This window comes from Homalodisca vitripennis, chromosome 6, assembly GCF_021130785.1.
Source record: "Homalodisca vitripennis isolate AUS2020 chromosome 6, UT_GWSS_2.1, whole genome shotgun sequence".
Classification (NCBI taxonomy): Eukaryota; Metazoa; Arthropoda; class Insecta; order Hemiptera; family Cicadellidae; genus Homalodisca; species Homalodisca vitripennis.
Window position 1 is genome coordinate 92,900,608 of NC_060212.1, and position 144,179 is coordinate 93,044,786.

Here is a 144,179-nt window from a genome sequence, read left to right on the forward strand (position 1 = left end):
CTCTGAAAAATCTCCAGAAAAGTCAGTCCATCCAAGTTAGGAGGTATGTACTCCAGTCAACACAGGTGGAGGGAGGTATGTACTCCAGTCGACACAGGTGGAGGGAAGGTATGTACTCCAGTCCGACACAGGTGGAGGGAAGTATGTACACTCCAGTCAACACAGGTGGAGGGAGGTATGTACTCCAGTCAACACAGGGTGGAAGGGAGGTATGTACTCCATGTCAACACAGTGGAGGGAGGTATGTACTCTCAGTCAACACAGGAGGAGAGAGGAGGCTTATGTGGCTCCAGTCAACACAGGTGGGTGAGAGGAGGTATGTACTCTCAGTCCAGAACACGTTATGAGGTATGTACACCAGACAATACATAAGGAGTTATGTACGCCAGTCTCAATAATACGTTACGAGTTATCTACGCCAGTCAATACGTTAGGAGGTATGTACTTCAGTCAACAACGTTATGAGGTAAGTGTCCACCAGGTCAATACATAAGGAGTTATGTACGCCAGTCAATACGTTAGGAAGTTATGTACGCCAGTCAAATACATTTTTTTTTCTCTCTCAGGAAAAGTAGCTTATAAATATTGCACTAGTCCTATAAGAACCTTAGCGCTGCGTCTGGAGTGGACAGGATATTCAGGAGAGCTAAGGTTTGGGGGTAGGTGCCGCCTCCTATCGAAAATCCGTGAGGTATAGAAATAGGGCAATAATCTCAAAATCCCCTCGGAAGAAGGGGGAGGCCAGCTCTGAAACCAGCCACTCCAGTCAAAGCAGATAGGGTGGCACAACCCTTGTTGAGGCTAGGCTATTAAGAAACTTTGATAGTTAGGAAACGAATCACCAATACTCCAATAGTCATCTCCCACAGTACACAGTAGACTAGACCTATTGAATTACCTTTGCACCCCAGAATCTCGAACATTTGCGGCTTCTCATTTGGACAAGAAGCTTAGAAAATTGAACCTAGTTCTATAAAGACCTTTGCGCTGCTTCCGGAGTGACAGGATATTTTGGATGGGTAAGGTTGGGAGTAAGGGCAGTCTCCTTTCGAGATTCATGAGGAAAAATTTAGGGCGCTAATCTCAAGTTATGTCCCACTTGTAATAGAAGAAGCCAGCTCTGAACCAGACTTCACAGTCAAAGAAAACAGGTGGAGGTGGACACACCTTTATATCTAGGGATATGGCAAACAACCTTTGACTCTTAGTGGAACAAAACCCCCACCAACTTCCAACAGTCTTTTATTGCTGTAGACTAGACCTATCAAATTACCTTTTGGCACACCCCAGAATCTCGACATTTGCGGTTAGTGATGTGCCGCTCCTGGAACATCCTTAAGGTGTACCCAGATTTTAAGTAACACATTGGGTTTTGCTTGCATGTGTCCATTGGTATGTTCAGTTGAAAGGTATAAGCCAGCCAGAAGTGATCCCTACCAGGTTCAGTCAACACGTTTGTATGTACTTTGGTAAACATTTTAGGAGGTATGTACTCCAATTAAGATGTTAATGATTATGGAGCAGAGTTAACAAAATACAGAGTGGAGTTCTATCTGTATCTCCTTTACTGCCTGTGATAGTGTTGCCTGTTATTAGACTAGTTTGACCATGATTTGAACTTTGTTGCAAGGTATAAGGTCTTGTGTAGTGTGCACGGGCTTCATGATTGGTGATTAGAGGGATTAGGTTAAGCTTAATTGAGAATTGAGTTTTTATTTAAATATTATGAATATTTATCATAATATATTTTATATATTATGAGAACTGTTACTTGAGAGTATTATTGGAAACACGAATCTAATTTACAATTTAACCAATTTTTTATTTAACCATTATTTGTCAAACTGGTAACTTGAACATTCAATCTTAAAAGGACCATAATTTCTTAAACAGAAACACTTCCAAAGATATGGGCTGTACAACCAAAAACTTGAAAATGCTATAACAACACATTTGGTTTCAAATGCTGTAAAAATAGTTATCAGAAGCAACTTCTTGACTAACAAAATGATGCCATAGGGGCTTGTTAACAGGTCAACAAAAAACTTGTCAATAAAAAGCTCAAGATTGCAAAATGGCCCCACTTTTTACAGTTGATAAAAATTAATATCTTGACATAGCAAAACTACTACACAGTTCAAATACATAATTAATAAACCCTTCTGCTCTTAGGAAGTGCAAAATAAAAATTTTGAAATCCTACATTATAATTTATTTGTGAGGCCTAATTATGACCAGTTTTATTTTTACTGATTAGCAACATAAAAAGTGCTCTAAACGCAAGCTTTTTACTTATAAAATTCATATATTGGAAAACTTTACATTGTATGTAAAAAAACTCAATTGCCCATTTTGTTCTATAAAGTTAGGTGTTGACAGTGTTGCCAACTACAAGGTTGTAAGGCAATACTTTTTAGCAGTACACTTGTCTTTATATTAGCAGTCGATGAAAGAAACATTAGCTTTATAATGTTTTCCTTTTTTTACAGAATTACTGAATGTAATCACATTGACTGAGCATAAGTTCCTGAAGGATCTTGGGCTACACAAAGATTCTCTAACTCTTTCCACTCGTGTGTCGGACGTTCGTCCGACAATTGCTATTTTACCGTTCCACTCGTATGTCGGACGCCATCCGACATTGCAATGACGTCAGCTTTACTTTATTTTAGGCGGATACGATGTTTCCGATTTGTGCTGCGAATCGCACGGGCATTTCTCAGGGAACTAATAAATGACAGCTGAACTACGAGTTGGTCGGCTGCTGTGATTTTATTTGTAGTCACGTTTCCTAACCAATTTTCAAATCGCGTTCGCATTAGTGACTCGATATGTCGTTAACAAGTACATCTTTTCTTTCTGATTCAGAAGTTATTGCTGAATTAAAATGAAGAGGCAAGGAACATCAAATAAACATACAAAAAGCCAACAGTTATCTGTCAGTAATAAACAAATATATGGGTGGCTTGGACCAAGCAGACCACTATATTGCTTCCTACAAATTTTCCCGTAAATCTCTGAAATGGTGGAGAAAGCTATTTTTCTGGATGTTGGGAAGTGGGAATAGTAAATAGCTTTCTCTTGTTAAACACAAATAAACAAAACCATGGAGAAAAAAAACTATTTCAACACAGGAATTTCAGAGAAATCCTCATCACTGAACTTGTAGGCCATGTCAGTTAACCCTATGAGTTTTTGAAGCGCGGGTCGTCCTTATTCAATATCAGTACAAAAAGAAGAAAAGGCTAAACAAACATCCCGCTCATCCAATAAAAAAAAATCTAAAGACTGTGCTGTTGTGTAGCAATAGAAAGGTGCTAGGGAGGAGAAAGGGAAAACCACTTTACTATTGTAAAACCTGTTCAAAAAATCCTGGTCTTCATCCTGCAGAGTGTTTTGGAACGATACCATACCGTGCTAAAAAATATAAAATTATTAGTGTAAGTATCAAATTTTATATCTCTATCGCTATAAATTACAAATAAAAAAAATATTATTATACCATATTAATAATCTATCATACTTTTATGACTTCCAGTTTGCTAAAAAAATGGGTTTTTACTGAAAATATGCTAAAATAAATACGAGCTGAGGGGGCAGACTGGTGAAAAATAATCCGAGTGGGAAAAGGGTTATTAAAATTTCTTTTCTAGAAATATTCCTTAAAGCTGCACTGGAGAACTATAACAGACTGATGACTATGAGTCACCTGATGGCCCCCAGGGAGGGTTCGCTTCTGGCTGGTTTATACATTCCAGTTGAACCCACACTGGGCTCAACAAAAAACCCGATGTGTTACTTAAATCTGGGTAACCTTATGGATGTCCAGGAGCGGCACATCACTTAACCGCAAATGTCGAGATTCTGGGGTGCAAAGGTAATTTGATATTAGGTCTAGTCTACAGCAATTAAAGGACTGTTGGAGTTGGTGGGGTTTGTTCCCTAAGAGGTTTGTTCAAAGGTTGTTGCCATCCTAGATATAAAGGTGTGTCACCTCCTGTTTTCTTTGACTGTGAAGTCTGGTTCAGAGGGATGGCTTCTTCTTACGATAGGGGACATAACTTGAGGATTAGCGCCCTAAATTTTTCCTCATGAATCTCGAAAGGAGGACTGCCCTTACTTCCCAACCTTTACCCATCCAAAATATCCTGTCTCTCCGGAAGCAGCGCAAAGGTCTTTATAGAACTAGGTTCAATTTTCTAAGCTTCTTGTCCAAAGAGAACAAAAAAAAAAATCACCTGCTGGGGAAGCATTGGTCTCTTAAGCGCTTTAAAACCCCCCTACTTGGTGGCATGTACTGGACCTGGTATAATGGATGGGATGATCCAACTAAACTAGCTGTACACTCCCACCACAATTCTATATCAATTCTTAAAATACTCTATGACCCTCTCTGTCAAAATTGATATCATTCTATGCATGTTTGCATTTTGTGTTGCAATTTGCACAGAGCTACTCTACAGTCAACATGCACGTGTAGCATGTTTCTCGTCCATCATGATAAAACTTCAGCGATTCCTTCATTCACTAAACTGCCATTAGAATTCACCAGATTTGTCACATCTTGGTTGATAAATTAGGTCTGCATTCCGATCACTGCAAACTCAAAACTAAGAAGTCAGAAAAAATCTAAAATTGAAGAAATGTCCTCATTGTTATTACCGACTACTTCATACCGTACTGACTGGAGCACTATCAAAATGTAAACAACTTGAAAACTATAAAAACAATAACATTCTGTTTGAACAACCTGGTACGAGTACAACTTCACCATATTCTCCCGTTACAGTTCCTTACTTGGCCCTTAGCCGTCAAACTGTTTATTACAGTGTTTGCAGTTTGTTAGTGCAATTAAACAGCACTACTGTGGAGTACTGTAGTTCAAGTAATAAACACTACTAGAGGCTAATGTTTTATCACCTCACCATACCAGGAGTTTGGAATCAAGCAACTCTTGGGAACCTGTTACACAAGTATGGTAGTAGTCAAGGAAATTAAACAATAATTTTGTACTCCTGGAATATAAAAAATATATAAAAGATGCTCTTGTAGAGGTTGCTCGATGCTTAAACAAATCCCGAAAGCCTACACACAAACAGCTGTTCTGTAAAAGTACAAGACGGGTGAAGGCATGGTTTAGAACCCAAGTTTCACTATTCATATCAAGTAATTGGTAATATAGCCGTTGTTTGTACATACACATAGTACAAGAGGAAAATCAAACAATGAGAAGTTGTGCATTGCATGTGTGAGGTGTGTTGGTTTGATAGAACATACCTTTGAAATATTTGTTACTTGAGATCATTAGACAACTGAAGACTTGGAAAGAGGTTCTGGGAAGCAGGTATGGAGATATTTGTGAGACCTAAGTCACATAGATTCAAGGTCTCCAGTCTGAAAATCATAAATAAATTTTTAACTTGTCTATTTCAACAACCTCATCTACATTTTTTGGTTATAAAAAGTATATAATGAATTGATTGCAATGTATTTAATTTGTTACGGACATTGCAAAATAAATTGTTACTAAAACTATTCCAAATAATCTAATTCTGAAATCAATAGATACATTTTTCCTAACACAGAAATTAATTCCTCCAGCAAAACTAGTTTTGATAGAGGTCAAAATGGGAGTTAAAAATATGAAACGATAATATTTTATCAAATTATATTTTTTTTTAGCCTCGATTCACTTACTATTATTTATATTACACAATTATGCCATAATAAAAATAAATTGTACATAAAAATAAACCATCAGACAATTACAAAAGGAAACTGAAAAGTTATCACTTTAGGGGGCCTGTATATGGTTATCTGATGCTGATTTAACATGTATTTATGTAAAAATCTAAGAAAAACATATACCTGACACTTTTTATTTCATGTTTTTATTAACCCTTTTGATACTCACCCATTTCGGCCTTCAAGCAAATTAGCACGACTTACCAATATATTTCTTTTCTAGGGAAAAATTTCTGTACCAGTTTCAAGAAAAAACCAGATTGTGTGTTTTTTATACAATGCAAAAATTTATTCTTTAGGCTCCAGGATACATGTCACTAACCTACTGATTCTGTTGACTAGTTGGATCATTGAGAGTATACCCTGGAAAGTTATGATTGAAAGAGTTTAAAATAATTCTGTTATTTGTACACATATTCTTACAGATATATGTCATGTTTAACATTTACAGCAAACCATTACAGTAAGAAAATACTTGTATGTTAGAGTTACAACAAACCCCATCAAGGGGTTTTAAAATATAGAAACAAATCACACTTTAGTAAATTAAATTTGACTCACTTTTTTATAAGCGTACCCAATTTATTTATTTCCTCCCACTGAGCTATTGAGTTTTTCCCTTCCAAATCCAACTCTATCAAGTTTTCTAGTGCATACATTGGCAAGCTGATGTTTGTTATTTTGTTAAATGGCACCTGAAACATTAAAAATGATAAAGTCGTCAGGAAACAGTACATACAGTAGGTGATAGGCTACATCATTTGTCATTTCATTATAACTAGTTTCGTATAACTAGTTTAAAATTCAATATCATTAAAATAATTTAGGTACACCTCTTCAACTGATTAAAAGGCTTTCGTTTTCAGCCACTTAACCAAAAATTTCTTAAAGTTCTTTGTGCACACTGTTTTGACACTATGAGGCAACTTATTGAAAAGATTTGTACCAATGTAGACAAAGTTATGTTGGGACTTGATTAACCTAGTGTGTCTCACTTCGATTAGATTTTGCAGACCTGATATTGTGAAAATGTACAGAATTTCTTAATCTAACCAAGGTCAGATTTTCTTTGTCACACGAGAAGATACGTACGAGAAATCTTTGACAGAAGCACAAGGGGGAGAATCAGGATAGCGAGATCATAAGTGACTTATATTATGTGCATCTAAGACATCAAGACAGGATGGCGGTGTGGTATAAAGGTGCAACTCTAGGATGCGATAAATTGGCCCTTGGTCGTATGTTTGATTCCCCACACCTGACATTAGGGGTTTTTGCGGTCTGGTGTACACTTTACGAGAGTCACAAGTGTATGGTAGAGCAGGCTGGATTGGATGGAATTTGAAAGGATCAGTGTACTCCTGTTTAAATGTACTGGACCCAAAACACCTGTTTTATAATAGCTTTTAAGAGTTAAAAACCATTTCAACTAACACCAAACCAAGAAATCCTGTGCTTAAACTGGTGCATCAAAAGTTGAACATGAATAAGTATTAATCTAGCTTATTGAACATTGGTATTACTGTTTAAACTACAACGGTGAAAAGAAGTAATCAGCTATTTGTAATACTTAGCCTAAACAATTTTATTAGTACCTAGCACACAACTAATATAAAGAATAATCAGAAGGAGCAAATTATACCAACTTGAAGTCTTTCTAGTTGAGGCCACATTTTGGAACATTCGCAGATCTGATCCCAAAGTGTAATTCATGTGCCCGGAGACTAAGTGCGTCATTTGGTTGAAAGCACTCGTCAAGTTCTCTGGGTTGTCTGGGATTTCTAATCTGTTGTCACTGAAAACAGTAAAACAATTACTACATGAGGTATGGGCTTTTACAAGTGACAGCAGTATAACGAGTTTAATTCACAGAGATATGCAATGGGTGCACATTCATTTTTTTGCTTCATTAGTTTTTTAAGCCCCCCTCCCTACAAAAAAACAGTACAACACAGTATATTTTTCTGAAAAACACAGATTTCGTTTAACAATATATAAAACTGTTAACAATTTTAGGAATATACAAAAAAATCAATGTTTTCACTAATACTAATAAATCATCTTAATTTTTAGTATATTTTAGATCAATAGAAGTTTTTTTAAATACTTGATTAGGTTTTTTTATAACTTTGAATCAATATATTAATGAGTAAAGGCTTCATAAAATTTACAGAAGAAAAAACATTTTGTATTTATTTATAAATCTCCATCCCCCAAGGCAAAAATACATTAAGCACAAATTACCACATTGACTGAAGAGTAGAATTATCCCCAGGGATCCAAAGAGGGTTTATAAAAAATTCAATTTATTTTTATCCATATGAACATTGATTTAGAAATGTTAATTTCTATTATCAGTTTTAACTACATTAGATAACATGAATCAATTGTTTAACAAACATTTTCAATCATTCTTTAAAGGGAAAAAATAAATGAAAATAATTGATTAACTTACTTTATTCAAGATTAGCTGTTTTTTTTTTGAACATTCCCATTATTGCAATATATTAGATTATAGTTTTCTGTAAAAGGATTTGCTTGCTTTGTTATACAGCAATAAATTGGATGGTTAACAACAGTTTGCAATAATTCTTCACTAAGTAAAGTAGTTCAAAAATATTGATTAGATTTTGGGCGGCTACCACTTTTATTTTGTTGTCGTCTGAAAAATTCAGAAAGGTTTAGTTACTGTTTTAGTGTTTTTATCTTATCTCAGTTCTGGTTTATTAGAGTCTTCTACATCTGCATGAGGTTGAGCTATCTTTCTTGCCTTCTTCGCCTAGGGCGAACCTGAGCTAAAACAATTATTAGACAGAGTAATATTACCAAAGTGGACTAATCTGCTCCCTCAATGTCCTGGCACGGTGTAACCGTACCTAGCCTCCTTACAAGGTCCACTTAACTCTGAAATTAATGATCAAGCCTTTAGTATACTTCAAATTCAGTAAAATATCAGTAATTGCCGAGATTCAAATTTTTGTAATAGCTAATTATTTACCCCAAAAAAACTTACTTAATGATATCAGCACAAAAGATCATGATTACAATACAAGACAGAGAGACAGACTTACGTATCCAATCCATAGAACTAAATTATTTTATATGGGTTTTAGTTAAGGGACTAAAATTTTACAATAAAATTTCCAATATCGCTATCCTCTTTGCCTCTACAAAGCTTCTCTATAAAATTAAAAAATATCTTAATAGAAAAAGAATATTATTCAAAAATGATTTTCTAATTGATGCAACCTTCATTGAATAAATTACTCTCCAACCATTTCAAAACTGTTTAATGTATGTATATATACATGTACTGTAAACTATATGTTTATAAAGAACATAATGGCTGTAAACTATAACATCATGGCAGATCATAACAAAAAAAACACAATTTTTTAGAGAACAACACACAGGAAAAAAGCAAAACTGAAACATCCCGCAGAACCAAAAACCTTTACAAGAATCTTCATAAACTCCCCAACTGAAACTAAAAGTATAAACCCTCTAAAAAAAGCTAAAAATACTCCACCAAAATATTGGGGACTCATTAATGAAACAAGACAAACCAGCTTGACCACTTACTTCACACCTCACAAAACCTCATATTGTAGTCTGTGACAGGAGCATGAGTCTAAAAGATTACCAACTTCTTACATACCAAACTAAGGAGATTACATATTAAATTGCGGGGGTTTTCCAGAAAGTTTTCGAGAAAAGGAGGAGTGGCCGTATACGCTCATGAATCACATTGGAATGTAGTAGAAAGTAAAGACACAACCTCTGAAGAACTGATTTTGTGAACAATATATGCAGTCAATATTAAGTGAAGCAGAAAAACTGTATAGCTTCTTGGCGTCTACAGACCTCCAAGTTCGAACCTTGAAGATGCCCTGAATATAATTCTACAAGTACCTTAGACAAAAATACCTTACATGGAAATGAGCCCTACCATTCATCATGGGAGACATAAATATAGACATGCTGAACAAAAACCAAAACAGAAAACAAACTAGAAAATCAGTATGTGAGCAGTTCCTTAACATCGAAAGACATAGAGCTACCGCATAACAACTACCGGCCAACTAGAGTCACCTCAACATCAGCCCACATCTATTGACATGGTATGCTCAACTTAAACTCTTAAAGACATCAACGTAGATGTCATCACTACAGGACTGTCGGATCCACAAAGCGCAAAATCAGGCACAATCAACGTCCAACCCCAGAACTTGAGACTCCCATCCTCAACAGAACACGTCGACAGTTATAATCAGGAAAATCTCAATCAACTAAAAATTATACTGTCAAACGTAAACCTGGTGTGACGTTTACAACAAAATAGAAGTTGATCAGGCCTATGACAGCTTTAATAATACTTTGATTTTAGCCTTGAATACAGCATGTCCTACCAAAAAAATTAAGGTTCAAAGAAAAAAAGAAAATTTTGGTGTAGTGGATTGATGAGGATATCACAAACACTAAAAACACAACTACTTACACGCACTGGACAGAATGCTACTCCTCAGAGTTTCAGAAGAAATAAAACAGAAACACAGCTGCTATAGGAAAAAGGGAATATGACTTTAAAACTGAAGGAAAAGCGAAAAGAAATCACATTGAACTACATTCAAAACTGTGAAAACAAACAAAGAGCCCTTTGAGGAGTGATACAACTATACGAAAGGTGTAAAAATACAAAAGATTCCATCAACCATTCAACTACTAGTCAAAAAATGAACTGATTGAGGAGCCGCTTGAAATTGCGCAACACTTCAATCAACATTTTTGGTCTCAGTGGCGGAGGAAACTCATACTGCTGGCTGGCCAGAGTACAACAAAGGCCACAACTAAATGAGCTAGAAACTGACTATATTCCCCGGACTTGACATTTCTACCCTGTATCAGTCATCGAAGTAACAAACACCATATCTATCTTTTAAATCCAAAACCGTTCCTCTGGAATTGAGATGAAGTGTCCTCCATACTACTAAAACACTTGTAACTGGAAGAAATTGCACCTCCACTTACATTCATCATAAACCTATCTTTCACCCAAGGAATTTTTTCCCAAAGCATTAAATCTAGTCAAAAGTCTTTCCTAAACTCAAAAAGAATCCCGAGCACCTCAATCGATAACTAACCCGACCACTACCGCCCCATATCCCTCCTCATCAACAATATCCAAAGTAATGAGAAAATTGTCCTTGTCAGGACTCATGAACCATCTGACAGTAAACAACATCAACTCACAAGCCAGCAACAATGGATTCCTCAAAGGCAGATCAACAACTTCTGCCATAATAAATTTCACTGAGCTTGTGCCTGAATGAAATGCGAGGAAAGGAACTGCCATCAGTGCATTTTTCCTGGATTTCAGTAGCGGCGTTCGATTGCTTGGAGCATGATCTTATATTAGAAAAGATGAAGAACATGGGAGATAAGAGGGATTTCTGGTGAAAGTGGAATGTCAAGTTATCTTAAAAGGCAGATCACAAACAGTAGAGATAGCATATACATTACACAATACAATTTATAAAACTAGAATCACCACCACTTTTAATTTGGTGCGACATGAGAGGTGAATGTTCCCCAAGGCTCAGTTCTTGGACCAATGCGTTTTATTCTGTTAACTAATGACCTTCCCCAAAAAAAAAAAAAAAAAAGAATCTTACCAAGATTTCTGCCAAGTCCATGATGTAGGCTGATGACACAGCCTTTGCTGGTGGGCCCGAGAAACAAATACCAGAACTTGAATATCTTCCTTTGTAGCCCTGGACATGGGGCAAAAGCAATACTGTCACCAAACAACTTCTTATATTAAATGACCGCACAAAAACCCAACAACTGAACTTAGGAAGAGCAAGTGCAGTAATACATGGCTTGCCAGATATATTGAATTGAAAAATGAAAGCTAACTACCTAGAATCATCATTGACAACAATCAAACCAACCTGGACTCCACATGTAGAGACCAACTCTGCAGAAAGCTCAGCAGTAGCCTATATGTATTAAAAAGAATAACAACCAAATGAGCAATCTGGACACCAGCAAAAAACTTGCGTATTTCTCACTTCTTTGGAACGCACATCTAAGATACAAGGATTAGTGGTATGGGGAAACTCTTCCATCAGGAATCTCCAACGGGTAACTCAATACTTCAAAAGAACGCTGTGAGAACAGCATGTGGCAGTGACTAGACCCCAAAGGTACTTGCCGCAAGCTTTTTCAAAATCTTTTAAAATCTTGACTGTGATATCTCTTGTTTGTGACTGAAGTGAGCTGCTATGCTGTCTCACAGTACATTACAAGGCTAGGGAGAAATGCACCATTACAACACCCCGGACGCCATGAAACTATGCTCTGCCAATTCATCGTCTTGCTCTGTTAACGAGAGGAAGCCAAGCTATGCAGGACCTAAACTCTTCAATATTCTTCTTCCAGACCATCTGAAAATAAACAGTGGACAGAAATGCTTCAAGAAGAAACTCCAAAGAATGGTTTTCTATCTAGCAGAGACATTTTACTCCCTTGAAGAATTTATAAACAAAACTGAGGAACCCCATTAATACATAGTGCTTAAAATGGTTTATCCTACTGTTTTCTACATTGCTGACTAATCTATCCTAAATTATTACCTTTTACCTACTTGACGCCAATTCTGTAGACTCTATGTACATGAATAAAGAAAAACTGTTCTATTGTCTATTGTATAGTGGAGTTAAGTATATAAAAAAATATAATAGTAAAAAATTATAGTCCCTGTAACCTGTATGATGTTAAGAATTTAAATGTTTTCATGTGGTGCGTAAATGTGTATACATCCTGAGATCACACTGTTCTTGTGTGTGATTAAATGATGATTATTTATCGATGAATTATTAATTATGTATATACATTTTTTTTAGGATAAGGATATTTTAAATTATATTGACAAGACACCTGTTCATTGCAGATCTTATCTACTACAATTATGTAATGTTACGTGACAATACATTTCCGATTTACTATTTTGTAGAATAATCATCCCCAAAATTAAAATACAAGTAATTATCATATCGAGGGTCATGAATGCTAAGAAATGGTCTCAAGATTGTAGTAAACAGACCTGATATTAAGAAATTGCATGGCCGGAAAATTGACAGTGATCTCAGCCAGCTGGAGCCAAAGAGTTGAGCAGATTCGAGGCAAGGTCTACATGTCTGGCTCTAGGACACATGGATGGCAGTCCTTCTCCAGCACTGCTTACCTGGAGCTTGGACAGGCAGACTATCTCCAGGCTGGAGAAACAGCTGTCAAAAACATTTGTGTTAATTTCTTATCATAACCACATTTCAATTTAACATGAATGTTGATGTCCTTCACCCTAAAATGGTATGATGTTGTGATTTTTATGTTACGAAACACAAATATGATTGTATACAGAACTGGTTGTCTTGTGGATTGTACCAGCTGATTGTTTTCCCTAGGTCAGTGTGCCTGCAACCATCTTGCCGGATGGGTACTGTTGTTGAGCCCTTGACGTCACTTCATGAATATTACGACATCACACCAACAATGTAACTTTTTTCACGTGGTGCTGTGTTTTAGTTGTAATTTGATTTTTCTCAGTTTTCTGTGAGTTTAGAGTGTTAAAACTGTATTTTTATCTATCGAATTAATTACCATCATCCCAGGTTGACAGACTTTTCACATAGTGAATGCTTTGATACAGATGAAGATGAAGGAGATAGTGGAAGTAAATCAGAAGATAACATTTTAGCCTGCTCTGAAAATGATAACTATGTACCTTCCTATATAGAGAATCATCAGATGACAAATCTCATAGACAATTCAAAAGAAAACATCATCATTATGCAGGAAACATATAAGGATTCATCATCAACACTAGGAATTGTTGGCCTGTACTCCTAGATTTCATTTCCAGTTCTAGAAGCAATGGACACACCCCTGAACCACCTAGTTATTGTGAAACAAACTTTGTAACGACTCCATCTGCTGAATCTGGCGGTAATAATACTTGTCATACTCAGTTAAGACTTGACAGCAGTAATACTCAAACTACTCTTAGTGCTAGTCCTAATTTTTCAGGCTCTGCAAGATTGACTGCGCAGTGAACAACAAAAAATAAAGGAAAGCATGGTTATTTTCTGGTCTGAAGAGCCATCAACATGTAGAACAAAAAATTGCCCCTAAATAACCTAAAGGTAAGGGTTAAGATCTTACCTTTGGATGTGTTTCATTTATTTTTTCCTGACACTGTGATATATTTATTTGTAACTCACACAAATGAAAAAAGTAGATAGAAAACAGATTAATTACAAAACTATTCAGTTTTCTAACAGTCAAACCTCTCCTACAGAGATAAAGGCACTTTTGGGTGTTCTGACATTCTCTGCTCTCAACAAAGACAACACCCTAAATACAGCAGTAACATTTGATCCTTCTGTAAGTGGTTATGTTTATAGAGCTTCAGTGAGAAACAATTCCAATTTCGATTGGGCTGTCTAAGATTCAATAGCAAAACTACTCGAGATGAGAAAGAAGCGACAGATTGCTTTGCAACTATAAGGGACCTTTGGGAATCATTTATGAATTGTGCATTGACAACTATGAGGGTGGCATGAACCTTACAACTGATGAGCAAACTGCTCCTCCCCATTTAATGCAACTACTCATTGCTGCAAGTAAGATTAACAAAAAATTTGTAATTTTTAAATTAAATATAGTGTTTTGAATTTTTCTTTCAGACAGACCACACTAAAGATTACGTTAACTTCTAAAAGATTTTTCTTTTTACTTATACACACTTTTTTAAACATATAACATATAACATACAAAAATAAAAAATATAAAAATATATTTAAAAAATCAAAATATATACATATATATATATTGTATATAATTATTTTTATATATTTATTATATATACTATATATATATATATAATATATTGGTGTGTGGTGTTTTTTTATATGTATATTAAATATATTTTTACCTTTTTTACTAAGTTTTGGTTTATCATTTACATCTTACAAAAAAATAACTTTGAAATTATGAAAAATACGACACCATACCAATCAAGTAAATTTGTAATATCATACCATTCCAGAGTTAAGAAAGCAATGTATAAAAAAAATAACTGGTAGATCAATTTAGTACCTAACATACACTGTTTTTAACTTTTGATGATTCTTCGCACTTTTCAAGGTGATGGAGAATTTTCAGTGTAAGCACGAATCAATTGGAGAATCTTGTTAAGGGACTTCAAGGAACAAAAATAATTATATACAAAATTAAATATGGATACATAGTTATGATACTTTTGAAATTGAATTCCCAAAGTGTTCTTTTTTGGAGTTTAGGTCAAACAAAATAGACTATTAAGCTAAAAAATTCAAATGATGCACAAGTGTTCCTGTTTAAAATTGTTATATATTTTAAAAACAAAATTGTCAGTATTTTTAAAACTTGGTTCAATACCATAAAAACATATTTTAAAGGACTCTGAACCTAATATATGTTAAGGCAATAAATAGTAGGGGAATCAGCAAGATTTATCTAAACAGAGCAGTGGAAAAGTTACACACAATGTCACAACACTGATGTGTTACTATTACTAATGGCTTCCTGAGGCAAGATGGTGGAATGGAAAATTCACAACTCAACCTATGGAACATAACCTATATTGACTTGTGAACTTTCTATTTTCTCACCAATATCAATGTTTATTGTTTCATATTATGTGTAACAATTCTGTATTTTCAAACTGTTTCCTTTTTTTATTCCTTTTATTTTTCCTAGTATTTTTCATATACAGTATCTCTCCCTTGTGCATCTAATGTATCAGAATCAGAAGGCTTTGTTCTTGAACATAGAGAACAGAATTGGTGTTGGTAAACATTACAATAATTAATATACAAGAAACATATAATAACTGAACAGGAACAATGAACAATGAATGTTTGATAGTCACTTAAGCTGAGCAGTGAGTCAAGAACGTGTTCATCGTGTAAATTGGTGTTGGTAAACATTACAATAATTAATATACAAGAAACATATAATAACTGAACAGGAACAATGAATGTTTGATAGTCACTTAAGCTGAGCAGTGAGTCAAGAACGTGTTCATCGTGTAAATTGGTGTTGGTAAACATTACAATAATTAATATACAAGAAACATATAATAACTGAACAGGAACAATGAATGTTTGATAGTCACTTAAGCTGAGCAGTGAGTCAAGAACGTGTTCATCGTGTAAATTGGTGTTGGTAAACATTACAATAATTAATATACAAGAAACATATAATAACTGAACAGGAACAATGAATGTTTGATAGTCACTTAAGCTGAGCAGTGAGTCAAGAACGTGTTCATCGTGTAAATTGGTGTTGGTAAACATTACAATAATTAATATACAAGAAACATATAATAACTGAACAGGAACAATGAATGTTTGATAGTCACTTAAGCTGAGCAGTGAGTCAAGAACGTGTTCATCGTGTAAAATTGGTGTTGGTAAACATTACAATAATTAATATACAAGAAACATATAATAACTGAACAGGAACAATGAATGTTTGATAGTCACTTAAGCTGAGCAGTGAGTCAAGAACGTGTTCATCGTGTAAATTGGTGTTGGTAAACATTACAATAATTAATATACAAGAAACATATAATAACTGAACAGGAACAATGAATGTTTGATAGTCACTTAAGCTGAGCAGTGAGTCAAGAACGTGTTCATCGTGTAAATTGGTGTTGGTAAACATTACAATAATTAATATACAAGAAACATATAATAACTGAACAGGAACAATGAATGTTTGATAGTCACTTAAGCTGAGCAGTGAGTCAAGAACGTGTTCATCGTGTAAATTGGTGTTGGTAAACATTACAATAATTAATATACAAGAAACATATAATAACTGAACAGGAACAATGAATGTTTGATAGTCACTTAAGCTGAGCAGTGAGTCAAGAACGTGTTCATCGTGTAAATTGGTGTTGGTAAACATTACAATAATTAATATACAAGAAACATATAATAACTGAACAGGAACAATGAATGTTTGATAGTCACTTAAGCTGAGCAGTGAGTCAAGAACGTGTTCATCGTGTAAATTGGTGTTGGTAAACATTACAATAATTAATATACAAGAAACATATAATAACTGAACAGGAACAATGAATGTTTGATAGTCACTTAAGCTGAGCAGTGAGTCAAGAACGTGTTCATCGTGTAAATTGGTGTTGGTAAACATTACAATAATTAATATACAAGAAACATATAATAACTGAACAGGAACAATGAATGTTTGATAGTCACTTAAGCTGAGCTGAGCAGTGAGTCAAGAAGAACGTGTTCATCGTGTAAATTGGTGTTGGTAAACATTACAATAATTAATATACAAGAAACATATAATAACTGAACAGGAACAATGAATGTTTGATAGTCACTTAAGCTGAGCAGTGAGTCAAGAACGTGTTCATCGTGTAAATTGGTGTTGGTAAACATTACAATAATTAATATACAAGAAACATATAATAACTGAACAGGAACAATGAATGTTTGATAGTCACTTAAGCTGAGCAGTGAGTCAAGAACGTGTTCATCGTGTAAATTGGTGTTGGTAAACATTACAATAATTAATATACAAGAAACATATAATAACTGAACAGGAACAATGAATGTTTGATAGTCACTTAAGCTGAGCAGTGAGTCAAGAACGTGTTCATCGTGTAAATTGATCTTTCCACAAACCATTTTCACAGGATTGTCTTCAGCAGCTTAACACTAATGTGTCCTTCAGCTCTGCAGGAATTAGATTGAAGGGCTTTGCTCTCGCATATGAAGGTTTCTTTCAAATAGGGCAGTTCTGTGGGATGAAATAATGAAGTCTTCTGCATGTCGTGTAGGCCGTTTATGAAAATGTTTGTTTTTTTGGTAATTCAAAATTGCAGGTACGTGAAGAGACTTGTGAATTTTCTATTTTCTCACCAATGTGGATACATAAGTTATTTGAAGGAATCAGGATTTTCCCGGACATTTGCCATCGTTCAGTGAAACAAAATACCAGTAACACTACGTTTTAAGATCTGCAATCTGATCTCTTCTTCAGGTAAATAGCTAACCTAACACATAATTAATTACAAACTAGGTTAAAATAAACAAATCATACCAGAGCGTTGTGACACGCACATGTTGTGTGTCAACTTCACTAACTTTAAAACATGCACTTAATAAAAAAATAAACACAACACTAAATATAAAAACTGAACTACAGAATACAGGTCACAATACATCTGCATTCGTCGACCTACTACCTACAGCTGACCAGAGGCCAATAGTAAATGGTGATTGTCACAGCAGAAAACAAGATGGTGGCAATACAAAGGAAGGGGGACAGGAATGGGCCCTTTTTCATTATTGGTTCATGCTGGATGAACTTCTATAAACCTGGTGGTTTTTCTGTAAAAAGCATTGGTTTATTACAAATATCTAATCTGTGTGATACTTTTGGTTTTCTTTCTAGTTCATCTTTTAGAATTGGTAACCAAAGCAGCCTAATCTCGACTGATGGTTGACTGATTGGTTGATCTGCCAATTTAATGTATGTTGCCTCTATTAATTTCCTTTGAAATCGAACAGTATTTGAACAATCACATATCCTACCTTTGTAATTGTTTCACCTCCTCAAAGCCAACCATTTCCACAAGGGGAGCGTTCATAGCCCTCTGGAGCTCCTGCAGCTCTTCTACAGTCAGCGTCAACTCATTACTGCCATAACGCTCCTGGATAGCGGAGACACACGAGCGACCAAAGTCTGCCTTCTCTATGCGGATGAACGATCCGGAGGTCGGGTGACTTCAAGAAAATGAAAATAAAATTAAAACTTTTATGTATTAACTATTTAAAATTATGCCCTAAATTATATTCTAGTTAAAATTGTCAGAACGTTAATTTACACGACAACCCCTGATCTCTTTGAATACAGGCAAATTCAAGCAGCTAATCACCTATCTTGAGACTATAACTATAATGTTGTAGACGTGATTACTGACTTAAGTGCCTGCAAAATAAGGTGATACCACTACAATACACAGCTGCATACAGGACCAGGGATCATCTCGTGACTCGCCTACAGTATATCCTTGACATGTATGCAAGAGAAATTTTCTCCAATGGACTGGTGTTATTTTGTGTGTCATCCCGATGAGGAATATGCACATAGCAGCTACAAAACAAAATGCTGGTGCTGTTTTAAAATAATGACTGGTTCAAACTCCTGTTAAATGGGTAGTTACAATATAACATACATAAAAAAGGACTTAATTGTAGTAAGCTTTTGTGCCATTTCCTAGAGGCTGTCAAATCAGAAAGGAAAAGTTTCTCAGTATCTGAAAAAACACTGTTTTTGGGCAGTAAAAATTAATCTCAGATATTTACTTTTAACACATTCACTGTGACAGGCTGGATATCCAGCCCCCCACTCCACTCTGACTCATTGCCTCAGTATGAGTCACTTCTGGTTGGTTTATAACTTCCAGTTGAACCTACCACTGGGCACAGCAAAAAACCGATGTGTCATCTAAATCTGCAACCTTACGGATGTCCAGGAGCGGCATATCACTAACCGCAAATGTAAATATTTTGGAGTGCAATGTTAATTCGATAGGTCTAGTCTACTGCTGGAGATGACTGTTGGAGTTTGATGGGATTCGTTTCCCTAACTATCAAAGGTTCTTACTGGCCTCAACAAGGGTGTGCCACCCCCCTGCCTGCTTTGACTGGAGTGGCTGGTTCAGAGCTGGCCTCCCCTTCTTCCAAGGGGACATGACTTTGAGATTATTGCTCTATTTTTTCCTCATGGATCTCGATAGGAGGCGGCCCCTACCCCCTAACCTTACCCATCCTCAATATCCTGTCACTCCGGAAACAGCGCTAAGGTTCTTACAGGACTAAGTGCAATTTATAAGCTTCTTGTCCTAAGAGAACAAGAAAAATGGGGAGGGGGGAAATTTGTGCTTGTTACCGTGTGCCGTTCCATGGTTTCTTTTTGAGGAAACCGTTCTCGGATTGCCATCTTGGTTCATTTTCTCAGTTGTATGTTGCGTTTAGTATGAAGATGATATTTTTGAACATTGTTTCAGAGTGAATATTGTTGGGAATGGAAAAAAGTCAACTTGTTGAATTCCAGCCCCGGGAAATTACATCATCAATTCCAGTCAACAAGGATTCCTGGACACCTTCAGTGAAATTTTTGGATATTCCAACATCATTTTGGGTGGGTAAAACCATTTTTATTTTTCTGCATTATAGGTTCATGCGAATTTCCTACAGCGAATGTGTTAACCCTTTGACTAGCAATCACACAAAAAATTAGAGAGCGCACTACGAGCAACCTGTAGAAACCCTGATAGCCAAGTGGGAAGCGCTAAAACAATTTTCACAATAAAGTTTCGTGATAAATAATCTCTTGCCTGAATATGTACGCAATCTAGCGGAATAGATAAGTAACACTTTCAAGTAGCTTCTGTTGTTCCCACTGGATCGCAATTACTCTTTTGATTATTTCTTTTCAGTTCCAATTTATTGCCGGTGTTCAATCAGTTGTTCCACGTAATCAGCTGATTCTATTTCCGTTTGTATACCATCCTGTTGTTACATCTGATAATATTATGTAACCTCATTTTTATGTTGCCAGTTGATTTTAGTATGTTTGTAATAAAATAGTGACAATATTTTATTTTATATTCATATTTTGTAAATTGAATCATTTTTGTGCAGAATTAGAATATTGTCTGTATAAACACACACAAAAATTCAAAAATGTTAAGTTGGGTATTTTTTATAGTACTCCTACAGTAAACCCAAAACACATGAAAAATCTTTTTAATGAAAAAAACTCACATTTTAGGGCACTCTTATCGAGAAAAAACCTGCTTGTCAAAGGGTTAAATAGTACTCATGAAGAAATTCTCTCCAGGTGTACTATGCAGATAGAGCCCACGATATGGACTTCAGTCCTGGGAAGTAAATAGTACTATGGACATAATTTACAAAATTAACTTAAATTACAGCCTTCTAGGTGTTAAAAGAAAAAGGAATGATTATGGATTTACCATTGTTATATGTTACAACGTAAAAACATGTGTTCGTTATTGTAACAAACGACAAAGTTAAAGTAAACCTATTATCCCACCATCCATCAACTGTCAAAATGGAGTTAAAAAAAACACTGATAGTATTAGTTTGATTAATATGCAAGCTTCATAGTGCTGTGTTATAATTACAATTAATTGGTATAATTACAGTTTAATTAATACTGATGACATGCAAAAAACAAGTATGACAAATTTACAATACATATCAAAGCATTGCTCAGTCAGTATAAAGTTATATTTCTGATGAACAGATTTTTTTCGTGCCAGATTTAATAAAATATTCAAGCATGAAATATTTTCTGATTGTGTCATTGTTATGGGAAAAAGTATTTTGCTGATTCTCCACAAAACCCCTTTAGGACTACTGGTTTTCACTTCATGGAACAATTATTTAAATATAATATTATGGAAGATCCAATTTGGAAATTAAAAAATTTGTTATAAAACTTATTCTTATTTACTTACTTAAGGTGCTCAACTAAATTTTAGTTTTAAAAAACATTAGTTGTAAAATCAACTCATACTATTACAAACCAAATGCTTAATTTATGAACAAACACTCCAATAAATGAGAAATTTTTATTTTTGTGAGGCCTTTCGTGTTCGATGAACACATTGTCAGACCCACATAACTGAAAGGGTCTGGAGATGTGTTCATTGAACACGAAAGGCCTCACAAAAATAAAAATTTCTCATTTATTGGAGTGTTTGTTCATAAATTAAGCATCATACTATTGCTTTAAACAGAATGTTATAATTTCAACGTGTTTTAAAACTATTGTACTCCCTCTCACCCACTGCTTTGTATGTTGATGACAGATAATGAACAAAGTAAATTGATCTTCATCACAGAAAAACCTTAACCATGTAACAAACATGTTAGGAATCTGTGTTGGGTCCCTTCTTGTTCTTGTGCCGTCTGAACAATTACCCCAATTTTCCCTCTGATTTCAACATGAAATATCCCTTCACGATATGAAGAAAGGTAGATTTCATGTGTGGCAGCCATCTTGAAACATGAAACTAAGAATAGAACCTGATGCATTGTAAGTTTTCAAGGGATAATAGTGCAACACTGATGGCAGAAGGACTCTTGTGGTTGGCATGTTAATAATACAGTAATACCACTTTCAAATATTAAGAACAGGGTTCACACAGAAATACTCAGTTTCGCTTATTATAGAATACATATACATAGTGCAATCTAGGTGAGGAGGCATTCTGCATCTGATGAGAATGCCTCCTCATCTAGATTGCACTACTTTTTGTAGTCTAAGTGTCCCTGATGTCGAAACGATGGCAGGGGGTTCTTTTTGAGCTTCTTCGTTCTTTGTCGCTGATTGTTTTTGGGTCGCTTCAGGCGAACATGACTCCAGATTTCAGGAGTCAAATCTGCGAGAGCATCAGATTTAAGATGCTGCACGCAAGAGAAGGGTAACTGGAGCTAAACTCAACATTCGCACTACTTCCTAGTTGTACATATGTGATATCAATAATTTAATCACTTCTTAACATCTTCAAATAATATCACGAATCTACCTTAGACGAAAAAAAGAGATGGAGAAAACAAATTTCCTGGGACTTACTATTGACTAACAAAAATCTAAGCTGGGATGATCATATCATGCACGTTTCAGAAAAATTTCCTCTGGACTATATGCCTTGCAAAGAATATCTTTTAGTTGTAATTTAGAGACACTAACAATAATTTATTTTGCTGTAGTGCACTCCCATATTTCGTATGGAATATCTGTGTATGGGACAACCACCAAGGAAAACATGTTCTCAAATTCCAAAAAAGGAGTATTAGAATAGTGAAAAAATTGAAAACAAATGATAGTGTTAAAGACCTTTTTAAAGAGCTTGGGATTTTTACAGTATATAGATTATACATATATACATATAATTATATAATAATTATATATATAATTTTTTCAATAAACATTGAATCACAAAAAGTACTTGCTCTCTGCCGGGACTTGAATCCGTATCTCTCACTTGGCAGGTGAATGTGCTACCATTACACCACAGAGCCCTTACTTTTTATGATTCAATTATTTTTTATTTGGCCGTATCTGTGACATATGTGTTTAAATAACCAAACTAACATATGATCGGAAGACCAAATACCTGTCAAACGACTTTTATTTACATTAATCAAATTTTTATAAATGGCAATAGCCTAATTTAATTTTTTCAATAAACATTGAATCACACACACACGCACGCACACACACACACACACACACACACACACACGTACATTGTACAAATATGTTTTATATATTTTTATATATAATATGTTTTGTGTGTGTGTGTGTGTGTGTGTGCGCGCGCGCGCGTGTGTGTGCGTGTGCGTGTGTGTGTGTGTGTGTGTGTGTGTGTGTGTGTGAAAGTATAAAATATGTAAAAAATATAACACCCCTTCCATGTTAAGAGTGAGCCACAAGTACAAGATGTGGTATTACACTGGACAAACATAAACTGCAGTTTTATGAGAAAACACTAATTACATGGGAAAAAATGTTTAAATAAAACTCCATTAGCAATAACTGCAGAGAAAAATAACACAATATTTACAAAAAAATTTAAGTCTTACTTAATTTCTTTATCTCTATATTCATTTTGGGAGTTTTATAATTCTGGGTTGAGCTGTTTTTTTATACAACAACAATATATCAATTTGTTTTAATGTATTTGTTTGCATTGTTTTATGTATTTATTTAAATTATGTTTGCTAACTTATTGTTGATTACTGAAATATATTGTTATTGTTATAGTTCCATAGTTAAAAAATGTTTCTTTTTACTTTTAAGTTATAATATTGTTAACTATTTCTGTATTTTTTAATTAATCTGTGTTATGTCTAAAGCTGCAATTATTGGCGCATTTGTAATTAGGTTGACTATTGGATTAGAGTATTTTATCATGTTATAACCTCTTAGTTTATAAGTATATTAGTTAAGTTATTTTTATGACGTCATTCAATGTATACAAAATGTATATTCAATGAGTAAAGAGATTTGAATTCAATACAGCAACACCAACTGAATGCAAAATCAATTTGTACTGGATTTAGAATTCAAACATTCCTTGTTTCCTACACTGTTTTTTGTTTACTTGATAACATGTGACTCTAGTTCACCTGGTGTGGAAGTAGTGTACGCCGTTGTGTGAACCGTTGTGTTTGCCCCGACTCGGGTCGTCCCACTCGACCCCCAGCCACAGCCCTTGAGCTGGTGGTACCGAGCCCACGTACCGCACTGTGCCATGCCATATACCTACCGCCACACGCCGACCCACTCGCTCGTCATGGTTAACCACCATCTCCGTCTGAAACATGAGCACAATCCACATGTAGTATTCAGATAACTTGTGGTTGTATTCACAGTCAACTACTTCAAAAATCAACACTTTTTTAAGAACAATAGAATCTAAATTTAATCTTATCATTTTCAAATTCCAATTTGAAAATCACAATCAAGGTAAACTCGTCACAACTTGAAAATTTTCAAATGAGACTTTGTTTAGAGGATTTGAAAAATTCACAACAAAAACTGATGTAAAAGATTATACAATTTTTTTTAATTGACACTGTTTTAAGACGGCTATATTTTTTGTTTGTTTAAACAGTACAAAAAGATTATAGGAAAAACTTAATGAATAGCTATAGTCTAACAAAAACGTATCAACAATTTATGCAATAAAAATGCTTAAAGTGTGAGTTTAAAAAAATACTAACTAAAATATATAAAAGCAAATAAAAAATAATTACTCTATCAGTGTGTAAATTTGGAACATAGATATAAAGCTCTTTGGTAAATATTGGTGGTAATGACTTTAATATCACAATGAAACTTAATCACCAATTTTTCTACATTAACATTTCAAAATAGACACGATTTAGAGTAAAAAATACAGTACACTTGCAAAATAATAAATCTCAAAAATCAAAGTAATTATCATACTGACTAAATCAGTGCTGAGTAATATTAGTGCAGTCATTGAAGCATTATTGGTCCGAATTTTTTTTACTGTGAACCGAATTGCATACAATTTTGGAATTAGGTCCATCTTACCTTAACTTCAAAAGCGAAAATGATTTGAACTCCGCAACCACCCTGGGGGTGGTTGCCACCCCCTTCTCGGGGGTGAATTGTTTTTTCTTTCTAAATAACCTCGGATATCGATAGAAGGCCTAATTTTAAGCAAAAAATCATCTATACACAGTTTTTCGAAAAATCCAATAATTTTCAAGTTATTGGCAATTTAAAATTCGCATTTTTTTTTTCACGTTTTTCATCGGTTTTTTGCAAATATCTCCAAAAATATACGTTTTTATTGAAAATATTATAAATAACAAAATTATAGCAGGTAAATAAATAAACAATTTGGGGTTTTTATAAAGTATTCTAAGTGCAATATTAAGCTAGATATTAAAGATCAAAGCAGTTTTTTATTGTGTCTGAAATTTAATCGATGTGGTCAATGCCATCTAGCGGCGCGAGAGATGCATTTTAGGCATTCTAATAAAAAAGGGTTTTGTAGTGCTTGAAATAAGCTTTAAAATGAGCACTATTAAAAGTCTTTTTGCACGTAAAAATAAGTGAGCTGTATTGCAAATAAGAGGAGCATCTAATGTTTTTCTTTTAAATCAATGGGTTTCATAAGTGCCATTTCCACCAAAATTAAAACTAGTCGTATTCCGCCTAGAACTAACTTTATTATGAAGAGTTTGATAGATTTTATCAGTTTGGGTGCTTCAGGATACATATTTTTCAAAAAAAAGTCACGATTAAAAAAAATTCAAATTAAAAAGAAAACCATCTTTTTTTTCATAATCTCCAAAATGACGACATATACGTATAAAAGTGTAAGAATGAAAAATTTAGGTAGTTTTCTGACAAACAATTCGGGTTTTTTTGTTTTTTCTGTCAAATAAAAATTGACGGAGATATGATTGTTTAAAGAGCGCGTGGCAGCGCAATCACAGCCTCTCTTAAGCCCTTTAACCCTTCACCGTTTGAGAAAAAGGGTTTTTTACTACATATTGCAATAAAGGATGTTGTAGCTCTCTTAATTACCTTTACAATGGTTTTTTTATAAAATTGTGATAGCATGAAAAATTGAAGGAGTTATGGTCCAAAAACTTATCATGTTTTTTTTTCTACTTAGTAACTGAAAATTTCGGAATGTGAATATCTGGAGCAATGTGAAAGTACGCCAGTATAATAGAGACCCAAAACTATTGTAATGTGTACATATATTACATAATATGGCTCACATATTTTTGAAACGTAGGCATGAATACATACCAACGTTCTTATATGTATATATAACACATTTAAGTGAATTTTATATAATTTGTAAATAATTTATTCAATAAATGGTAATTTTTTACTCTAAATTAAATTATTTTTAAATATATAATCATATATATTTACTGTTTTAATTTAGGGGTAGTTTTAAGGTAGAGAAAAGCTTAAGAATATGATAATCATTTTGAGAGTGTGGAATAATATTTAAATCCTTTTTATTTTACAAAAAATTTTTTTTTAATTTTTTTATCAAGGAGTGGTTTTCAAGGGTTGGAAAGGGGGTTAAAAATTTGATAATTATTATAGAGAATATAAAATATTACTTATTCTATACTTACATCTTTTTATGTCATACCAAAGTATTTTTTTGTGATTTTTTTTCAATTTAGGGGTTGTTTGCAAAGGTTGTAAGATTTTCAAGGGGTTGAAAATGATTTTAATATGTGGTAATTGTGTTAGAAAACACTTTACAATTTCACCACTTTACTATTATACATGTTTTCTAGCGATAAAATGGTCAATTTCAATTTTCCCATTAAAGGGGTTGTTTACACCCCCTTAAAAAATAATAGGCGGAGTTCAGATCATTTTCACTTTTGAAGTTAAGGGTAAGATGAGCCTAATTCCAAAATTTCATGCAAATCGGTTCACAGTAAAAAAAAATTCGGAGGTAAGACCGTTATTTTTTTCGCTTCAATGACTGCACTATATATTTAAATTATGTTCTATACATACGTCACTCACTTATTTGGGAAATCAATTATTAGGTACATATTTCCTTTCAATGGTAAATGGGGAAAAATAAACCAAATCAGCTTTCTTTGGGTCTTCTTTCTGCTGCTGTAAAAATGTTGCTTGCAGAATGATTTGTTGTTTTCAGATCAGTTTGGTCTTAGGATAACTAAAATTAAAATTAGGTTTTATATTGTGGAGTCAATCCAATCCAATCGGATTGACTGCACAATATAAAACCTATTTTTAGTTTTTAGTCAATATAATCAATCCTGACCTATCAACAATAAATAATACTTCGGATAACCTTGAACCAAAATAAAACCCAGCTTTAATGAAGTTTGTAGAGGAATGCATTGACCTTTGTAGACAATAATATGGTGCAGTGGACACACTCATATCTCTTATCAAAAGCACTCTATTGAGACAAGTTTTAATTGAAAATCTTGTATCTTTGTTCCCATGCACATTGACCAAGTTTCTAAAGGAGACTTTCACTGATATTTACAAAGTAGTAGTATTGCTTATGTTGTAAATGTATGATGGAACAAAGACTTTAACTTGGCTGACTCAACACTACAAAATGTAATCATCATACAGGATATACAGCTGTACAAGTGGAATCCTAATATTGGCTAGCCTCATTTTTACTAAATACAATTATTTTTTCAGAATGAAAGCAAGTTTTTAATTGTGAACCATATATATCAATCTTGAAACAAGAATGATCTTATGGTGAATAAATGTAGGCTCTCTCTGTTTAACACACCATACACTATAAAGTACTACCTATAGCGTATTACCCTGTACAGTCAACTAATAATACATATGATTAAAATTTAATTTAATCATAATGATTAAAATTCTATTTGAATAAATTCTATTTTCTAAAAACTAATGATTAAAATTTAATTTTTACTTTGGACTTAACTTGATCAATTCATTTCCTCACCATCAGTGGTGGTATCTAGGGGGGGGGGGAAGGAGAGCAGTTGCCCTCCTCCTCCCAATACTGTAATCTATTCATAATTTATTTTTAGAAACTACTGTTGTTTCTATTGAATTATTTTTTTATTAACACACTAATGAAAATATACAGTCTAGAAGAATAATAATGTGAATTTAAAGGAAACAAATAATTCAGAACACCCTTTGTTTGCTACTGAGTGATGATTGTGAAGAATAATGCTAAACTACACTTCAACCGCTACGAGTTTAGCTCTGGCAGAAATGTCGATCTAGTCTGACTACATAACCTCTTTCTCTACTTGTGCGCCGTTTGGTTAAACCTCTTTGGTTTGTACTAACCTTGGCGAATTCAAAACCCTATTATATAGTGCATTATAAATATTCAGCCTAGAAAAATATTTGCACAAAATGCAGACAAGACGTGCAAGGAAGTTAAGATGCAAGAGACTGAGAGACTGAAATATTTCCCGCAACTTTCTCATTTTGACGCTCAGACTTCGTGAACAAACTCTTGCTACCCAAACTGTACGTAGTCGTCCTCGTCATAGATAGAACGAAGCATTTTCCCGGCGAAGTGTTTCACCCTCAATTAATTGCGAGTTTCAACTTGTTTTGAGGTTAGGATGTTTAAACCACACATCACAACAATAAATAAGGGATATTGCACTCATTACGTTATAAAACGGATCCAATCTACAACATTTTGATATGGTACGTAAGTTGTCAATAATCACTAGTAGTCGAGTAACGATAAATCATTTTGTTACTATAGGACTTAAAAACATATGTAGTCTGTGTTAATTTGATTTGTTGTACTGTAAGTAACTGGACTTACAACTTTGCCGTAACTAAAAAAATATAAGTTACAGTTCCGTTAGCAATCACTTCTGTGTAAAATAATATTTTAAGATGAACATTATTATTATTAACAAATGAACAGTGTTTTTTTTAAGGAGGGTCAAATTATTTTTAATATACAAACATAGGGTTACGTGTTTCAGTAAAACCGTTGACTTTAACACATTGTCAATGGTACAGCACAGAGCAGTAAGGCGTTTAGTTAGTGCGCGTGGCGGCTTAAAACATCGTTAGATACGTAGCCCGGAAAGAGGACTCTTTTCTAAAAACATTTCCTCTTCCGACCAAAGATCACTAGAAGTGTATTAACAAAATGTGTCACCTACAATGAGACTACTCTTAAGATAATGAGATTAATTTATGAGTTTCTACTTAGAACTAAACATGTAAATGTTGGAAAAAATTAATAAAAATAGATCTTACATTAAACATTAATTGGCTTATGCTTTTACCAAGTCCTAAATGTTTTGTCAAAACTATACTGATTTGAAAACTGCAGACTGTAAACAAAAACAAAGGCAAAAAATAAAGTTGCATTGTCGTACTTGAAGAAAAATCGAAAATTAATATGGTTTTGTGTATTGAACCAACAGATAAGGTTTCAAAACGGCTCTTAAAACAAATACAGTTTTAAATGTGCCTCTTTATTTACATCCTGCAAGGTTTCAGCAAGCAATAGTTACTGAAAACAAATTATTGCTATTTATGTTGTATTTTATTTACCATCGCCGTTTCATCAATCAAATCAAATCAAAATTTCTTTATTCATTGGCACAACATTGTACACTGAATGGTGTCATCAATAGCATTGTACATCTAAAGTATTATTATTAACTATATAATTTGACATGTTCTGTATTTAAAATTCGTTAAAAACTATAAAGAGCCTTGTCAATGAGAAAATATTTTAATTTTGATTTGAAAGTTGATAAAAAAACATTTTCTGACTTTAAATATTGAGGTAATTTATTATAAAATATTGTGCCCATATATTGAGGTTTTTTGCGGAAAAATTCTAAATTGATGTGTGGGAATGGCAAGGTCATTTTGATGCCTGGTATTGTATTGGTGAAGTGTACCAAGCCTGTGGCAAATTGGAAAATCTGAGCTTTACCGATAATATTGTTTCATAAATAAACATACCATACACGGTCATTATACCTAATGAAACAAAATGTTCTTTTGACGATGTGCCTGGTTTAAGTTTAAAAATTGATCTTACTGCTCTCTTTTGGATTTTTAAAATTGAGTCTAAATTTCTAACTGTTGTGGCACCATATATTGAAATCCCAAAGGAAATAACGGAATGAATATAAGAAAAATAGACCTGTTCTTAGAGTTTTGACATCACAAAAATTTCTTAATCTATTTAAAGCATAGACGCCTGAAGCTGCCCTTGCAAGAACACTTTCAATGTGAGAGCTCCAGTCCAGGTTCTCGTCAATCGATAATCCTAAAAATTTTGAATTTGCTACTTGGAAAATATGGCTATCTTTATTTATTGTTACTGTTGGCTTGATTATTTTTTTCATTTGTTTGTGGTTAAATACTATAAAGTTTGTCTTATCAACATTCAAAAGTAATTGATTTGCTTCAAAAAATTGAGCCAAAAGTGATAAGTTAGTGCTGGATGACTCCTCCACTCCCTTTATTGAAGGTGCAGAAATTTTTAGGTTTGCGTCGTCGGCATAAAAAACAAAGTTTTCCAGGTTGCCTGATTTTAGGTACATCATTGATATAACAAATGAAAAGTAAAGGTCCCAGTATGGAACCTTGAGGAACCCCATGCTTCACATCTGAAATCGAGGATTTGTAAAGTTGTTTATACATTGTCCCTTTGTTGTGGGGAGAAATATTCCAATTCGACAAATTGTTTTCTATTATTCAGATATGAGTTTAACCATTCAAAAGCTTTACCTTCTACGCCAATTTGTTTTAATTTAGACAACAACAAAACATTGAGAAATTGAATCAAAAGCTTTGCTCAGATCCATGAAAACTCCAATTACCTTTTCATGATTATCTATGGATGGAGTCAATAACTGATTCAAGAAATTCTGTGGCTGCGGTTAAAACAGATTTTCCCTTTTGGAAACCATGTTGATTGCTGTTAATTATATTGTTTTTTTCCAAATAAATTTTAAATTGATTGTAAAAAAGCACGTTCAAAGATTTTGGAGATTGATGGAAGCAAAGCAATGGGACGATAATTTTCTACGTGGGTTCTGTTCCCTTTTTTAAATAGAGGTTTAATCTTTGCAATTTTCAATTTTTCTGGAAATATTCCTGAAATAAAAGAAGAATTTATTAAGTGAGTGATAGGTTTTATTAGCGATTTCCTGGCTTTCTTAATGAGAACACAACAGGAATGTCGTCATATCCAGCACTAAGCTTGTTTTTTAGACTGATCATAATTTTCTCTATATCTTCTTCTGTGACTGGCTCTAGTCTAAATCTAGAAAAATTACAAATAGGAGTTGTTGTTGAACTGAAGGTCCTGTGGAGCTTGACAAATTAGGCCAGTATATAGATTTATCTACTAGATCTGAGAAATATCTGTTTATAAATTCGCTTAAGTTACCAGGGTCTGTACAAAGTTGATTTCTAACCTTAAGCTCTATATTTTTTATTACTATTGTTGTTTACACCAACTTCCCTATTAATCATCCTCCAGACAGTGGCATTAACATTCACAGACTTTTCCAACTGACTATTAAGATATTGTTTCTTTTGATGCAGAATATTTGTCTTAAAATAATTTGTTTCTTGATTTTTACCTCACTATAAACAAGTGGGCTTTGAAGTTCTCTAGCTAGGCTACTTAATTCAATAATTTCTAGCTTTTCTAATCTGAGCTCATCTGTTAACCACATATTTTTATTCAAACTGTTTTCGACTTAAGGTTTTAGGGAAAATGGAGGTTAAAGTAGAACATAAAATACTATGAAAAAACATCATATTTTGAAGTAACAGGAGCTAAATATAAGTCTGTCCATGATTCTTGTTGCAATGAATACAAAAATGAATGTGTGTTCAAATCTGAGAACTTTCTAGTGTACATTTGAATGGATTCATTGGGATGAACAGTAATTTTACTTTTATGTTTAACTAGGGGTATGTAATAATGCTAAGAACTGCCCATCATGGTCTGAGAGTTGAGTATTAATTCCCAATTAGTTTGATAAAATTCATATTAATGTTGGTGAAAATGTTGTCTATAGTTGTGGCTGATGACTCCGTAATTCTAGTTGGAAATTTTACTAAAGAGCACATTCCATTAGAAAAACTAACAAGTTGTTCAGTTTCAATGCACTGTTGGATTGTCCCCATCATATCAATGTTTATATCCCCCGCTATTAAAATGTGCTTATATCTTTTGTCTACATGTTCCAAATAAAACTTCCATACTTTTTAAGAATTCTGGTTCATTTTTTGTTATGGGATTTCTGTACAAGCCACCACCACTAATAATTTAGACTGTTTTTCGAGGAAAAATATTTTTTATTTCAACCATGCAACATTCAAATATTTCATCCTTCAATAAATATCCAATGTCTGGAATTTTAATTTCTTTCCAAATCACACTTGTTTTTGGATAAAATTACTACACCTCCTCCTCTGCAGCTTTCTCTTGCATAGCTAGAGTTTAAGACATAACCATTTAATATTTAACCTTTGAAGCATCATCTTGGTCATTTTATGCTCAGTTAAAATCACTATATTAGGGGTTTATTTTCACTCAACGTAATTTCTAAAGATTCTAAGGATGATTGTAATCCTCTAATATTTTGATGGGAACAACCCAAATGTGCTATTGCTTACAAAGCTTCCAAAGTCACATGGCTTATCTTTAATGACAGTACATGGATTATTGTAAGTACTGTCTGAAACATAATTTAAATTGTAACTACTACCTAGGTGACGCTCCTGTGCACAGGAGGAAGACAGTTTTTTTGAGGTGTAGCATTCAAAGAGCAAAAACTGAGGCAGGTACTGCCTGATTTAATGATTCACCACAAAAACACCATTACTCTGCTTTAGCGCCTCAGAAAATGTGAGGTCGCCCGGTTGCCACAAACACATCACTAGCCCGATCCTGTGATTCTTATCAAGTCGAAAACCTGCGTTGTAGCGTCGAAGACCTGCCGTCATAAAGCGTTGTTTCATGGAAAAGATCAGAAATTCTAATAAACCACAGGAAACTTTCAGAATTAATTGTTATCCATAATAAGAGAAGAAATAAAGAGCCAAATAACCGAAAAATTTTAAAATTAACAAAATCTATTCTCTTATTGTCGGTGACGCGCAAGGTATAGCCAAATACGATCAAGTCGCAATGTTTTTAAAGACATGTAGACGATATCCTCATAGTAAATTAATATTTTCTAGGACGCTACCAAACTGAGAACACTGACGGAGAGTCTTTTGAAACAATTTTAACATCACTGGATTTGGAGATAGAAAATGTACGCGCTCAATGTTATGGTAGACCCAACGACATAAGTGTCCTGTGCCAGCACTGCTCAATAGATGAGGAGACTTTGTCAGCTGAACAAAAATGTTTCTTCCCAATGGTTATTGACAAAGACTTAGAAACAAGATGTGAGATATTAAAGAAAAATAATCTAAAAGATGTATTTCCACATTTGAACTTTTTCGCTTTCACCTTACAATACCAATGAGTTCAACTTCATGCAAACGTTCATTCTCGTGTTTGAGAAGATTAAAAGACATATCTAAAGAACATGACCAGTCAAGAAAAACTATCAACACTTGCTTTCTTGGCTTTCGAAAGAGATGAGTTTGTAGACGTCAACAAAGTGATCAAAATATTCACAGCATTAAAAAGAAAATTTAACTTTATTTAAAATCAACATACAACTGATACCTCTGAACTGGCACACGTTTGGTGCTCCCGGCTTGTGCAAGCGTATCTTTGAAATGGCCGTGCTCGCTTATGCGTTGTCGGATTTCGTTGGAAAAAGTACCGTTGAAATTGTCGAAATAGTTGGTATATTGTAAAATTTGTATAACATATTTAAAACAGCTGATGCCTATCAAAACACAAAATCTTAGTTGCTCTCGGCTTGTGCAAACATACCTATAAATTAATCGTGCTCGCTTATGCGTTGTGGGATTTCTTTGAAAAAGGTACCGTTGGAATTGCTATAAAAATGATTAAATAGTTGGTAAATTATGCATTTTTTTATAACTACACCGATTTTTTTTTGTTATTTGACTTTAAAAATTTAAAACAGACGCCATTTTGAAACGGGTACAAGGATTTTGTTAATATTGTATTTTCAAAAAGGTCTATCAAAGATTAATACAATATTCTAAAGTTTCATAACTTAATCTTAACTGGTTCAAAAGATATAATTTATTTTACATAAAAAACAAATACAAACCGGTAGACGGAAAACTAAAGCTTTTAGGACATACCTTCATAGGAACTTTTTTGTTCATCTTTATGTGTAGAACAAAATCCCAAAGTATTGGAACACTTTTACTGAACACTCTGCATAATTTGTATTCAGTAGTGTGTAATGTTTGTTTAGTAAAATATTATATATGTTTAAAGCCAAAACTTACAGTTACTATTTACTCCAAATTACTCATACAAGATAATTCTAGGTAACACAAAATAAACTTTACATTTCACTATCGTATAGCACGGCCCTTTTAAGCAACTATTCAGAGTTTAAATAATAATAATAATAATAATATTTATTTTATTTCCCAATATTTACAATAGTAATTCAAAACATTTGTGGAAAATTACAGTCACCTTCATCCAGTACATGGTGACTAAATTAAAACTAATATTAAAGTAATAACAAAATAAAGATGTCTTAACAGTCTAGTCTTCAAACAAAAACACTGTAACAGGCAGCTCCTGTGACGAATAACAATAGGGTTCTTATCACAAGGACGGAATTCACACTGATAGGAATGGACTCATGAACCTAATTCTAATGTATTTTTACCGTAACAGAACATCAATACTTGTAGCATCAAATAGCCAATATTTTAGTTTATTAGAAAAGGAAACCAAAGTATTACAACTTTTAATTTCCTGTGGCAAACGATTGAAACTTTTTGGGCCTAAGTAGAGAAAAGTTTTTGAAAAAAATGATTTATTCACCCTCGGTCTTACAAAATGGCGATTTACTACATTTCTAGTTTGATAGAATACTTTTTCTGTCCCCCGGTTGCCACTCCTCTTATAAAAAGCCCGAAGAACTTTGAATATGAACAAATTTTTTATTGTTAAAATATGGTTTTCACCTTAGTATAATGTAGAAAAATTAATTTTTAATTGAGTCTAAAAATTACACAGCCTTGAAATGCAGCATTAGAGCATTAAATTCTAAAAATTTTCCCGAGGGTTGTTCCGGATTCTTTTTCCTGGGTGTATTCAACCCCCGCCTCCCCCCCGATACACCAGTAGTTTCACCCCCCCAGACTTTCTGCCCATGCTCACCATATAAAAGGTACTAATGGCTTAAACAACTTGAAATCTTATTTAAGGACCCATTTGATCGAGAAGGCTTTGTACAACCTTCAAAAAATCCTTGGTGAGCCTGAGTAAAGCCAATAGGCCAGTGAAGTTGTCTGTATTTGTATCTCCATATAAAACCTCTTTTTTATTGCACTCCTTCTTTCTCATACATGAATCTTTCTTGACTTACACAAAAAAAAACTGAAATTGTTCATTTGTGTCAATTATGAGTAATGAGTATAAAAACAATCAAGCCTAAAAAATGAATTGAGAAAAATTAATTCAATTCTTAAAATTCAAGCTTGTTAACTTGAAATCATTAATTATTATATAACAAGCTTTAATAGTCTCAACTTTCACATTTTGTTCATCATAATTATGTTTAATATTTGGAGAGAACAAATATATCTTCCAATAATGTATTGATTTGGTTCCATAAACTTAATTTCTTTAATATGACGACTACACTTGAAAGGAAAAAAATGTTTTCATTTCTCCAACATTTTTTTCAAAATCTTTACTGCACATGAAATATATTTTGAAAAAGGTCAATACTGCTCGGTTTGGTTTACACTAAACATTCAGTTATAAAAAAGCAGTCCTGCTCAAAAAAGGGGAGCATAGGATATGGCCTACTCCAAGAGCCGTTTGAATTTCTATTAAGTTAGTTAAAGTAGCACAGAAACAATTAGGGCAAAAAACGGAGTTTAACAGAAGAAATAATTACAAGATGATCGTGTACCTGCAGCATGTTTACGTACGCGCCATTATTTCAGATTATGCGCAGTACAGTAGGCACTGGATAAACCGCTGAGCGCGAGTAAATATAGTAGTAGTAGGCCTAGTTGCGCAAATGTGGTTTGTTATGCAATGACTGTCCAAACCCGCCGCTACACCTCGTCCGTGTTTATCTTTATACGGGATGATGTCACTGGCACTACCTACGTCAACACCAATGTGCCAGGTGCCAATCTACTCCTAGATCACTGTCGCGTCTATATCACTGTAATCGTTGGCACTTCAGATCGCGCACTTCACTACGACAGATACAATAACATACTTTAATATTTAGTGTTGAACTTGGGACCCCAGGAAGAACCTTCGATTAAAAGCGAAGTTCACTATGCCATAAAAATGCTGATTAGTGTTTCATAGTGACCCCGATTGGGCGTGTGCCGGTTGTTATCGCTGCACGAGATAAAAACGTAAAAATAAAACACCGCGGTGCACTGAATGTCAATGTCCACAACAATTAGGTAACTCTGGCCAAGTATAAGTGAGGTTATGTTGATAAACCAGTGGCGGCTCCAGGGACGAAGCAGTAGGGGCGCTGATCACTTTCCATGCCTCCCTATGTCATAAAAAATTGTTTCTGGCTGTCAGTGGGGGGGGATTTCTGATCTGGTGGTGATTATAGTCCAATCATACCAATCACACAGACAACTCGTTATAAGTCTACAAACAAGTTTGATAAGAGCACATAGCGATTTTTGGAATATGAATCTTATTCCGCATTCTAGATTGTTTTCCAAAATTAATATTGATTTTAACTTGAATACAATTACTTCAGTCTGTTCCTTCGCGGTTTTTACCATAAATCATAGTAGCATATGCATGCTTCACATAAATCTATTAACACGTTAGACAGTTCACGATTACAACGAAAGTCACATGAAAAATTACTAAGTAGAGCATGTCAAAATATGGCTAAAAAAGACAACCTGTCCCAGAATACAAAACATCATAATTTTCCAAATACCTTTTCATCGCCCAATATGAGAACCTATCGGCCCCAAAAATTATTTCTCGTGAATTGCCCTATTTTCTATAGTAGGACAATGGAAATTAGTCCTACTATTTAAGATATCGTTAATACGAAGCTCGCCCCTCCCCCTTCCCCCACCTCCCCACTAATTCCCGGCAGGTACGCCACTGAGTGGGGCAAGATGGATGACTCAACTTCATTCGCAGCGAAACCACATTTTTATTGAGTGGACTGGAAAAGTACCGGTAATGAACCCGCTGGATAAAAAAAAGTTTTAAACGCTCGCGTATCATTCTGAAGGTCAGAAACCCAATGAGGAGGGGCGAGGGAGGGGATTAGTGTAGACCACTACGCCGGTGGTTCAGTTCAGTCTTCCGGTGCGGCCCGGCTCGGCAGTGTTGTGAGTTATATCAATCTATCCATCATAACTTAGATAATTGAAGAAATCATTTCATAAACTTATCTACATTGTTTTTTTAAATGATTACTCTGAATCTGCTCAAATATATACGTTATTACATGTATTTCCGTATCAGTATCGTAACAACAAAATTGATATATGCAATAAATTTCATAAGATAATGGAAAAAATTAACAGTTACCACCCATATTATTTATAACGTTAAAAATAGCCTAATGTAGCCTACACTTATTTCCTCAATGTATTACGCTCAATTTTGATACACGTATGCGAATAATATAAATGAATAGTGATTAAATGTTTTTTGAAACACTTCACTTATACTTGAGTGTTGTTCGTGAGACAGCGAATACTAATCTCTCACAAATCTCAAATCAGTGTCAATGGTTTGCAATATTTAGACGTAGACAGTATAGATTTCCTCCCCAACTCTTTAACTGATGAAGCAAGTTATTTAACAAGGTCATTTCCTTCTATTCTAACAGTATTCGTTCAGAAATACAGTACATCAAAATAAGCATCCTCTGCACAGAGAAATACTCACAAATAAATAAATTTTTATATATTTTTATTTTATTTTTTTTAATTTTTATTAGCTTATATACAGTGGCGGATTTAGAGGAGGGTCACAAAGGGCCCTGTCCCCAATTACTTTTCTGAGATATATATTATAGTTTTCAAAACATATAAAAGTACATTTTAGACCCTAAAATGCATAAAAAATTGTTTTAAAATGTGTATTTTTTAATTTTCCAGAGGGGGGCCGTGGACCTCCCACTTCATCCATGGCCTTTATTTTATGATCCCCAGTTGTAACCCCTCACCAAACCTCATGCTAAATCCGTCCCTATATACAGGGTGTAACAAAAAGGTTAGGCTGACTATACATTTAAAGATTTTATGTGTGATTCTAAGCTAAAAATGAAGAAAAACTGTTTTCCTATTTCCACTTAGTTTAGCCGCTAGCCTCCATTTTGTATTTTTTATTAACAAATTATTATATCTAAAACTAGTAAAGCTAAAGAAACCAAATTTGGCTCATACATTTGAATAGGTAAGAGGAAAGTAAAAAACCTTATTTCAATAAAATCTGTTAATGCATAAACAAGCACGACCACTTTAAAGATACTCTTATAGAAGCCAGAAGCAACAAACAACTGATATTCTCAACTATGTTGCTCCCGGCTTGTGTAAGCGTATCTTTAAAGTGGTCATGCTCACTTATGGATTTCGATGAAAAAAGTAGGCCTACCGTTAAAATTGTTGATTTGCAAAATAGTTGGTATCTTTTAAAATTTTTATAACCAATGTAAAACAGCTGATACCTACCTATCAAAAGACAAAATGTTTGCTGCTCACAGCTTGTGCAACTGTACCTTTAAAGTGGCTGTGCTCATTTATGACTTGACGGATTCCGTTGAAACTAGGTTGTTTTGTTATTTGACTTTAAACATTTTCAACAGACACCACTTTTTTATTAAAGAAAATAACACCACTTTTTGTACTTTCCTCTTAGCTATCCAAATTTATGAGCCAAATTTGGTTTCTTTACCTTTATTAGCTTTATAGATAATAATTTGTTAATACAAAATAGAGGCTAGTGGCTAAACTAAGTGGAAATTGGAAAAAAGTTATTCTTCATTTTTAGCTTAAGAATCACACACAGATTTTGAAAATACAGAGCCAGCCCAACCTTTTTATTACACCCAGTATTTATATACCAGGTGATAGTGTGCATTTTTTCATGATTGATAGAGGATGTGAATACAAACATTTTTTGTCTACTACACATGGGGTCGCAAATGTTTCGTTTACGATAAAATTGAGAATTTGGGAAATAAAATGTTATATTAATACATGGATTGTTTTACAGTATTGATGGAAATGCACTTACAATTATTATCATAATAAATGATATTATAGAAATGGTAAACATTCTACCACTCCTAAGTTCACACAATACTATAAATCCAATATGTAAAGTGTTCAGGGTAATTCCAAGAAAATAACAAAATTGATGAATTTTTTCATTGTTTTCAAATGAGGTCCCCTTTTATGCCATATTCTACCCATTCTCATTTGCCACTGGCCTGTGGGAGGATCTTATCAAACAAGATAAGAAGGACAATTGATACAGGGTAAGGTCGATTGAACTGAAAAAAGTGCAGGTCACAGACAGGATTTGAACTAACTATCTCTAACTCAGATCCAAAATCTAATGTCTTAGACCGCTCACCCATTAGCTCTCCTTAAATCTCTTTCCTTAATTTTTAATTTATGATATAAAAGTTTTTGAAAGTAGCACTATATTATGGTGGATTCCAAAAGTTATTGAAGATGCACCAATTTGCTAATAACTATCTTGTTTCATCATCCTAATAAGCCTGGTGGGATATATTGACTTCACCTCACCTCCGTTTTTAGGTAACTTGGAAATATACGGACTTTGATCGTATATTTTTGTCTACCTACACCTCATGACAGACACTGGTCTTATCAGTCTTTACAAGAATCAGTAGTAAGTACATTGACTTTATCGTCAACCTGTATTGCCATATTCAAAACGGCATTGAAAAACAGATTTGTCAGTAATTTGGCAGTCTCGGTTGATTTTTAAATGCAGTCTAAAAACATTACTAAATATTAGTTTTTGTTGATTACTGTGAAATATATTGAGATTTATATGAAAATTTTCAATCAGTATGTTTATGGACTAATACTTAATTTTGTTCTGTAGAAAGCTTCACTGGGACTCAATGTCGTCAATGGGGACTTATGGGCCCTTGGTTGGTGCTATCGATGAAGGAACGAGCAGTGCTCGCTTTCTGGTGTGTATTACCATTTCATATTCATTTCATATGCTAAATTGAACTCACTGAACTCCCAAGCTGTGTTACAAACTAATGAATGGGATAAAACTAAATGGATAGATGATCAAATCATTGATAGTTATTTTGACTCCATGTCCACAAGTGTTGTTGGGAAAAATGTTTTCTTGAGTGGTCCATCCTCAACACAATTGATTAGTCACAGTCAAGTTACTGCAAGTGAAATCATGAAGCTTCCGGCCTTCTCGAACAGTAATGTTGTTTTGTTATGTGTAAGCAATAGTGCTGATCTCACCAAGGAGGATGGGGGAACGCATTGGAGTTTACTCTGTATTGATCGAGTGAACAACGATTGCTATCAATTTCGATTCACTCCAAGGATCAAATAAAATGTTCCGTCCTCAAAATGTTGGAACATCAAAATATTTTCTTCCACAAATCTTGTTGATATAGAATGCTTTCAGCAAACTAACAACTATGAATGTGGAATAAATGTGATTGTCAATGCTAAACACATTCTTAATTATTTTCTTCTTGGTTACGAGAGAAAGATTTCTTTATGTCAGTGGTTGGCTCAAGATTTTGATCTTATAAGGGCATCCACTGAAAATGAAGGCTCTAGCATAAGTAACAATGTCCAGACAAAAAGCGATTGTAAAATAGTTTTAAGGCGAGAAAGGCCCTAGGGACTGGACCATTGTTAAGCGTTACATCTTACGGCTCTCGCTCTAACCATTGTAACACATCTAAATGTAAAGGTATTATTACATCTAACAAGTTCACTGTTTTAGGTAGTATTAAATGATGACCAAACGAATCAAAACAAAACATCTCCTGCTGAGTATGTTGCAATGAAACCAGAAATTAAACAGAGGAAAATTACAAATGGTAATAATTAGATGTAAAATAAAACAACATCACAAGAAAAATGCAAATAAGTATAATTTTAAAATTACTGAGCAACCCCGAAATCATGCTATCTCTAACAGGGACAATGTACTTTACAAAGAACCTTCTGAATCAGAAATAGTTAATTTAAGCTCAAAAAATCACTCAAAAACTGTGAATACGTATAATAAAAATGCATTTAGTTTTATAGGCAGTCCTGATCTGCATCGTGTCGGCTCTGAGCACGCTGATGGAAATCACTAACGAGAGAAACCTCAACAGTGAAATCGTTGCGTCTATTTACGGACAGTCATGGACGAAGCGTGTCGCACATTTGGTTAAAAACATTCGAACATTTCGGTAAGAATCACGGCACACCGTCATGCCTGGTGCAAGAATGTGTGATGTACTGAATGCTGCTGGTCCAGAGCTGAACGTTGCGGGTCAGGATGACTGTATTGCCATTCTGGCTGGTACCAATGACATATCTAATAATGGCTGTGCGGACATAACTGAACAGATCGAGGCATTGTGTAGAGGGGCGTCCGGCACTAATATTTTGATTGTAGGTATCCCTTTGTGCTTTGATAATACTGATCTCAATGAGCAGATAAGTCTTGTTAACCATGCAATTGGTATCATATGTTCTAATTATACTAATGTAAACTTTATTTCACTTGATAGTCTACGACGAGCAAACTATACTCGCCATGGCCTCCATTTGAACTTAGGTGGTAAACGTGTCTTGTGCAACTTGTTGTTTGATTCACTACGATATCCAGTTTTTTTCTCAACCCTCTCCCTTATCAAAGAAACCTAATTTGTGTATTAATCAGAAGTTTCCATCCTCCGAATCCTTTTATGAAGAAACAACTCAAACTGGTTCCAATTTAGATGTTTGCCAACGAATTCCAATCCTGATTACAGACCGTTCCTTATCCCTAAACGATTCTCAACTGTGTCTTCCATTCCCTGCCAGGCGCTCTGCTGTGGACGTGGCCAGTTTTGTGTATTCCGGAACCGTAACAAGATAAAACTATTTTTTTAGAGCAGAATCGCATTTGCGGCAAAGTACTTTAATTGACTGTTGTACTCAACATGGCACATCATTAGTGCCCCCTAGAGCTTCTAAACATCATAACGTACGTCCATTACGCTTGATTCATCAAAATGTACAAGGACTCCTTTCAAAAATTGAGCAGATCGAAGTCTTGGTCGAGCTGATGACTCCGGATATTCTATGCTTGTCGGAACATTTTTTTCAGGCAATCGGTACTGGATTCCTTCTGCCTCCCTGGCTTTTCAGTTTCATCTGGGTTCTGTCGGTCTGGCCTACAGAAGGGTGGTGTTTGTATTTTGACAAGGGATAACATTGCAAACTCAGCCTCATGATGTAAGTTCTTTCTGTTTGGAGGGAATTTGTGAACTCTCTTCCATTCAAAAAAAATTCTGTCTGCAAAAAATTTGAACACTATATAATCCTAGTTGTTTATAGGCCACCAAAGAATATCCAGTCTGAGCTGAATGAGTTTTTTGATTCTTTCTCGAATTGTCTTGACTCAGTTGTAAAGCGCAACAATCCTATAATTGTTGTGGGTGATTTTAATATTGACGTCTCGGTCGACAGTAAAATTTCCAGGCAGTTTACTAACTTAATGTCATTCTTTCGGCCTCCTACAAACCATCACAACTTACACGAGGGAATATGGTGGATCTAGATCGACTATTGACAACATTTTTACAAACATAAACCCTACTACATTTGATGCTGCTGTTCTTGTGACTGGTTTTTAGCGATCATCATGCCCAAATTGCTGACTTTGGGTTTGACTATATTAAAACAGAAATTCCTCTTTACAAAAAAGTTAGATTTTGCACACAAAACAACACTTTTATCTTTAACAATTTCTTAAAAAATGAGACTTGGGATGATATTCTTCACACCGATGATGTTTCGCATAAGTTTTTTTCTTTTCATAAACAAAGTTTCTTATTATTACAAGTTGGCCTTTACTGAGAAGCAAGTTAGGCTAAATGAAGCACAGGTCTGACCAGGATAACATTAAGATCAAACTCTTCTAAACCTAAGAGAAAGGATGTTACTGTTGTACTCTGTTTCTAAGCATCTCGATTTTCATCATCCGTTAAAAGTGCAATACAGAAAATTGAAAAAAGAATTCAGGGACAGCATTAGGTCTGCAAAGTCGGAATTGGTTTTAAAAAAATTATCAAACTCCAACAACATTCAAAAGGCTGCATGGCAAATTATCAATGATTTAAATCCGAGTAAAAAGAGAAAAAATTTTAAACCATTTTCATTTTTTGACACCGGAAGGAGTTGTAGAGCAAGACCCTCGTGTTGTGTCTGAGGGTTTCAATGAATTTCTTAGCCGGGTCGGAACACCGAACTGAACTCGTTACAACCCTCATCATCAGTAGAGTGCTATAGGTCATCTGAGCATGTAGGTCCTTCTTTGTACTTGACGCCAACAGATGAATTTGAAGTTTTGAAAGTAATCAAATCACTACGCACGAGTAACTCCTCAGGAAAAGATGGGATATCATCAAAAATTCTAAAGTCCTGTGCCGAACTTTTGGCTGTGCCTCTAGCTCATTTAACAAATGCATCCTTCCAAACTGGAGTTTTTTCCTCAACCTCTCAAAACAGCAATTGTGAAGCCTTTGTTTAAAAATGGAAATCATCAGGACCCAGAAAACTACAGGCCAATATCTATACTCTCCACATTTTCTAAGGTCTTGGAAAGGCTCTTTCTTATCCGTCTTGAATCTTTCCTTGAATTGAACAAGGTTGGTCTGTCACCAACAATTTGGGTTTAGAATGGGTGTTTTCTACTACAGATGCAATATTTAATTTTGTATCAGAGATAGTTTCTTCGCTTGATGATCACAGGTACACCTTTGCTCTGTTTTTGGACCAAAGTAAGGCGTTCGATATAGTACCCCACAATTTGTTACTTGAAAAAGTCCAACAGGTCGGTATTAGAGGCAAGGCTTATGATTGGGTTTCATCTTTTGTGCTCAAAACCGAAAACAAGTGGTGGCTGTTCCATATATTGACAGTTTCGGATTGCCTGGGCACATACGAGTCGAAGGAGTTGTCTACTTTGACAGGTGTGCCACAGGGTTCTGTTCTCGGACCTATACTTTTTCTCTTATTTGTGAATGATATCCCTACACTGTAAATATGGGTAACTTATGCACATCCTTCAGCATTTCCAATGGAAACAGAGAGCGACTAGAAACTGATATATTTATTCAGAGTAGTTCTTTGTTGCAATGGCTGGAAAAAAACCAACTTCATGTGAATGTAAAGAAGACAAAACTTGTTGAATTCTATTTAAGATCGTCTCGAACAGATGCAAACTCTTCTGATATAGTCATTGGCGACTTTCGTCTTAGTCCTAGTCCCATCGCTGATTTTCTGGGTCTGGTAATGATTGTAATTTGGTCCTTTTCACAATCACATCGACAAAGTAAATTAAAAAATTAAGCAGCAGTCTGTTCATTTTACGAAGATTGGCTACTTTCCTCTAGTAAAGATGTTTTGCTGACAGCTTACTATGGGTGCTTCTACACTTACATGAGTTATGGCTTGATCATATGGGGTCATGAATCCACTAAAGACTAAAGCCTTGTTTTACCCTCCAGAAGAAAGCCATAAGAGTGATATGTGGACTCAATCGTTCTCAGTCATGTAGAGGTTTTTTTAGACAAAATAAATTGTTGACGTTTCCTAGTCTATATATACTGGAATGTTTGACATTTGTCTTTAAAAACAAACACCTTTTTCCAGTACAACAACAGTCAAATTATAATCTCCGCGGTACAAATTCCTTAACTCTTCCAAAACATTCAACAACATTCTTTGAAAAACAAACCCTTTACTCTTGCATAAAATTTTTCAATAACTTGCCATCTGGGTTCAAGGAGGCCAATACTTCAATATCATTTAGGAGGAAGATAAAGTGCTTTTTATCTGAAAAGGAATATTATAGTACTAATTGTTTTCTAATTGATAAGGACCTTTAGTTATTTTAGAAACTAGGCTAGTTCATTTTCAATGTACACTGACGATTGTTATGCATGTAAATGTCTTCAACAATAAAAATAATTTGATTTGATTTTGATATACTATAGTACAGTACACTATATAGTACAAAATCAATGCAAGCCTGAGTTGTGGCACGGTGTTGCCAGATGTAACGGAAGAATAACTAGTGATGGGATAATCAATTGAATTCAACAACTGAGCGATCGTTACTACTCATCTTTACTTCTCATCTATCTTCCTGAAACCTTTACTTTCACAATTTAAATTAAAATGTGTTGACAATATGACACAAAATGTGATCAAAGATAATAATAATTTAAAAATGTGGAGAATAATCAAATGCTGAAGAACAAAACGGATGTAAACAACCGGAACGAAGCTAGATGTTGTTGTCGCATCGCCTCATACTGAGAATCAGCTGATATGACAATGTGGCAACGTTGCGAGGTGAGGGAGGAAGTGGGGTGTGGTAACTATCCATATGGCTATGCTTGCAATGATATCTCATACTATAACCAAATGTTGACACTTTTAAACAGATAAGGTACGAATTAAGCATATAAATAACTTAATAAGAGTGTAACAACTAACTTTTGAGATCAAAACTGCCTAATTCAAGAAACTTAAAAATGCAGGGATGAAGAATTTCACAAATTAGTAATAGTGTAAATATATAAATGTTTGGAAAAATATCCTAGGTGTCCAAATTCTTCCTGAATTCGATGTATGTGCTCCTAACATTATTATTATTAGCTTACTAATAGGCAAAAGTGTATAATTTACAAAAGACTGAAGCCCTATAAAATATTGTTTGAAGCTTATCAAAGAAAACTTAAAATCATCAGTAGTGACTCCTTTTAAATTGGTAGCAAGTTAAGACCAAAATTTGTATTACAGACACACTTGTAGTGTATATTTAAATCTTGTGTATATATTGTACAGATTATTTTAAATATCCAGACATTTTATATTGGACAAATTTGTTGGTAAGCAAATATAAAAATGGGTCAGATTAAGTTTGATTTCCAGGTATTTTCTGCACAAACCTCCCGACTGATCGCATCACACCAAATCCCTCTGAAGCAGTTCTGTCCGCATGAGGGTTGGGTGGAACAAGACCCTGTGGAGATTGTCAGTATGGTCAAAGAGTGCATGAGTAGAGTATATGATTCCCTAAAAGAACAACAAATAGACCCTCTGAGCATATCTGCAATTGGGATAACAAACCAGCGGGAGACGACTGTTGTTTGGGATAAAACCACAGGTCTTCCTTTCTACAATGCAATTGGTGAGTTACGTACCGTTAACATTCTGTTTTTAATTATCTGGTTTTCCGGTTCATACTGTGTCAAAACATTGCCTACACAACTAGATCCTCAGTTAATTCAGTTTCGCTGTGATGAGCCATCTTCAGTCAGTAGATGTTAAACTAAAACTGATAGAGCCAGTATGTACAATCCACTTATAACGGTGAGTGGTAAAGGGACAAGCTATATCACAACTGGCAGAAGTTCAACCAATCATCGATCAATATGGATTCTCTATCACAGGCTGTCATGTTTTTGATAATTGTTGTGGCAGAGGGACAAGCTGTATCACAACTGGCAAAAGTTCAACCAATCATCGATCAATATGGATTCTCTATCACAGGCTGCCATGTTTTTGATAATTGGAAGCTGTGATTTTATCACTTAGCGGTGAGAGCAGACAATTCTTTTTAGCAGCATATAAAAATGAAATCCAAAGTTATTAAGAACTGTAATTCTTTACCACTTACGTGGCTGATGTCATGAAAACATCCAAGTTCTCTGGTTCAAATCACCTTGACAAATTTCTAACAAAATTTAAATCTTGAAATATTTCAGCCTTACTGTGGAAATCCATCTTCAGTCAATCAATGTTGGATCAAACTGTCAATACATTTCCGCAGGTAAGTGAAGAGATGGAACTTTCTTGTGATTGGTCGAAGCTTAACCAATCAGCGATCAATATGGCTTCTTTCTCATAGGCTGCCATGCTTTTGATAACCTGATACTGTCTTCTTAGTTGAAATTATTTTTCTTACTTTTTCCAAATTTGTCTTACTTTTCATTTAACAAATAATTGGGGGAATCGTTTAAAGATATGAAATATAAATTAGGCAACTATTAACAACTCAAATAATAAACTAAATAAAATAATGAAGAGATAGTTAATAAAAACAATTAAATAAATTACAGAAAGGAATAATACAATAATTTATTTTTACAGATTCAGCAGTGTCTTTTGTTCCACTCCAAACCAATTTAATCTTGAGGCTCTATTACTGTACCCTTATCTTTTGGAAATTAAACACTCAATTAGTAACTTCAATTGATAACATAACAAAAAATAAACTCAATAAGATACCAACCTTCGACCTTGTTTTTTTCAGAAACAATTCCACTGTACAATTAACACCAATAAAAATTAGATATCAATCATATTATCAAATGTATTATTTCCTTTCTGGCTCCTAATTCAGGGATGAGTAGGGGGTACTTTGCCTTTCAGCTCCCTTTTATCATGTTTTTTTGAATATCTAGTATTACATGTTTTTAACTTTATAATCAAACAAACCTATGCTTTAATCGGTTAGGGGATTATCACGGTTTATTCTTTATGCCTAAACACACAGTTTCAGTGTGAGATTTCACTGGATTGGATTGTATTCAACTGTAACTGAATATAGTCAATGTATTAGTTACACAGCTGAAACAAAACTGTATTGTGCAAATCAATCATTGATTACAATATTCCTATTTTTAATTAATTAAGCTAATATCATACTTGACCAACTAGAAATCATTAATCTTTTAAATTTCATGGTTGGAACAGATATGGTAATATTGGATGTTGCAGGAACCAGGTATAATCTGCTCTAAGGAACTCAGAAACCCTGATTTCTTAACGTACATTTTATAGAGTCTTCCGTGGAAAGTTTTGATTTTGCTATACTAATACCCAGTTAATTTATTTACCAATTAAATCAATTTTCAATCTAAAACATCTACTAAATGAAAAAGAAGATAACAGTTAAATATAATATTCAAAGAATTATTTTTGTGTGTTAAAGTATGGCTGGATATTCGCACAACATCGATACTGAACCAGTTACTGGAGAAAGTGCACAATAAAGACAAAAACTACGTAAAGTCTGTGTGTGGCCTCCCTCTGAGTCCGTACTTCAGTGCACTCAAGATACGATGGCTGATGGACAACGTACCAGAAGTACAAACAGCCATCAGAGAGGACCGATGTATGTTTGGCACAATCGACTCTTGGCTGATCTGGGTGAGTCACTCTCAGTTTACCTTATGAGAATTTCCCACTAAAAATAATACAATTCTTAGAAAAACCTTTAACAAGAAACAAATAAATTTACCTAGAAATTATATTTTTTAATTTTATTAGTGTAGAAAAATTATTTCAATCAACATTTGTTTGTTTTAAGTTTGTTATGGACAACCGATGATTTGAAAGGATAACAGAATTTATGATATTTGCCATCGTTATGTTTCATAAAAAAGAACATTATAAATCAAGGATTGAAGTATATCCTCTTCTTCACAGTATTAAAGAAACCTTAAACCATACTGTCAATAATACACAAAAAATAAAAACATATCTAGTGGCTGTATCATCTTCACTTCTATGACATGAAACGAGGCTCACATGCTCCAAATGAACTAAACTATCCCTAACACTGTATTGAGATTTCTGATAAACCTAATCTCTTGACTTTAGCATTATAAATGAGTTATTACTAAATAGTCAGGGCCAAATGTAAAGTTGTGAGGAGTGTAAAAGACTACCTATATTTCCGAGTAACATATCAAAGGGAATATTCATTATACGAAAATTGAACTTACAAAACTGAAAAGAGCAGCTCTTTCTTTAAAGAGCTTTCTAAAAAAAGTCGAGAGGTTTTCTTTAGATTTATAAAAACTTGGTTGCCTAGTAACTAGCAGTGTGTTTCTGTATGATGGTTAGCGACTCACAGATAATAAAGTTGTTTTTATTTTTATAAATAAACATTATCTGAATAAAATTTGTATAGTAGAAGAGTGTGTATAATATATAATGTATATTTTTAAGTGTTTTTACACCTGATAGTCACTTAAATCTGGGCAACTCAATGACGAGATATCAGAGTAAGAATCAATGGGCAGTAGGTCTAGATTACTGCAGAAGGTGACTGTTAGTGTGGGCAGGGGTCCACTTAATATTAAAGGTCACACCTTAACATGAGGGAATATTGTCTCCTCGGTCTTTCCTGTGTGCTTGAATGGAAGAGGCTGGGACAGATAGTTAAGGTAAAATGAGTAAGATATTGCCCACCATCCCTCCTCATGGAATCGTAACTGGGGACGACCCCTAACCCTGCCCACTCGGAATATATTGTCACTCTGGAAGCAGCACAAAGTAAAGAAAAAGGTTCTTTTACCACTAAGTGCAATGTAGGCCTCCTCATCTTCTTGTCGTGAACAAAATACCAAAAAAGTAGGTCAACAAAATCTCATTGAAAAGAACACTGGTATTTTATTAAGTTTTAAAGATTTTTATTTTACTATAAAAATATAATTGATGTAGATTACTTGTTTAATACTTGTAACATGTTTAACATGTTAGATATCTGTTAAAAATTAAATTATAAACTTTACATTACAATATTATATATTGTAATTTGACTACTTTTTCCATTAAATTGACACTACTCAATGTGCAAAATGTGCAAATGAATGAAAAAGATTATTTTGATTTGATTTGATTTGATTGATTGGTACACAAGTTATAAGGTAATAAATACTATGTTTCAGAATCTAACAGGAGGCAAAGATGGAGGTGTTCACATCACTGATGTCACGAATGCGTCAAGGACTCTACTCATGAATGTCAACACTGCAAAATGGGACCCAATACTTTGTCGGTAAAGGTGCAACAAAATTAGTGATATTCAAGATAAATTTCATTACAAACATTTGAAAATTGTATGGATAAAATACAATTTATAATAACCGATACATTTTTAAGGTTCGATAATTTGAATTGGTTGATCATTAGCTGTAGCCTTGATTATGAATCATTCTGAGAAGATAAATCATCCCTATGGGACGGGTGTGAACAGCTGGTGTATGCGATTTTACATGGTTTGCAGAGTCACAACCTTCGCTTCATCCCCCAGCCCCACCCCCTCGCCTATCCCCATTGTTCAGGGTTTGTCGTTGGTAGTCGGAACTGCTTGGCTGTCAACTTGCTCTATCACTACAAGCTGTTGCCCGTTTCAGGCCTCTGAAAAAATATTCTAAACTGCACGCATTGCACTAGTTCTACGGCACTCCGACGCTGCTTGTCGGTCACTAATAGCGTGTGTTTCTAGCATTAGCCACTAGGTGGAACATACATTGAGGGATTTCAAACGGAAACAATTTGTAGCATTGAAAAGTTTATCTTATCAGAAGGATTCATAATCAAGGGCTGTAGTTTATCACTCAGAAACACTGGGAAAATCTTCTGTAAAGTAAAGTATAGTAAAGAGAGGAAAATCTTCTCTCTGTCTGTCCACACGATATTTTAAAAACTAACTGACCTATTGACTTGAAATTTTGCACGAACCTTAATTCCTATACAGGCAACATTGAGTTTGATGATGGTGCACGTCACTCCGTGTGATTTTGCTGAGAATTAGTGATCCTGTTTACATTGGCCTTCTGGTAACCATTGTGGCAACAAGAAAATCACAGTGCAGATTTTAAAACAAACTGAGTACAATCGTGTAACATTATATAACACGTGTCATAACAACACATGTAATGAATGCTGCTGTTGGATTGGTTGTTAAGACTTTCGCTAGGTTTGAGTCTTTTAATGATCCGCTTTATCAGTTAATTTGTATGTAGCCAAGACAGAGTTCAATGATGGTGTATGTACTCCCCCCCTAGAATTTGGCTAAGCATTCGCAAAGCCTATAATTTAGAGTAATATCTCGAGAATGAACTTATCAATGTGAAATTTTTTATGTTATGCTATCACTAAGGGTTCTGTCACAATTCCTCTTATGTCTGTCTGTCTGTCTGTCTATCTACCTGTATGTCTGTTTTCTGCTGGATATGTTAAGAATGAATTGAGCTATAGAGTAGAATTCTTGCATGTACCTTAATTTCTACACAGACAATGTCATGTTTGATGATGATGATGGTCATGTCCATCTATGGGATTTGGCTGAGTGTTTGCGTAGCTTAACTATTCACACGATATCTCAAGAAAGATTTCATCTACAAACCTTGCTTGCAAGCAACTTCACTGCTACATAATCAAGAATGAGTGTAATGATGGTGGAAGTGTATCACTTAGTAGTATGGCAAAATGTCCCTCAGTCTACTTGGGAACTATAAGTGTTCTTTCCTCTTTGATTGTCTGTCTGTTCATAGAATATCTTCAGAATAGACTTCAAATTTTGCACGTAACTTCAGCAAAGTCTGTTTAAGCGACATGTAATGTACCTTATAGAATGGAGTACTTCATTGTATATATATATATATATATATATATATACAGGGTGAGTTTTCTAAAGTGATCCAATAGCTAACTTTTTAATTACATGACTTAGCACCACACTTTAAATTTGGAACTTGCTCAATTTTAAGTTTCACTCAGGAATACACTTTCAAATTTTTTGAAGATGGCCGCCATTTTCCAATATGGTGGCCAACTTTAAAATCTTTTATGGAACACCCTGTATTTTATGTTGTTTTTAGATTCTATTCTAAAAAATAAAACCTTTTTGTACTTGAGAGTTTATACATATCTCTAATGGTTCAGGAGCTACGTGGACTGGAAATTTTCATAATTTTTTCCAATATGGCGCCCAACTTTAAAATCTTTTATGGAACACCCTGTATTTTATGTTGTTTTTAGATTCTACTCTACAAAATAAGACATTTTTGTTTCTGAAAGTTTTTCTATATCTCTAATGGTTCAGGAGCTATGTGGACTGAAAGTTTTCGGATTTTTTCGGATTGATGGTGAAAACTTTCAGTCCACGTAGCTCCTGAACCATTAGAGATATAGAAAAACTTTCAGAAACAAAAATGTCTTATTTTGTAGAGTAGAATCTAAAAACAACATAAAATACAGGGTGTTCCATAAAAGATTTTAAAGTTGGGCGCCATATTGGAAAAAATTATGAAAATTTCCAGTCCACGTAGCTCCTGAACCATTAGAGATATGGATAAACTCTCAAGTACAAAAAGGTTTTATTTTTTAGAATAGAATCTAAAAACAACATAAAATACAGGGTGTTCCATAAAAGATTTTAAAGTTGGCCACCATATTGGAAAATGGCGGCCATCTTCAAAAAATTTGAAAGTGTATTCCTGAGTGAAACTTAAAATTGAGCAAGTTCCAAATTTAAAGTGTGGTGCTAAGTCATGTAATTAAAAAGTTAGCTATTGGATCACTTTAAAAAACTCACCCTGTATATATATATATATATATATATATATATATATATATATATATATATATTCATAATGTATAGGATGTTTCTATTTTGGTTTTATAAATGATTCTTTAAGTTTATGAATATAATATTTCACTACATGCAACAAAGAATTTCAAACTCAACACTGCTAATCCTCATTTTTATTATTTTTGTCCTTTTAAATTGTAATATAACAATAGTAATTTCAATAAAAATTAAAACTTTGCCCTCCCAATAAAATTTTTAACTTTTTTTAAAGTTTTTAAAGCCACTAATGGTTTTAATTGCACATCTCGACCATGTGTTTGAAATAGTGCTGTAACTTTCCAGTCTTTGCTACGCTACAAATGTTTTTATTTTTTCTTTTTAGGGCAAAGTAAACAGGGTACATTATATTTAGAAGTTTATTACGTCAAACCATCTTTCTTCCAAATATCCTCTTTAATACATTTTAGAAGCTAAATAATAGTAAAGTTAGCATCCAATTGCTATGTTTATGTGAAATATTTTTATTTTCTCACAAATCATTCTTTCCTAAACTCAGTTTTCCTTTTTGAACATTTATTATTCTGTTTTAAATGTATAAAAGGAAACAACTATTTTACAAAAAAAATTATGTATTGTTTCACAATACTTTTTGCCATTTTATTATGAGACAGTAAATACGGTATGTTTATTTAGTATTTTTGTTTATGGCATCATCAAAAAACTATATAAAATCTTGCATTTTGAAGTACAAGTTTTACTTTAAATGTTACTTTTTTTACTGTAAAAAATATATAATACGTGATATTTGGTTAAATTTTAGTGGCCTTCTCTACAGTATAACAAAAAAAAACTACATAAATGTAAAGATGCACAAAAATTTTTGTCAAACTGGACTTTAAAAATAACGTTGACCTTTAAAAGAAAAAACACAAATTTGAATTTTCATACTATAATAGAATCTCCAAAAAATACACCAAAAGTATATACTTACTTTCCTAGGACGCTAAGCTAGGGTTTAAGTGAACCAACTACTTTTTGTGCATTGATATTTAATAAAATTAAGTCATTAAAATTTGTAATTGCTGATTATGACTTAATAATTTGATTTCTAGTAAAGTTCAAATAATGTTCTTGAAAAACCGGCTTAAATAAATGTTCACTATTTTATGCATTTTAGTGAAGAGGAATCAATCAAAGTATACACTGAGATCTGTATTGTTTTTACCATATAATCAATCTTTTCAGGTTCTTCAACATTCCACAGAAAATACTCCCAAAAATACTGAGTTCTTCAGAAATATACGGACATGTGTCAGATGGACCGTTGGCAGGCAAACCTATATCTGGCGTGAGTTAACAAGTATTTTGTTATAATGTAATACTTTTATTATGACCAATAGATCCTTGGAAGCTCAATAAACATTAAATAACACAATGCACAAGTAGAATTTCGAGTGTCCTAAAATGGTGCTATGGGTGTATGCAAGTGAAATTGACAGTATACCAAATTAATACTAAAAAAACCATATAAAATGCAAACTAGTTGTGTGAGTTTCCACTACATTTCATAATATTGATTCTCAACTGGGATGTATTTCACAAACAGCTTCACTAAATTATTACTTGCCTAATCACTAATGATACCAACTCGCTTACAAGTGTTATCAGTTATCAGTCATAGTGCTATAACAAGTTCCTAGTCACGTCTAGTGATACTGATGGAATCTACATCAAAGTCTACTGCTCAAATAAAAATGTTATAGTGATCTACACTAGAAATCAAATGCAGTAATATAGCTAGTTATTAGAAGTTACAGTTACTTGGATAAATGTGTGGCCAGATTCAGAAGACATTCTCTGTAACACATTGAAAATTAATAAACATATTACACAATGTTTAAAAGTAGGTAAAAAATATAAAAACAAAACATTTCTAAAAAATAGATCCACTGACACAGTTGCACGAGTGACATAATTATTGTCTTTGAAACGAGTACACAAGTCCTAATAAGGTGATTTCAACTCTGATTGGTGCACACAGTTGTAAACAGTGGCGGTGTGCGACTGTAATGGGTCTAAGTCATAACCGGAGAAAGATAGAAAATCAAGTCTGACATAAGATAATCTCACTTCTGATTGGTTCGCATAGTTGTGATTTAGTAGAGAGAAGGAATGACACATGTAGTAGTACAGTCAATTCTCTGTGAGCCACACACACACATGAGCAGGTTATGCTGGCAAGTAGTCCTCACTCGTCCATGTACATCTTCTCTGTACCATGCAAGTGAATAACTCAGATCTGTAGTGGGACACATGTCCTCCATTAAGGTTACGCATGACTGGTTTACCCGTCTTACTAACATCATTACAGGTTATTTAATTTAATAGGTTAGAGGATAATTCCTCAGCCAATTTGCGATGAATTTCGTTATAATTTAACTCTCACAACCAAAACCTCAGCCTCTCTGAGCACTAAGATCGGCACACAGAGTGACTCGCGTGTGTTCGGACTCATCTCTGGTGTGGTTAGAGCGTCAAAATTGATTGAGCCTACATTAGTAAATACAACCATTCCGTCTTTCAGGATAAGGGTGTGTTTATGTTGTTTCGACTTTGTTTAGTCTCTTCAGTCATAGATAGGTTCAAAGACCACTATGAGACAACATTAATTGTGAAGAAAGTGATGTTGTTAAATTAATGACAATCACAATTCACTGGGCGATACGAGTGTTCGACTCGCTCTTACATACTCATTCCGTCTGGAGTGCCCTATTTCCAAAATGTCATGAGACTATACGTATTGCCCTCCATCACATTAATTTACAGTATTATTTAGATTAAGTAAAGTGCGGCTACGTGGCATCGCTTTCTGGACATTTTTAGGATCGTGAGTTATATATTTTATTACTTGAATTATTGATAATTAATAATTCAGTACTTTTAATTTTTTCAAAATTAACTCGAGGGATTTTTTATTCTTTTCTTATCCACCTAAATTTATAAGTACATCATTCAAATAAATCTGTTATTAAAAATATTGAACTGACATTTTTTCTCTTGGATAATTTGCACTCAAGTGACAAGATTTGTAAACAATTGACTCAAACATTAAACTTTGTAAAAAAAGTAAATAAACATGTTTTAAAAGTGACAGGACAGTAATAACACAATATTTTTATTTTTTATGTAAATCCTCACATTCAAAATGTATACTACATTTTTAAAACTGAATTTGATATATTAAACATATAAATTTAGTGACATTTAATCTTCAACAAGAAACAATTTATTTTCATCACTAAGTTGGGATTAACTCTGGGATAATAAAAAGAAGGGCAGAGGTTGAACAGACTCATTCAAAATCGGATCAACAACTCCCACCAATACAATTTCCAGACTTTACTCACTTCCCCCTTCTAGTATTAATGTATAAAACTGCTTATGTTTACTATTCTATCAGTGTAATTGGTAATACATCACAAACTTCCAATGTTCTAAAACACTGTTTAGTTCATATAAGTTATTACTACTTTATTGATCACGAACAGAAAAACGGAAAGGGCAGGTTTAGAAAGATAATGATTTTATCTAGCACCGGAAAACAGCAGAGTTTCTACTTTAAAAATAATTTTATTAACAAAAAGACATTCATTAAAATACTAGAATAAAAATTATATAAACATATATTTTTCAACAACCAAAATAGCAAGAAAAACTTAATATTTTTACGACGTCTAGATATTAAATCAATTTTGATTCTTTAAAGTGTACAAAGCAGATCTTTTACCTACACTGGTGCACATAAAAACAACAAGACAAATGCTAATATAGTTTGATAAAAATACTCAAAGTATTTTTAAAAGGAATGTGCTAAGTTGTTAAGTTATGCTAAGTTTCTTTATATTTATCTGATTTTTTTGATATTTATCAATTTATTTGTCAATTTATCCAAAGACACCTTCTGACAAAGGCTATATATAATAAAAGTTGCACATAATTCTTGCGAATAGGTCACTGCTGTGGTGATTCTATCGGCATTCTAGTTAAAAAGATTTTATAAGAAGAACCTGTTGACACGTTCATTACAAACAGTTATACTCTCATTAACATTCTCACAAGACGAGAGATACAGCACTATAATTATGTAGTACAATGATTTACTTACAGATAAACCAGTTGTTATGCTGAGGTTAGTCCTTCACATTATTCAATCTTCATGTCAAAACCAGTTTTTACCTAAAAAAAAAACCAACACACTTTAAAAAAAAAACCAGTTGAGTTTAGTTTGTATTATGTTTTTGAGCCCAAAACAATAATGTGGAGTGCTTTTAGAACCTCTAACAAGGTCTGGTAAAACTGTTGTTGGGACTAAGAAATACAAACGAGCATACATATTGACAAGAAATGTTGGTCTGGTAGAAAATCAAGTAAACTTCATCTGCCACTTCTTGTTGTCTCGTGTAACGAGGTCATTTCTAATCGTACAGATAACACACACAATGGGTGATATCCATGCAGAAAAGACTGTTATTGAAGCAGACCTTTGATTAATGCAGGCACACTGGCAGACTCTTTATAATAGACTGGAATCACTCTTTTACGTGCACCACTGGAACGACACACTAGAATATGTACACTATATACATTACACATTCATATATAGATTTTTTATAATATTGTATTGATTTTGCTTTCAGATTTAATTTTAAAAGAGTACATCGTATTCAAAAACATTAAATAATTCACCTTTGTTAAAATAAAATTTACACAGTTGTAATTTTGAGATTGGTAAATAATACTTACAAGATGTTCTGGTTCAATTTTGAATCTATAAAACATTTACATACACACAAGACAATTCTGATGTGCATCTGTCAGCTGACAGTGATTAAGCTTATATATTTATAAAAACGTGTTTTGTACATTTAACGAAAAAATCAGGATCTATTGCAGCTATAATCCGAAATATTACATTTTGAAGTAAGTAATACAAAACACATTCATCTAGGCTAAAATGGAATTTGAGTGTATATTTTATATAGCACACTTCTAGAGGCATTATTGTGAACCAGTATTTCCACATATTCATTTTTTGTTTTACAAATGTTTCATAACAAGTATAAATTATCATAATTGCTATTTTCTTTTCTTATTCGAAATAAAATGTTTAAAAAATACAGGCATTAATATTTTAATATTGTAATAAACCGTACTTGTTGTGTCACTACCACAAGCATCCCTCTCAGTGTATTGTAACTGGACTGTCAGAGAGCGTGAACGAGAAGTCTTCCAATCCAACATTCACCCTACAGAAGTGGGTGAACTAGTCGTTATATTATATTCACTTCATCACACATAATTAACAACAGTTATTTTATAAACTAAATTCTGAGCTATATACTCTAAGGCACATACATGTCATATTTTTGTGCCATACCTGTTCTGAAAACTATTTTTTATGCTCATACTCAATCTTATATCTCTTATGATGTATGTGTCTACGGAACTACTTCTTCTCAAATCTAATAGGATTCTCATTAAAAAAAATTCGTAAGAATGATGTTAAATTTAAAACAGTACGACACTGTAAAACGGCATTTTTCAAATCTCAACATTTTAATAATTTACAGCTTATATATTTTAGAAAGTATTCTGTATGTTAAACAACATCACAATTGTTTCAAATTACATGATAAGCCACTTCCATACAATACAAGGAATAAAATTACACAGTATTGTCTCATCACAAACTGGAAATTAAAAAAAAAAAAAAAAAAAACATGTACTCAGGAGTAATTTTTTTTTAATATATCCCTAAAAGCATTACTAACATACAAAATAAAAACAGATTTACAAAAGTTTTGAAGAACTATATTGTTCGTAAGGCTTTGTATTCCTTAGAGGAACTTTGCTGTCAGTAATATTTTAGTATTTTATCTTAATGCATTTTCTATAGTTATAGAATTGTATCTATTTCAATCAATTGACACTATTCAATGTACAGAATGTGCAAACAGGAATAAAGATGTTGTCTATTGTCTATTGTCTACATATCCATGTGTTTACAGTGCCTCGGTGACCAACAATCTGCTCTGTTGGGCCAAAGATGTCTGAGCCGAGGCCAAGCCAAGTGTACCTACGGGACAGGCTGCTTTCTGCTATACAACACAGGCTTTGAGGTACCGTTCCGTGTTGTCACTTTAGAAATTAACAACAACAAATTCCGTGTAAGTTATGTTAGGTTTAAGTTAAAGATGCCAATACACCAAAGGCAAATAATGAATGAAGGATGACAGGGTGCAGTGACTAAATGAGGTGCAGCGTTGTTGCTAGCTAGTAGAAAAATGGCAACAAACGGAATGCTAAATTTAAAATCGAGTTTCAGCTGTAACAAGTAGAGCTGCCATTACTTCTCAAACATAATGAATGCTTCCAACAACATGTCGAAGCCTCAAGCTGAACAACCAAAAGATACATTACAGGACAGTCCCGAAACCCTATGAATTATTTGTTAACACTCGGTGTAAAAAGAACCCCTATATAATTTAACACATAGAGGTCGCAACTTCAATAAGATGAATTTTGTATGATCTCAGTGAGAAACATTAAACCTTTAAAGCAAACATTTTCTATACTACTAAACCTTACTATACCAAACTCAACATTTATAAGACCAATGTCCCAGTCAGTAACCTCACATATACTCAATTTCGCAAAGTAAATGTTGATCAGCAACAGATCTGGGAGCGCCGATGGGCAAGCGGTCTACGACGTTGGACTTTGAGTGTGAGTTAGAGCCAGTTCAAATCCTGTCTGTGACCTGTACTTTTTTCAGTTCAATCGACTTTACACTGTATCAACGGTCCTCTTTATCTTGTTTGATAAGATCCTCCCACATGCCAGTGGCCCTTGAGGACGGGCAGAATAAGGTTCAAAAGGGGATCAGCTTCTTAAGAAAAAAAATTCCAACTTAAAACTTTTGAATTTTTACACATCAGTTGCGTTACTGGGTTCATTCTGTAGCTTAATATAGCATGAGTGTACGGCACACACTGTACAGTACAAGGTAGCATACCAAAACCCATTGTCATCTTCATGAATGAAGTAAAGTTAATGTCAGGCTAGGATGTTTTTATCAAAGTTATAATGTAGAAACCTGTAAGCACTAATTAAGTCTTTATCTTGATCTAAAACCCTTTCTTTAAATACCAGTAATCAATCATACACAGATGAGATTTCTCAGAAAAGATTATATCTTTTAGATGAAATAAAAATATTTTACAAACTTGATTTCTTGCCTAAATTTTATTTTGCATTAGAAGTATAACTTTTACTTTAATACCGTATCAAAAAAACCGTTTAATACCGTTTTTTTTTATTTACATACAGAAAATCGATTCAACACATGGACTGCTGACAACAGTTGCTTGGAAGCTGGGCAAGACAGCTCCTGTTGTTTACGCCCTGGAGGGTTCGGTGGCGGTGGCAGGAGCTGCCATAACCTGGCTACGGGACAACCTTGAGATCTTCGAGAAGGTACAGGAAGTGGAGAACATTGCAAGTCGAGAGATGCACACGGGAGATGTGTACTTTGTTCCCGCCTTCTCTGGTCTATATGCACCCTATTGGCAAGAAGATGCTAGAGGGTGAGGTTTATAAACTTTCATTACGCCAAGTGACTAAAATAACATCCTACCTACGAAAAGTTGTTAATTGACAAAATTATAATATACAGAGTGTTCCAGAACTCTTGTTGGAGATTTTAGGAGATTTTTTTATGGTTATAGGCAAACTCATTTTTAATCATAGTTGTAGGTTTATTTTTAAGTTTTTGGTATTCTGTCAGTACATATATGTATGTTTTTTACTAAAATATTTTTCTATAAAATCCTTACACAAGGATTAACCCAATTTTTCATGGATTTTAACACTAATAATGTCTATTTTAAAAATTTATGATGAAAATTTTACACCTGTCCACTTTAAGATGGCACAGTTGAGCTCGGTGAATTTCAAGTTCTCTCTCTTAAGATGTCTTATAGTGCCAACGTTCATATATATGGTTTATTGCAAAAAGTACCAAAGAAAAAGATGTTCACAGAAAAAGTTCTACCACAATAATTTTTAACGTATTATAGATTTGTTGGTATATAAATAATCAAAATGAACCAAATTACAAGAAAATACTATTTGTAGCAATATTTTAAGATTAACTAGCTTTTCAATTTGAAATTTAAAAGAGTGAAAATGTAACTTTTTGACAAACTTAGCATTACTATAAGAATGTTTTTAAATCCGTAAGTTTGTGTTCAATTTTCTTTTTTCTTTTGCGATATTAAGTTTGATAGACAATAGACAATATGCTTTATTAACAATATCATCAAGACATGTTACAGAGTCAAACAGTTTTTACACAATTAGTTCTATAGTGAAATGTTTTGTCAAAGTGCTATTTATTATGTGGAACTAGAAAAAACATATACTATATGTAAATATTTTTCTTTTTTTAATTTTTAAAACTAAATTACGTTTAAAATCAAATTTGTTTTATAGTTTTTAAAAAGGAATTTTTTTTCTACTCTACAGGTAAAAAAAAAGAAAAATGTCTCAATATTTGCAATTTAAAAAACACTGCAAAACAGCTGAAAAATAGGTCCCCTAAGTGATGGGTTTCATTGGCCCTCAACCAAATCCTAATGAGAAATGCACAGCCATTTAACTCAATGTTGCCTATGTACAAATGAAGATACAAGCACAATTACAAGTCCACAGTTCACTTTGTTCTCAAGATATCCACACAGACAAACCAATAAACAGAAAAAGAATGTTGCTATCTCTCAAGTCACAGCTCAATTCATTCTCGAGATTTCCCTCTGAATTGCAGACATTGCCAACTCTGAAAACCAGATCCCACAAAGAGATGTTGCCTTCTTAGTCTATGAAAAACTCAGTAGTTTTCCACTTACTACTAAAAAATGTAAAAGACGTCTTTAACAATAAATGAGTTTACACGTTATTAGAAAATAAAGGTACAACCATCTAGTTGAGCCAGAACAGAGTATCCATATTAGATCGGCAAAATATTTGCTTTCCTCTAAATCTAACTCTAACTTTGTTTGACTGCAGTTCCATTGTTGGAATAACAGAAGACACACAGCGGGGTCACATCATACGAGCGACTCTGGAGGCAATATGTTTCCAAACCAGGGATATCCTAGAGGCCATGAACAAAGACTGTGGCATACCACTGTCTAAGCTGCAGGTGGACGGGGGCATGACCAGTAACAACTTGCTGATGCAGCTGCAAGCCGATCTTAGTGGGATACCAGTAGGTATGTACAACGTTTGTTTGACTCTCCCATTTTACACCTTTTTTAATTAGCAAAAGAATCCTTTAAAAGATTTTCCTTCATGAATTTACTACTTTGAGCATGTTGTGGCAGTGAGGCCGCACATGGCCGAGACAACGGCACTGGGAGCTGCTATGGCAGCAGGCTCTGCTGAGGGTATCAAGGTGTGGGACTTGAAGCACCTACAGCCGACCTCCAACGACACGTTCAGTCCAGTTGTCACTGACGAAGGTATTAAAATTAATTAAATGAAAAAGCCTCATTGTTTCAAAGAGAAAATGGTAGTTGATTACTAAACTCATTTTTGTAGTCCAAAAGATCGGTTAAACTTTTTTGTAGGATTAATCTTATTGCTTGCTTATAACTAGCACTTGTTATAGTTGAGAGATGCCTACAAGATGATTCTTGAAAATAGTTTCCACCTTGCAACTATTATAGGTAACACAATAAAATCACACTATCTCAACTATTACTTTGATTATGTACGTGTAAAGAGCTCCTTATTGTATAAAATAGATTATTAATTAATAAATTTGAAAACAAAAAGTCCAATAATATACTTTTTTATTTTTGTGAGGCCTTTTGTGTTCAAGGAACACATCATCAGACCCACATAACTGAATAAAAGTCTGGTGATGTGTTCCTTGAACATGAAAGGCCTCAAAAAAATAAAAAATAATATTATTGGAGCGTTTTTTTTTTTTTTTTTATTTATAAACAATTCCAATAAGAATTGGAATAGATTGAAAAATACTTAACGCCTTTAACTTACTAGTTAAAGTCAGAAGTACTAGTCAGAGGAGCTTCCTGACTAAACATAAAAATTTTGTCTGTTTTGCAAAATATACAGAGTGATTCATAATTAAATCTCATACAAAAATTGGAGAACCAAACTCATCTCTTTTCTAATTTTGAATTCCAAGAGCACTATAAATGCACACTGTATGGAGGCAGTTTGTTGAAGTACTTTTGGAGGAGGTTTCATTCTACCGAATTAGTTTAATAAATGAGTTGGCATGTTACATTTTCTATACACATTTCAGTTGATCATCCTTGTGTGTGTGTACATATATATATATACATGAGAAAGTTTTTGAAAAGTAAATGTTTGTTGTTTTTTATTAAAGAGTAAACTGAAAGTGAAGCTATTGTTTAAATTATTATTTTCATTATTTCAGAACGTGATAACCGTTACATCAAGTGGAAGATGGCAGTGGAACGGTGCATGCACTGGGACATATAATTTTCTCCAAAAAACCACAACTGTATAAAAATTGTTCCATTTGTAAAAGAAATTTTTTTATAAAAATAAATTTTGTGACTATAAGAAACACAAGTTTTTACTCATCTCTCTTATAACCCTTCCTTCATTAATCATTCATCACTAATTTATTGATACATATTATTTGTATACATTCTATGTAACAAAAATTGTGTATCCTGTCAATGCTTAATTTTTACAGATGATACAGATATAGCTTAAACACGACGATACAAATGGAAAAAGAAAGTTAAATAGCTTAGAAACATGGTTACTAACAATGTTTATACTTGTTTCTGGCTATTTTTAAACATTACAAACTGGAAATAATAAAGATGTTTGAAAAAATGTATATAAAACTAAAACATGGCTTGTTTTAGAAACTGAATTTTTGTAAATAATTTAATTTTTAAAAGGCTTGCGAGAGTAGAAAGCAGTTTAGAGCCTTTTTAAATTTGTCTAGATTTAGTCTCTTCTAGAGAAAGTTTGTTAAACATTCACAAACCTATGCATAGGGACCTTTTTTTAATCTTGCTATTCTATTATGAGCATAACAAATAGTTTTTCTGTTTCTTGTATTAAAAATATACAAGTTTCCTGTTTTAGGAAAAACTTGTTATAAAATATTAAATTTTTAAATATATAAAGCAAATGAATTGTCATTATAAAAATATTTCTACATGAGACAAATCTGATAAAATAAAAAAATAATTCTTAGAATTAGTTTTTGACATTTCAATATTTTATCTTGGTTGAGCCATCGCATATAGCTAATCCATGGCAGCATACCAGACCATTGCAGTACCCACGATAAATGCCCAGAAGTATCTCTCTGCTGTATGGTTGCTTTTCATGTATGAATTGCGAATGTCACGAAGCTGATGCGCAACAGAAGTTAATCAATGTGTGGTCTCCACAACAAAGCTGTATGGCCAACAGTCACTCCAAGAAAAGCTACTGCTGTCTCACTGCATAACTACAATGATCCACCACTATTTCATCAATAACCAGGGCTTTTTTGTGATACTTATGAAATTAACAACCATCATCCTGGACAAATTAGGAAACAGCCTGTTCCATCAGCATACATGACTAGTTTTGAATCTTTCTCACTGCTTCTTAGATCATCATCATCATCATCATCCGACGTTTCCGTTATCACGGGTCGTCGTTCATTAATATAAATTGAGAAGAGGATTTATAAGAGAATACAGTCCTGTGACACTCCTGTATTAACCTCTGACCATGCAGACGTATAAGAGCCCTATCGGCCTATTGACACACACTGCCTTTGACTTAATAAAAAGGACTCAAACCGATGAAAAGCTATGCCTCCGTAATGATAAATTTTAGATAGAAGGACTGGATGGTAGACACAATCACCTAGATAATTACAGAACACTCCAAGAGTCCTCTGCGACTCCTACAAGGAACCAAGTGTGTAATTAATACGGTCATAAAGTGCTGAATGAGTGGATTTTCCCTTTTGATAGCCATGTTGATTTTGAGATATGAGAGATTGGGCAAGAAGATAAGAAAATAGACTGGGAGACAAACTTTTTAAATATTTTTTAAATTTGAGTAATCAATGCTATTGGTCTTTAATTGCTTAAAATGGACTGGCTTTCCTTCTTATTCAATGGTTTGACTACAGAATTTTTAAATTTTGTAAGAAATGTTCCAGTTTTAAAAGGTTGATTGATAAAAAAGACTAACAGAATGTCTATTTCAATGGCACAAACCTTTATGATATTCAATGAAATGTCGTCCCATCCATATGAGCTTTTGTTTCTTACAGATCGTATAACATTTATGATTTCTTTTAAATCGCTTGGCTTGAGAAATATCAATGACTGTACCAAGTGTTTACATTGCCATAGTCTAGTTTAAGACTGTGCAAGCCACTGTTGCAAATTCATGTATGAAATAACTATTGAATTCTTCAGATATTTTATGGTTATCAGTGACGGTTTTACTACAAACTAACAACAAATCAATGTATTTGGCTACTGTTCTAGTTTTGCTTTTCACAATTCTCCAAATTGCTCTTATTTTATTTTGAGAATTTTTTATTTTGTTATAACAGGTTTTCTTAGAAATTATTAGACATTCATAGTCAGCAATGAACTCTTAAGCTCTTGAGTTTTATGCTTGCTTACTCTGCTCTTTTCTATATTCAAACAATGTTTTGAAGCCTTTAACGTAGCCAAGGTTTAGTGCTTTTCTTTTTTCAATTGTTCTTTTCTTTTCAGGTTTATTAAAGTTCTTTTTCTTTTTTTTCAGTTGTTTAAGGAACGGCTATTAAAAGTTTGTGATTTTTAAGAAACTTATTAAAAGTTTTCATACAGAGTTATGTTTTTATTAAAAAATTGCTCCCACAGTGTGTGTATCTGCCAGTGTTCTTTGAAGGTGTTACAATTTTGTTTTGAAAAGTTAAAAGTTCATATTATTTTATGTTTGTTTATAAAAGATTAATAAATAACTTAGGAGTTTATAACACATAAGTACACACACACACACAAAGGAATCCATACAAGAAGAAGAACATACACTCATACAATTGTGATAACTTACAATAAACATATATAAATCAATAGATTTTAAAATTAAGAAAAACTAGCAACCTATTTTAGAGTTAAAATTAACATAAAACTAATTATCATATGTATAAGATAGAAATACATAAACTATTGTAAAATTGAATCATCAGATAAAAAAAAAATTTCTTTAGTCCAAATACCACAGAGTTTTACATTAAATCTTAATATCAAGGAGATTGTTATGCAAAGTAAGTTTACAACACCTGGAGTTATAAAGTGAATTTAGATCAGCTGGGGACTTTACAATAATGGAATTTTATTCTTTTGAATGATGGCTTAATAGGAGACTGAGAAGAAGCTTTTCTCATCAAAGTTAATAAACATTTGAGTTATTAACCCTCCGTAACACACGTGGACGTTGAGTTACACAATCACACGCGCGCGGCGGAGTGTGACTCCACTATTGATATATTTTACATTTTCTTAACAAATCCTAATTCTATGAAGATTTTGTAAACCTTTTTAGTATTTAAACATCTAATTGTGTGTTTACACATGCTTTTTTTAATTTTGGGTGGGTGTATGCATGTGTGTTTTGTAATAAAAAAATACGGTCAGTTTTTATGAAGAATTTAGTTTATTTCTCTACAACTAAACATTATAATTGAAAAGAATCACATGTTTAATTTATATAAATGATAATAAAATTAAAAAAACAATATTAGCATAATAATGAAAGTAAAATATGATAATTTTAATTTAAAATATTGTAAAAGTTATGTTTAACTTAGAAAAATTGGCGTTTGAATGAATAAACGTCTTGCCAGCAGGTCAGTCTTTGCCTTGTATTTCTAGTACTTATTCATGAACTAAACAATAAACTGTTCATACTTCCTATTCAAGACTTTACAAGTACAGTATTTTTACAACCAGATAATTTATAAATTAACGAAATGTTAAATCTATCAAAAAACAAAATGCCTTGAGTAAAGTTCTAACAAATTTTGTTCAGTTGGAATCTGAACCTTCTTCTATAATTTGAACTTTGGCATCACAGTCCCTGCACACATAGCTTTGAATATGTTTCCATACACAAATATTTGTGGCATCCCTTACATGTGAATCGGGTTGGTCTGTTCTTTTTTCTGTCACAAAAGCTACACCTTCCATGAGTTTTCTCCCTTTGATCCAGTACATGATTTGGTTGAGTTTGCTGGCAGTCCCAATATTTCCCCCCAGACGTAATCTTATTGACGTTGGGATGTTTGTCTTCGCAACTCTTGCTCTGATGTAGTCATCAAGTAGGTCTTTGGCCAGTGTTTTAAGAAAATCTTTTCTCAGCAGGTTGGTGTTTCCACTATTGGCCTTATGTATTAACATAGGCATTGATGCCTCCAATGTTCAAAAATGAAAAAAAATACCACTAATGTCCACCTCCTGGTTATTCTTGCAACAGAATACGAGCACTTCATCTCGTCGACTTTGTCTACACCTGATTTTTGTTGCATTATAAAATGTAATTAATTGCTGGTTTGTGCACTTATTTTCATCACTTTCCACTTCATCTCGTTCGTAATGAAGTGTTGACAGGGCCAAGACCACCTTGTTTTTCTTCGGTTTGTAAGAGACAAGTGTGGTATTTTCTCTAAAAGCGAAAACACTTGAAATCTACTGGGCGATTTTTTACTTCTTTCATGAAGTTTGGGATTCCCCTTCGGTTTTTTTTTAATTGTAACCTACAAGAGTAAGCTTGTCATTTTTCCAATAAGTCTTGAGCTAAAGGTATTGACACAAACCAGTTGTCACAGGTTATATTGCGGCCACTGTTAGAGATTGGGTGCACAAGACGTTTTACGATTTCATGTGATGAGTTTCCGCATAAGTAGGGTCCTGGTTGCTGCCGCCCACAGTAAACCTCAACATGTTTGTGTAGTACATCTTAGCATCACACAAAGCAAATATTTTAAGACCGTATTTGGCGGGCTTGCTTGGAATGTACTGTTTAAAACTGCAACGCCCACGGAAAGCATCCAACATTTCATCGATGGTTACTGTTTCAGATAAACTGTAATGTTTCATGCAGTTGTTGTTAAATTTGTCAATAAGAAATCTCACAGCTGCAAGCTTGTCTGTAGCTTTCCTCGTACCTCTGGTCCTATAATCATCAAACCGCAAGCATTTTAAAATGAACTTGAATCAGTTAATATTCATTGTCAGCCTAAAATATTCTATGCCTGTACCATCAGTACGCCATAGGTCCTCAAGTCTTGTATGAGATAGCTTCATGGAGCCTGCAAGGAAAAGCAGCCCTAAACAGGCCTTCAAGTCAACAACAGTTATGTCACTTGCGTCTCGGGGTCTGGTAAAAATTAGGGCGTTGGCTAGAAATATAAATGTTTGTACATCTCACTATCTCCTGTAACATTTCATCGGTAAAAAAATAACTTCAGTGCGTCCAAAGGGCTTTCAGCATTACGAGCATCTGCACGAACGCCAGGTAGATGTCGTAGAAGATCACACGGTCTTCTTCTGACCCTCCAATTTTGATCCTGGTGTCATTCTCCACACAGTTCCAATCGTCTGCGACATACAGGTCATTAGTAATAACATTATTTATTACCTCATTGCCACGAATGTCCTGGCCATTATCCTCCTCGTTTTCAAGAACAGCTTGGTTTAAAACTGGGCTCATTATCACTGCCTTCAGCTGACTCCTCACTCAGTGAATTGTGATCGCTTTCTTGAACATTGTCTTCTTCTGAATCATCGATGCCCCAATTTCATCTCCTAGAAGTCGAAGAATTTCTTCTTCATCTGGTTGATGCATCTGAAACCAAATAAGAAGTATAATACAAGGTAACTAGGTACAAAGTTCTGAAATACATATTTATTGGTTTGAGAACATCTTTTATGAGTAAAACAATACTCAGGCTATAAAATCAAAATATCAGATTTTATGTATCGAAAAAAAAAACGTGTTTACTTACCTTTAAAAGTACTCCGGTTTTTAGGTTTGAAACGTGATGAGAGATGACTCTAATGATGAATGCAGTGTAGAACGCCGCGGAGCGATTACTCCGTTATATCAGATAATGAAAAGAACGCATGCGGAGTGTCACTCCGCGGGGATGTTCTCAATGTTACTGCTCAGTCGCGACTGAACGTACACGCCCCAACAACCGCGCCACGCCTTTCTACAGATGGAGGGGGAAGCTACACGCGGGCTCAAGGCTCAACCCAATTCTGACCACTATTCTAACAACAAATATACCTACTTGCGGAGTGTCGCTCCGAGGCGCGTGCGGTGGGGGGATTAAATACAGTAATAACTCAAAGTTTTATTATTTGTATTAAATTGGTGAATCTCGATTTTTGAATCCAAGAACAGAAAAGACATTTACTAGATGATGAACACTTGAATATTGGATGACAACCAGAACTCTCAGATCTGCAAAGATTACTACTACCAATATTAAATCTACACTAAGCTGACAATGATGATTGGAAGATGAATAAGTGTCAATGGAACATACAAAGTAAAACTGGATTTGAACTCAAGTAAGATCTACCCAATTTATGATTCCAAATTTTTCAAAATTTAAACCTATTTTTGTATAAATTCAAATTTAACACGTACCACAATTTTTCCTATGTTGGATATAATTTTTTTTATGTGCCCATGGCAGTATAATCCACGAAACCCTGTATGTGACAAATAAACTCAATAGCAATTATTGTAAATCAAACGTTTATTTATTTATATCAATAGCTAGTTAAGCATGGGCAAAGTACGGGTTAAATAAAAAAATAAAGCAAAAAGAAAAATTTAATAAAGGACTAATTATTCATATTAGTACGATTTCTTTTTACGGTACTTCAATGGGTATGAAGAACACAAAAAATATAAATTTATAGAAACAAACATGATAGAACAAAAAAACAACTCTTTAATTACAAAATTACAAGCATTTCCAGGTATTGTGATCGGTATTGTTGTCGCTATTATCTTATCTTTCTCGAGAATCCCGATTATGGCAGGCCGTGCGGCATCACATGATTATTTAAGTTTTTTGCACGGTACATAATTGCCTTTCCATTACAATTCAATTTATATTTCTGATCAGACCCTCTAGAATTTGATATTTTACTGATAGGTACTATCTCGAGACTTTGACCTCTGTCTGAGGATGGATGTTTGCGATAAGACAACTCCTGTTTTATATTGACAAAATATTCTATGCTAATCTAGTAATCAGTAGAAGCAAAATGTCAAATAACGATTTATGTCTGGGTGTGGTCGGTATAATCCCAAAGTACCCTTTTTACTTTGAGCAACATTTTTGGACATGAATGTTTGGCCCCTTAAGTGACAAAGGGACAAGTTATGCATTATGATCTGATAAGGCCCAATTCTACAGTTCCAGTGAGACAGGATTTAAAATTAGTAATACTAGAGTCAATTGTGGTTTCTGATTGGCTTATTATAAGTGTTCCCATGGTTATATGTAGGGTTAGACTGTGTGAATAAGTCAAAGAGATCCTTTTCATGACCCATAATTGCACAATAAATGATAAAATATTTGAAATTTTAAGTTATGTCTCAATTAGTCCATCAATCTAGGGGACTGAGGGGAATCAGGATTTTTGGGTGGGGAAAAATAAAAAACTAAGGAGTGGTTGGCATTGGTGGAGCAGATAATCGGGATACCAATATTCAGGCAAAAAAGGACAAGGAATTTTAGAGGTCAGAGCATTTTTGCAACATGTTCTACCTCTATGAAGATTGATTGACTTATTAACAGATTCTACCTCTATGTTGAAATTTTTTCCTCTGTACTCTCAGTCTTGGTTCTCTTTCTTAACATTTTTGCAACATTTATATTATATTATTTTGTTCAGGAGGTCGATAGCAGTTAGTTAATAATGCAAAACTCGTATTTTGTCACTCTGGCCCGTTAAGTTCACACTTAATGGGGAGACTTTAATAAGCGGCCTACACTTGTTATTCGATTGCTGTTTTCAAACAATTCAATATGCTATCCCACTTCGATATGTAAAAATCACGTGCAATACGAGTTATAAATAACCATAACAAGAAGAATCTTGTACATTACAATTTTAAAAACAAATTTAAGAATAACATAACAAAACTTACTACGTCTAGACTTAGATGTCAAAGAAACCTTACAATATTACAACTTTCCCAGCTTGATAGCAATGAGTAACAGCTTTTGTGAAATGGAGGAAAGAATTCTCCCCATGGGTTATCAGAAGCCAAACGTACATGTTGAAGCCACTAAAACTAATTCTGTCACTTGTGAAAAATATCTCACATATCTTCCTCATATTCATCGCCATTTTCAGTTTCAAAATATTGGTTACTTCTTGCTGTTTATTGTTTATTACATTAAAACTGCTATAAGTAATACTTGGTGAAATCATATGCTAAGTTAAATAAATATCGAATTATGTCTTCAGATAAAAACAACCGAATAACGAGTGTGGGCCGCTTATTAAAGTCTACCGCACTTAACTTACTTTCTAATTTTAAAATAAAATTTTGACAATAGTGTGAAGTGGCTAAAGTAAATATTTATCAGTAGCCATGATTACTAGTTTATCCTGTGATAAGCCATGTAGGCTACACTGTGCCACTGTCAGTCTTGTTTTTAAGCCTTGGAATTTGCCCATCCTTTCTTTAAATATACTAGTTTTATTTCTTAACACTAAATTTGTTACTTCTCAGGTATCAATCTCCAAACCTGGAAGAGGCCTCTCCCCATCATTTTAAATGGAGAGGTTTTGCACATCTAAGTGCAAAATGTTTACAAGAAATTAGACATCAGAATAAAACTCAGGATATTTAAATTCAATTAATACTCAATTTCATAAGAATTATTTAATTATAAGGTTGTATACTTACAGAAACTGTAAGCAAGATAGTATTCCTTTTGTGACCGAGAAAAAAAGAATTTAATTTATAACCTAATGCACAACACAATTAATTGACTATTTAAATTATTAATAACAATCTAGATAAAAATTCTAAACAGTATTTGTCAATTTTCTCAATAAAAAATTAATACTTCATTAAACTTAGCGAGAAAATGTAAGGACTTAAATTTTTATAACCTAACAATCAAATGTCAACTTCATCCGATGACAGTTTTTTTTTTCTTTTGTTCTTACTGTAGCTTCTGCTGAAAAGAGGTTGTAGTCTGTGAAGGAGAACAATGAGTCGTGAAACTGTAAGCCTGTTTTCAGCCAGCTGTAGATGGGAAAGGCAGGCTGCAGTGAAAAGTCCATATATTTTCCCCATATTCTTTAACATCTTCAACATTCTTTAACCCATGCACTTTTACGCCCTTATTTTATATAGTATCGTAATGGGAGATGTTTCATTTTAAAGATGAGTACGATCCAAATGGCTATCAGTTCAGTAAGCTTTTAAATTAAATATAAAACGAATTCATGAGGTTTATTAAACAAAGTTTATATTATTAAATGACGAAGTTAGTGAAGAATTTTGTGAAAACAAAAGTATTCTTGAATGCTTATAACTTTGACTACACATTTTGTAATTAACAACTGTTGTGTATCTCGTATTGACCACATGTTAATCCTATAAGGATATATGTACTTTGTGATGAAACGGAAGCCACCTATTCAACAGAGCACGCTGTGGATTTTATGGTTAGAATAATTTACTATAAATATTGCAGAATGTGTATTTTCTTCACTCAAACATCTTCACTATGAAGATCGGGGAAGGTAATGTCTGGTTGACTGCACGCACCGAGTCGGTCAAGGTCAAAATCGAATCACTCAAGGGGCTTGACATATTTCATTTCTGTCTGTCCGTCCACACGATATCACGAGAACAATTTGACCTACAAATTTGAAATTTTTCATGAAGCTCCATTTCTATACAAGTAACATTTGAATTTAATGATGGTACATGTAACTACATAGGATTTGGCTGAGCGTTAGCAGATATTTCTACTTTGGTGTTATAACTAGGATGTATAAGTATAACTAAGATAACAACGAGAAAATAATAGAGTAAATATAATTATAAAAATACTTAAGTACAGCCATATTGACGTTCAACATCTGATGTTGGTGACTTCGATATTCTGATGTATTAGTTTATTTCTAAATAGGAAAACAAATAATTTCAAAGATAGTACATGTCGCTCTATGGTATTTGGTTGGGTGTTAGCAAAGTATACCAAACACAACTTGTCTATTTTAGAGAATTATATAAAGAATTACATTTTAATTTCACACTTTATACCTATATTTTAGGTTATCACTTACTTGTTATTATAACTTATTACTGTGTTATTATTAATTCTCATATTATATTAATTATTGTTACTTATTAATTAATTACTATATTTATGCTTTTTTGCTAAAGATTTTTTGTACTGAAAAAGTAGTAAACATAAATCACCTGTTTACTATTATAATTTAACACAATATGATTATATTTATATTAGTAGATCTTTTTTACTATTATACATTGGGTTTACCGTTGGAAAAATAAAATAAATAAATAAATAGAGAGCAGTGCAGATATCCATAACTATCCATTTAGGCATAAGGTTAACGAATGGCTTAACTATACTGTCAATCAGTTAAGCTTTCTCTGGCTATGAGTTAATTTTTTAATGTACTGTATTACCTTAGAAAGCGTTTGAATTATAATACTCTGTGTGAATTATCTTTTATAAATACAAAAAATAATACAGGAATTTTTTGTTTTTTTATGCTTTCCTGCATATACAAATAAATCTTTAGCTATTGACTCGAAATTTGCACGTAACTTAAATTCTACGTAGGCAAATCATGTTTGGTGATGAGCATGTGGCTGGGCCCTTACCAATCTCAACCTCCGTTAGATATCTCAAAAACAATTCCATATGTTGATTTTAAATTGTGCAGGTAACTTCATTTGTACATAGACAAGAATTAATTCGATGAATGTGCATATATATCCATGGACTCGGATTGAGTTTTATTAAAGTCTATAACTTAGTAGGCTGACATATTTTCCCGTTTTTAATTTCCAATGGAATTATTCAATTTACAAATGTGTACATACTGTAATATACTATTATAAATAAATACATGCTGATATAATAAGATTGATTATAAATGACAATGAATAAGTACTGTTTCAATACGGATATCTTTAACTGCCTATTTGTCTGCCTGCCTCTCCTCAAGACACCTCGAAAGTGAAATTACCTATAGAAATAACATATACATAGTATTAGTTTCTATTGGCTAACAATTCTTAACCCAGTTCAATCACCGGATATGGATCTTACCGGATACCATGGTCAGGTACTGACTTCATAACACACACATTTCGTTCTTCGTCCGTGCTGATATTTCGTGTAAGGGGAACTCAAAATGGTAGGAAAAATTATTGTTTTATTATCTAGTTTTATCCAAGTGATCCGTGTTTATTACTCTTAAGTTATATTTTTAATGTAACTGTAAAACAATTTTGTTAAGTAACGTTGTAATTAAATGAATTTAACTCGAAAGGAAATGAATTAAGTCTGATTTAGAAGTTTCTCATGCTACTTCTGCTACAAATCTATCAATGTTTTAATCGTTTTCACTAAAAATCCGCCCTTTATACCTTTTAATTCATTTCAGCCACCAAATAAAGATTGTTGATGGTAATAATCTCTATAGGTTAAATACTGTATTTAACTCTTAAGAAAGCGGGAGTAGATAGGTTAGATTGTTGAGAACAACATTCTTAGGTTAGCTTATTGAGAATAACATTTTTTGTTGGGATTACTTATTCATTCTTACTATGCTGTATCTTTAAAAAAATGCACTTCATACTTTGAGTTGTAGCTTAGTAAATCTTAAATAAATACCTGGTTTTTTAACGTTTTAAGATATAGGCTTGCCAATTTGCATATAGGCTACTAAGGATATTCAATATTGTAGAAAAATCTTTTAGAACTCCTTCAATATTAGCTAGTTATGTTAAAGGGGACATTTAGGGTGAGAAACTAAAAATTAAGACCGTTGGCTCTTTGGTAGGCTGCAGTATTGTAAGCAACAATCACGGAAATGGATTCATTAATATTTATGATTATTTCAACTTATGATTAGGGGTAGGGTCCAATAAGCGGACCCGGTTTTTTTATATCGAAGAATATAATCATCGATACCTAATATTCGCATATCGAATCATAGACTATCAATCGATATAAAAGTAATAACAATCATATGTATTAAATTAAAATGTGAATTTAATGATAACAAATAATAAATGAACATAACCAAAATCAGGAAACAACTCATAACTTTAACTAAATGAAACAGAACGAAAAACGTTTTTACTAAAGTTGTGTCCACCATTACCTTCTTTTTTTGCATCTGAAGACGACCATGTTAGCTCCTCTGACAGTTACATTTGTTACCTTTCCACAAATATCACATAATGGATTCTTAGGTACTAACCCAACATCCTGAAGCCATAAAAAACATATTTTATCGTCTTTTAAAGCAATTTCGTGAAGCTTCCTAAGATTGACGGCCATTTTAATACACAATGTTACGAGAAATTTAAAATATTACCTTGTATTATTTGAAAGTGTTTACAGCTGTTCATATAGATTATTTAAGTTGTTAAAAATAATTCATCAGTATCGATTGATTATATCGATGGTTATGATTAAGTAATATCGTTTGCCAATTTCGATATAAAAAACCGGGTCCGCTTATTGGACCGTACCCCACTAATTAATATTACAAACGGAATTATGTCATAGGTTTTTCAAATAACAGTACAGTTCAGCTGTTTTTATTATCCAAGAAAATAATAATTAAATGATGAACGAAAAAAGCTATTAGCCATAAGTAACGTCAGCTGAAATCGTTACTTACAGGAGTCATGGTGTAGAGTACGATAAGTGGACCCGGTTTCATATCGATTAGTACAATCATCGGTACGTAATATTAATTTATCGAATACACGTTAATAGGTTGTAGTATTATAAGTGGCCACCAACACAATCGGATTATGATCATTGAATGATTCGAATCATAGATATTCATGACAATCCAAAAGATTGAAAGCAAAATGTTCGAACAAATAACATGTTTGATATTTCGAAGAGGGTCAATCAATATGAAGTGGTCCAATAATAGTTAAATTAATTACTGGACTATTTTTAAATATTTTAATTGTTTTATGTTTTTACCATACTCCTAAGAGGTTAAAAAATGATTTTTAAATAATTTTATCTTTCACCGTTTATGCATGGCGGCCATTTTTGTTTGCGAGAATCCTACAATTTTTTGCTTTGTAGACATTAGCGTTAAATTGATTATCACTGGATTGGATTATGCTACAGCTTCCAAACCAACACCATTCTTTTCAGAAAGATCTCTTCTACAATACTTACCTTCTTCATAGCTCTAAAAGCAAATTTTAACTCCCAAAGTTAAGTATTGAAAATTGGCAAATTGCATTAGCCTATTAGGAAACTTAAAAAACAAAGAAGGGATGATTTATCACAGTTCAAACTTTTTGTTCAGTTAGATAACATAGCTTACTAATATAAAATATAGTTTTAGCCTTAAAACATGTTTCCTTAATTTTTTATGTACATTTTTGAAAATTGAAATTTTTGAGAGTTTAGAGCTATCTCTGGTGGGACATGATATAAAAATCTGATTTTTTCACAGCATGTACATATATATGGTGCTGAAGTAATGTATAAATTTGAACTTTGATATTTGACTCTGAGCAAAGTTATGAATTTTCAAAAGTTAAGAAAAAAACAGATTTTTGCCAATGTAAATATTATGCGAATTATTTAAATATGAAGGTGGTAATTGGCCTATGTTTGATGAATTACAGGTTTACTCTCATTGGATATACTTGTGTTGGTGATATGAAAATATTTAAAAATAGTCAAGCAACTCTCATTGGACCATTTCATATGGATTGACCCAAGAACAATATGTTTTGCTAGTTTCCAATTTTTGAAATTAATGTATAAATATTAATATAATTTACAAATTATAATATTTTATATAATTACAACAAAACATAACATTTACTTACTTTATGTATTTTCAAGGATAAACATGACTACTTGTGAAACAAAGAAGACACGTACGTCACTGTTTTTTCTGCCATTTTAGTGAATAACGAAAAACATGATTTTAGTTTTGAATTTATTTCCAAACACAATTTTACTTTGAACTAATTTTGAGTGATAATGTTGAACTGAATGAAGTTTTAGGCTTTTAAAATCGTTTTGTAATGAAACTATACTTTTATATGTAAATAATAAATGTATATGTTCCAGATTACATAAAATAACTAAACTTTATTTAAACAACGTTTCAGGAGCATAGTAGGCTACTTACGATTCTTTTAACCAATCTGAAATTGTATTTCTGCAGATACTGATGCCGTCAAAAGTACATTCATTAATAAAAAAGTAATAGTTTGTTTAATTGCAACTAAAATAGTATACGATTTTTCATTATATTTATTTATTTATTTCCTTCCAACGGTCAAAAACCAATTTACATTTGTTAACTTATAATAGGATTAAATCATTAATACCAAATTTATAATGTTCAAAACAAGCCTTCTCAAGATCATTTTTAGATACATCGTGTTTGTTCTTACTTTTCTTGCAGGGAAACACTAACTGGAAATAGAAAAAACTCCTAAATAATAATGAAATGCTAACAACATAAATATCATTTATAATAATATGAAATATGCGTAATTATTTATATGTTTTCTCCTGAGTAGCAATGATTAAAACCGCTTTTGAGAAGTTGTTGAAGCGTCTTCTCTAGAAATCTGTACTTCTCTTCTGTACAAATACTCACAGAGATGCAAGGAGGTCGCCTGATATACCACTTTCTAAACTTAGCTTCATGGTCCTCTACAAGCATTCGACTGTCTGTTACTATCTATAAAATGAAATACGTTTATTATATGAAAGTGTTTATAGCTAATACATTAGTTATTGTTCAAAAATCAGTATCGGTTTAATTGTATAGAAAGTTAAAATTAAGTAATATTGTTTGTCAATATCGATATAAAAACCGGGTTCGCTTATCGTACTCTGTGCGAGTCATGCTCTAAGTTTTTTTGTTGATGTTGACTTAAGTGTTTTTATTTAAGATTTTATAGCTGTTTTGATCATAATACAGTTAGCCTAATATGTAAAATACCAAGGACTTTTTTTGGTGGTTTAAAACTCACTTTTTGATGTAATATTTTTACTTGATATATTTTTCAAGAAGTAAATGTATGCCTACACAGGGTATATATATTTTTATTTTATTTTTAGTCAATTTATCCTTATTTTGTTTATGTTGCATTTTTAAGTGAGTGGAGTAAAGTTAGTACTTTACTACGAAGTCTAACAAAAAGTTTTATTTCAAAAACTTTTTATATTTTTTTAACATACAATGGTAAGTAATTTAAGTTATTATTTTGTTCTATAGCATTTAAAAAAATATATAAGTGACACATAATTTTAATGTATTTATTATTTACTTTCAATGTATGCTTGCAAAAATCCTAAAATTGCATAGGAACACAGTTATTAGAGGGTTAAAAACTGTGTTTTCTGAAATGCCAAAAAATTCATCTTCTACATTGCTGTAATTTATTGTTAAAAAGTCTTCCAAGATTTTGTCATTCAAGATTACGGTAAATTATAAGTGAGATTAAGAGTGAATAAATTGTATTGCAAAACAACCCAGTGAATTGATTGGCGCCTATGGGATGTGGCACGAAGCAGCTGTGCTGTGAACAGATGAAATACATTGTGACTGACCGGGGATATTAATATGGCACACACTGTTAGTATTGTATTGCAGACGCTTCATGACCCACTAGATATTGGTTGTCATTAATATGTCAAAAATATATATATATCGTATGGGGGACAAAGGCAGCTATCCATAAATTAAAAATTACAATTATTAAAAAGTACGTAAGAACAAAGTTCTTGAGTCATAAATTAAAAATAATATTAAAATCTCCCGTCACAAAGCTAAATCCAAATTACTGAGCCAGTTTAGAGACCCATCCTCTAAACCACTCAGACCAGCCAGACCACCAGAAAACAATCGCAAAAGGGCAGGTCGTTTACAATGTGCTCAATTGTCTGAGAGTTTGCGCCACAATCACACGTCTGGTCGTCAGTAATACCCCACTTGAATTTCCAGTGATTGCTTCTCCCAACCCCAGTTCGAAAACGATTCAATAAAACCCATTCCTTTCGAGGTTGGGTAATGTCAAAAATAACCACTGGGTTAATGTAATTCACACTACTAACTTGGACATTGTTTACTGGCAGTTGTATTTACTTTATTAAAACCCCAAAACAGTTTAAGCAAACTTGTAAGACATGTTACTATCCTAATATGAGCTATCTTGGTTCAAAAGATTTAAATGAGATTATTTAGTAATACCTTAAATTAAAGGCTTTGGTGAGACTAAACCAATTATGCCAAGAATTCCTATTTTGACCTCTGTCATAGACGGGTACCAGTTTTACAAATATTTTTCTTTAATTTGGCACTATGCAGATTGTAGAGTCAAATTAGTCACCTCTATTATTCACCATTTTTCCTTTCGCAAGATCTTTATAAATGAGGTGTAACACAATTTTGCCACAATGCTGTTAAAATATGTTATATGCCTTTTAAAATTGCTAATTTTCAGATAGAAATAAAATTAATGGTAGAATAATAAAACCATTTTCTTGACTTTGCAAATACAGTTGAAATAAATAGCTTGATATTGTTTTACTTATTGTGTTTTCATGAGTATCCAAAAGGTTATACTTAATAAAGAATGTATGTGTAGTTTATAAATTATACAGTTGTTTTAGAGTTGTTTAGCTAGAAAATTATAATTTAAGAGTACTTTATTATTTTTTCAGGGTAAGGTAAAGTGCTCGGAACTTCGAACCAAGGATAAGAAGGAGCTGTTGAAGCAGCTAGAAGAGCTCAAGACAGAGCTCACAAACTTGAGAGTGGCAAAAGTCACGGGAAGGTGCAGCTTCGAAGCTGTCAAAAATGTAAGATTTAGAACTAATTTGGGTTTTTTATATAAAGGAATTCATTGGAACCTCTATCAAATTTCAAAACATCAAATTTAAAATAATTATTCAATGGAAGAATATAAACCTAATTAACTTACAAGTATGACTTTTATTTGTTAAGCTTATTTAATTTTTAATATAACAACTTCAGCTTTGCTCTCTTACTATAGGTTTCACGGGAGACATTCAATGAATTCTTTTTAAATTTGTTAACATTGGAGGACCGAATGGATTTGGAATACATGACAAGTGTCTCTAAGATAGTGGAACATAGGTCCATATTGTAAGGCAAACTCCTCTGTTGTATCTGATTTTATTTTGCTGTATTAGAGTTGCATTATTAATATTGTCATCCTCCAAGATGTATGTTTTTTAAATTTTAGAGAGATCTCTTGTCCCAGGATTACACTCCCTTAATTTCTGAGATGTAGTTTTATGTTCAAGGACTTAGATTTCAAGGTAGAGTAAAATCTGAAGAAATCGGATAATGCAATCTGCCTATGTATCTTATCATGTAAAACAGGGGTTTTCAAGCTTTATGCCTCATTACGTTGACAATTGGTTATGCCTCTTTTCTACCATATTCACCTTATGTGGTCAACACACGTCGTAAAATTTCAATTCTGGTAAGACGAGCATGTTTTTTTACTTAAATATTTGATATAAAAAAAAGTCCAATATTACCTCAAATACTTTTGAACAAAGAGTATTTTTTTACAGTTATTGATGCTAGTAAATTTGTTTGATTAATCAATGAAAACACTGCGAAACAAATATTTTTTGTAATTAAATCTACAAAAGGTAGTTAATGTCACTATTACGTTAGTCACTTTTTTAACTTAGTGAAACAGTTGGCATTGTTTTTTTAATGATCTGGTTGTAACTGTGATTAAAGCATATAGTAGGTGACTGTCAAAGTCCAGTCTTGCTGGATATTTTGATTGTAGATTAGCCCTTTGAGACCCACAAAAACAAAATATAGGAAAAATTGTGTAAATAATACAAAGTTATAGTTTACTAGCAACCAAAATAAGACTAAAATTGTTTTTTTTTTTAATTTTTTTTTTCATGAGTTGGGAGGGGGGGAGGGGTGTTTACAAATTGTGACACATGGGTCTGAGTGGATCCTACCAAAAAAGTGTAACAATTGTGAATCTTTTTTAAAATACATGTATTTAAAAAAATAGAAAAAAAACTACAGTCACACTTACTACTGGTTAAGAGTAATTTAAAAAGATAAAAATTTTAAACACAAAACCTTATGTCACCTCACATTCTTAAAATTACTCATTTGTATGAAATTTTACAATGCAGTCAGCGTCTTTGTTCAAAGCAAAGGTAAACGTTGCACTTCTTACATCTGGTCCTGGATCTGGACTTGCAACCTTCTAGTCGACATGGATCTGTGGCGTGTTGCGGGGAGAGGAGAGAGAGGAGAAGAAGAGGAGATGAGCGACGGGGATTAGAAGGCGGAGAAGGGAAGCGGAGGAGGATTTTGGGAAGAAAGATGAGAGGGGGAAAGAGAGAAGGAGAATGGAGAGAGTAAGGATGAGAGATTGAGATTCTTGAGATTGTCAACACATGGCCAATGGTTTGTAGCCATCTTATCGTTTAGTCTTCGAGGATGGTTTTTCGCCACTGGAGCAGACCTATTTTATTCACACGCCGCATTGGTGGTTCTTCGGCATCTTCTAGATGTTCTGAGGTCCGTATCCGAGTTGGTCCACCTACAAGATACTCAGCATTCGACAGCCTGAAATACCATTCAGCTGCAATTGATCTTTTTTTTCTTTATGTTAGATAGTTCACAGGCCAAGCGGTACTCAAACCATGAGTTCACAATTGCTAGGTCGAAAAAGTGGATGATCACCTTCAAGGGCCATTTTTTGGTACGAAGCCAGGACCTCCAATACTCCATCATCTGATCAGGTACGTCTACACCCCCCCCCCCCCCCCCCCACCCCCCCCCCCCCCCACCCCCCCCCCCCCCCACCCCCCCCCCCCCCCACCCCCCCCCCCCCCCACCCCCCCCCCCCCCCACCCCCCATAACGGGCTTCTTCAATTCTCTGTAAAACTGATCACATTTTGGTTATGTCATTTAAATCCATACAAACAATAATATATAGAAACCCCATGATTACATTATGTATCATAAACAATCACAAGTATCGTGTAAATACGTATATTGTGGATATAGACAGATATGTATACCGCCAGGGCCTTATTGAAATCGTGTCTATACGTCTATCCGTCCTATCTATCTATCCGTCCATCTGTGCGATAGCTTTCAATACCTGATACCTGATGTCTTCATTCATTGACCAGAGTTGCTGGATTGAAAGCGTCACAATAAAATAAATAACTAACTAAATTTTACTATTTACACTATTTACAAATGCAAGTGGCGGCAAGGCAAAGCTATGTTGCTAGCGTTCATGAAATAATCTTTGATTGAGTAGAGAGGGTTGGCCAGGGACCACTTTCTAAGCCTGCATTCAAAGTTCCCTACTCTCAAGAGCTTTAAGATGTTGAGGGAGGCGAGTTATACATTCTTACTGCTAATGCGGGAAACAATCTCTTGTCTTGCTTTAGCCTACAGGAGACTGTATTTAGTTGTGAGCTGTTTCCTCAGTCTGTAGGCATCCTGAGCTTCACCCCTATTTCCGAAGGCTGCAAGGTTTCCTTGACATGTATGTTGCTGGCGACAACATACTGGCTAAAAACCATTAAGATCTTAAGTCGGTTGAACAAGGGCTTGCAGTGATCTAAGAAGCCTGCAATGACATGATATCGCACAGCATGTTTTTGCAGCAATAAAATTTCGGCACATCCAGAAGAATGACCTCAGAGCAGCAGACCGTAGAGAATGTGGCTATGAAAACAGCCCATGATAGTGACAAGATGTTTTCCCGTCAATAGAGGCTTCAGTCTGCGCAACAAGCAGGTCACTCGAAACAGTTTCTTACTCAGTTCTGCCACATGCCCGTTCCACGTAAGTTTGGAATCAAGAGTAAAGCCCAAAAGTTTGACACTCCCCACTGTATGGTTAGCTAGAGATAAGGTGCATGTTAAAACTCCTGCGTTTTGAAAAGGTTTAGACTGAGTTTTTGTTGGCTGAAAACCATTCCTTAGCTCTGTCATAGACTTGGAGTGCTTGAGCTCTCGCATCTTCAGGTGTGGCTTCCGCTTTAAAGAATGTAGAATCATCTGCGAACAGAAGTACATCACCCACCAACCTCTAGGTCATTAATTAGTACCAAAAAGAGCTAGAGTCCGAGAACCGAGCCTTGAGGCACACCGTGCATAACAGGCAGCGGTTTGGATGAAGCTCCGTTAACAGAAAATATTTGTTCTCTTCCCTCCAGATAAGAATGGAACATTTGAAGAGGCTGCCCTGTAACTCCGTACAACTCAAGTTTTCCTAAGAGTATACTGTGGGAAACACAGTCAAAGGCCTTGCTGAGATCTGCAAGAATCAGCGCTGTTGACTGCTTTGCTTCAAAAGATTCCAACACTTCTGCCACAAGTTGACGCACAGTCAGTTGTAGTTGAGTGGTGGCCTCTAAAACCATGCTGCGATACCGAAAAAAGATGGTTCCTATCCAAGTGATCGACTAGGCTTCTTCATTACTGTTTTCAAAAATTTTGCTGATAATAGGAGTCAATGAAATGGGTCTGTAGCTCTCGATGATCTCAGGATTACCCTTCTTGTAAGACCGGTATTGTACGTGAGACTTTAAGTGCCTTAGGGAACACAGCAGACCCCAAGCAGTAATTCAGAACCTTGGCTAAAGGGGCAGCAATGACATCTGAAACATAGTTTAGCATAGGGGTTGACAACCCATAAATATCCTGACTTGATGAATTTTTTAATTGACATATTAACCTCTCTACCTCTGCAGGACAGACCGGATTCCAAGTTGAGAATGGAAACGGCTTAAGCCTATTACTCATGGGGCCAGATGCCAAGGCCAGCGGATCCGTCTGGTTACATGAAGATATTTTATTGATTATATGTTTTATTTCATTTAACAGTGTAGTATTAAATTGATCAGGGCTGGCATTACACTTGAGTACTGGCTTAGTCTTACAGGTTCTATTTACCAGATCCCATGCCGCTTTGCAGGGATTTGGGTCTGACTCAATTTTAGACATTGTTGAAATTCTTTTTAGCTATATCAACCTGTCTCCTGTAGATCCTTTTGGCCCTTAAATAAATGCTATACAATAAATCCCTGTTTTGACCAGACTGAAACCTTATACCTGTTACCAGCCACAACAAATTTCCTAATATTTTGAAGTTCAGGCGTGTACCAGTCTTTTTGGGACTTAGAGATCGGCCCACCCGACTTGTGGAGATTAGCACAATACTTTGGTTTAATGAACTTAGCTGGAAATATCCTGTCAAAGATACCATAAAAAACATCAAAGAATAGTTGGAAAGCGGTTTTTTGGATTGACATTGTCAAGAATAGCAGACCAGTCTGTATTTATAAGGGCTAGTCTAAAATATAGGAAATTGCTCGACATTTATTGGCCTAAAGCTATGATTTGTAGGTGCTATGCCAACTAGGCCTGCTTTTCAATGCCACTCACCAATTCAATGTTTACATCTAGGACCACCGGGCGGTGGTCGGCAATTACAGGGTCTAGAATTGATGTTGAATGCTCCCAGGAATTTAGATTAGTGGCGATAGCATCTAGACAGTATTGACCACGAGTTGGTGGTGACTGCGGATGTTATGTAAAGGCCGTAGCTTCTTAGTAAGCATAGAAAACGATTTTGACAGTTCATTTACTTCATTAAGGTGTATATTGAAATCACCCCCGAGAAAGACTAGCCTATTATGTTGTCTAGTTAGTTCAGCCATGATTCTGTCAAGGTTTGTCAAAGAACTTTTGGCTTATCGCCGCCAGGCGAGCGATAAACAGAGATTATAGTAGCAGTGACTTGGTTGACTATAATCTCGATCCCAGAGAGCTCAAATAGGCATTTCATCACAGGATGCACCTAAGTCTAGTGTATTACAACTTAAACCTGCTATTATCATATATTCGAGGAACCCCCGTTGTTTATGAAATTGCCTAAAAAAGGCTGCCTTAAGCTCTAGAGTATCGATAGTGGAGTAGAATTCAGTCTCTTGGCTAGTAAGACAGTGCTCACTGATACAGAAAATATCTGGTTTAACTTCGTCAGTAAATAGTGAAACAAGATTGTATTTAGTCCTGATGCAACTGAACATTAGCAAAAGGCTATTGCTAATGATACAAAGGCTATCAATAAAATGGTCCTAGACTCTTGAAACTTGGTATATCGGTGTTCTATTCAATAACACTCAGTTAGATTTATTCCATAGAACTTATTCAATACTGATTTTTGAATTGATGAACGCTGAATTAATACACTATAACCAGCTGTTTTATATATTCATATTTATTTTTCATTGACAGGAAGAAAAAATATATAGAAATACCAAATAAATAGGAGGCTAAAGGCATTTATTGGCAGGGCGCCATTAGCCACAATATTCACATTTTTGAGTTTCCTCACTTTACAAGTGGGATAGGATGGGGAGACTACTATACCACACACCCACTACATCTACTCTACACAGAAATATTCAAGTAGCTATATCAGAAACTGCAATTCCCTTATTCAGCAGAGCTTGGCCCCAAACCTTTAAAACTTATGTAGGGATACTTTCTCCGTCATTTTTAATTGACTCCACTAAAGGGCTTTAGGGAAAACGATCCATACTCACTCCCAAATTTATATTGACCTCAACGGGAAATCGAACCCGCGACCTTCCAGTTAGAGAGTCGCAACCTTAATTGTACGCTACAGTGAAGGTCAGGAACTCTGAGTTACTATTTTACGACGAAGAGATTATTTGTGTTTGCTTCCACATAATACCTTATTGTAACAAATCACGGTTGTTCACAAAAATTGACCATTTTCAGGAACCCTTCTCATACTCTGATAGTCGATAACACACACGCCAATCATATTATGCTAAGTATATAAAGAGATTTCTCAAATAGTACATCAGTTGCAATGATCCAGAATTTTAAATTATAGTATATTTTTGAAATAGTCACTTTGAATAAAAAGAAAATGAGTTCTGACAACGAGGAATAAAGGTATGCTTAAGATAGTAAAGGAATATAATTGTGTGATCAATATTCTTATTGTAAAAGTTATATGAGTTGAAATTATATACGTATACAGATTGGTGCAATTATGCATAACGTCAGCAGAACATCTGACATGAATTATAAAAAAAGCAAATTATTTCAATTAGATGCTGCCCGAGATATTGAAATTCATAGAATTGAAAGGAAATGAAAACAATGGAAATTACAATTTATTAAATGAACAACGTACCTATTTGACTGAAATTGCTGAAAGAATTCAATAAGGATTTCTCAACAATCTTCAAGCTTAAATCCTTTCTTCCTTTGTCCAGGTACAAAACTTTTGTTTTCCTTAAGATATTTATTTTTACTAACTTTATTCAGAACGTTTCCTGCTTCGTTATGTTTTTACTGTAATACCGTCCTCTCAATAATATGGGATAAGTCCGTAACAAAGTAGTTTTGTGGGAATGTGAAATATTGGGAGAAATAGCTGGACAGTAAATATGTTTATTCCCATATGACTTCATTTAATTTCATAAGAGGACTTTATATCAGTATCAAATGGGCAAATACACATATTGTATTGAATTTTTGTTTATAATTTGTTATTTATCATTGCAACTTAATGGTTTAGCCGTTAGAATGAAAGAAATACAGGGATTGCCAAAATCAAATAACTTACCTCAAAATCTGTACCTCAAAAATAATTCTTTAACCTTAAAGGTTCTGTATCTCAAACGTTAATATTGTAACCACAACGGCTAAGAATTTTTATTGAAAAGAATGAAAACCTACCTCAACACTTGTAACCTAAAACTCTACCTAAAAATTATTCTGTATTGTTCAAAGGTTTTGTATCTAAACATATTTTAACCACAATGGCGAAGAATGTAAGTGCTGAGAATGATAACCTACTTCAACATCTGTACCTCAAACATTATTCTGAAACCTCAAAGGCTCAAAGCTATGCTATTGGCAAGGACCATATCATATTTCGACCAAAAGGGGAACACTATATTTATAATCGTTGTTGTGCATTCACATTGTATTCTCTCTCGGGTACTGTTAATAAGTTATATCGATTATTCAGAACCGGTGACGTTATTTATATGCAAATATTGTATGTAACACATGCCTCAATCACATGTGACCCAATATGTCATCGTGAGTTGCCGTTTTGTGTTTCAGTAGCATATACTCGTATATGTATTGTTCACATGCGCCCCTAGAATATATATAGTATAATATAATTGTTTTCTGACCAATAAACGTAAATATAAATGGACAAATAGTTCACTGTTTTCTCTATTTAAAGACTTTGTGACTTGTCAATTAAAAGATTTAATTGCGGCATTAAAAGATTTGTAACTAAATTATGAAGAAATTAACAATTAAAATAATATATGTTAACAAATGTTTAATATACTTACTGGATGCATTTTTTTCTCGTTCATTCATTGTAATTAGCCCAAGATCGACTATATCGACTAAAATAATAGATTTGATATGCAACCGTGAATCCAATCCAATTTAGTGTGGTCTCATGGTGACATGTTTCGAAGTTTAACCTGCTTCATACGTGGGAAAGGTTAATCTGGAAACCTCATCAATATTATGTGGCTCGCGTTCTCGAGTTTAGTTAAGACCTCAAGTCAATGTCAAACAAGGTCCGACGATGAAGGTCAACCCTGGAAACAGTTTATTTTTAACACATCTAATTCAAGTAACTAAACGTATCTGCTACTTACACGGGCATTTTTAAAAACGGAGAGAGGTAATAAACAAAAAATGTATTATTAATTTCTAAAATATTGTGGCTTGTGAAAATAAAAAATCTGAGAGTAGTCTTATTATTATTAATATATTTATAGGTATTGACCACCTATTCCTTTAAATTTTAATAAAATATGGGTTGTGGAATAGCCTCAACGCTTAAATTTAATATAAGTGATAGAGCCTAGCCTAATAAATTATATTTGAATTATTGAGTAGGTAAAAGATGTAGCAAATATATGTATATATATATATATATATATATATATATATATATATATATATATATATATATATGTATTAACTACACGTTAAAATCTCTATAGCAACCAAAGTCTGGTTAAATCCCATTTACAAGCTACTCGACCCGATACTTCTTAAAATTGAGGTCGTAGCAGTCGTACAATAAAGGAAAGAGTAAGAGTTTTAACTTGTTTTTGAATGTTCCTTACCTGCACCCAGGGAATGCACAGATACTGATTTGTTAATAGAGCCATTGGTTTTTTGCCAACCTTCCATTCTTGCATGATTGGTTTTAAAAAGGTTAAGTTTAAACCTTAAAATGACTGGTTTAATCAGTCATATCAGACATAACGAAGTTGCGGACCAAAAGAAGTAAAGTATCGCTGAAGAAAGATAAGTACTGAGGTACCAGAGAGGTTAGTTAGTTACGACTTCGTTTATTAGCTAACAATGAGCGTTCTTGGCTTCGAGTCAACCATTGTGTTTAAATTATGATAATAATGGTATTACAAAAAATATTAATTTGTAATATAAATATACATATTTTTAGATGTACTGAAGGTTATATTTCTTGAGATATCGTCTTCTGTTGAATGGATTTAAACTTATTTGACATGTCATCGAAGGTATAATATATATTATTACTGTGGGGTCAGCCTTACATAAGATTTAATGATTCTGATTATTTATTATGCTACTTTTAGTCGAACTTAAACAAAACTCATGTGCAGTTGTTTTATGGAGTGTTACTCGAAGGTGAAAAAGAGATCATGAATAATTACTGTAGTGTGATTAGTTTTGTCTTTTGGAGTCATCACCTTTTGGGAGCATTGTGTGTGAATCTCACATCATGCCGATATTCCGAGCACCAGTACCAGCATATTTAGAGCACATTTTAAGAAGAAAAGTGTATTTACTAATAAAACGTATCTTATTGATCTAATTTTAGATCCTGTTCAATCTTTTCGAGTATTTATTTACAAACCTATCAAATGTCGTTCATGGGGCATCTCTATTCAATTCGTGTTTTGATGCTGTACGAATGAAATGTAACCCCATCGCATTTATATATTCTGTAGAAGTCACTAGTTTTTCCACAAGTTTTTATAAAATACTGCTACGGTGTTCCACATCGAGTAAAACTTCCAACTATGTATCTTCATCTCATTTAGGTCTTCTTTATGTTGGAAACACTTTGTGGTCAAACATATGTCTTTACCTTTCCGTAAAACTGGTAATATATTTTGTGAAACTTGTCTTAAATATTTTTTTATTATCGGGAATTTCAGGATGTACGGTACGACGTTATGGTAATATCTTTATGGAAACTGGCTGGATTTACGCCCACATTGTTCCATTTACACACTTCCCGAAAAGGGGGGTTTCCGATTTGAAAATGATTATGCGCGCGACTCCTTACGTTAAATTATTGTACATTGTAAATACGCAGAAAGTGGTGTTTCTATTCTTCAAGGGATACTCTCTCAGGTTCATGTCTCTAATTTAAACCTTGTTAAAAATAATTAGGTAGCGGACTTTATGGTCACCCTATACATTTCTAACAACAACTAAAACATTATTTACTGTACACCAGAGTCATCAGGCCAATGATGGTGTATGGCTCAGTGGTATGGTGGCCAAAAGTCCAACAGGTGACTGCCGCAAAAAAAACCTGTCAAAGGTTACAGCGGTTGGCATGCTTGGGGACAACGGGTGCCATGAGAGGAACACCAACCGCTGCTATGGAAGTAGTGCTAAATCTCCCACCCCTAGACATATTCGTCATAGGAGAGGCTAGGATGGCTGCCTACAGACTGAAGTGCAATGGGAACTGGCATTATCACCAGATCGTTTGACATTCTCAAACTGGATATTCTAGAAATGATGTCTGACAGAATGGCAAAGGTTACGGACTGGGAAAAACCATTTCAAGTCAACATTGTTGAGAGGAAGGAATGGTCAAAAGGTGAGTCTGACTACATGAAGAAGGCTCTAACCTGGTACACGGACGGGTCAAAGACTCTGAAGGGTACTGGGGCAGGGGTCTGGGGAGCCAGACAGAGGGTTAACTTAAGCTTTAGCCTAGGTAAACTGGCAACTGTCTTTCAGGCTGAAGTTACAGCCCTTGCAGAATGTGCAAGAGTTAATGTGGAAAGGGGCTACAAAGGCAAAAACATCTACATTAACTCGGACAGCAGGGCTGCTCTGCAGGCCTTGGCCAAACCATGACTGTAATTCGAAGGCAGTCTGGGAATGCCATAAGGTCTTGAAATTGCTGGCGAAAAACCAATAAAGTTATTCTAACTTGGGTGCCTGGACATAGAGGAATCACAGGAAATGAAGGGGCAGACGGTTGCGCTAACTTGGGAGCCAACCGTCTTCTTACCGGTCCTGAACCAACGTGTGGGGTCTCATATAAACTTAGCACGTAGATCAGTTACCAAGTTGATGGCTAACAAACACCTACAACATTGGAGAAACACTGAGGGGAATGTACAGGCAAAGCGGATGCTCAAGGGACCATCAAGGAACATTGCAGCAGATGGCCTTAGAATGAGTAGAACGGAGATCAGAAAAGGTGACTGGTTTTATTACAGGTCATTGGATATTCCGAAGTCACCTGAATAGAATAGGTATTCCAGTTCAGGAAACACTGTGCAGGAAATGTGGCGAGGCTGACGAAACAGCCAAGCACGTCATATTTGAATGTCCGGCATTACAGAGCAAACGCTCAAGATCCCTAGGTGTTCTTATGCATACGGAAGAGGGGTTGGAACAGGAAAGCATTGTTCAGAAGATCTCATGGTTTTGTAAAGGCCTGGGATTTGATACAGCTTAAACCTGGGAGAGGGTGCACAATAAGCCGGATGGCTGAGAGGCAACTACCAGGCCTAGGAAAACCTGGCCCTCTGTAAAAAAAAAAAAAAAAAAAAAAAAAAAAACATTATACAATTTAATATAAATAATGTAAAAGAAACTTTTAAAATAGTACGCCAAAAGTAAATTTTACACTTCAGAGAGAATAATTTTGGTGTTGAACGAATAAAAAGCGGAATGTGACACATTATGTAGTTGTATGCAATGTTTTAAAAGTATATACCAATCTAAATTTTAAAATCAGTCAACATTGAAGTGGCTGTTATGTTTCTATAAATTTTAAAATGTCTAATAAACCTAATATTGTACAATATACTTGTATATTAAGTCCAACATCTTTACACAACACAAGCAGAACACACACTTATCTTCTTGTGTAAAATTTCTTTAATTTACATGTGTAAATTCTATTGGTTGAGAAAATACATTCTTAATATTATAACTATGTAAAAAACGGTCCTAAGCAATAATAGTAATTCAAATTTACTCATTTCTCTTCAAAAAGTGTTAGTGAAATATCACAAAATCATATTTCAGTTCTAGATAGATCAAAAACCAACCGTTTCAAAGGTTATAATTTTAACATAATTATTCCTGAAAATCCTGATACCTTTGTGAATTATAACTAATTATAATTCGCAATTAAATTCTGTCTTATTTGTTGATATTCATAGTGCAGTGATTGAAAGGTTTTAAATGATACATATAAAAGCTTAATAAGTTTCAGTCAAATACTTGCAGTTTTCCTTGAATTGATTTAACAATTTATAGTAAATTATCTCTTACAGATTATTTAACGAAAGCTATAAATTATTTTCAGTTACTATTCTAAAAATTTATATTGTGTCAACATTCAAAGACTAAACACAAATATTTGTCAATCAAGCAGGTTCCTTTTTTCAAAATTTTAAAGATTTTTAAAGATAATTAAAAGCTTAGTTTTACGCTATCAGTAAGTGAGAGAACTGGATAAAAGAAAACGTAACCCATCTACCGACCATTACAAAGAATATAACATTATTTGCTAGAAACAATACTTATTTGTCTATGAACTCTTTGTAATACATATTTATAAACAAATTTAACATTTAGTAATTTTCATTGTGAATGACGTGAAACACTATATGACAATCATGTAAGTCTTGCATATAAGTGCACAAATATGACATATACGGCTAATTATAGGTAGGGTAATATCTAATGGCTCTATTGTATTCGTACTCTCTCTGTTTACAATTTTCCAAATAATACATTCAGTATTATCAGGTATGCTACAGGGTAAGTCCTTTGTTTTTTTTTCGATCTATGTACTAATTTAGTATAACCATGGGAATTTTTTATGTTCTCTTAAAAGACTATGGACAATTTTGGAAACATCAATGCAGAGCTAATAACCTGTAATGGATCTACTAAAAAGTTATGAATTTATTAATTTCAATAAGTACAAGGACAAAAACCATTATAATAAATTGCTATATATCGTACATAAAATCATTTATTTCCTAAGAATGGATGTCACGATTAAAACTTAAAGAACTAGAACTTTTATAAACTTCCGAGGCCACGGTACTATCTGGATTTTAAGCACTTTAGAACCAAAGTTTTTGCCTGCACTTGAGACATAGAAGAAACTAAAGAAACTTCGATAAACGTGACGGTGAAGAAGTTTGTAAGACGTAGCGAAGTATTTCGTCCTAAACCTGTCAGTCAGGATATAAATCGATAATATATTTGATGTGGATGTTAGAGCTCTGATTGCTATCGGATGTCGATAATACAGATCGGAAACATATGTTGGAAACAAAAATGACACATTTCTCTCGTTTTAGTCGGTATGAGTTTTATTGTACTCCAAGTTTATATTCAAAATAAAGTATTTTGTAATTATTAAATCATTACATACATTAGAAACCTTTACATATATGATACTATTTAAAAGTAAGTGGAACTTACCGTAATATTGATAAGTAGTATACTTTGGCCGTTGCTGGGACAGAGCACCCGAGACCGGTTCTGGGACAAACCGTGTGAGACCGAATCTGGGACAGAATTTTTTAGAGAGCGACTAAGAGTGTGAGTACGGGTAGTCAGAACCGCGCCGCGCGAATCACCACGCATGTCATCGCTGTCCCGCCACCGCAATTTTTTAGAGAGCGACTAAGAGTGTGAGTACGGGTAGTCAGAACCGCGCCGCGCGAATCACCACGCATGTCATCGCTGTCCCGCCACCGCCACCACGCGTTTTTATTTACCACAATTGTGAGTATGTATGTGTTTGTGATTTACTGATCAGATCTAAATAGACGATGTTGTTTGCATGGTTGTTCTGGAGCAGTTGGTTGTTTTGGTCTACAAGTGTGATTGTGATCTGTTGAATCTTTCGTAAACCGCTCCGAAGAGGTATGTAGTGTTTTTTCTTGAGGTGATTGAGATATTTTGTAGCCGTGTGGTACATTAGGGGAAAAGGAGTAGAGGATTGCTGTCTCCAAATGTTTGTGAGAGTGAACATCATGATTGACAAGACTGTTGTTGACAATATTGCAGTGTATCTCGATGACATCAACGGCTCTGAGATTCGGTGGATTCGATGCAATTACATTTTCATTTGAGTTGAAGTAAGACGATTCTTTTTGTAAGTTTGTTGCATCAGATTTTTCAAAACCTAAGAGATCACTAACGGTTTTATCCAAGTAGAATTTAATTGGAGAATTAATTGATATTTTGTCACCGTCTTTAAAGATCTTGAAATCATCAGAATTTATACTAAGATTCAACGATTTTATGCAATCTCTGAAACTCTTTTCAAGTTTTTCAATGGTCCAGTAACCGCATTGAAGTATCAGTGGTTTCGGAATGAAATGTATTCCCAAGTCCCAAAAATAGACTTTTGCATGTTGCAACAAGTTGTATATGTTGTTCTCAGAGTAAAATCCAACAAGAGCCATATAATACTCTTCGTTTGGATCCAAGTGGATGGGGTGTTCTAGATGGAGAGTCAGTACAGACTCAGTTCCAGTTAGTTTGAGTAATGGCATGGTTGCAGTTTTTTATATACTTATAATTCTATACAAGTTTTAGATGAAGTTGCTACCATCATGGAAGTCTTCAAAACCTCTTTCCATATATTTTTTATTTCGTTGTTGAATTTTTTCTGCATGATGTATATCTTGCCTTCTAATTCACTCAATTGAACTTTGACAACCACATCATATGGCTCCACTGCTTTGCTCACTTGACCAATTCTCTGGTGGTTTTTCAGTAGGAAGCTGCCCCATATCTTTTCACCATTTACGGTACTAGTGGGGACAATCTCGATCGCATTTATTATTTTTTCCGATTTTACCAAATGCGATTCCAATAATTTCTTGACTTCGAATAAATCTTGTGAGACTTTTGATACATCACTTGCAAGCTCAATTATCTCGTTAGGAGAAGGGTCTGAATTGGGTTGAGTTGGTATTGATCCAATTTCAATTTCGTCTCCAAATCTGTTGAAAATAAAACCACGGTTTCCATGCATTTTTATTGTTTCTTATACTACGAAGAATATGTTCCCAGTCCTCACCAGCTGAATCTCGTCGTAGAACCTCCAGGCACAGATGTCCACAGATAGGAGGATCGTCAAACCCCTGAATACGCTCTGAGTTATAAACCAACCCTTTTGGCCCCAAATACCTGACTACTTCTATTGGAGGATTGACATCACCATATGAATCAAAATAGAATTTCTTTTCACCACGTTTCACATAACACGTCCAGTGAGTACCACCAGATGAAAGGTCACCAAGATTTACTATACCACGTTCGATATTTGTAGGTTTGTCTGGAAGTAACTGTCGCATGAAAACACCTCTAAACTCATTAATGTTTAATATACCTGCTAATTTTTCTATTTCACCAAGAGACAGCGGGAAGATCTCTTTTTTTTATTCACAGACAACAATGCATCAAGCTTCCGACCAATACGATGTTTCAACCCTCTACCCGTAGGGTCTTTTTCAATAATGGTGTCCAACTCCTCATCGACTAAACTCTTTAACCAAGGTATAAATTTTTCTCTCAGTAAAGGAGCCAACTTTCTTCTTATTAATGGAGAGATGAAGCGTTTACCTCCAGGAACTGACGAATCCACCATTTCCATAATTTCCTTCAAAAACCCTCCTTGTTTATTAGATACGAGTTGGTTGTAACTTAGAAGCAATTGTAAACCTTTTTTGTTCTTAACAGCTCTAGAAACGGCTTTGTGTTGCTCTCCAGAAAGAAGTATACGATCACTTCCGTGAGACAGCTGTTCATTAGATAATCTGATTACTGTAGGTTTCCGTCTTTTGTACGCTGTACGAAGCTTACGTTTTTGAGCTTCGGATAGCCGAACTGTATAATTATGCTGACTTTCCATTCTATACGCTTTCTTATATACAAAACACTGACATGAAAACAATAATTGCCGCCTACTAATGAAAAAAAAAAAAACATTTTTATTTTACTTTTTTTGTTTTTTGTTGTTTTTTTATTTGTTTTTACAGGAATTTGATTATGTTTCGAGTAATGTCATATGAGAAATGTGCCTCAGATACAACAACAACATATGCTGTGGTGCCGCTACTCCCCTGTGGAGATGCAATAGCTTTTACAAAATCTAATTCAATCTGAATGTCACTTCGAGATCTGTCTGTTGTTGGTTGATGTAGATGTGTGTCAATTACAACCAAAGGTGAGTTATCAATAAATTCTTTCAGGTTTACTAACACGTTATTGTCTCCGAAGTTTATTTTTCGGAACCCTAGGTACTGATCGTACATGATCCTGTATATACCATTAGTAATATCAAAATTCTGCAATTCCTGAGGGTACCTTTCTCCATTAATTTTCACAGACACATTTTTGATGTTGCAGCTGTCAAATCTACTGGGATCTTTTGCCTGGGTGTTTGTTCTGTTTGTCTGAAGTGCGATTATAACAAATCTAGGATTGTACACATTTCTGTAAACACTTGTAATATCGAAGCTGAATGATGAACCGAACACCCCTCTTTTGTCGATGCATTGCCATTGAAAGAAGTTGTAGACTAAAGCATCCTTGTCACTCAGATGTTTCAAACCATCAATTAACTGAATTTTGGAAGTGCTGGTATAATCGACTATGGGGACTCGTAACACAAACGACTCTATCACAATTTTCCCATCGCCAGGATCCGTTGCTGTGGACCCTGCCCCTTTCCAGTGAAACAACGCATCATTATCTTCATTCCTAGTAAATGTGATTTCAAAACCTCCCTTGTACATCGGGTAACGTAGGTGGTCAAAGAACCCTAATCCTAAATGCCCAAGTGTGCCGAGTGCTTCAAACTTCCCACCTCCTGTAAACGATGATGAGAAACCACTACTTGAGAGTGTTTGTTTTTCAGTGTTACTGTAACTAACAATCCCCTTTATAGTGCTGGTTATGCCGGGGAGTTCTACTGTGTCGATCAATGTATTGTGTTTCCTCAGCTCTATTCTTGAAAACAAGAAGGCCGCGAAGTTGTCTACCAGTTTGACGGTAGAGTTAGTTTGATAATCAGATCCATCAGATTTTTGCACATACTTTCCTTGAATGTGGTACATTATGCGTGAATCATAAAATGCGTCTCCATGATCCAGTTTGAATGTTGTATTGTTGTTGGGTGCATTGAAGTTGAGCTCTGAAACTGGCATTGCAGTTCTATACTCACTTCTTGCTATACCGCTCGAAAATTCAATATACAGTTTCTCCATCACTGGTTTTACCACTGATCACTGTTCTATTATATCCTCTCTTATATATAGGGTAAAAAATATTTGCTTTCATTGCTTTATATATCTGATGGGTAGATACATCCTGAAGTTCCTAACCCCATACCGAGTTTACGTTTCAACCACATTCCTCCTGTTGTTGCTAGACCGACCATACGCTCATTCAAGTCAGCATCATCTGAGGTAACCCTCTCCCAAGCTTTCTTTTGTAATATTTTGTCCGCCTCCCACCTGTCTTCTGTGTTTTTATGATCCCTATACCATATATCATGCTTCTTACAAGCTTCATCGAGGGGATTAATTCCCTTATCTCCCCTAACAAGTCTCTTGTCAAGCTGGGTGCCGGGCCCACAGTAGTTGTACGTATCAAGATTCCAGTTCTTGGGCGCATGTAACTCGAATGGTAACTTGTTAATGATGTCGTTCAAAAGCCCTTTACCTTCTATAACATGTTCAGGCAAAACAGACAAACATCTGACTAGGTACTTCAACCCTTTAGGTGTAGCAATTAGGTCTTCCATTTCATCGTGAAGGAAATCAACTACAGACAGTTTTTCATTATGAAAGTTGTTGTTTCCAGCTTCTTCCTGAGCTTGAATGTAGTGTAACCTGTCAATGAGGTCTTTGAAGTTCTTTATGTACTTATATTCGACCGGACTTTCATTGTAAACCTTTAACCCTGAACCAATTGTTGCCACTTTTCCATTCACCAACTCATCCCAAATAGGTTTTATCATATGTTTCCACTTTAGTCCTTGACTTGATTTGGGACGATTACTTTTGGGATTGTTTCTTTGGAAAAGCGAGTTTGTCCTCACCAATATGTCCTTGTAAGAGTTCCAGTCTTCATCGGTGTACAGATCCTTCTCTACTATATTGTTTTTCGTCAACAATCTCCAAAGACCCTCAGTCCCTTTGTATTTCTTTTGAGAGCTGACTAATATAATGTCATCATAATCAAATGTAATCGGTTCGGAACCGATCATCGGCTGCTCTAGATTTTCATCGTACCAAATACCAAACTGTTTGTCGTTGGATTTTGGAAGGTATCGGGCTCCTAGAGAACCAAGTGTTACTACTTTAGAATCCATCAACTGTTTCATCGATTGCTCTTGAGGTTGTACTTCTGGCTCATCATCGTAATCTACATCCTCAAACGTTCGACGATCTGATGCTTGAGGTTGAAATCTTACCAACTGTTTCATACGGTTTTGACTACGTATATTTTGTGTTTCCAATTCTCTATGTTGTTGTTCCCTAATGGCTCTGGTGATTGGTTCGTACTTTTTCTCATTTTCACGAACATCTTCTAACTCTTTAAAATGAGTCTGAGCAAACTCACTTTGTAATTTCCGGTTTAACTCATCCAACTTTCGAGCTTTAGAAACAGTGAGCGGTCGATCATGTGTTATTGATATGTTACGATTGGTAGACGTCTCATTAGCATTTGATGATATAGTATTTTTGTTTGAGAAGTTTTTTAATTCATCCTGTTCAGCACGTTTGAACTTTGCAGCCAAGACAGTCTGAATTTTTTCAAGTCGCCTTGCTTCTTTTGCATCTAGTTTATTCGCCATGTTGTATACTTATAGTAATAGATACAGCGTTATTCTTCAAATCTTTCAAGTCACGTTTACACTAGAACGTCAAATTACGTTTATGAACGTCAAATTACGTTTATACTTAAACGTCAAATTACGTTTATGAACGTTAAATTACGTTTATACTTAAACGTCAAATTACGTTTATGAACGTTAAATAACGTTTATGAACGTTAAATTACGTTTATACTTAAACGTCAAATTACGTTTATGAACGTTAAATAACGTTTATGAACGTTAAATTACGTTTATACTTAAACGTCAAATTACGTTTATGAACGTTAAATAACGTTTATACTTAAACGTTAAATTACGTTTATGAACGTCAAATTACGTTTATGAACGTTAAATTACGTTTATACTTAAACGTCAAATTACGTTTATGAACGTTAAATAACGTTTATGAACGTTAAATTACGTTTATACTTAAACGTCAAATAACGTTTATGAACGTTAAATTACGTTTATACTTAAACGTCAAATTACGTTTATGAACGTTAAATAACGTTTATACTTAAACGTTAAATTACGTTTATGAACGTCAAATTACGTTTATGAACGTTAAATTACGTTTATACTTAAACGTCAAATTACGTTTATGAACGTTAAATTACGTTTATACTTAAACGTCAAATTACGTTTATGAACGTTAAATAACGTTTATGAACGTTAAATTACGTTTATACTTAAACGTCAAATTACGTTTATGAACGTTAAATTACGTTTATACTTAAACGTCAAATTACGTTTATACTTGAACGTCAAATTACGTTTATACTTAAACATCAAATTACGTTTATACTGGTACGTTGTACAGCGAAGTATTATTCAACACTTAGTTTCCTTTTTAAATTGCACATGTATTTCCTTTTTTGTGGTTTAGCTGTTGTATTAATAGATATGAACCCATGAGGTGTTTTCCAGCACTCAAAACAGAGAGCCTCAAATTGGTTGAAAGTCATGTCAGAACCTACAAAGTCCTGGAACACTCTCTTTGTATAGTACTTGTTCATTGTAAACAGACACAACAGATTAACATTGTTTCGTATGACCTGCATATCAACTCGACCATAGCTCTGACTCAGGTAGACACAAGAAATCCCTTTATGACGTCCTCTAATGAAATAGTCTTTGATTTTAGTTTGCTCTTCTAGGAGGCAGTCATCAAACACCACAAGTGAGTTTGGTTTGCAGTCATCGATAGAAATGAGATCTTCACAGGACGAATAGAAAAACGCTATTTGTCTTCTAAGGTTTTTTTCTAATCTACTGTATTGTTCACGCAGATCTACATATGCAGGTTGTTCTATTGAACGACTGAACACGTATAGATTCTTGAACGGAACTCCATCTTTGTTGTAAATGAAATTCAATAACAAGTTCGTTTTACCACTCCCAGACGGTCCTACAATAAGACATCGTAACGGTCTAGGTAAAAATTGGTCTTCGAATTTATCTTTGCAATACACTTGAATTTCCATAGTATGTTCTCTTACATACATTTACAATTTAACAGTTTTCGCATATTCTATAATGACCCCATGCTAGGGTTCGGATATTGTCTTCGAGTACGAAACGCTTGTCGTCCTTTGATGAAAGTACCACTTTATGGTGTTCTACGCTGTAGAGATTGTGTGCTTGACTCCGAATTGTATTCATCGTTTTGTAGTGCTCGATGTTACTAAACAAACAGTCTTTATAGTTGCTAAAGGTAATTTCATTTTCAACTACAGCTTTTTTCACGCCCTTAGACCTCTTTATGAAATGGTTGTCTTCTATATTGCTCGCATACATCTTGGATCGTAGTCCTACAAACTCTCGCATGATTCGACCATTAAGTTCATCTTTCATTTTACCCAGAACTTTTTTGTTTACGTGGGGAAGCCCATATTGGTTGGGGTTGGGGTAGTCACTTGTATCAAATAATCCAATTAAATGTTTCATGTCTTCGTAGAAGTTTTTAGTTTTGATGTCATATATCAGGGAATCGGTATCGGTGTACACCATTTTTATATTAGACCCATACTTCTCTTTCATTACATTGTAGTGGAAATCATACATCAGTGTCTTTGATATGTCTAGAATACTCATACCTACGTAAATAGGTTTATTTAACAAAAGTTTTTTCTTACTAAAATGTACAGCAACTAGGTTTTCTGTGAAGATGGTTCGACTCTTAAAGTTCGGTTTGCTAACCCATCTTTCCACTAATTTGGACTTAGTACCCAAACGAATGTCCACACGATTTCTCATATTTTCCATAGTTTTTCCAAAAACTGAGTTGTTCATAAGTTTGAAAAAGTCTTTCTCAAAATCATTTTTCGCCTTTGTACGCTCCATGGTATTCAGATTAATGTACGGCTGCAACCAATTGCTTTGACTGAAACTAAGAACTCTATGAACATGTTTTAGTTTCATACCCAGACTCAAATAAAGCTTTAAATTTTTGTAGTGTACGACATACTTTTCTTTGCTGTAGAGAGTTGTCAGAAGCTTTGCCATTTTCGATCCTGGTGGGACTCTACGTTCTGGAGCGAGAGGTAGATCAGAGTGTACGTCGTGTAGTTCTTCAGGATATTCCAAATCAACTTCTAATATGTAGCCTGTGGGTGAATCGTCACTAACTTTCATTACATCGATGTCTGTACTGCTCCACTGAAAGTTTGCATATGGTAGTTTTACAGACATTGCCCACCCATACAGGTTGTTTGCATCCAAGTACATGAGGTAATTGTTTGGTTTCGATTTGTCGTAGTCTTTCATGTAGGGATTGTTTGCCTTCGCATATCGATGAGAACACTGTGAAATACCACCACGAATACCCTTTTCAACCATGAGTACCATATCGATGTCAGTCAATAGAGACAGTTCGACTTTTGTAATTTTCAGCATTGCGTTCCAAGCCAACCCAGGTGCTGTGAAATACCATGCAGGATCTAATTTGTATGTATTGAGACATACATCCCTGAAGTTTTCCATAACATCTGCAAGCAGTAAGACATCGGTTTCGTTATATAGCATTGTATATTCTTTCATGTTCTGAATGTTAAAGGCGGTCCATACATCGCACGCATGTTTGTAATCTTCATTTGTTATGTGTTGTTTATTCAGTCTATTGTAAAATTCTTCTTGACTAGGTAGTGATGTTTCACTATATTTTTCTATACTGTCCATGTAGTCGTAAGGGTACACTCCTTTTCGTAGCAATAAATTGAGGTCCTTACCATTGTAATATGTTGAGATGTGTTTGAATTGAGATCTAGTCAGATTCTTTGCCAACCTATCGAGACTTTGTGACATGAACTTGAATGAATCGATGAATCGTAGTTCAATTCCACCTTCCACACTGACCGTAAAGGAAATGTACCGCTCCTCGTTGTTGGGTATCAATGATATGCGATTTTGGAACTTACCAAACTCTTTAATGAATAGGTGAGTGTCGTAACCTGCTAAATTATGAATGAAAACAGGAATGAACCTAGGTTTTTTGAAATTGATGTTACACTTGTTGTGAGCTGCTCCTCTAAACAAACCCGTCAAATGGTTATGGTCTCTAACACGATCATCACCAAGATAATTTCCACAGATATGACATGTAGTAGTAGATTCAAACATTTCCTGTTGCTCTTTTGTCATCAATTGCATGGGGACTATTGCTTCACTCTTGTAAAGTTCATTAATCCTTATCGACTCCTCAATCAATGATTTTACAAATACATGTGCAGCATCGTCTCCAAAGTATTTAATCGGTGGTTTGGAAAAGCCGTTCTCTGACACCCCATACATACAGAATGAAATGGCATTATGTTTCTGATATTTAATAGTGAACGATTGATGATTACCATTACAATCCACTTTACACGGTTGACATGTGGAAATAGGTGCTAGACAGCATTCAAAGTCTGCGTAATACACAAAGGGCACTCTCATTGAGCAATTGAAATCTTTAAATCTAATTACAGTTCCTGGCTCTGGTAGTTCCAATTTCACAGCATCGTGTGTGTTACAGTCTTCTCTATGCTTGATGAGTAAATCCTCTCTCGTAAAGTGTTGCAAACACCTATTGCATATCCACATCTTATGTCCATTTCGTGAGATCTGTGAACTAACCAAACGGGACATATCTTTGATCCAGCAGTAGTGAGTGTTTGTTTTTTCTCTGATAAACAGTAGATTAACATGTTTTTCCATCTCGTTATCAGTTATTCTCAGCGGGAATATATCGAACTTGTCATCATAAGCATAGACATTAACAGAAATGCCACTAAGTCTTTCAAACTTTGCTATATCATCAAGTTTCATGGGGCATTCGCAAGTTGCTAGTGCATGAAGCAGCTCTCGTTTGAAAGGTTCGTAATTGCTGATTCTTTCTGGATGAACCTTAACTGGATGTAAAGCTGCCAGAATAGACCACATAAAACATTTCTGATCTTCGTTTTTTACATTAATAACAGCCTTTTTGGATTGAATCTGTTTTGGTAGAACCACATAGCTGGATCCGTGAAAAGGAACGTATCGGTTGACTCTGATCTCCAAGTCTTTCACACTTTTTAGTGACCATTGAGAACCGTTTGCCTCAAACTCCTCCATCTCAACCAACATCTTAAGTTTTGCTGAGTTATAATAGTCAGACAGAGACGTTGTCGAGTAAAGAATTTCATTTTTCGTTTTAAAGTTCATGACTTGAGTCACCTCCACATCGTTTATTATTTTCTTGAATTCAGCATGATAAACCATGTTTACCTTAAGATTCTTTTCTTTTACAGCTTCCTGAAGTTTGTCAACAACGAGTGGTTTGCATATCTCAAGAAACATTTTTGGATCTTTGATCCCACGTTTGTTCATAATCACATACGTTTTCAATCTTCCCGTGAATGCTGACTGGACTTCTGATATTTCATCAAGTATTGTCTGTGACTCCTCTGGAGTACGTACCGGAACCAGATGAGGTGTTGAAGGCGATTCTGTTTCAGACAGAAGCTGTCTCTCTTCCATGGTAGGGCTAATCGAATTCTCACTATTAATTGTACTAGTCGGTGTCTCACTAATAATCTTTTTCACACCTGTAGGAATCTTTTGTGGTCTAGTCGGTTTTCGGATCATCGCTTCAAGAGCTATATCGTTTGTATTGACCTTCGGTACTTGTTTGATTTCCCTTGGTCGTTTTGGGTATTTCTTTACCAACATGTTGATGTCTGGAGTGGGTGCCGGCAGTCTTGGTGTCAGTCTCGTAATGGGTAATATTTCACTCCTGTATCGAGGACCTTCATGAAGTGCTGACAAACGGATATGGCGTTTCGATTGTTTGTGACGGTTCCAGTTGGATGACTCTATTGGTGTTTCACAAATCCAACACATTTTACTTTTAGGAGCTGGTTTGATTTCCATCTTTTTCAGACGTTCGTTATATGTCATACCATGCTGGTTGCTGGCACATTTCTTAGATTTTTGGTGCCGAGCCATGTTGGAAACCGTTATTTCCTTACTACATTTTGGACATGGTTTCTTCTGGGGTTTTATTTGAGCACGTACATCGGTCGGACTAAGCACGTTGTATGTTGGACTCTCTGGGATATGTAGTGGTGAATGGTATACAGGACTGTATGGTATATGCAGTGAATAGTCTGACGTATCCGGAACTTCAAATGGTGGTGGACCAAGTATTGATATAATTTTCGATGAATCGGGGTGTATCCTTTTTACTGGTGGTTCAAACTTTGGAGCGTCGGCTGTAGATGGACCAATTATAGCTCTAATTTTGGAATAGAAATCTGGAGTGTCTAACATAGACAAATCAAAATCAGCAATCGCGTCTTGTTCTTCAGGTCTGAGATTTGAATAGGACTCTGGCAACATAGACATATCAAAATCAGCAATCGCGTCTTGTTCTTCAGGTCTGAGATTTGAATAGGACTCTGGCAACATAGACATATCAAAATCAGCAATCACGTTCTGGAATTGATTGTCACTCACAGCATCAGCGTAGTTTTCCAACATAGACATATCAAAATCCGGAGTTTGTCTGTCTAACTTGGACATGCATTTCTTTGTTTTTTTATGGCGGGACATGGAGGAGTTCCTGACTTCAGCACCACACCTTGAACATACTTGTTTCATCGAAGGAGGTTTTTCATTGAATCCGTTGGAAGAAGCATAAGCTGGTGGATTTGACGCTGACATACACTTCTTTGTTTTTTGGTGGCGGGATAGGTTAGATGCAGTAACCTCAGCTCCACAATTCGGACATTTCTTCATTGATGATCTTCGAAGACCATCCGTAGCATTGAGAAATGCTGTTTGCTTGCTAGCAGGAGAAGACGCCATTATTATAGAGCTGGCTACTCTCTTACTGTATGGGCGATTGACGATGGAAAAGGATGAGGTATGGATGCACTTCTTTGTTTCTTGGTGGCGGGATAGGTTAGATGCAGTAACCTCTTCTCCACAATTCGGACATTTCTTGACTGATGATCTTCGAAGACCATCCGTAGCATTGAGAAATGCTGTTTGCTTGCTAGCAGGAGAAGACGCCATTATTATAGAGCTGGCTACTCTCTTACTGTATGGGCGATTGACGATGGAAAAGGATGAGGTATGGATGCACTTCTTTGTTTCTTGGTGGCGGGATAGGTTAGATGCAGTAACCTCTTCTCCACAATTCGGACATTTCTTGACTGATGATCTTCGAAGACCATCCGTAGCATTGAGAAATGCTGTTTGCTTGCTAGCAGGAGAAAACGCCATTATTATAGAGCTGGCTACTCTCTTACTGTATGGGCGATTGACGATGGAAAAGGATGAGGTATGGATGGATGAGAATAGGAAGAGGAGTAGGAAGAGGGTGGGTGTGTGGGATGAGTGGAAGGAAGGATGAGAGCATTATTAATACATTTGACTCTGAACTAGAACATAGTTTTTTGTAACTCTTTTTCATAAAACGATCCTATTATTTCCTCACCAGACTGGTCTGCGATTTTGTAGGTAACGGGGCAAGTTTTGTTGACAGCCACAATCCGAAAAATTTCTCTTGTCCAATTTCTGCGGTATTTATTTCCAAATACATCTTTCTTTATAGTAATTCTTACGCGGTCTCCAACCGAAAGTCTGGGTCTGAATACTAGACATCGTCCAGTGTTTGCGTACATGTTTCTTAAAGTTTGTTCATTGCTTGAATTCACTTCTGATGGGCTCATCTTTATAGTGCTATGAAATTTACTGTTATATTGACGTAGAAGCTTCTGTAAATGTGACACCCATCTAAAAGAGTTTTGAATTTCAAAGTGCACTTTCATTTTTTCATTGAGAGTTCTATGGAAACGCTCTATAATGGCACTTTTTTCCTCATTTTCAGTATGGTATAACTTTATTTGATTTTTGTGTAAAAACTCTCTAAATTCCTTATTAACAAATTCTCGTCCTTTATCCGTGTGAAGAAGGTTCGGGGGTTTGTGACCAACCAATTTCGCTCTTCTTAATATTTTACTAAACGATTTAGTAACCTCTTGTGAGCTTTTAGTTTTTAATGGTTCTGACCACGCATATTTTGAAAACGTATCAATTACATTAAGTATGTATCTGAATCCATCATTTTCCTTTGAAAACCTAATCATTACAACAAGGTCTGCAGCCCACAAATCATCAATACCCAAAGTTACAATTTTTCTCTTAGGGAATCGCTTAACCACAGGTTTATGAACCTCTAATGCTCGAAGCAGGATTTCTTTCCGACTTTTCTGCTTCATTAATTCCTGATACTAACTACAATTCACTTACAGTATACCAAACTAGTAATTTATAAGGTGCGATGTCTCGCGCGGCGCGGCGGTGACTGGACAGTGACGAGGCGCGTAACGATTGTTTGTATACTTATAGAAACAAGACGCGGTGTCTCACACGGCGCGGTGGTGGTGACGGTTCAGCAGTCTCGCGGCGCGGTGATGACGAGGCGCGTGCCGATTGCTTGGCGGTGACGGTTCAGCAGTCGCGCGGTGCGGTGCTGACGAGGCGCGTGCCGATTGCTTGTACACTTACAGTAACAACGCGTGGTGGCGGTGGCGGGACAGCGATGACATGCGTGGTGATTCGCGCGGCGCGGTTCTGACTACCCGTACTCACACTCTTAGTCGCTCTCTAAAAAATTGCGGTGGCGGGACAGCGATGACATGCGTGGTGATTCGCGCGGCGCGGTTCTGACTACCCGTACTCACACTCTTAGTCGCTCTCTAAAAATTCTGTCCCAGATTCGGTCTCACACGGTTTGTCCCAGAACCGGTCTCGGGTGCTCTGTCCCAGCAACGGCCAAAGTATACTACTTTGATAATATAATCTATTACAAAAGGAATAAGAACATTAGAATTAGTTATTATTTTCGGGTAGAATAAATTATAATTTAAAGTAGACGTAAAACTTAGTGTGATTTTTACAGAAACATGTTTTATACATAGATTATTATTTTACACAAAAATGTTCAAAATCATATTTCAGTTTCTAGATAGATCAAAACCAACCGTTTCAAAGGTTATAATTTTAACATAATTATTCCTGAAAATCCTGATACCTTTGTGAATTATAACTAATTATAATTCGCAATTAAATTCTGTCTTATTTGTTGATATTCATAGTGCAGTGATTGAAAGGTTTTAAATGATACATATAAAAGCTTAATAAGTTTCAGTCAAATACTTGCAGTTTCCTTGAATTGATTTAACAATTTTATAGTAAATTATCTCTTACAGATTATTTAACGAAAGCTATAAATTATTTTCAGTTACTATTCTAAAAATTTATATTGTGTCAACATTCAAAGACTAAAACACAAATATTTGTCAATCAAGCAGGTTCCTTTTTTCAAAATTTTAAAGATTTTTAAAGATAATTTAAAAGCTTAGTTCTTTACGCTCTTTCAGTAAGTGAGAGAACTGGATAAAAGAAAACGTGACCCATTCTACCGACCATTACAAAGAATATAACATTATTTGCTAGAACAATACTTATTTGTCCTATGAACTCTTTGTAATACATATTTACACACAAAAACACAAATAAACAAATTTAACATTTAGTAATTTTCATTGTGAATGACGTGAAACACTATATGACAATCATGTAAGTCTTGTGCATATAAGTGCACAATATGACATATACGGCTAATTATAGGTAGGGTAATATCTAATGGCTCTATTTGTATTTCGTACTTTCTCTCTGTTTACAATTTTCCAAATAATACATTCAGTATTATCAGGTATGCTACAGGGTAAGTCCTTTGTTTTTTTTTTCGATCTATGTACTAATTTAGTATAACATGGGAAATTTTTTATGTTCTCTTAAAAGACTATGACAATTTGGAAACATCAATGCAGAGCTAATAACCTGTAATGGATCTACTAAAAAGTTATGAATTTATTAATTTTCAATAAGTACAAGGACAAAACCATTATAATAAATTGCTATATAATCGTACATAAAATCATTTTATTTCCTAAGAATGGATGTCACGATTAAAACTTAAAGAACTAGAACTTTTATAAACTTCCACAAGAGAGGCCACGGTACTATCTGGATTTTAAGCACTTTAGAACCAAAGTTTTGCCTGCACTTGAGACTTAGGAGAAGAAACTAAAGAAAACTTTCGATAAACGTGACGGTGAAGAAGTTTGTAAGAACGTAGCGAAGTATTTCGTCCTAAAACCCTGTCAGTCAAGGATATAAATCGATAATATATTTGATGTGGATTTTTAGAGCTCTGATTGCTATCGGATGTCGATATTCAGATCGAAACATATGGTTTGAAACAAAATGACACATTTCACTTCTCGTTTTAGTCGTGTATGTAGTTTTATGTACTCCAAGTTTTATATTTCAAAAATAAAGTATTTTGTAAATTATTAAATCATTACATACATTAAGAAACCTTTACATATATAGATACTATTTAAAAGTAAGTGGAACTTACCTGTATATTGATAATATAATCTATTACAAAAGGAATAAGAAAACGCATTAGAATTAGTTATTATTTTCGGAGTAGAATAAATTATAATTTTAAAGTAGACGTAAAACTTAGTGTGATTTAGTTTTAACAGAAACATGTTTTGATACATAGATTATTATTTTACACAAAAATGTTCAAAAATCATATTTCAGTTCTAGATGATTTGATCAAAACCAACCGTTTCAAAGGTATATAATTTTAACATAATTATTCCTGAAAAATCCTTTGATACCTTTGTGAATTATAACTATTTATAATTCGCAATTATAATTCTTGTCATTATTAATGTTTGTTGCTATTACATAGTGCAGTGATGAAAGGTTTTAAATGATACATATAAAAGCTTAATAAGTTTTTCAGTCAAATACTTGCAGTTTTCCTTGAATTTGATTTAACAATTTATAGTACAATTATCTCATTACAGATTATTTAACGATAAGCTATAAATATATTTTCAGTTACTATTCTAAAAATTTATATTGTGTCAACATTCAAAGACTAAACACAAATATTTGTCAATCAAGCAGGTTCCTTTTTTCAAAATTTTAAAGATTTTTAAAGATAATTAAAAAGCTTAGTTTTACGCTATCAGTAAGTGAGAGAACTGGATAAAAGAAAACGTGACCCATCTACCGACCATTACAAAGAATATAACATTATTTGCTAGAACAATACTTATTTGTCTATGAACTCTTTGTAATACATATTTATAAACAAATTTAACATTTAGTAATTTTCATTGTGAATGACGTGAAACACTATATGACAATCATGTAAGTCTTGCATATAAGTGCACAAATATGACATATACGGCTAATTATAGGTAGGGTAATATCTAATGGCTCTATTGTATTCGTACTCTCTCTGTTTACAATTTTCCAAATAATACATTCAGTATTATCAGGTATGCTACAGGGTAAGTCCTTTGTTTTTTTTCGATCTATGTACTAATTTAGTATAACCATGGGAATTTTTTATGTTCTCTTAAAAGACTATGACAATTTGGAAACATCAATGCAGAGCTAATAACCTGTAATGGATCTACTAAAAAGTTATGAATTTATTAATTTCAATAAGTACAAGGACAAAACCATTATAATAAATTGCTATATATCGTACATAAAATCATTTATTTCCTAAGAATGGATGTCACGATTAAAACTTAAAGAACTAGAACTTTTATAAACTTCCGAGGCCACGGTACTATCTGGATTTTAAGCACTTTAGAACCAAAGTTTTGCCTGCACTTGAGACATAGAAGAAACTAAAGAAACTTCGATAAACGTGACGGTGAAGAAGTTTGTAAGACGTAGCGAAGTATTTCGTCCTAAACCTGTCAGTCAGGATATAAATCGATAATATATTTGATGTGGATGTTAGAGCTCTGATTGCTATCGGATGTCGATAATACAGATCGGAAACATATGTTGGAAACAAAAATGACACATTTCTCTCGTTTTAGTCGGTATGAGTTTTATGTACTCCAAGTTTATATTCAAAATAAAGTATTTTGTAATTATTAAATCATTACATACATTAGAAACCTTTACATATATGATACTATTTAAAAGTAAGTGGAACTTACCGTATATTGATAATATAATCTATTACAAAAGGAATAAGAACATTAGAATTAGTTATTATTTTCGGGTAGAATAAATTATAATTTAAAGTAGACGTAAAACTTAGTGTGATTTTTACAGAAACATGTTTTATACATAGATTATTATTTTACACAAAAATGTTCAAAATCATATATTTCAGTTCTAGATAGATCAAAACCAACCGTTTCAAAGGTTATAATTTTAACATAATTATTCCTGAAAATCCTGATACCTTTGTGAATTATAACTAATTATAATTCGCAATTAAATTCTGTCTTATTTGTTGATATTCATAGTGCAGTGATTGAAAGGTTTTAAATGATACATATAAAAGCTTAATAAGTTTCAGTCAAATACTTGCAGTTTCCTTGAATTGATTTAACAATTTATAGTAAATTATCTCTTACAGATTATTTAACGAAAGCTATAAATTATTTTCAGTTACTATTCTAAAAAATTTATATTGTGTCAACATTCAAAGACTAAACACAAATATTTGTCAATCAAGCAGGTTCCTTTTTTTCAAAATTTTAAAGATTTTTAAAGATAATTAAAAGCTTAGTTTTACGCTATCAGTAAGTGAGAGAACTGGATAAAAGAAAACGTGACCCATCTACCGACCATTACAAAGAATATAACATTATTTGCTAGAACAATACTTATTTGTCTATGAACTCTTTGTAATACATATTTATAAACAAATTTAACATTTAGTAATTTTCATTGTGAATGACGTGAAACACTATATGACAATCATGTAAGTCTTGCATATAAGTGCACAAATATGACATATACGGCTAATTATAGGTAGGGTAATATCTAATGGCTCTATTGTATTCGTACTCTCTCTGTTTACAATTTTCCAAATAATACATTCAGTATTATCAGGTATGCTACAGGGTAAGTCCTTTGTTTTTTTTCGATCTATGTACTAATTTAGTATAACCATGGGAATTTTTTATGTTCTCTTAAAAGACTATGACAATTTGGAAACATCAATGCAGAGCTAATAACCTGTAATGGATCTACTAAAAAGTTATGAATTTATTAATTTCAATAAGTACAAGGACAAAACCATTATAATAAATTGCTATATATCGTACATAAAATCATTTATTTCCTAAGAATGGATGTCACGATTAAAACTTAAAGAACTAGAACTTTTATAAACTTCCGAGGCCACGGTACTATCTGGATTTTAAGCACTTTAGAACCAAAGTTTTGCCTGCACTTGAGACATAGAAGAAACTAAAGAAACTTCGATAAACGTGACGGTGAAGAAGTTTGTAAGACGTAGCGAAGTATTTCGTCCTAAACCTGTCAGTCAGGATATAAATCGATAATATATTTGATGTGGATGTTAGAGCTCTGATTGCTATCGGATGTCGATAATACAGATCGGAAACATATGTTGGAAACAAAAATGACACATTTCTCTCGTTTTAGTCGGTATGAGTTTTATGTACTCCAAGTTTATATTCAAAATAAAGTATTTTGTAATTATTAAATCATTACATACATTAGAAACCTTTACATACATGATACTATTTAAAAGTAAGTGGAACTTACCGTATATTGATAATATAATCTATTACAAAAGGAATAAGAACATTAGAATTAGTTATTATTTTCGGGTAGAATAAATTATAATTTAAAGTAGACGTAAAACTTAGTGTGATTTTTACAGAAACATGTTTTATACATAGATTATTATTTTACACAAAAATGTTCAAACAACCACATTTTTTATTTATTAATGATATATTAAGGAAAAATTCAATTTCTTTTACAACGTAACCTGTAATTTAATAAAAATCTAAAGTGACGATTTCAATCAATATTCAATACTCTTTGTATACCTAACGATATGATTGCTTTACGTATGCATATCCGTTCTAAGTATTCTAACAATGCGGCTTATAACGATCTTCATGTAGGTTTATCAGTTCACTGTAGATCGAAATATTGCTCGCATAACTAAGTTCTAGATATGTTTTGGTATTGGTGTGAAGAGCATCTTCAGTTTAAATGTGTTAAAAATATGTGTAAACAAATTGTGTTATATATGATACGATATATATATATATATATATATATATATATATATATATATTTGTATATATAAAAGCTACTATAATAAAATATATATCTCGTGAAAATCGTACTTATATTCAGCTATCGTAGCTTCTTGTGAGATTCATATAAAGAACCTCCATTACATTTTAACTATTATATTGTTTATGCCACGTTACCAACTTTTTGAGCGTCAGAGCAATTTTTATTGATAATTTATGATGAACCATGAAATAAATCAAATAATTTATTGGCACAGTTATAACAACACAATTTTGTGTGCACTTTACAATACAATTAAAAACATGACTCTTCAAGTAATTACTATAAATTTCTAGCCTAAACTAAATGAATCTAGACAGATATTTCATACAATGATAATCCAGCCTCGTCAAGACTTCAGTAAGCCTTTCTGACCAGATGACGCCTCAAAAGTGCCTTTAAAACTTTAATACTAGTAATACTAGGAGATTTTTAATATCCTCGGGCGTCGAATTAAATATTTTTGGACCATAAAAATATAGTGACTGTTTAAACAAACATAATCTAATGTGATACCGAGCTACAATTAACCACAAATTAATATAGTTTAAAATGCAAATAACAACTGTGGTTTTGTTTATATAACAGCCCCGTACCACACCGATCTCTATTGATAACCCACGGTTACATTTAGCAATACAGAATATTTTAACCATTGTACGTGTTAAAGCGATTTTTCTGGTCCTTGAAATATTATTTTGCATATGAATTGGATTCGATAAGGTTAAAAATTTAAGTGGCAGTTCAATTCTGTTAACTAATTTTTATAATTTTTGAAAATAAAAAAATAAATGCGCTCAATATGGTCGACCATTGCATCCTTCTAGATATATTAGAGAAATTGGCATCCGTGGCCTTTTTCTGAACTGGTTCCTCTCATTCCTTGTTTGTAGAGTTCAGCGTTCAAATAAAACATTGTGAAAACACTACTAATAAGACTTTGCGGAAAAAAAAACCGGAGTATCTTAGGGCTCAGTGCTGGGACCCTTGTTGTTTCTTTTGTATATCAATGATCTCCCGGACTTTCTCTTTAATAATCACAATGTAGATTCACTTATGTTATCGCTCTTTGCCGATGACACTTGTTTAATCTTTTACACTGACCATCATTCTTTTTCCTAACACTTTCACAGCCTCATCAAGACTCTCAGATTGTTTCTCCGTTATAGGCTATTCTTGAGTCTATAAAAAACGCACACTATAGTCACTGTTGATGACTATCGTCTTGATTGCATACCTTTAACCAAATGTCTCGGTCTCCTCATCGATTCTAATTTGAGATGGAATTGTCACGTAACCAAATTGGGGGGGGGGGTGGGTGACGTATAAAGATACGCAACCTAGATATAACGTCACGGCTACTTTTTAGAAAAGACTGGGTGTCAAACTTTTAAGAGAAAAAATCTAAATAGAGAATATATACTATGAGAATTCCAGACAATAAATCCGCAGATTGTATGACAAGACCTAGCAGGCACCAAAGCAGGGATATAGAAACAGATGGATTCTAGAGACTTAGGAAGCCACGTTATTTGGGGGGTTTGGGAGTTTAACTACAAAAGTTACACACATCAAACTTCAAATCCATTTATATAAAATTATCTACAATAGCTTGTTACATAGATGTAAATACCATAGAATTTTCATATATTCCAGGAATAGAAAGGTTTGCATCCCCTGTAGATTTCTATTGACATCTGGTAATGCACACCCAGTGTCAGGAATGTGGTGAACTGAGGAATCTAACGCCTAAGTAGCCTATTCCGCGGACTGAGAACTGTAGGGTAACGGGAGTTATGTTAGGTTCACTACACGGCCTTACTCTGTACGAAAAGATACAACTACAGAGTTGTACACATTTACAGATAATCCAGAATGAGGGAACATATCTCTCGTAACGACCAAGCATTCCGTGAACTGAGAACTATAGGGTAACGGGAGTTATGTTAGGTTCACTACACTGCCTCCTACTCTGTACGAAAAGATACAGCTACAGAGTTGTACACATTTACAGATCATCCAGAATGAGGGAACATATCTCTCGTAACGACCAAGCATTCCACGGACTGAGAACTATAGGGTAACGGGAGTTATGTTAGGTTTACTACACTGCCTTACTCTGTACGAAAAGATACAAATACAGAGTTGTACACATTTACAGATCATCCAGAATGAGGGAACATATCTCTCGTAACGACCAAGCATTCCGCGGACTGAGAACTATAGGGTAACGGGAGTTATGTTAGGTTCACTACACGGCCTTACTCTGTACGAAAAGATACAAATACAGAGTTGTACACATTTACAGATCATCCAGAATGAGGGAACATATCTCTCGTAACGACCAAGCATTCTGCGGACTGAGAACTATAGGGTAACGGGAGTTATGTTAGGTTCACTACACTGCCTCCTACTCTGTACGAAAAGATACAGCTACAGAGTTTGTACACATTTACAGATAATCCAGAATGAGGGAACATATCTCTCGTAACGACCAAGCATTCCACGGACTGAGAACTATAGGGTAACGGGAGTTATGTTAGGTTTACTACACGACCTTACTCTGTACGAAAAGATACAAATACAGAGTTGTACACATTTACAGATCATCCAGAATGAGGGAACATATCTCTCGTAACGACCAAGCATTCCACGGACTGAGAACTATAGGGTAACGGGAGTTATGTTAGGTTTACTACACTGCCTTACTCTGTACGAAAAGATACAAATACAGAGTTGTACACATTTACAGATCATCCAGAATGAGGGAACATATCTCTCGTAACGACCAAGCATTCCGTGAACTGAGAACTATAGGGTAACGGGAGTTATGTTAGGTTCACTACACGACCTTAATCTGTACGAAAAGATACAACTACAGAGTTGTACACATTTACAGATACGCCTGAATGAGGGAACATATCTCTCGTAACGACCAAGCATTCTGCGGACTGAGAACTATAGGGTAACAGGAGTTATGTTAGGTTCACTACACGGCCTTACTCTATACGAAAAGATACAACTACAGAGTTGTACACATTTACATATCATCCAGAATGAGGGAACATATCTCTCGTAACGACCAAGCATTCCGCGAACTGAGAACTATAGGGTAACGGGAGTTATGTTAGGTTCACTACACGACCTTACTCTGTACGAAAAGATACAACTACAGAGTTGTACACATTTACAGATCATCCAGAATGAGGGAACATATCTCTCGTAACGACCAAGCATTCCGCGGACTGAGAACTATAGGGTAACGGGAGTTATGTTAGGTTCACTACACGACCTTACTCTGTACGAAAAGATACAACAACAGAGTTGTACACATTTACAGATCATCCAGAATGAGGGAACATATCTCTCGTAACGACCAAGCATTCCGCGAACTGAGAACTATAGGGTAACGGGAGTTATGTTAGGTTCACTACACGGCCTTACTCTGTACGAAAAGATACAACTACAGAGTTGTACACATTTACAGATCATCCAGAATGAGGGAACATATCTCTTGTAACGACCAAGCATTCTGCGGACTGAGAACTATAGGGTAACGGGAGTTATGTTAGGTTCACTACACGACCTTACTCTGTACGAAAAGATACAACTACAGAGTTGTACACATTTACAGATCATCCAGAATGAGGGAACATATCTCTCGTAACGACCAAGCATTCCGCGAACTGAGAACTATAGGGTAACGGGAGTTATGTTAGGTTCACTACACGACCTTACTCTGTACGAAAAGATACAGCTATAGAGTTGTACACATTTACAGATAAGCCTGAATGAGGGAACATATCTCTCGTAACGACCAAGCATTCCGCGAACTGAGAACTATAGGGTAACGGGAGTTATGTTAGGTGCACTACACGGCCTTACTCTGTACGAAAAGATACAACTACAGAGTTGTACACAGTTAGACATAAGCCTGAATGAGAGAACACATCCCTCGTAAAGAGCCTAGTTATAAGTTCACTTACAAGCATAACTCAAGAGTTGCTTAGGCCGAACTTTGTATGAACTCTGTTATATAGATACAAATCATGAGATAAGCTCTAATTTTACCAGGAAAATATAAAGAGACTTTTTTTCAAGAATGCTGAAAGAATACATCCTTTTAAATGCTGATAATTTTGTTTGCGGTAATTACTAAGATGACAATATGTGATGTATCAAGATAAATTAACATTTGACTCATTTTTAGAAGCTGTATACAAATTATATGTATACGTGTATTAAAAATATAGCATTTATTCTTTAACGATATTCTTTTATACATAAGCTTATTATTGACATAATAAGCCAAAAAAGAATACTATTTGTTGCATTATAATAATTATAAATAAATGTAACTATTTCAAGAGAATCAAAATATAATTAAGTAAGCATATGAATAGCTTCAGTTCACCTTTGCTTAATGCAGCGACTGGAATCTGACGCTGTCACAGACTTGAGTCCTGGAATCTGGAGTCATTTACGACTAATCATATCCAAAAACCTTTTCCACAATAGCTACTTTATGTGGAGAAATCTCAGTTGCTCCACCGTGCTATGGGATCGAGTTTTGAACATGCACTGCATACAATTGCGCACTTGATGAGACAATGAGAATACCTCTTCACATTGTACACTTTATTTTGTGGTGTAGGTGTCTCTCATGTCGAGAGTTCTTTTGAGTTTTTTCAGCGCTCATTTTTTTGGGGGTTCTCGTCAGACGTGCATGACTCCAGACTCCAGGAATCAAGGACAGCGTCTGCACTAAGAGGAAGGTGAACTGGAGCTAACTGTACATTCATATTGCATCAATCAACCCTCCCCAGAACTAGCCACGTCATGTCTATAAATAGAAAATAACCGTCGTGTAATTAACTTGTGAAAGAAGCGTGGTGAATTAAACGTTTAAATAATTTGCATGAAAGAATGTTCTTTTTTATTTTCCTCTGAACACTTAAAATAGTTTATTTTAGTAATAAGTTTTTCTAAAGAATTACTTCCATTATCATAAAAGTGGTATATTACTCTGGTAAGTATGTTATTATAATTCATAGGGTAAACACATAGGATAGCATGAATTACATATTCGGAAAAAACTTTCACCTGTAATAGTTTTGCCGCAAAATAAGTCAGAACTATTGGGAGAAAAACTAAATTAGATCAGAATTAGGTTGTGATGGTTATAGTTACAAATATTGTCTAATCAAACTTGTACGAAAGCATTTATTACCACCGAATAGGAGCAAATGTTTAAAAACAAGCGGCAATTTTTTTTCTAAAAAAAAAACATAGTTTTTAAGGTTTAGCAGACCTTTTAAACTTTTTTACGAGTTTTTGAAACTTTAGTGGTAGTTGATATTCTCATGTACATGATTTTAATAAATGAAAGTTACTCTATGAAACCTGCAGTGCAAACACTGATGCCTGCGGTTAATAGTTTATTAATTACTATACTGCATTATCAAATTGCTGTATGTTCTATTTTAGATCCTTAACATGATTATATTTCTTTATATAATTCATCATAGTTAATTCATATAGTGGTTTATAACAGTTTTCTTTACTAAACTGTTTCTGCCTGTTTGATGTATTTTAATTTGTTTTTAAAAGCAACAATTCTTACATGTAGCATCTGCTTTAATAAGATTTACTGATTTAATGAACTTTTAATGAGAGAAAGTAGGTAATTTAATTTGGCTTTACTGATATGACGCTAACATATAGAGCACTATTTACATAGTACCAAATAATATAAAAAAACTTTCTATTTTAGCATGAAAGAATAATCCCAATCTACACTTCCGACTAGTGTATTTAAGTAACCGAATTAAAAGTTATGGTTCAGGTTTATCCTGAATATTTGGCCACACTATAAAACAAATTAATGTCGCAATATATATATATATATATATATATATATATATATATATATAATATATACTAGCTGACCCAGCGAACTTTGTTCCGCCTTAAAGGCAATATCACATGATCACATTTTGTACTTTTTAAATTAGGATAATTGTAAATAAAAAAATATAATTATTCAATGATTCTTTATTTGCCATTTATTGTAGCACCTTGTGATAAACCATTTTTTGTTTTTTTTTATTAGGCGCGAAAAAAATAACGCGGAAGGTCTTCCGACCTGTGAACATGCCACATATAATGGACCATGGGAAAAAACATGGATGTTCGAGATTAAGACCACAAACTTTTAAACGATTGGCCTTGTGACTTATTTACAGTCATGGCGAATGCAAGACGGATCAGAAATTGAAGTCGTTTAAATTGAAATGGCATGTCGGTTGGGATCATCGGGATACTCGGAATGACAACTTCCTCACCTTTGAATTTTCCTTTGAGTATTGTGGCGTAAATAAAATTGTTCATTAATTTACTTACCACCAAATGTGTTCCGTTGCACAGTTTTGGCTGGTTTAAGTTTTTAAGCATGATTACAACAACCAAACTTTAGTTGTAAATTGTGCTGTGGTAAGCCAGGTACATCCAAGGAGTTTAAAAATTCAATTGGATAGTTGGTGGCATCACCTTCATTTGCTACACAGTCAATAGATTTGATAGAATGCAGTGTACCAATGATCTCATTCTGAATTATGTAGTTTAAGTCATCTACATCTTTATTCTTAGCTACCAAAATTGCTCGCTCACTCAACCATTCATTATTTTTGAGGTTAGTAATGATGTTTGGGAATACTTTGTTAATGAGTTCGTCTTTTGATGAGACAAAGTTATAGAAATTCGGAGGAAATGAAATCAATCCGCTCGATTCGTCGACAGGTACTCGACGATTACCGATAGTCAGCAATTGCTCAGAGAAATCTTCAGCAGATGTATCGTTCAACAATGCAACTCTCATGTTTGTTGTCAGCTGAAGTTTCTTAACATAGATTCGATGATTTGAGGCAAGCGTTTATCTCGTCGGCAGCAGTCGATCTGGGAATTACTGGCAATGTTTGGCGGAAATCGCCAGGCAGTAAAATCATTGAGCCTCCAAAACATCTCGAGTCATTACGTAGATCTTGCAATGTTCGGTAGAGTGCTTCCAATGCACGTTTATGCGCGATTGTGCATTCGTCCCAGATGATGATCTTCGATTCTGATAAAACTTTGGCCATAGCGGAGTGCCATATTGCATGTTGGTTTTTCAATATATTCCAGATTTAACGGCAATTTTAATGCAGAATGTGTGTCGTACGACATCCTTTTAGTAATGTGGCTGCTATTCCAGAAGAAGCAACTGCAACCGCAGTGTTGGATCTTGCACGAACAGTGGCTAAAATTACTGACATGAGGAATGTCTTACCAGTTCCACCAGGGGCATCCAGGAAATAGAAACCACCATTTCCATCATCAGTTGCCTTCATTAATGTATCATAAACTTCCATTTGTTGGGGATTCATCAGGGGGTACATTCGTTTGAACTTCTAAATCTAATTCCTGGTGATCATATTTACGTTTCCGTTCCAATTCTCGATTAAATGCGTCATTCATTTCACAATTTGGCACTGGCATTCCTAACCTGACTAATAAACTACCGCATATGAGATAGCACATGTCTTCAATCAAAAGCAAGGCCCTATTATGTATCTCCTAATTCATTTCAAGATTGGGATTTCTTGAATTGACACGAATTTGATGTAAAATATCTTCTGCCATAATATCCTTGTATTTGTGCCATAGGTTAGATGGGTTCGATGGAAAGCATGTCGAAATGATGATAGCAAATAATGTAATCTGACTTGGAGATGCAGAGATAATTGCTTTCAATTGTAAAAAATTAAAATTTGAATTGTATTATCTGGATAGTAAAGTCTATGTTTAACAGTGATTGCAGAAACAGTTGAAACAAAATTTGCTGTTTCTCTTAAGCTTACTCTATGCTTTCAAACTATAAGTGTAAAGAAATGTAAAATAGTAATTAAATGATATAAACATATGTTTCTTTTATCGCATTATACATGTTTACAAAGAAACAGCTGATTAAATTTGAAAAAGCTCTTTCACTTAATAACATATGTTTGCTGCAATGCATTTCTTACGGGTATTTCTGTAACTTTTAGAGACCAGTGGGGCGGAATCCTGAATAGGGAACGGGATAAAAAGTATCCTATGTTCTTATCCCAGTTCTTAGCTACCTCCCTACCAATTTTCAGCCAAATCGGATCAGGCGTTCTTGACTTATAAATAGTGTAACTAACACGACTTTCTTTTATATATATATATATATATATATATATATATTATATATATATATATATATATATATATATATATATATGTATGTATATATATATATATATATATATATATATATATATATATATATATGTATGTATATATATATGTTTGTAAATTTTCAAAAAAATAGCTAATATTTCCCTCAGTATATAATAGACGTTTTATGTATGAAATCTATTAGTAGATTATTAAAATTTAATTTCTTAAGGATCTTACATCAAATGGTTATATAATCACTTAAATGTAATAATGTGTGGAATGTATTGGCTTTCTATGTACAAATCTTTGAAATAGAAGCTCCAATCTTTCTTCATAACATCTGTCGTATCACAAATACAATAACAAACTAATCCATAATTCCTGGAAGCCGTTGCAGCAGTGGTAATGAACCATACAAACGCCAATACTCACGTTGTACTACTCTGGAGTATTACTTATGCTTGCTGCAGTTATTACTTAGTTACATTATATATCAGAACATAATTCTTTTACTTTTAAAGTCGATCATTATTCAAGAACAAAATAATTAGTCGTTTGCAGAAACACCTACAAGTAAAATTTAATGGTTCTATTTAAGCTGTTATTATTTAAGATTTTAACACTTAATTCATTAATATATTTATCAAGCTATGGGTTTTTGGAACAATTATTTATACGATTATAACCAATTAATATTGAATCTGGCTTTACGTGCCAGAATATCTAAATATATTCGTGCCGTATCCAATTACTGTAAAAAATACAGGGAAAATTGTAACTTTCATGAAATCTATTTTTATTGAGAATTTCATAAACATACAACAGCCAATCAGATTTGTTGCCGTTAAGGCTTGGCTCAGTATACCTCGTTATATATAACGAGAAGATATGAATAAATTTGTTTTTGATGATTTAAATAATTACTTGTTAGTGATATTTCATGTATCTCTGTTGTTTATGACAAGGAAATTAAAACTAATCCAACGTCTAGTTAATAAGTTGTTAAGTTAATTAAGCTCGTAACTGATATACCAACTTGTCCTTTGTTCTATGACAGACAAAGTGATTAATTAATAACTGTACAGTCAAACTGAAACTACAGTTTAGGCAGTTAGTTACTAAAATTTAAATAAATAGTAAATTGTTGCTGTGATACACGAAGAGACTTCATTTCATTTAATAATATTTTTCACTTGTCTTTATTTACATTATTTATTTATTCATCGTAATTGAAAAGTGAAATATTTATTATTTTACAATAAACGTATTTTTATTATTTTGGTGTTCTCGAATTCGGTCTTATACACAAACTAAGGTTTGGTTATATGGTAACAAAGATAACTACTCTGAATTTTAAACTATCAAATGAGTATTAATTTCCTCAATTACAAACATATCCTTTAAAAGATTTTCTAGCATTATTACGATTCTATTAATTTAATTGCTATATTTATTAGAATTTAACATTGTTATTTTTTCCTGTTTCTTTTAATGCCCACTGCTCAAAAACGGCTGGATTGATCTGTATAAAACTTTCGGGACAAAAAGTTGGCCACCTTGCGATACATATGATTAGCTGTTCGATCATATTTTTTAAACATAGCGCCAAGTGTTTAGTTAACAATGAAGAATCCACTCGAGAATTGGAAGAGCACATTGGAAGAGCAGCTTTCCGTGACGTCAGACTTTTAGTCGTTGGAAAGTGAGAAAGGTTGTAAAATTCACGAAAGGACGTTTAAAGTGTACGGAGAAGATTATTTGAAGTCATCGAAAGTTTACAAAGAGGTAGAACTGTTTCAAAGTGGCCGTACACAAGTTTCTGGAGTGGACGACCGATCAAAGTTTGGACTTCCTCCCTTGATTCTCACATGTAAATAAACTAGAGTGTTGGAAATGTCCATAAATTATTAACAATAAGCTCCAAATACAAGAAAATCTGTACGAGTTGGGTGCTCATATAACGCTTCGAACAAAAAGCCGTCCACAAAAGAAACCCGGCTTCGAACCAAACAGTTAAAATAGATATTTGACTGAAGAAGAATGTTTTGAAAATAAATGCAACTTTTGGTGAAACATGAATTTACCACTATTACGCAGAATCAAAAACAATAGAGTCTTTCAGTGGACTTTACGACTTCTCTACAAGTACAACATTTATGTGCATTTTACTAAATGTAAAATAGACAATAGACAAAATTCAGAGATTGGAATGGTGTCACAATACTTATTTTAATACAATATTTCAAGGTTAACAGATATATCTGGTTGTGTCCTTTAACATGTATCTCACCGAGGCATTATACGCTCAAAGTTTTTTATGCGTCTGGCTCGTACGCTTGAATCGTTTACAGAGATGGTAGAGATCGCCAACCATCAGTCGTAGTGACTGGGCGAAATCCTCAAACTCTTGTTCAACCCCTAATAATTGAACCGAGTGTTGAATTTCGTGGTCACTAACAAAGTGCAAAGTCGGAGATATGTTTATGGATCTGTGTGAGAAGAATCATTTGCTCACAAAATTTCATTTTACTACACAGGAGATGAAATTGGACCAACTCACTCAAAACCTCATACGTGTCGTGAATGTAACAGCTTAATTGGAAACCCTTCAAGGACAATATTCTCAGTTATACTCAGGATCAGTTCAGGTAGTTTTAAAAAGGTATTTTCTTCTCTTGCTAAAAGGGTATCCAATCGAAATAAAAACCGCGCTTCGACAACTTGATGGAAGTAACCACTCGTCTGTTCACACTACTGAACATCGCATAGGCAGGAAGTCACTTTATTCTTTTACCTGATCTTCAGTAACTCGGATCACTGATCGAGCTTGTTAGTTTAGCAAGAGCAGCTTTCGAAAATAAATAAATAATATTGTTTCCCAGCTATGAATAAAGTAAATCAAAATATTGACTATGTGTAATGCGATTTTTTAATACGAGTACAATATTAAAATGGAAGCGTTATTTGATACAATATATCTTACTAAAGTGGTTGTAAATGGTATCGTTTGAATCGGATAATTTTATCGTTTTGCTCAGCCAATTACATAAAAATTCCCGGAATTGATATTTCGTTCCTTTAATAACAATTCTTAATAAGGAACTGATAACAATCTCTAACTTTATTTAGGAAGTTACTATATTTAAAATAATAATCTTTAGTCACACCTTAATAAAGTTACTGTCCACAAATAATTGCCTCTTTTTGACAGTTTTGTACAACAAGTTAAAACAAATTCAAATAATATAAAAAAACCCAACATTCGTGGAAAGTCAAGCATTATTTTACATCAAAGAGTAGAGTGAACTTTATTCTAGATTAAATCCTGTGTAGATTGCATTAGTAGTTTTGGGGTACCGAGGAACCCAATACTTATATGAATTTTTGTCACTCTTTCATCTAATTCTTACTTTAAATCAGACAACGCACTTATAAAACACTATATGATTTAAATAACTTCAAGTGGAGCAAAAATGAGTTGTATAGTCTATATTTTTACATAGATGTAAGATAACGTAACTAAATAAATCTTCGGCATTAAAACTATAGCTAACTATCTAGTTTTAAAATATTCCATTGTAAGTACAATCTTTTATAAGTTTTCACTGAACGAGAATTATTTTTGCTTTACAATTTTGGATATTATGACACAGTGAAAGCGGACAAAGATATAGAAAGCCAGACTCGGTTGATGTATTATTGACAACAGTTTGACAATAGAACAAATGTATCAGGTATTTTCGTGGACCTAACAAAGGCCTTTGATCTCGTAAATCACAGAACCCGTCTACAGAGACTGGACTACTGTGGAGTGCGTGATTCCCCCCCCCCGCACTTAACCTTATTTCCTGCTAGATATATCTTTCCTCGCCATCAGGGATGGATTTAATTCAAATTAATTACGTTTATAATGGTTTTATCCAGTGATTAATACAATGTGTTTAAATAAATACATTTTAATATAAAATAAAACTTAAACAAGTCACTTTTATTTCAGAAACAACCAAAATCACCCAATGTGAACGATATTTAAATCTAAATCTAAAGATTCTGTTTCAAAAGGTATTCAACCATGAAACTTTGCAGTCTAAAAAGAATTATAGATTTTCATGTACAACTATTTATACCAAAAATACTAATAATTTTCGATATAACCGTACGGCAGTTGGCGTTCTTGAAAACTGAATGCAGGCCACTCACTTTGCTTTATATGTGGAGTATAAATACATCATGAAACTTGGTGGCAGGGTAGAGTACAAGTGATAAAACTCTCACACGGTATTGGAAGTTTTCAACTTCTTGTCACTGTAAATATTTATTAATCGGTCTTATTATACACCAAGTTCTAGTACTAAATTTCAAACTAGAGTAAATGGAAAGCAGTGTAATAGAATATAATTGATTTAAAATAAGAATTAATATTTAATCCTTCCACTGATTTACTTCCCTGAAAGGGCAGCCTACTTAGATTTATTACTCATGCTTTCTTAGAGGGTCCAACCTCCTCTATACATAGACATATAGTACCATATTACTGTACACTACTCATTACTAAGCGTCTAGTACAGCAGTAACAGGACATTATAGTTACCTAACTGGTGTAATTATCGATATTCAACTATCGCATATCCCATTGTTATGATCTATTGTTCTAGTCTACCGGAATGTTGTATACAGATAGAACATAGGTATATCACATCATTGCCGAGGTCAAGACAAACACACTTCACCACATTAACATGGGTCTCGGTGCTTGGTTTTCCGTATGTCTGTCTGTCCGTGTATTTTATAAAATCATATATCAAATACTAATTAACGAAACCCTACAAAATACTTAATAATTTTATGTTATGAATCTTAAGTAAAATAACTGGTTTTTGAGATATTGAAAGTTCAAAAGTTTTAATAGCCACCACTTTGAAATTAAATTAAATCCCATAACAGTTCTTGTAGTAGGCCTAATTGGCCAAACTAACTGGTTATTTTTATAGTAACAAGTTACTATAAACATTAAACCCAATTTCAGTAGATTTAATTGTTTGGTTTTTATGTTATTAATTTTTTTGTAGAAAGTAATACAGACAGACAGATTGGAGATTAAGCACCGGAAGTGACGTGGTAAGTGTGTTTGCCTTCTGTCGAGCAATAATGTGATATAACTCGGTCCAGAGAGTTACGAGATACACCGTCTAATTGAAAGAAAGAGTTGACAAAAAAAACAATTTAAATCCTGTGAAAAACTTTGGGATTTGCTTTTAGCAATAAAGATCTCCCCGCCTTCTAGATCTGCGTGATATTTACTTCAAAAAATATTCGCTTCCTCAGGCTAATAATAACTTTTATACTTTACCTTCTTGTTTTCGTTTAATTAAAACAATTTTATAATAGTATTTATAAATCGTGGCATATATTTAGCACTGTGCAATGACGTAGGAGGATCTGTATAATAAACAATAGATACATGATATATAACAATATTCGTGATATATTATCGTTTAGATGGATGGAAGTGCATGTAGTTTTAAAACTGTGGAAAGCCAAAGCGTGACTCCATGGTATATTAGGGATAAGCTTTGGTATGGCTTGTTACCCGTAAGAAGATGTCTTGTGACATACAAGATTTGAATTCAGCTATCTCTATAAATCAGATTCTGTCTCCATTGGTACGACCATCGGCTCTCAAACTAAATTCCTATATTGCTATTGACCAAAAGTTTTCTATCATCCAGCTTAATATAGACCAATAAAATGTTCTGTTACTTCTGTTAAGAATGGACTGAATTCGTTTCTAAAAGAGTAATTTCATCATGAACATTGAAACCGTTACATCGCCGCTCGCACACCCACAGCAAACATCAGGGAAGCGCGCGCCCATGGCGGCGAACGGGATGCCGGATCAAAACTAATTAGGTAAAATAAGAACACCGTGGTCAGTATACTCAGGTTCATTCACTAAGACAAAACATAGGCCTATCCAGTCAATAGAAATATATATGTATATATACTACTATAAATAAAAAAAAATAAAAAGTGCCTGCAGTAGTAGATACCTCAAACAATCCTTGTCAGGTGCACCTGCATACAAAAATTAGAAACGCCATAATTTGAAACAAGAAATGCCAATTTCACCCGGTATCCTTCGGCTAAGGGCGGGCTCCTAATGAAATCCAAGAAATAACTAAATATATCTAAAACTAACTTAAAATTAAATAACAAAATATAAACTATATAAATGGCAACAATAACAATAACAAATAAATAAAGAATATAAGCAGGGTATCACAGAAGACTAGAAGCAGGGTGCTGACTAGAAGAAATGTCCATCATGGTGGCCCTCCTTCAGCAGAGCGCAAAAGCGAAGGTTCTCTGCGACCACGCATGATGGGAGAGATGACAGGAGGAAACAATTCATCTCTTGGACCTCATCAGTGAGGGGCCGTAAACTTAGCCGCACATGTCAGAAGGAGAACAGCTCAGCAAAACTAACAAAAACACTTAAATAAACAAAATTTAAACTGGAGCTACTCCTAACTTGTACACCACGGCTCGGAGTCTTTGCCACTCTACCGGAAAGGCCAAACGCCTTCAAATGGTCAGTGGCCTCTGCAGCCAATAAACCACACACACATACACTATATAAAACACACATGAGCCGGGGAGATTTAGGTATTGAACCGGCTCAGACTCCCCCCCCAAAAGGAGGAACTCCCCTCTGTTAATTTCTTCAAAATGAAGAACCAAACGAAATGCCTCTCCCCCCAATGGTTGAAGAATTATAAACCGGAAACCCTGAAGTCTGCAGAAGGTAAAACCAAGAAAATCCAGTTGGAGGCAAGAAATCCCTCCAAGAGTTGCGTGGGTACAAAGAAGAAAACAGGAACCTTGATCAGGAAGAAGGAGCAGAGGTGATCAGGCCTCTGAACCTAAAACCCTCCCGCACAGACTAAAGAGAAATCACGGATGACTCCGGCAAGGCTTCAGATGGGATATGTGCGCCTTCCTGAAAATCTTCCCGGACTGAGGATCTCCCAGTCGGGCAGTCACCGGAGTCAGAAACTTCAAGATGCGGTGGGGACCAGTCCACCTGTAGCAAAGTTTAGCAGCTCTTTTATCCACAGCCGAACTGACTGGGTGAGCCTTGCAGTAAACTAGATCCCCCACCTGGAAGGGATTGGCAATACGACCTCGGTTGTACTTCCTCCTTACTAACTCCCTAGCCCGAATGAGATTCCGCCTGGCTGCCTCCCAAGTGGCTTTCACATTGGGAGTACCAGGAGGTGGCAGAAGATCGCTAATTTTCCAAAGGTTCGCCAAAGGGTTGTTTGGCGGAAAGCCAAATAATAACTCGAAAGGTACCGCCTTGTGACTTTCATGCTGGGCCGTATTAAAGGCAAATTGGATCCAAGGTAGTTGTTGATCCCAGGTGGTCTGATTTTCCGCATGAAAGGCAATGAGAGCAGATCGAAGATTGCGATTAAACCGTTCGGCGTGAGAAGGCTGAGGATAGAAAGGGGAAGTAGTCACATGGCGGATTCCGTGCCCAAAGCACATTCTTTTAAAGATATTGGAGACAAACTGTGAACCATTATCGGAAACTAAGGTGGCGGGGATTCCAAAGTGTTGAAAAAAATGGTTACGAAGTGCTTGCACCGTGAGCTGCGCGGTAGCACTCCGCAATGGGAACAACCAAACAAACTTGGAGAAGGCATCCACACAAACAAGTAGGAACTTATTTCCGGACTTGCTACGCGGGAGAGGCCCAACATAGTCAATGAAAACCTTCTCCAAAGGTTTTTCCGCCACCTCAGATGACAAAAGACCCAACTTGGTATTTTGAGCGGGTTTGCTTAGCGAGCACAGTTCACAAGAACGTACTCGAGCTGCAATATCCCGGTCCATACCTTTCCAGATGAACTGATCCCTAATCTTCGCGATGGTCTTATGAATTCCTAGATGTCCGCCCACAGGAGATGAATGAAAATACTGAAAGACCATCGGTACAAGAAAGCTTGGCAGCACTAACTTAGGTTTTCTCCGCTGCTTGTCACGGCAGCATAGAGCACCTCGGTACAGAAAATAAGGAGGGTAGGCACCTCCGTTTTTAAGCTCATTGATGATAGCAGTCAGCTCGGGATCCTTAAGTTGGTGTGGAACAATGTCCGAAAATGCCAGAGGAAAGTCTAGGAGCACGCCACAACATGGCGGCTCTGATAAATTCTGGTGGTCGTTGGGTAAGTGATACATGCGTGACAGAGTGTCCGCTATGATATTTTGGGTGCCTCGCACGTGCTGCACTGTGAACTTAAGGGCAGAAATTTGGACTACCCAGCGACCAATCTTCCCGAGCTGACGGGGGTGGGCAAGGAGCCAAGAAAGAGCCTGGTTGTCGGTTTCCAACAAAAATTCTTTATGTTCTAGGTAACGCCTGAACTTGTTAATTCCAAACACGACAGCCAAACACTCCAGCTCATAAACAGAACAAATCTTCTTCTCACAAGGGGTTAACGTGCGTGAAGCATAAGCTATGGGCTGCCGGATACCATCTACTTCTTGCGATAAAACAGCAGCAACGGCTAAGGAGGAAGCATCAGTTTGCAAGACGAACTTACGACTGAAATCAGGCATAGCCAAGACTGGAGGCTGCATCACTGCCTCTTTCAGCTGCTCAAAAGCAGTCTGTTGCGCTTCACCCCACTCAAACTTGGCACCCTTTTTCCTAAGAGAGTTCAGAGGGGCCGCCACTTCAGCAACATTGGGGATGAAACGACGATAAAAATTTATCATTCCCACAAAACGGGCAATCCCCTTGGCATCCTTTGGAGGAGGAAACTCCCTGATTGCCTGGGTTCTCTCTGGATCAATACAAACACCTCGAGAAGAGACAAGATGACCCAGAAACGATATTTCAGGCTGAGCAAAACTCACCTTTTCAGGATTGACGGTAAGGCCAGACTCTCGCAGCCTAGTTAGAACTTCCTCTAGATGAGTCAAGTGCTCCTCATAACTCTCACTGTACACAAGCAGGTCATCCAGATAGTTGAACACGAACTTAAATTTGACATCATGAAAGATAGAATCCAGGAGTCTGGTGAGTGTTTGGGCCCCCACAGCCAAGCCCATTGGCACTCGGGTGAACTGGTACAAATTCCAAGGCACACAAAAGGCAGTGAGAGGTCGAGACTCGTGTTTTAGAGGAATCTGATGGTATGCCTGATTAAGTGTGGCGTGACGACCACACGTAATTTAATTTTAAAAGTTCTCGGGTTCTAATGCGGACACGGTGATGGAATTTAGCCCAGGTTGCTGTAATAAAAATTCTCTCCTCGGTTGGCCAAATAAAACAATTTGGTTTATTGCGAAAACAATTTGAATTTTATTGCATAATTTAGAATCAGTTGAACAATTACAAATTTAGAACGGGAGAGAGAGAGCGAGAGAGCGATTTCACGCGAGCTTGACGCGTTCAAAACCCTGGCACGACTGCGACTCAGAACAACGAACTCCAGGGAGCAGCGTTGTTCCAGACGCTACCTCAGCAAATTCCTGCCTGTTTACCACCCAGTAACTGCGCAGCTGCTCTGGGTATGGAAAATTACCAGGCTTACTGCTGACAGACTTGGACTTACAATTCATGTGCTGAATTAAAATATATATCTTCTCCACCTGCACTGCTTAACCTAATAAGTCTGGCTGCATATATTCATTACTCGTTACTACAATTAAATGTTATGCTGAATAAAAATAAAATATATTACTGATGATTTAATATTTTAAATTGGCTGATTAAGACCGCATACGATGTTACCGGTCTGGTCTTAGAACTATATGCTGGGGTCGTCACACTCCCCCCACCTTAAAACCATACTTGTCCCCAAGTATGAGGAACCATCAGCCAGCAGCCAGAAGAAAAGTCTCTAATCTGCAGGGGAGGATCTCTGTCCTATCCTTTAGCAAGAAAATCTTAGTATATGTTCATTGATTACCATGCCAGCTGTCACTCAGTAGCCTCAACTAAATGAAATTTAAATAAACAATTGAGTTCCCTAAAAAGGCAGAAATTTCTTTTAATAAAAAAAAGTATGCAAACGCGATACGTAATTCTTTAATTCGATCCGATCGCTCGCTCTCTTCTCAATGATTGAACACAAAAGATTTCAGGCTTACAACACATATATCATGGTATACTACGATACTAATTCAAGACCAGTCATTAACATCAGATAACCATTATCTCTAATGACCCAAATACGACTACCTAACCAGTAACACATTTAAAGCAATACGTAGTACAAGGGAACTAACCAGTGCTTCTAACTTAATCTAAAATACTTAAACATTTCAAGTTGAACTACAACACAACTACATTCTATTAATCTGGTTGAGCACTCCAGGATAACTATGGTTTGATGGGTTTAATTTTAATGATTAAAAATATTAGTTGATAACATACCACATTTTGTAGAGCCTAATTAAATTTAAAATAATTATAAAGTGGTAGTCTTCTTTGTGAATTTTGAACGCTACTCCCCCATTCCTGGTTAGGCCTCGTGGGTTTTCACTCGGGGCCGGTTTCCTCAGTCACCCCTACTATGGATTATAATGGAGTTATCCTGAGTTAGTTCACTTGTACATCGACTATAACACAAAACCATTATAATATATACAGCCAACAAGTAGCATGTCATGAATGACATCAAACTTAACTAACAAAATAAATCGTTAAGAAACATCCTCAAGAACAGTACAAAAATTGTTAACATCTTAATTGTTCTTATTAAGCTACTAAGGCATCGACCAAACCATTACAGTACTACATTCCATAAGGGCCCTGACAAAAAGACTTAAAACTAGTGGCTCGACCCAGTTTAGTGGGTGGCCGTTACACTGTAAATGCGAGGGGGGTCTCTGGAAAAGCGGTTCAAAAACCTTTCATCTTTTAAAAAGTTTGCGTTGACGTTCTTCTGAACATCCAACAACTGGAGGACACATTCCTCACACTTCTCGACCTTCTTCAGTTTCATGACAGAAACAACAACAAAAAAAAAACTAAAACTAAAAGTTCCGCCCCCCACGCTTGGTTTTTAAGGGCATTGTGGACCTGGGGGCTCCCCAAGGTTTTCACCTCGCTTACCCCTGGAAACAGGGTAGCTCACCGAGACCTTCCTCCTACATTTCATTACATTCTACTGATGCCTTAGAGCTTAAAATTAACATAAGCCAAAAATGTTCATATAAAACTCACAATTCACTTAAAAGAAAACTAACAAACGAATTACAACTTTACTACTTCGGCCAGACTGGAGACGTTACACCGCTTAGTTGGTTGCGCAAGCCAACTAGGCAGTTGCGACAAGTTAGTCTAACAATTAATTATTGTTGAACGCATGGGTATCAAGCCAACAATGGGTTACACAGTCCAGAACTTTGGGGTAAAGGTAGGATCAGGGTTAAGGGTATGTTTGGATGGCCGGCAGGTCCTTCCTGTGCCCCATGTGGTTGTCTCACGTGTTTATTTTACTTACGTTTTGTCAATCGCTTAAAATATTAGCCAATTATCGAATAATTTGGAAAATTATATCTCCAAGTCTGCCTGATCAAAACATAAGATCAGTTACACATTCCACAACACTACAATTTAACAAATTAAAATGTTACATCTAAAGACATGGTTACATCAACAATCACCAATCTAACATAACTACGAGTATATTCCTTAATACATCTTCCAGTGTCTCCTTTAACAACTGTCCCGTGTGCACACATCTCTCAACACAACTTGACTAGTCAACCACAATTAACACAAATCGATCATTCCTTACTCAAGGCCTTTGAAAGATTATTCTGTCACAGCATTAACACGAATGTCTGGAGCAATCGGTATGGAGTTTGCCAAGCAAAACTTCCTCACCATACCACAGTGAGTTGAGGGACTCACACTTATTCAGAGTGTCATTACTCACAGTTACAAAGCTTGTATCACGTCCCGCAGTCGCTCGAGATTAACAACTTCGACTGCCTCCACGTTCTGTTCAACATCGTTTATCTCTCCAGGGTTCACACCCTCTTGGTCTCCTTCAGGACTGTCTAGTGACGTCAGGCCTCTCACTTTTGCGAAGACCTCGGTCAGAGTGGCGGAGCGACGCTGTCGGCGACGGTTCCGGCGACCCGACCACCATGCCATCACAGGCATAACAAATCTGTAACACATGTACACAAGCATCAGGATTGACACTAACCCAAAACTACCAGCAGCTGCCACTTTTGCAGCATAAAACCTTCGACCAAACAGAATGTGGGACTTCAGATGGCGGACTACGTCCTCCGGACGGTACTCCTTAACACCTAATGTGCCCAGCCGTTCGTTCAGTCCCTGCAGGACTTTCACAGCCGTCTCCTGCTCAGAGCTAAACAGCTCCTTCTCCTCGCTTGTGTAAATTTCTTCCACATTTGGAAACACAATTTCACTTATCTGTTCTGAGAACACAGAGCTGCCGTGAATACGGGCAGGCACCTTGAATTCTTCAGAGACAACATCACACATATCAATTCCTCTAAATTCACCGACCCCCTTCACTACCGCGGAAGTTATATTCAGGGTCCCGTCACTAGTTAGACAGTTCAAAGTCAATCTGTGCTCCTCTGAGGCACTGTATATCCATCGGCTTGGAGTTTTGACAAGTACCGGGGACCTTAATCCCGATATTAATTTTCTACCACAGAGCCTCACTTGCTCGTAATGAAACATCTCAACCGCACAATTTGGTCTCTTGCTTACGCTTAACAGGACATTCGATAACGGGCAAACAATCAGTTGTTCCCCTCGACACTCTCGGTCGAATTCCAATTGATTGTACATCGAGTACATCAACCGATCCTTACTGATCAATAATTTTTGGGTACCAACTTCCCACTGGGTCCATACTTTGAGAGAGGCATCATACACCGGATAGATAATAATATCATATAATTGGAACATCTTATTATCGTTTGAAAGAGGCAACCTCATCACTACCCTTAGGGTGTGAATCGTTGTATAACTATGAACAACTACAGCAGAATAAAATTGATGAATATTTTCTAATTTAACAGGTGAATACAATTTAGTCGTTGGAGGTATAACCTTTTCAATTTCCTTCAAAATTCTTAGATACTCATGAGGTGTTAGCAAGTTACTGTCAACCTTCCCAGCTGCTAAGCTCTCAATTGCTTGATGGAATTTAGTTATCTTTTGTCTTGCACTACTTACTGTTTCTTTAGTATCCGAAAGCGCAGAACTTAACTTCAAATATTCAAAAAGAGTTTTTAACTGATAATGAGCAGCATTTGCTTGTGTGAAAATTTTAACCATTTGTTCATGCATATTAGAATGATATTCTTTCAATATAGAAATTACGTTATTTATTGTTTTTGCATGTGATACTATTTCCGCCTGCATATTTGCTAGAACAGTCACCTGCTCCTTAGCTTGATGCACTATTTTCTCGTTGGTGTTGTACAAATAATCCATTTTTCCATCAATAATTTCTAAATCGCTATTTTCAAGTGTACCAAACAGAAACTTTAACACATGACCTCCTGCATCTACTAAACCTCGTTTTCCACGTCTTTGTGGTAACAGTTTTATTAGATCATCAATTTCATTTAGGTATTCACTGACTGACTGCTGTAATAGCACAAATTCGTAACGAAATCCGGCTTCCAATTGAATTAATGGAGAGTGTGAACTCATATTTTCATTAAGTAGATCTTCGAAAAATGTATTAAAATGATTCTTTACCTCAGTTACCAAGATACTTAGATTTCGGGATTCCTCTTCAATCTGCGTCAAGTTGTACTGCAACGTGACCCTCCAATGGCTGTCCGTCAGCAGCACATCTCTGCCTCCTTCAAATATGACCCCTTGCTGGAAGCAGCTTACTACTCCCAGGATTAGAAAAAATCAATCCTAAAACAGAACTTAAAATTTATATCGAGTTTTACTTTTACAACACGAAACACCAGTCCCATAAGCATGTCAAGCACTTCCCACTTGTCCAAAGCACCACCGATATAATTCCCAACTATGAAACATAGTCTTCGAGGCGTGCTGGCCTCCTTTTTACACGTGGCAACCTATTTCCCGTACGAGGGTGTGCCAACACTTGGTACAGGGATACCATCATCTGCTGATGGCGTTCCCTCACCAATACAGATATTCGAGTCTGGAATCTCGATATCGTCAACATCGTCGTCAACGTGCACTTCCGGCACCTGATTCACCTTGGTTCTACTCACGTACGGCTTTACTCGATTCACGTGAACCACGATTTCTCTATTTCTCACTTTCAAAACTAAATTCAACGACGATAACACCTTGACTATCCTGTAGGGACCCTTCCATAGTTTTGACAGTTTCTTCACTCTGTGACGTCCGATACTCGGCACGTGCAGCAGAACGTACTGGCCTTCCTCGTACAACGAATCCTTCACTTTCTTGTTGTACTGCCTTTCATACTTGGCCCTGGCCAATGCCTTACGTCGCGCAGCAACTTCATGGGTTTCCTTTAACTTCGCGCGCAGAGTCTCTACATGATCACCAAATACCTCGTTATCTTCCGTGATAGTCAAGTCACCCTCCATAGGAGCTTCCATTTTTCGCCCAAACAACATTTCGTACGGCGAAAATCCCGTAGCCTCATGGCTTTGACTGTTATAAGCCATAGTTATATATGGGAGATATTCATCCCAATCAGTCTGATGACGGTTCACAAAGTGACTAAGCATTTTGGCAATAGTCGCGTGTACTCTCTCTAGCCGACCATTACTCTGTGGGTGAAACCCTGTAGTCTGGATTTTCCTGATGTGCAAGAATTTGCACAACTGTTTGATCAGGTCAGAGGTAAAGTTTGCCCCTTGATCTGTAATCAAAAGCCTTGGGAACACCAAACTTAGTAATCACTCTCTGCACTAGAGCTCGAGCCACCTGGTCTGCTGTTTGGTCAGGCAATGGTATAAATTCACAATACCGTGTGAAATGATCCATCACACTCAAGATGTACACGTTTCTCGACTCACTGATGGGCAAGGGCCCTACTATGTCGGCTGCCACTACTTCGAAAGGAACCTTGGGCTCGTTAAACAACGTTCCAAGGGGGGCCTTTGCCTTTCCATAGTTGGTTCGTTGACTACAACTGTGGCACGAACGCACATAGTCTAATACGTCCTTATCCATGCCCTTCCACCAGAATTTTGCCTTAATACGGTCTAACGTCTTAGCCACCGCTGCATGTCCCGTCGTTGGCAGGTCATGGTTCAACCTGATTACCTCACGAGTAAGAGATGAGGGGACCACAATCTTCTTGTCACCTCCGCTCACTCTGTACAGGATCTTTTCTGGGCTCAACTTAAAACACTTGGCCTTCCTTAACTCTTGACAATGAGGATCATTCTTTTGATGCTCACGCAGTGTGGCAAGGTCAACCACAGGGAGCTCGTCCCTGCGAGTAGCTGCGCACATAGCTCTACTGAGAGCATCAGCGTTGGTATGTCTCTTTCCCGGCTTGTGTTCCACGGTGTAAGTGAACTCAGCAAGCCTCAGCGCCCACCTCATTAGTCTACTACTTGGATCTTTCAAAGATAACATCCACTTTAGTGCTGCGTGATCTGTCACAGCCTTAAATTCACGGCCTAACAAATAACATCTAAAATACTTTGTAGCCCATACTAAACCTAGCAGTTCTCTTTCGGTCGTAGAATAATTCCTTTCAGCAGGAAAAAGAGTGCGAGAAGCGTACGCGACTGGATGTTCTTCTCCATCTACTTCTTGGGACAATACAGCCCCTAGAGCGTCAATACTGGCATCAGTAGCCAAGGTGAACGGCTTACTGAAATCAGGGAAGACCAACACTGGTGATGAGACTAGCTTCTGCTTAAGTGTCTCAAACGCAGTTTGGCACGCTTGATCCCAATCGAACTCCTTCCCTTGCTTGGTCAAGTCAAAAAGAGGTTTCCCAATGGCAGCAAAGCCTTCTATGAACCGGCGGTAATATCCGGCCAAACCTAAAAAGGACCGTACATCTTTTACAGTCTTAGGTACAGGGAATCCCTCTACAGCCTTAACCTTTCCTGGGTCGGGTTCTACACCATGGCCAGTTATTACATGACCCAGGTAGTTAACCTCGCCTACTGCAAATTTACATTTACTGAGTTGCACGCTCAAATTCACATCACGTAGCTTACTCAACACTTCACTCAAATGCGACAAATGCGAAGCCAAATCTTTCGAGAACAAGATAATATCGTCCAGATACACTAAACACTTTTCCCCTTTTAATCCCATAAGAACTGAATCCATCAGGCGCTGAAATGTTGCAGGCGCCGTAGACAGTCCAAAGGGCATACGTAGATACTCATAGTGACCTCCTGGCACATTAAAGGCAGTTTTCGGTCGACTTTCCTCATCTACCATAATCTGATGATAACCACTTCTCAAGTCAAGTGTAGTATACATGGTACAACCTCCCAGCGAGTCAAGTGTCTCAGCGATGTTGGGTAGAGGATATACATCAGGTACAGTCACAGCGTTGACTGCTCTAAAGTCTACGCAGAAGAAACGATATTTCTTACTGCCATCCACAGATTTCTTCGGGACGATGACTACAGGCGACGCCCACGGGCTATGACTAGGAGTTATTATCCCCTTGTCCAGTTGGTCTTTAATCAACTCATCCACTATGGGTTTCTGATGAAATGGAACCCGATAAGCTTTCTTATAAATCGGCGCAGCATTTCCCGTATGGATAACGTGTTTTTACGGCCGATGTGCATTGCAGAGGCTGGGCCTCACTATGCGCAAACACGTCCCTGTATTCCTCTAGTACTCTTTTAACCTCTTGTCGCTCGGGTAGTCTCAAATGGCTAAGTTTTTCATCTACACATTTATCAAACAATTCGTATTCTTTTGATAGCTAGTCCTACTCGCTTCGTTGTCACATCTACATCATCCAAGATGGTCTTCCGCATCAACTCTGCGAGTTTCAGCTTTCCCTCTTCATTGAGGTGTAGCCCATGCTTGGTATACAAGCGCCTAGCAAACCTTCCTCGCATCTCACAGAAGGACATCCTTCCCCGTCCCTCCGAATTGGTTCTTTTTACGAAGGACCTAAGTAGATCATTCGCTCTCTTCAGATCTCCTATTACATTCTTGTCGAACCTATCAGGAATTCCCATAACTACAATGCGAGCATCCCACTTATTAGGTATTGCTTGAAAGGCTTGTTGTAGGGTGCGCGAGTAAGGAGCACCTCTATCCACGTCATTAGTTCCTGCCATCACCAGTACCGTATCACCCTGAGTCAGCTGTGCAATCGCTCTTTTAAGATTACCCATCGCATCTTTAAGCTTACCATTAGGTACAAACCACGAACTGAGCTCAAAGTTCCCTGGCAACCTCTCTTCCAATAACTGCTGAATTCCGCGACCGTGACTATCCGCTATCAAGACTATCTTACGTTTGACCTTATCTATCGTATCGTTACTAACTGATTCCACTATTCCAAATTTAGAATTTACCGTAAGGGATACTTCTTCTCCACTTACATTCACAGCCTTCGCCCAACATTTATTGTTCACTATTTTAGTTAATACTCGTGCCAAATACACGCCCTGTATGGTAAGACCCACTGGTTCGACCACTACATCCGAACCCTCCAGATTATCATTAGTCGTAGATCCAAATTTGCTTAACTTCAACTGAACCAGTTTCTCACTCCGCGCGGGTATTGTGACATCTTTTGCGTTATACACGTAATTCTCTATACAACTGTCCTGGCGTTTAGCCACTCGGACAACCTCAGGTTTCGTAGTAGGGGCCTGTGCCTTTTTGTGGCGCGGCGCAACTACTTGCCTACCTGAATCGGGGACACTCTCACCCCTGTGCAACCGATTTAACCAAATGTCATTTCCAGACATACGGAGAACACCTTCCGTGATGTCTATCGATGCACTTCCCTCTTTCAGAATATCACAACCTAACACGGCTAAATACCCACGGGGTAGGTTACTCACAACAAAGTTCCCTTTCACCGGCACACCCGGCTTTAACATCAAAGTCACTTTTTGTCTGCCGTAAATCTTCAGAGTTCGTCCTGAAATTCCCCGGATAATCAAGTCAGGCTTTGTCATCGGAGCTACAGCGGCTCCACGTTTGATGAGCGACACCTGAGCACCGGTATCAATTAATATCTTTCCCTCGGCATTATCCACACGCCCCATGGCAACTAGTTCCTCGGCTAAATCTTTCACAACCGGAACTATTCGTATTTCTTTATCTACTCGGGCGGTTTCACGACTCTTAACTAAGGCTCCTACTCTAGGTTCACAAGTGTTCTTTCCAGTCGTTACATTTCTTTTCGTCGCCTTGGCCTGCGGTTGTGGCTCATTTACTCTCGGGGACGGGTGGCGGCGACTCCACTGGCCCCTGCCCCGTTTCCCGACTGACTAGCACTAGGAGTGCTGGTTGGAAGTTTTACGCGACAATCCTTTTGTCTGTGCCCTGGCTTATTACATCGCCAGCACCTCGAGTCATTACTGGGTCTACTAAATCCCCTATTGTCCCGACACTCACGAGACGTGTGCCCCGGATTATGGCACCGATAACAAACAAGGTCAGTTTGAAAAACCTTCCGTTTCATCTGTAGCGCGAGACGGATCTTTCGATTGCTTCAAAATGTGATCAATTGCCACCGCTGTAGTGACGGCTTCTCGGATGTTAGTAGGGAATTTTAGTCTCGTCTGATCACCAACGTGTCCAATAAGACCTCGGGTAAAAGCATCCAAAGCTCTACGATCGGCTTCTTCCCTTAGTGCAGCATTAACTTCTGGATTTGCAGTGACTCGCACTGTCTTTTCATTTAATGTCCGCACTCGATCAGCAAAAGCTTCAATCGTTTCACCCCTCCGTTGCTGTATTACAGACAACTGCTGGAAAGTAACAATCTTTCGGAGCTTTGTCACTAAACCGTTGTGTCAAAACTTCTTTAAATCCCGCATAAGTACTCAACCGGCCTTGATCCTCCGATCGAATAAAACTCAAGGCGGTTCCAGCCAATCTCAATTTAGCAACCCTTAATTTTTCGTCGTTTCCCCAATGACTTAATTCACCGACATTGTCGATACTCTCAAAGAAGTGGAGAACAGCCTCCGGCTTTCCTCCATCAAAGGGAGTGATCGAGCCTGCCATGTCGAACGTAGGTCGTTCTGTATGACCTCGCAAAGTTTCCTCCAACATGGTGTTCAGGTGGTCACTTCGATCCAACCTAGCATGACCAAGAGTCTCCAACCGTTCAGTTACCGCATCAATGGCTTCCTGGAGGTCCATTTCTTGCCCTCCAATACTAACGCGACCAGCCATTGTCAATCAGTTCAGGCACACTTACTTTCAAAAAGTGGACAAGTCCCAACTTAGTTTTCCAAAAATAATTTTAAAAGATTTTTTCTCAATTAAATTTTCAATTAAATAATTATGTGCTCTCTCCCGTTTGTGAAAAGTAATTAAAATCAAGAAATAATTTTAATTTATCGACTTGCAATCAATCAATCAACTTTCAATTCAGCTCTAATCAATCCACTTTTTGTCTAAGTCCTGAACACTAATCAAATACGAAGTTACACCACGATTTATTCTAAGTCAAGACAACCTACTATGTCTGAGCAAAGAATAATTCCAATATTTCAATATTTACTTTTCCTTCAAATTACCCAAAAAATATTTAAAATACCTTTTTACCTATCACTCAATTCATCATACAATTCATCACGAATGTCGAAACCTATTCCACAAAATTTAATCTTCTTTCTTCGTGCCTGTAAATAAACTTAGCAAACTAACTCAATCAGGGTTTGCTGGTTCCACCACGGACGAGAGGAAGAATTTAAACCATAATAAAAAAATCAAAAGTCAAAACTTTAAAGTTAATCAAAAGTTTAAAGTTTAATTACAATTTAACTATCATCAGATGAACAAGTTCCCAAAGTTTCAACAAAATATAACCAAGTCCAACGTTAATTCTTCAAAAATATTTAAATTTATAATTTATTTCACTTCCCTTTAATGACTACTACCCCTTATCTTCCTTCTCTCACAACGTGGTTAGCCTCCTGCCCTGTACCGGTACCTTTGAGTTAGCCTAACCAAGTCAGAAAGGTTAGGTTATCAACTAATTTGTATAATTAAGTTAGTTTTAGAAGCAGTTAATTTAGGTTAATCAGGTTTTAACTACCAGTTAAATCAGTACATTAAAACCTTAGAGTGTACGTTTATTTTTTGATCAATATCAGGTATAAGAATTGAATTACTGAGGGACTAGTCCAATCAAAACAAAGTACTACCGAATAACTACTCAATTATTCACAACTACCGAAATAAACGATTGTCGAGATTCAAGTAATCGACAACCGAATGCCTAACAAAGAATATAACTAGTTAGTAATGTCGAATGGAATTGTGGGAGCTTACAACAAGTATGGCGGACTATTAGCGTCTATTGTTCTCAGCCAACATGGCGTCTCTATTACAAGTATTACTTTAAAATTCAATAAAAATTATAAAAATTAATCAAAAAAAGTTTTCAATTTGTTTTAAATTTAAAGCATTAAATTACCTTTGACTTAGTCACCTCGTGATTTCAACAATTTCAAATATTACGTGTTATAAACAGTTTCTAGGCTAGCATTATTCTACGGGCAGAATAAAAATTACTTACCCATCATCCTTGTCCCGGCTTCTTGCACCAACTTTTCGATTTCTTCAACGAAACAAAGAAACACTAATTTATTTTTAGAAAGACGAACCGACCGACAGAACCAACTGACACAACCCCACAGAATTTTACCAACTGCAGAACTATACCCCACACCTGACACCAAATATGTGGCGTGACGACCACACGTAATTTAATTTTAAAAGTTCTCGGGTTCTAATGCGGACACGGTGATGGAATCTAGCCCAGGTTGCTGTAATAAAAATTCTCTCCTCGGTTGGCCAAATAAAACAATTTGGTTTATTGCGAAAACAATTTGAATTTTATTGCATAATTTAGAATCAGTTGAACAATTACAAATTTAGAACGGGAGAGAGAGCGAGAGAGAGAGCGATTTCACGCGAGCTTGACGCGTTCAAAACCCTGGCACGACTGCGACTCAGAACAACGAACTCCAGGGAGCAGCGTTGTTCCAGACGCTACCTCAGCAAATTCCTGCCTGTTTACCACCCAGTAACTGCGCAGCTGCTCTGGGTATGGAAAATTACCAGGCTTACTGCTGACAGACTTGGACTTACAATTCATGTGCTGAATTAAAATATATATCTTCTCCACCTGCACTGCTTAACCTAATAAGTCTGGCTGCATATATTCATTACTCGTTACTACAATTAAATGTTATGCTGAATAAAAATAAAATATATTACTGATGATTTAATATTTTAAATTGGCTGATTAAGACCGCATACGATGTTACCGGTCTGGTCTTAGAACTATATGCTGGGGTCGTCACATAAGATCAAAAATGGAGAAATACTTGGCCTTACCAAACCAGTCGAAAGCAGAATGCAAATCGGGGAGAGGCACGGAGTCAATTTCTATCTGAGCATTGAGCTTTCGATAATCCAGGACCAATCTGGACTTCCCATTAGGTTTCGGCACTAGAAACGCTGGACTGGAAAAATTTGAGCAAGACGGCTCGATTACACCACTCTTAAGTAAATCATCAATCATATTTCTCAGAATTTCCATCTTGGGCGGAGCAAGCTTATATGGATGGGAACGTACAGGACGGGTGTCTGTAAGACGAATCTCGTATTCCAAGAGATTGGTCGTGCCCAGTTTGTCAGTTAGGACTTCAGGAAAACTGGAACAAATCTGCCTTATGTCCTCAGCCTCTTTCGGCGTAAGATGTCCTAGTTGGTCAGGAGGAGTCAAGCTCTTATCTTCCATCTCTAAGGCAGCAGTCCCACGAGACTCGACATCTGAAAAGGGAACGAGCACCCGCCTGGCGAAAGCAAAGAAAACATGACTGGAGGCCAAATCCAAAATCATGCCAGTTTTTCCGATAAAATCTGCTCCCAAGATGAAAGGAAAAGTCAGGTCCTTAGCCACCAAAAAGCTCCAATCCCAAGAGAAATAATTAATTTTGATGTAAATCTGGGCACTACAGATAATAGGTAAAGCTGTGCGTGAAGCAGTCCAGCAGATAAGTGAACTAGGCTCAACCTGCCGTATTAGCCCAGAGGATTTTAGATCTTCAAAAAACGACAAAGAAATCAGGCTGCGTGCTGACCCAGAATCAACCAGGGCCTTCTGCACCACATTCCCCACAAGCACATCCAGTTGTGGGCAGGTTGAGCGGGCAGCCCTTACTCCCTGCGCAGCCAGAGCAGCAACCTCCCCTCTCGGCCAACGATGATAACTGTCCCCAAGTCTATTTCTTTCTGTTTTCTTTCTGTTCTGTATTAAACCAGCTACCCTTTTACCATAAAAATTAGGTACATATTTGCCCTCAAAATTACCTTTACGGCACGAGTCGGGCTTACTCGTCCGCAAGCTTACTAGTTTTTTTTTTATTAAGTGGACAAAACGGTCTAATATGTCCCACTTGCTTGCAGCCATAACAGGTAGGAGGCTGCCTACGGGAAGGAGCAGCTGCTGGCTCAGACTGCACCGGAGCATGGACCGGCCCCGGAGGCAAGTGAGGAAGATGCCTCGACATGGCCTCCCTTTGATCATCCGCATCCTGAACCCCTCTAGAGATGATGGAGAGGCGGTCCAAATCCGCAAAAGATGCGGGACGGCTACAAAAAATCAAACGGGAGCGTTCTTCAGGTTTAATGCCCTCCAAAATAAGGCTCACCAACTCCGTTTCGCTCAAGCTCAAGCGCAACACCCGGGCTACATCCCGTATCTCCCCGACAAAATGGCTCAACGTCTCGTCTGGTGCCTGAGGACGGTAAACGCGTTCCACCCGCAAGCGCTCCCTAACCCGAGCAGGTACAAATAACTCCAAGATCTCGGCGTGGAACTGGTCAAAGGTGGCACCTCTCTTAAGGCAGTCTAAGAAGGCGATCAAAAAGCGGCCTTAAGGAAAACTGCGCTAAAATCTGCATAAGCATGGCATCTGTCATACCAGGAAATTTTCTTAGCTTAAAAACTTCCAGAAGGAAATGGATAAGTAAATTAGTGTCAAGTCCATCAACTCTGGGGAAGTGTTGTAAAACACTCCCCAAAGGATGAGGCAGTTTGCCAAAGCTAGAAAAGGAAGGCACAACTATAGATGATGCCTCACCAGCCGCTTCAGGAGGGCCACTACCCTTCGGAGACATAGTAACTCTGGGAGGCTCGAAAGAAAGAGCCGGTGGATGGTTAGCAAAATTAATGGTAGTGGGAACCTCCGTTGGAGTGACAGCGGTAAATAGTACCCCCTTCTCTTTCACCGAGCGCACCTCACTCAAACCATCTAAGGCTTGTTTTAATTTATTACTGGCCGAAAAAAGCCCAACTTTTAATATCAGAGTCTAAACTAGGAGCTGACATAAGTAAAACTATTCTGTCACGCCAATGTAAAAGCTGAGATGCCAATCTAGCCTTTGCTGACCCGGACATGGGAAGTGACTCAAAATTAATATCGTCTTCTAATTCCTCCATTCGGGTTTTACAAAACTCAAATTCTGTTTTAATTTGGAACTCTGCATTCCAGCTGCGGTCCAACGCTATACAAGCCCGTAATTGAGCTCTTAATGCCCTCACATCTCCCTCGGGCTTCT

The 144,179-nt window shown here is 35.2% G+C and overlaps 2 protein-coding genes and 1 long non-coding RNA gene across 4 annotated transcripts; 2 read left to right on the forward strand and 1 right to left on the reverse strand.

Annotated features, from left to right (window-relative positions):
* Positions 1-12,950: 12,950 nt before the first annotated feature.
* On the reverse strand, positions 12,951-34,254 carry LOC124365474 (tubulin-specific chaperone E-like). The gene is made up of 4 exons (XM_046821457.1): positions 34,231-34,254; positions 24,057-24,244; positions 18,437-18,611; positions 12,951-13,034 (listed from the first exon to the last, which is right to left on the reverse strand). The coding sequence occupies exons 1-4, from the start codon at positions 34,252-34,254 to the stop codon at positions 12,951-12,953; spliced, it is 471 nt and encodes a 156-aa protein (XP_046677413.1).
* Positions 34,255-37,387: 3,133 nt separating this feature from the next.
* LOC124364558 (glycerol kinase) lies at positions 37,388-63,434 on the forward strand. Of its 2 annotated transcripts, none has more exons than XM_046820114.1 (11): positions 37,388-37,455; positions 40,214-40,304; positions 46,294-46,552; positions 48,359-48,576; positions 50,103-50,212; positions 53,999-54,101; positions 58,822-58,932; positions 60,143-60,399; positions 61,880-62,085; positions 62,197-62,334; positions 63,282-63,434. In XM_046820114.1, exons 2-11 carry the CDS (start codon positions 40,233-40,235, stop codon positions 63,344-63,346), a joined length of 1,539 nt encoding a protein of 512 aa, XP_046676070.1. In that variant the 5' UTR covers positions 37,388-37,455; positions 40,214-40,232; the 3' UTR covers positions 63,347-63,434. The 2 variants fall into 2 exon arrangements, with proteins under 2 accessions (XP_046676070.1, XP_046676071.1); XM_046820115.1 differs by lacking the exon at positions 37,388-37,455 and adding an exon at positions 39,901-39,994.
* A 10,701-nt stretch (positions 63,435-74,135) lies between these two features.
* Positions 74,136-79,999, forward strand: LOC124364559. The gene is made up of 2 exons (XR_006922634.1): positions 74,136-74,328; positions 79,869-79,999. It is a non-coding gene; the product is annotated as an uncharacterized LOC124364559 (long non-coding RNA).
* Positions 80,000-144,179: the final 64,180 nt, after the last annotated feature.

Bases quoted from the DNA above. Each gene is read 5' to 3' on its own strand.
- LOC124365474 (XM_046821457.1), bottom strand. From the start codon at position 34,254: ATGAACAAAAAAGTTCCTATGAAG. The intron at 24,245-34,230 runs GTATGTCCTAAA...CTCATGTTTCAG, and splicing joins ACAAAAAAGTTCCTATGAAG to ACGGAGATGGTGGTTAACCA. The intron at 13,035-18,436 runs GTGAAACAATTA...TGTTTTTGACAG, and splicing joins AAATGGTTGGCTTTGAGGAG to CTGTTTCTCCAGCCTGGAGA.
- LOC124364558 (XM_046820114.1), top strand. From the start codon at position 40,233: ATGTCGTCAATGGGGACTTATGGGCCCTTGGTTGGTGCTATCGATGAA. The intron at 62,086-62,196 runs GTATGTACAACG...ATGTTGTGGCAG, and splicing joins TCTTAGTGGGATACCAGTAG to TGAGGCCGCACATGGCCGAG. The intron at 62,335-63,281 runs GTATTAAAATTA...TCATTATTTCAG, and splicing joins TCCAGTTGTCACTGACGAAG to AACGTGATAACCGTTACATC.